Source organism: Gossypium hirsutum, chromosome A08 (genome assembly GCF_007990345.1).
Source record: "Gossypium hirsutum isolate 1008001.06 chromosome A08, Gossypium_hirsutum_v2.1, whole genome shotgun sequence".
NCBI lineage: Eukaryota > Viridiplantae > Streptophyta > Magnoliopsida > Malvales > Malvaceae > Gossypium > Gossypium hirsutum.
The window spans coordinates 119,138,231-119,282,409 of record NC_053431.1 but is presented as its reverse complement, the minus strand read 5'-3'; the positions used below and the strand labels follow the sequence as shown (position 1 = coordinate 119,282,409).

The 144,179-nt window shown below is 31.5% G+C and overlaps 11 protein-coding genes and 2 pseudogenes across 16 annotated transcripts; 5 read left to right on the top strand and 8 right to left on the bottom strand.

Moving 5' to 3' along the window:
* The first annotated feature begins 6,105 nt into the window (after positions 1-6,105).
* Positions 6,106-15,338, top strand: LOC121205084 (uncharacterized; annotated as a pseudogene).
* Positions 15,339-18,898: 3,560 nt separating this feature from the next.
* Positions 18,899-21,476, bottom strand: LOC107936494 (probable WRKY transcription factor 21). Its single transcript, XM_016869224.2, has 3 exons — positions 20,223-21,476; positions 20,016-20,141; positions 18,899-19,314 (listed from the first exon to the last, which is right to left on the bottom strand). Exons 1-3 carry the CDS (start codon positions 20,921-20,923, stop codon positions 19,170-19,172), a joined length of 972 nt encoding a protein of 323 aa, XP_016724713.2. The 5' UTR covers positions 20,924-21,476; the 3' UTR covers positions 18,899-19,169.
* A 7,200-nt stretch (positions 21,477-28,676) lies between these two features.
* Positions 28,677-31,215, bottom strand: LOC121204670 (probable WRKY transcription factor 21). Its single transcript, XM_041074959.1, has 3 exons — positions 29,976-31,215; positions 29,771-29,896; positions 28,677-29,093 (listed from the first exon to the last, which is right to left on the bottom strand). The coding sequence occupies exons 1-3, from the start codon at positions 30,668-30,670 to the stop codon at positions 28,949-28,951; spliced, it is 966 nt and encodes a 321-aa protein (XP_040930893.1). The 5' UTR covers positions 30,671-31,215; the 3' UTR covers positions 28,677-28,948.
* Positions 31,216-43,491: 12,276 nt separating this feature from the next.
* LOC107936478 (signal recognition particle 9 kDa protein) lies at positions 43,492-46,500 on the bottom strand. Its single transcript, XM_016869210.2, has 4 exons — positions 46,292-46,500; positions 46,099-46,167; positions 44,030-44,123; positions 43,492-43,762 (listed from the first exon to the last, which is right to left on the bottom strand). The coding sequence occupies exons 1-4, from the start codon at positions 46,361-46,363 to the stop codon at positions 43,686-43,688; spliced, it is 312 nt and encodes a 103-aa protein (XP_016724699.2). The 5' UTR covers positions 46,364-46,500; the 3' UTR covers positions 43,492-43,685.
* A 16,103-nt stretch (positions 46,501-62,603) lies between these two features.
* LOC107936477 (probable galacturonosyltransferase 6) lies at positions 62,604-66,890 on the top strand. Its single transcript, XM_016869208.2, has 9 exons — positions 62,604-63,285; positions 63,592-63,626; positions 63,715-63,756; positions 63,864-63,975; positions 64,074-64,129; positions 64,611-64,840; positions 64,987-65,344; positions 65,643-66,164; positions 66,329-66,890. Exons 1-9 carry the CDS (start codon positions 63,174-63,176, stop codon positions 66,602-66,604), a joined length of 1,743 nt encoding a protein of 580 aa, XP_016724697.2. The 5' UTR covers positions 62,604-63,173; the 3' UTR covers positions 66,605-66,890.
* A 1,552-nt stretch (positions 66,891-68,442) lies between these two features.
* Positions 68,443-69,462, top strand: LOC107936480 (photosystem II reaction center W protein, chloroplastic). Its single transcript, XM_016869211.2, has 2 exons — positions 68,443-68,696; positions 69,062-69,462. Exons 1-2 carry the CDS (start codon positions 68,603-68,605, stop codon positions 69,361-69,363), a joined length of 396 nt encoding a protein of 131 aa, XP_016724700.1. The 5' UTR covers positions 68,443-68,602; the 3' UTR covers positions 69,364-69,462.
* A 901-nt stretch (positions 69,463-70,363) lies between these two features.
* Positions 70,364-74,202, bottom strand: LOC107936506 (transcription factor UNE12). 2 transcript variants are annotated; one of them, XR_001694412.2, is made up of 7 exons: positions 73,527-74,202; positions 72,650-72,769; positions 72,190-72,255; positions 71,791-71,856; positions 71,585-71,662; positions 71,181-71,489; positions 70,364-70,703 (listed from the first exon to the last, which is right to left on the bottom strand). XR_001694412.2 is itself a non-coding variant. In XM_016869247.2 (6 exons), the coding sequence occupies exons 1-6, from the start codon at positions 73,881-73,883 to the stop codon at positions 71,259-71,261; spliced, it is 918 nt and encodes a 305-aa protein (XP_016724736.2). In that variant the 5' UTR covers positions 73,884-74,202; the 3' UTR covers positions 70,364-71,258. The 2 variants fall into 2 exon arrangements, 1 of the variants encoding a protein (XP_016724736.2); XM_016869247.2 differs by having other exon boundaries at positions 70,364-71,489.
* An 8,675-nt stretch (positions 74,203-82,877) lies between these two features.
* On the top strand, positions 82,878-87,459 carry LOC107936474 (tryptophan synthase alpha chain). Of its 2 annotated transcripts, none has more exons than XM_016869204.2 (9): positions 82,878-83,430; positions 84,696-84,842; positions 84,921-84,986; positions 85,119-85,227; positions 86,318-86,394; positions 86,586-86,663; positions 86,741-86,818; positions 87,080-87,139; positions 87,229-87,459. In XM_016869204.2, the coding sequence occupies exons 1-9, from the start codon at positions 83,239-83,241 to the stop codon at positions 87,361-87,363; spliced, it is 942 nt and encodes a 313-aa protein (XP_016724693.1). In that variant the 5' UTR covers positions 82,878-83,238; the 3' UTR covers positions 87,364-87,459. The 2 variants fall into 2 exon arrangements, with proteins under 2 accessions (XP_016724693.1, XP_016724694.1); XM_016869205.2 differs by having other exon boundaries at positions 83,024-83,430; positions 87,219-87,459.
* A 1,080-nt stretch (positions 87,460-88,539) lies between these two features.
* On the bottom strand, positions 88,540-89,895 carry LOC107936496 (splicing factor U2af small subunit B). Its single transcript, XM_016869227.2, has one exon. The coding sequence runs from the start codon at positions 89,667-89,669 to the stop codon at positions 88,824-88,826; it is 846 nt and encodes a 281-aa protein (XP_016724716.1). The 5' UTR covers positions 89,670-89,895; the 3' UTR covers positions 88,540-88,823.
* Positions 89,896-91,377: 1,482 nt separating this feature from the next.
* On the bottom strand, positions 91,378-95,041 carry LOC107936497 (V-type proton ATPase subunit F). 2 transcript variants are annotated; one of them, XM_016869228.2, is made up of 5 exons: positions 94,817-95,041; positions 94,656-94,735; positions 93,539-93,620; positions 92,589-92,671; positions 91,378-91,826 (listed from the first exon to the last, which is right to left on the bottom strand). In XM_016869228.2, exons 2-5 carry the CDS (start codon positions 94,716-94,718, stop codon positions 91,662-91,664), a joined length of 393 nt encoding a protein of 130 aa, XP_016724717.1. In that variant the 5' UTR covers positions 94,719-94,735; positions 94,817-95,041; the 3' UTR covers positions 91,378-91,661. The 2 variants fall into 2 exon arrangements, with proteins under 2 accessions (XP_016724717.1, XP_016724718.1); XM_016869229.2 differs by lacking the exon at positions 94,817-95,041 and adding an exon at positions 94,071-94,202.
* Positions 95,042-113,752: 18,711 nt separating this feature from the next.
* LOC107936505 (light-inducible protein CPRF2) lies at positions 113,753-117,634 on the top strand. 2 transcript variants are annotated; one of them, XM_016869244.2, is made up of 8 exons: positions 113,753-114,287; positions 114,384-114,459; positions 115,636-115,831; positions 116,180-116,255; positions 116,344-116,469; positions 116,612-116,834; positions 116,927-117,036; positions 117,154-117,634. In XM_016869244.2, the coding sequence occupies exons 3-8, from the start codon at positions 115,719-115,721 to the stop codon at positions 117,571-117,573; spliced, it is 1,068 nt and encodes a 355-aa protein (XP_016724733.2). In that variant the 5' UTR covers positions 113,753-114,287; positions 114,384-114,459; positions 115,636-115,718; the 3' UTR covers positions 117,574-117,634. The 2 variants fall into 2 exon arrangements, with proteins under 2 accessions (XP_016724733.2, XP_016724734.2); XM_016869245.2 differs by lacking the exons at positions 116,612-116,834; positions 116,927-117,036.
* An 8,141-nt stretch (positions 117,635-125,775) lies between these two features.
* LOC107936508 (uncharacterized) lies at positions 125,776-127,983 on the bottom strand. 2 transcript variants are annotated; one of them, XM_016869249.2, is made up of 3 exons: positions 126,977-127,983; positions 126,681-126,876; positions 125,776-126,526 (listed from the first exon to the last, which is right to left on the bottom strand). In XM_016869249.2, the coding sequence occupies exons 1-3, from the start codon at positions 127,409-127,411 to the stop codon at positions 125,943-125,945; spliced, it is 1,215 nt and encodes a 404-aa protein (XP_016724738.1). In that variant the 5' UTR covers positions 127,412-127,983; the 3' UTR covers positions 125,776-125,942. The 2 variants fall into 2 exon arrangements, with proteins under 2 accessions (XP_016724738.1, XP_016724740.1); XM_016869251.2 differs by having other exon boundaries at positions 126,681-126,873; positions 126,977-127,982.
* A 14,985-nt stretch (positions 127,984-142,968) lies between these two features.
* Positions 142,969-144,179, bottom strand: part of LOC107936484 (pyruvate kinase isozyme A, chloroplastic-like) — a 3,241-nt pseudogene continuing 2,030 nt past the window's right edge.

Genomic DNA, 144,179 nt, shown 5'->3' with positions numbered 1-144,179 from the left:
GGTAAATCTATTCGCTTTGGCCATTTACGGTTTGGTCATTTTCCCAAAAGTTCTCGGACATCTCGAAGTTGCAGTAGTTGATTTCTTCGAAAGGTTAAAACAAGGAATCAACCCTGTCCCGACCATCCTAGCCGAGACCTTCAGGTCCCTGAGTAGTTGTCGAAGAAAAGGGGAGGGACGATTTATCGGATGCGCGCAGTTGCTCAATGTTTGGATTTTGAGTCACTTCTGGAAGGTAGAGCGCACTCCGTTCCATATGTTTTCTAAAACATTCCCCGCTAGAAGCTTACCTCAATAAAGAATGGCCGAAGGAAGTCACCAAGCAACATTGGGTATCAGTTTTCAGAATCTTCGCGCCGAGAATATAACATGGAGAGCACCTGGATCCGTCCTTCAGTTCTGCTATACAAATGTGGAAGCCAAGATTGGGTACTTTACTCGGGTTATGGGGAGGATTGGATATGCTCCGCTATTAGTCCAAAGGCAATTTTCTTCGCGACAATTTCTCCCCGCAACTGGAGGATTAGCACAGTTCGAGTTCGCTTTCGCGGGTGAAGGATATATGAAGAGAGTCAGACACTGCAAGTATTGGAAGGAAATTCATTTCATGGAATTAGCTTTGTATGTTGATACCCTTACCCAAGATTACGACATATGGAGGAAACAACGGGTAAATAGTCAGCAAATCTCATCAACAAACTACACCATCCAGAATCCTTTCTCGGAGGAAACGCCGTCTGAGCTAGAAATGGCAAGACAAGAATTCGAACGAGAAAAGGCCAAGATGTCTCGGGACCTTAGTGCCCTTCAAGAAGAAAACTATCAACTGAAGATTGAAGTTCAGGTTGAAAGGTCCAGGACTGAAAAAGTACAAAGAGAAGCCGAGATTGTGAGAAACGACTTAAGGGACCTTCATTTGGAAAACAAGAAATTAAGAAACACTATAAAGAATAGCGGGTTGGGCAAGTCGACAGCAGAATGGAAGGAAGAAATTAGCAATATCAAGGGAGGAATGGAGTTTTGGAAGGAAAAGCAAAGAAAGAAGAGGAAAAGGCTGCGCGTGCTGTGATAGAGTTAAGAAGGAAGAACGCCAAGTATGAAATAGTGACTGCAAAATTGGCGAATAGTCAGTCTGAACATCAAGAATTAAAAAGGAAAACACGAGATCTAGAAAATATGCTGCAATCTCGCCAACAACAATTAGATAACCTCTTGAAGGCTCTAGAAGAAAAGAGTGAGCAGTACGATAGGGACATTCACGCGTATGAAGGAACTCTCAAAGAAAAGAAATGCAACTTGACTTCTTGATCAATGAAATTCGTAAGCGGCTATACTAGTTGTTCAATTATCAGATGAAGCCGAAGTTCTCAGTTGCCAATTCCCTCCGAGCCAAAGATCGAGCATATCAGAGTTTTTAGAGCAAGTGAAGAAACAAGGCAATGTGGCTAGGAAATTTGTGTAACTGTTGGAAAAATGAGAACTTTGTGTAATAGACTATGTTGATAAATGAAATGCCTAAATATGGGGCTATCTTGAAATCAACACCAATTTCTTGCATTTCATTCATAACTGACATTCATTTGACATTCATGCATTCATTCATGCATCAATTCATTCATTGCATATCCCATACTCGTTCGCTGAGGTTAAAACATACAATTCGCAGTTGCAAGACTTCAAGACTGGAACCACGTCATCCGTATAAAACGCGCCGACAAGCTAGAGTAATGGAGAATGAATTCAATGAGAGAATTGAAAGGATGGAAAGGGCTCAAAGGAATTACAAGAGCAACTGGCCAAATCGCAACAAGAGACGAGAGACCTAATGGTGAGATCTCGAGAGGAATCGCTCGAGCAAAGAGATCAGATGGCTAAAATGATGGAGATGATGACAACTTTGGTCAAAGGAAAGGGACCCATGCAGAACTCCGATGTTATGGAACCTCGGTCAAGAATTCACCATGATCAGGATCCATTCTATCCCCCGGGATTCACTCCACCGCCCGCATATACAATACAAAGAGGGTATACTCAAGAGGAACCCACTGGCTTGGAACATCGACCTATGCCACCTGCTCCACCCACTAATTTGGGGCAAGGAATGTTAGCATCGAACCCAGGGGCTAATCCTGCTAATCCACTAGTTCCAGATCTGGATGACCCAACAGAGGTAGCCAAGTTGAAATTGGATAACCATGACGCAAAATATAGGAGTCTAGAGGAAAGACTCAAAGCAATAGAAGGCACTGAAGTCTTCTCCGCACTAGGTGCCAAGGAACTCAGTTTGGTACCTGATCTAATTTTACCTCCGAAGTTCAAAGTGCCTGACTTTGAGAAGTATGATGGGACAAGGTGCCCAAAAGCACATCTCATTATGTTCTGTCGAAAGATGACCGGTTATGTGAACGAGGATAAACTACTCATACATTGCTTTCAAGATAGTCTAACAGGGTCAGCTCTTCGGTGGTACAATCAACTCAGTAGAGAAAGATTCGATCTTGGAAGGACTTGGCGTCAGCATTTTGCGAGCAGTACAAGCATGTATCGGATATGGTGCCAGACCGTATGACCTTGCAAATGATGGAGAAAAAGCCATCAGAGACCTTTAGACAGTATGCGCAGAGATGGAGAGACGTCTCAGCTCAAGTGGAACCCCCACTAACAAAAACGGAGATAACTGTTCTCTTTATCAATACTTTAAAGGCACCGTTTTATGACAAATTAGTGGGAAGTGCCACGAAAGATTTCGCGGATATTGTAATATCCGGTGAACTCATAGAGAATGCCATCAAGAGCGGTAGAATGGAAGGATCAGAAGGCTCAAGAAAAGCAGCACCCTTAAGGAAGAAAGAGCCAGAAGCCCTCATGGTGGGAACTGGGAGTCGTTACATTCCCAATTCTATCCTAATCAACCCCGACCTCGAAATTATCCACCCTCGAATTTCCATTATCCCCCTCAAACCCCTTACTACCAAGCACCACATCCGTCCTGCCCCGTATACGCCACGAACAACCAAAGACCCGTCACTACTTTCCCACAAAACACGGTACCCGCCCAAAGCCAACCCAGAAACGAACCAAGACCATCAAGGCATAATCCCGAGATACCGCAATTTACCCCATCCCTGTGTCGTATGGGGAATTGTACCCAAAACTTTTAGAAAAACAGCTAATTTCTCCCCATTACATGGCACCCCTTAAACCTCCATACCCAAAGTGGTATGATCCAAACGCTAGTTGTGCATACCATGCAGGGAACCAAGGGCACTCTACTGAGAACTGTCTCGCTTTCAAAAGGAGAGTTCAAGGACTCATTGACGCGGGTATCCTACGATTCGATAGTGCTAGTAACGCCACGGGGAACCCGTTCCCTAACCATACCGAAGGGAATGTGAGCACAGTGGGGAAAGAGGATGAATGGAAGGTCAGAAGATGTGTGGCAGAAATAAGGACGCCTCTGCAGAAAATCTGGGAGGTATTAGTTAAGAAAGGATTGCTCTGTCACTCTGATAGAGTTTTTGGAGAAGAAGGTCAAAGTTTTTGCAATTTTCATGGGATTGTTGGGCACGACATTCAGTCGTGCGAGGACTTTAAAAGGTTACTTCAAGACCGGATGAATAATAAGGAGATCAAGGTCCTTAACAAGAGTGAAGATGCCAATGAAAGAGAAGTATGCGTCTCTGATAGCCAATCATCAGGGCCCCCTTATAGTGCTGATCGACCGTTGGTAATTTATTACGACGCGATGAGAGAGCCATTGAAACCACAGATGGTAATTGAAGTACCATCTCCTTTCCCGTATAAGGACAACAAAACAGTACCGTGGAGATATGATGTTAATATCGTTACACCGGAAGTTGAAAAGTCCAAAGCCATAATTGAAGATGTTGGGGAGGTAGGTCATTTTACTCGAAGTGGACGATGCTATTCTAAAGAAGTTGAACCGGTAAAGAAAAGTAGTGACTCGAAGCAAAAAGGGAAAGCAGTGATGCACGAGGTCGAAGTCGAGCAAGAAATTCCACCCGTGCAAGAAACTAAAAAGCCTGTGAATGAGGAAGAAGCTCAAGAATTCTTGAAATTTATTAAGCACAGCGAATATAGTGTGGTGGAACAACTGAGCAAGCAGCCAGCACGAATCTCAGTTCTATCTCTACTGTTAAATTCAGAGCCACACCGGAACGCTTTATTGAAGGTGTTAAATCAAGCTTACGTGGCCAACAACATATCTGTCGAAAAGCTTGATAGGTGGGTAAACAATCTGAATGCGGACAACTTCATCTCTTTTAGTGATGATGAGATACCGCTAAATGGTAGAGGTTCGGTGAAAGCGCTGCATATCACGACCCGCTGCAAGGGCTACATAATACCGAACGTACTCATCGATAATGGGTCAGCATTAAATGTTATGCCATTGGCTACACTTTCCAGAATACCGATAGATTTGTCCTACTTAAAGCCCTGTCATTCCACGGTAAGGGCCTTCGACGGGACGAGGCGTGAAGTCATGGGAAAGATCGAAATCCCTTTGGAAGTGGGCCCCTACATATATGAGGTCGAATTCCAAGTCATGGACATTACACCCTCTTATAACTGCCTTTTGGGAAGACCTTGGATTCATTCTGCTGGAGCAGTCCCGTCATCCCTCCATCAAAAAGTGAAATTCATCATGGATGGTTGTTTGGTCACAGTCGAGGGCGAAGAAGACATCATCGCATCTATCTCTGCTGATGCGCCATATCTGGAAGTAAGCAAGGATGCAGTGGAATGTTCCTTTCGATCCCTTGAATTCATCAATGCCACTTTCGTCGCTGAGGGAAATAGAATTCCAATGCCAAAACTGTCGAGAAATACCAGAATGGGTGTCAAGTTGACCGTAGGAAGGGGAGCTCGTGCGAAAGAGGTTTAGGGAGATATATGCAAGGAATAGTGAGGGCTTTAAAGCCAGTGCACCACAAGGCCCGATACGGTTTGGGGTTCCAGCCTGACATGCGCCAAAGAAGAAGACAGTGGAAGAAGGATCAAGAAAGAAGAATTGCAAGAACTTTGGGCCGAGAACCAGAATGGGAACCAATAGAGTACCCTCCTTTGTCAAAACATTTACATCTGCGGGAATGATGTACCCTGGACAAGAGGATCCACGAAACATGTTGGGATTAATTGAAAAGGATTTTCAGAATGTTAGTATAAATGTCATTGACAAAGAAGCTGGTGCAAGTAAAGATGTCTCGAGGATACGCCCTTGCCCTCCTGGTTTCATGTTGAACAATTGGATTGCTGAGGAGCTTCTTGTAGTTTATAAGCCTTCAGAGTAATGCTAAACATCAACCTTCTATTGTGTCCTTAGATATAATAGATTTCTTTTGTAAGAGTTTGCATTCGCTCTTTATCATTTAAATGAATATCAATGAAGATGCATTTTGTCACGATTTTTCGCATTATCACTAATTTCATAATCATTTTCTCATTTCATAGCCTATCCTTACATTTGCCTCATTGCCATGACATAACATTTTGTTTGTTGTTTCCAATACTTGGATGTCCCCCGATAGCTTCTTTTCCATTCAACTTTCAGGTGCTCAGATATTGACGACATGAATAAGCCCGTTACGAATCTTGAAATTGATTTTGAGAAGGCTGTTTGCTTAGGAGAATTTGAAGCCGAAGAAAATGCTGAAGATTATGTCTCGTCTCCTGAATTGTTAAGAATGGTGGAACAAGAGGATAAACAGGTTCTGCCTCATGAAGAATCTGTAGAAACAATAAATTTGGCACTGAAGAGAGGAAACAGGAAGTGAAGATTGGGACTTCTATTTCAGAAAGTACCAGGCGTAGTTTGATCACTTTACTCCGCGAATACAAAGATGTTTTCGCGTGGTCATACCAGGACATGCCAGGGCTAGATGAAGATTTAGTGGTCCATAAGCTCCCATTAAAGCCAGAATCAAGCCCATCCAGCAAAAATTAAGACGGATGAGGCCCGAAATGCTGTTGAAAATAAAAGAGGAAGTCAAGAAGCAATTTGACGCTGGCTTCCTACAAGCCTCCAAATATCCAGAATGGGTGGCTAACATAGTCCCGGTACCAAAGAAAGATGGAAAAGTACGAATGTGCGTGGATTACCGTGACCTAAATCGAGCAAGCCCAAAAGATAATTTTCCCTTGCCACATATTGACACGTTGGTGGACAACACAGCAAAACATTCATTGTTTTCTTTCATGGATGGATTCTCGGGGTATAATCAGATCAAGATGGCTTCTGAGGATATGGAGAAAACTACCTTCATAACAATGTGGGGAACGTTCTGCTACAAGGTGATGCCATTCGGGTTAAAGAATGCTGGGGCAACATATCAGAGGGCTATGGTGACGTTATTCCATGACATGATGCATAAAGAAATAGAGGTCTACGTCGACGATATGATTGCTAAATCTCGAGGAGAAGAAGAGCATGTAATGAACCTCAAGAAGTTGTTCGAAAGGCTGAGAAAGTTTCAGCTAAAGCTTAATCCAGCCAAATGTACATTCGGGGCTACCTCGGGAAAGTTGCTAGGCTTCATTGTCAGTGAAAGAGGTATCGAAGTTGATCCAGATAAAATAAAAGCCATCCAAGAATTACCACCTCCGCGCACGCAAAAGGAAGTTAGAGGATTTTTAGGGAGATTAAATTACATCGCCCGATTTATCGCTCAACTTACCAACCAATGCGACCCAATCTTTCGGCTTCTTCGAAAACATAACCCGGGAGAATGGAACGAGGAATGCCAAGTGACCTTTGATAAGATAAAACAATATTTGTCCAGTCCTCCAGTGCTAGTACCGCCAACTCCGGGAAGACCATTAATTTTGTATCTGACAGTGTTCGAAAGTTCAATGGGTTGCGTACTGGGACAACATGACGAGTCAGGAAAGAAAGAAAAGGCGATCTACTACCTCAGCAAAAAGTTCACTGAATATGAGGCAAAATATTCGTCCGTTGAGAAATATTGTTGCGCTCTGGTTTGGGTAGCTCGGAGACTCAGACAATATATGTTGTATCACACGACATGGCTAATTTCAAAGCTGGACCCAATAAAATACATGATGGAATCGTCGGCACTATCAGGAAGAATGGCACGATGGCAGCTCCTCCTTTCGGAATATGACATTGCCTATGTAAGTCAGAAGTCAATAAAAGGGAGCGCAATAGCTGACTTCTTAGCAACTCGAACGAAAGAGGAATATGAGCCTTTAAGATTCGATTTCCCAGACGAAGACTTAATGTGCATCACAGAAATAGAATCTGAGTCATCAAAAGAGAAGTCATGGAAGATGTGCTTTGATGGTGCGTCAAATGCTTTAGGGCATGGAATTGGAGCAATCCTGGTATCACCAGACGGGAATCATTATCCGTTCACTGCAAGACTGAACTTCTTCTGTACCAATAATATCGCAGAATATGAGGCCTGTATCATGGGGCTTCATGCAGCTATCGAACGAAACATCGAGATCTTGGAGGTGTACGGGGACTCAGCCCTAGTGATTTACCAAATCCGTGGAGAATGGGAAGTGAGGGACTCAAAATTGATTAAGTACAGTGATTTAGTGGCTGGATTGACCAAGGAATTCAAAGAAATAACTTTTCATTACTTCCCACGAGAAGAGAACCAACTGGCTGATGCCCTAGCCACTTTGGCTTCAATGTTCAAAGCAAGTAGAGAAGCAGAAATAATGCCCCTCAAATGAGCATATACGAGGTCCCTGCACACTGTTGTAGCATTGAGAAAGAAGTAGACGGACGGCCTTGGTTCCATGATATCTTAGAATATATCAAGAATCAAAGGTATCCCGAACAAGCGAATGAGAACGATAAAAGAACAATTAGAAGAATGGCAGCGGGATTTGTTCTTGATGGGGATATCCTGTATAAAAGAGGAAAGGATCAGATGCTTTTGAGATGTGTGGACGATGTTGAAACCAGAAAAATACTTGAAGAGGTCCATGAGGGAATTTGCGAAACGCATGCCAATGGTTTCAATATGGCCAGAAAGATCATGAGACTCGGTTATTATTGGCTGACAATGGAAAGTGACTGCATCAATGTTGCCAGAAAATGCCACAAATGTCAAATCTACGGCGATAAAATTCATGTAGCCCCTTCACCCCTTCATGTCATGACTTCTCCGTGGCCTTTTTCTATGTGGGGCATGGATGTCATAGGGCCAATTTCTCCAAAAGCTTCAAATGGACATCGATTCATTTTTGTGGTTATCGATTACTTCACAAAATGGATTGAAGCCGCTTCGTTTGCCAATGTGACGAAGACTGCAGTGTGCAAGTTTTTGAAAAAGGAAATCATTTGCCGTTATGGTTTGCCTGAAAGAATCATCTCAGATAATGCCACGAATCTGAACAATAAGATGATGAAAGAAGTGTGCGAGCAGTTCCAAATAAAGCATCATAATTCCTCGCCCTATCGCCCAAAGATGAACGGGGCTGTTGAAGCAGCTAACAAGAACATTAAGAGGATCATTGGGAAAATGACTGAGACATATAAAGATTGGCACGAGAAACTTCCATTTGCTTTGTTTGCATATCGCACATCTGTGCGAACATCTACGGGAGCAACTCCTTTCTCTCTAGTCTATGGAATGGAAGCTGTGCTACCTATCGAGGTTGAGATCCCCTCTCTGCGAGTATTGATGGAATCAAAGTTAGAAGAAGCAGAATGGGTTCGAGCTCGATATGATCAGTTGAACCTCATTGAAGAAAAACGTCTAAGGGCAATTTGTCATGGGCAAATGTACCAAAAGAGAATAATCGCAGCCCATGACAAGAAGGTACGACCAAGAGAGTTCCATAAGGAGAACTCGTTCTAAGAAAGATTCTCCCAATACAAAAAGACCTACGAGGAAAATGGGCACCAAATTGGGAAGGACCATACGTTGTAAAAAAGGCATTCTCAGGAGGAGCTTTAATCCTTACCGAGATGGATGGGAAGGAGTTACCGAATCCGGTGAATTCAGATGTGGTGAAGAAATATTATGCTTAAGATGAAAACCCGAAAAGGGCATCTTAAAAAAAAAAAAAGGGATCAGGGCGAAAACCCGAAAAGGGCGTCTTGATTAATACAAAAAGATTAGGATGAAAACCCGAGAGGGCGTCCTAATGAAACAAACCTGGCGGTCGAACGGTAGGTCAAGTAGTGAGACTACAGTATTTGAAGCACTTCTGAAAGCTCAAAATTTTCTACGCAAGAAGCCATGCTCGAAAAGATTATTGATTGAGGAACGTGGAAGAGTTCATGTGTTGAATATCTAGAGCATTTGTATCCGTTGTATACGACCTTTTCTTTCTTTTTGACATTTTTACTCTCATTGGTTAACTTTCTTTGTTTGCCACATTTGAAATCAAGGAATATGAGATATCCTTTTTGTCCCTACCTGACCATTCTCATGTATCTCATTATGTGTTTATTTAATGATAAATAGTGAAATGACATGCTCTAAACAAAAGAAATGTCAAGCATTACCCGGATAAGAATTTGATAAGTGCAAGATCTTCAAAGCAAGAACAAAGTTTAACCAAGGGCAAAAGGGTGATATCTGAGAAACGTCGATTACTCGTAAAGCTCGAAGACAGGTATGAGGCCTGAAGAGAAGGTCGAGAATCAAAGCAATGAACGCAGATCCTCAACAATCGTGGCTAAATGGACATACGACAAACATGCTTAAGGAGCACCGCATAATCATGTAGGCATAAAAGCATTTAAGACAAACATGTGCATATAATGATACATGGCATATACAGGTACTCCAACAGAGCAAGAAATCTTGAATGAGAGTCGCACTGAATCAAAGGAAAAGATACCTGAGTTCTACCAAAAGACTGGTTTTGGGTATTTTAATGTTTAATGTTCATGCTTTCCAAAGAAAATCAACTCATATCACGAGAGGTGAGTTGAGCCTTTTAATTTCTGTTTTTCAAAAATCAACTCATATTGCGAGAAGTGAGTTGAGCCTAGGGGCACGCCAAGGTATTTTTAGTTTATGTTTTAAATTGACTCATATTGCGAGAGGTGAGTTAAGCCTTTTAATTTATGTTTTTCAAAATCAATTCATATTGCTAGAGGTGAGTTGAGCCTCAGGACACGCTGAGGTAATTTTAATTTCTGTTGTTAAAAAAATCAACTCATATTGCGAGAAATGAGTTGAGCCTCAGGACACGCTGAGGTAATTTCAATTTCTGTTTTCAAAATTCAACTTATATTGCGAGAAATGAGTTGAGCCTCAGGACACGCTGAGGTATTTTCAATTTCTGCTTTTCAAAATTCAACTCATATTGCGAGAAATGAGTTGAGCCTCAAGACACGTTGAGGTAATTTCAATTTCTGTTTTCAAAATTCAACTCATATTGCGAGAAATGAGTTGAGCCTCAAGACACGTTGAGGTAATTTCAATTTCTGTTTTCAAAATTCAACTCATATTGCGAGAAATGAGTTGAGCCTCAAGACACGTTGAGGTATTTTCAATTTCTGCTTCTCAAAATTCAACTCATATTGCGAGAAATGAGTTGAGCCTCAAGACACGTTGAGGTAATTTCAATTTCTGTTTTCAAAATTCAACTCATATTGCGAGAAATGAGTTGAGCCTCAAGACACGTTGAGGTAATTTCAATTTCTGTTTTCAAAATTCAACTCATATTGCGAGAAATGAGTTGAGCCTCAAGACACGTTGAGGTATTTTCAATTTCTGCTTCTCAAAATTCAACTCATATTGCAGAAATGAGTTGAGCCTCAAGACACGTTGAGGTAATTTCAATTTCTGTTTTCAAAATTCAACTCATATTGCGAGAAATGAGTTGAGCCTCAAGACACGTTGAGGTATTTTCAATTTCTGCTTCTCAAAATTCAACTCATATTGCGAGAAATGAGTTGAGCCTCAGGACACGCTGAGGTATTTTCAATTTCTGCTTTTCAAAATTCAACTCATATTGCGAGAAATGAGTTGAGCCTCAAGACACGTTGAGGTAATTTCAATTTCTGTTTTCAAAATTCAACTCATATTGCGAGAAATGAGTTGAGCCTCAAGACACGTTGAGGTAATTTCAATTTCTGTTTTCAAAATTCAACTCATATTGCGAGAAATGAGTTGAGCCTCAAGACACGTTGAGGTATTTTCAATTTCTGCTTCTCAAAATTCAACTCATATTGCGAGAAATGAGTTGAGCCTCAAGACACGTTGAGGTAATTTCAATTTCTGTTTTCAAAATTCAACTCATATTGCGAGAAATGAGTTGAGCCTCAAGACACGTTGAGGTAATTTCAATTTCTGTTTTCAAAATTCAACTCATATTGCGAGAAATGAGTTGAGCCTCAAGACACGTTGAGGTATTTTCAATTTCTGCTTCTCAAAATTCAACTCATATTGCGAGAAATGAGTTGAGCCTCAAGACACGTTGAGGTAATTTCAATTTCTGTTTTCAAATTCAACTCATATTGCGAGAAATGAGTTGAGCCTCAAGACACGTTGAGGTATTTTCAATTTCTGCTTCTCAAAATTCAACTCATATTGCGAGAAATGAGTTGAGCCTCAAGACACGTTGAGGTAATTTCAATTTCTGTTTTCAAAATTCAACTCATATTGCGAGAAATGAGTTGAGCCTCAAGACACATTGAGGTATTTTCAATTTCTGCTTTTCAAAACTTAACTCATATTGCGAGAGATGAGTTGAGCCTCAAGGCACGCTGAGGTATTTTCAATTTCTGCTTTACTAATTCTACTTTTTCAAATCAACTCATATTGCAAGAGGTGAGTTGAGTCTCAGGCCACACGCTGAGGTCTTTTCAAATTCTGTTTTTAATTTCTATTTTTAATTTCTGTGTTTCAAAAAAAAAAATCAACTCATATTGCAAGAGGTGAGTTGAGCCTTTTAATTTCTGTTTTTCAAAAATCAATCATATTGCGAGAGGTGAGTTGAGCCTTTTAATTTCTATTTTTCAAAAACCAACTCATATTGCGAGAGGTGAGTTGAGCCTTTTTCTATTTTTCAAAAATCAACTCATATTGCGAGAGGTGAGTTGAGCCTTTTGCAAATTCTGTTTTCAAAAATCAACTCATATTGCGAGAAGTGAGTTGAGCCTTGGCTCACGTGCTGAGCTATTTTCAATTTCTATTTTTAATGTCTAGTTTTAAATAGTCAATTCATATTGCGAGAAATGAGTTGAGCTCAGGATCACATGCCGAGTAAAGAATAAAGATTGGACAATTGAACAAAATTTAGTGCTTTTAAGTCTTTGCACTATCCTTGTTTCACAATGATAAGCAAAGAGGGGCAGTTGTAAGCACTAAATTTTTGTCCGACTAGAGTTTGTGTTTAATTTTCAAAATTTCAAAAAAAAAAAATTTTAAAAATAAAAATTGCATTTTGACACCTAAACTTTTCCTAAATTTCATTTTGACCCTTAAACTTTCTTTAAATTTCACTTAGACCCCTAAACTTTCATTAAATTTCATTTTAATCCTAAATTTTCTAAAAATTACATTTAGCCCCAGAAGTTTTGCTGCATTTGCGATTTGGTCCTTCAGACAAGTTACATGATTTGGGGCACCCACTTCCAGATTTTCAGGCCATAAACATGGGTGGCTGCTCCTTCCCCACTTGCTACCTGCAAAAAAGAAGCAAAACCAACTATAAAAAGGAGTTTAAACTCCAAAAATGAGGACACCCACGAAAAAAATAAAAAAAAACTTGCAAAAGAGAGATTTTTTCGAAGGAAAAAGAAGAAAAGAGAAGAAAAGAGAAAGAGGAGAAGAAAAGAAAGAGTACCGGCGTCGGAGGAGGTAGCGGCGGCGCAAGCGGTGGTGGAGGCTAGACTTTGAAGAAGAAGAAGGAAGAAGAAGGAAGAAGAAAAGAGGAAGAAGAAAGAAAGAAAAAAAAGAAATAATAAAAAATATTATAACAGTCGGGTCAACCCGACCCGACCCACCTACGACCCGATCCGACCCAGCAGCCCAAGAAAAAACAAAAAAAAAGAAACAAGCCCAAAAAAAAATCAAAGCAAAAAAAAAGCAAAAAAAAGAAGGGAAAGAAGCAGCACAAAAAAAAAAGGCAGGCCAACAATAGGCCCAATTCCAGCAGCCCAACAAGCAGCCAACAGGCCACCAGCCAGCAGGCCCGCGCAGGCCAGCCCAACAAGGCAGCCCAGCAAAAAAAAAAGGAAGAAAAAGAAGAAAAAAGAAAAAAGAAAAAGGAAAAAGAAAAAAGAAAAAAGAAGAAAAGGGGGTTCAATTTTAGCAACCCGTTCGGCGAAGCTCGTGTTTTAGATTTTTCGGTAATTTTATTTATTTCTCTTTTAATTTAATGCTCGTATTTTTATGTTATTTCATTTTAATATTATTAGCATTTTATGCATTTTATATATTTTTATATTTTTGTATTTATATTTACAATTTAATTAAATTTTAATTTTACTTTATTTTAAATAATTTTAATAAATAAGGCAACGAATCGGTTTAGCATCGAGTCACCGAATTCATCGCTATGTTGGGTGAATATCGATGGCTTATGTTAAATTCGGGACCCGTTTTAAAAATAAAAAATGTTCAAAAATCCTCGTGTTTCAAAAAAATTTTCTCGTGTTTTAATACAACCCGATTAAATATTAAATTGAATTGGTTTGACACTAATTCGTCGATTTCATTGCCATGTTGGGGTGAATATCATCGATTCGTGTTAAATATGGTACGTTTTTCTAAAAAAAAAATTCTTGTTTCAAATTTTCGAATCTTTAAAAATTACTCGTATTTTAGAAATTTTCGAATTTTCGCGTTTTCAAAAGTTTTCGTGTTTGAAAAAAATTTTCGCGTTTAAAAAATTTCTCGTATTTCAAAAATTGTCGTTTTTTATAAATCTTCGTGCTTTCAATAATCCTCGTGCTTTTAAAAATTCTCATGTTTCAAAAATCTTCGTGTTTTCAAAATTCTAGTGTTTCAAAAATTTTCTTGTTTTCAAAAAAAAAAATTCGTGTTTTAAAAAAAATATTTCCGTGTTTTAAAAATTTTCGTGTTTTAAAAATTCTCGTATTTAAAATTTTTTTTTAAGAAAAAATTTTGTTTCAAAAAAATGTCTTGTTTTAAAAATTCCCGTGTTTCAAAAAAAAATGTCGTGTTTTAAGAAAATTTCGTTTTTTTCCAAAAATTTTCGTGTTTCTAAAATATTCGTGTTTACAAATTCTCGTGTTTTCAAAAATTCTCGTATTTTAAAAAAAAAAACTTTCGTTTTAAAAAAGAAATACTGCGCTTCAAAATTCTCGTGTTTTTTTTAAAAAAAAGGGGTTCTCGTATTTCAATCGGATCACGACTAAATATTAAATGGAACTCGTATTTTTGAAAATTAAGACAACATGCGTTTAACGAGATACCAATTTTGGGCGTCGCGAGGGTGCTAATACCTTCCTCGCGCGTAACCGACTCCCGGACCCTAATTTTCTCTGGATTTTGACGTGGATCTAAAATTGTCTCTCTTTTTTTAGAAAAGTTTAAAAAAATTCTTCTAAAAAAGGATTTTATTTGGTGTCCGATCACACCTAAAAAAGATCGGTGGCGACTCCTCTTTTGTAAATAAAATTTGAAACTTTAATTTTTCAATAATCATTTCAAATAGCGCCTATTGCCAAATTTTTAGGTCGCTACAAATATGTTGTCCTTACTCATCCTGGTATAACATACGCTGTGAACAGGATCTGTCAATTTATGCACAGCCCTACTAGTCTGCACATAACTGCTTTGAAACGAATTTTACGGTATCTATGCGGTACTATTGATTTTGGAATCGTCATTCAGCCGACTGATCGTTTATCCCTGACTGCCTATGCGGATGCAAATTAGGGGTTGGACTTCAATGATCGTCGTTCCACTTCAGGATTCTGTGTTTATTTTGGGGCTGCTCCTATGTCTTGAGGATCTAAAAAGCAGCAAGTGGTTTCCCGTTCTACGGCCGAAGCAGAATACAAGAGTCTTGCCACCGCCACTAGTGAAGTTATGTGGTTGCTTTCACTACTTCAGGAACTACATCTCAAGTCCACTGATACTCCTACTATTTGGTGTGACAGTTTAGGTGCTGTTGCTGTTGCGGCCAATCCTGTGCTCCATTCCAAGTTTAAGCATGTTGAGCTTGACTTATTTTTTGTCCGTGAGAAAGTTGCGGATGGGTCCATTTTTGTGAGTGAAGTTCCCGCTTGTGACCAAGCTTCCGATATTTTCACGAAACCGTTATCTGCGACGTTGTTTCCGCGGTTTCGCAAGTTTCTCCGAGTCTTCTCAGTTGGAGAGTTGGATGAATGTAAAGGATCAGTTAGTTAGATTGTTAGTTGTTAGTCTGTTAATTAGCTGTTTAGCTGTTGAATATTGTTAAGCTGTTAAGAGCAATTGAGGAAGTCTATATAAAAGGATTTCAAGTGAGCATGTAATAAAGCAAGTTTCATAAATCAAAGAAGAGCAGTTTCTTTTATTTTTACCTGGTTTCTAATACCAACATAATCATTCTCTTTACTTGTATCATATATATGTATATGTATATTTGATGTGTTGGTTATATATGGGTAGGGTTTAAAGGTGATTGGTTGAGAATGGTGGATAAAACCGAATTGGAGTTTGATACTTAAGTCAATAAAAACTGAAGATAAAATAGGAAGGCAAGTCATTTTGAAGTGGTAAGAATGCAGAGAGTATAGGTAGATGGGAGGAGAGTCATACATACCAAGCACTCAGTTTGCTCAGAAGATTGCCTGATGAATGGTTATTGTCTGCACATATTGGTGTGTTGGCCTACCTATTTACTTAGTGACCGGTTTATAAGCTCTGCAACCATAATTGCTTAAGGTCCATCCTACTAAGATTGTTGGGTTTTGTCAGAAACATTTTATGCCAAATGACTTAGCTCCTTAGCCGATAATTGGATGGTTGCTTAAGATCTCGTCTAACTTAAACTTTTTTTATTGAGTTGGTATCACGAATTAATCATGTATTAATTTAGTTGAAAAAAGACAAAAATATCCTTACTTTTTAAAGTAAAATGTTTATTTGGAGGATGTTTTTGTGATCTTATATCTTTTATATAAAAATATATATACACATAATAAAATTTGAACCCATCCCATTAAACCAAAGTCTTATTTATTATTAATATCAACATTTTACAAATATATTCGTTACGTAATTTTATATATAATATAAACTTTTAGCCTATACATATATATACATTGGTCTAAGACCTTAGAGTTCAATTAACACGTTAGTCTTAACTATATTTAGAGTCAAGTTAGATTGGATTTCTAAATTAGTCTTAACTATATTTGGAGTCAAGTTAGATTGTATTTCTAAATAAGTGGCAAAGGTCTTTGAGTGATGTTTTTTTTATTCAAAAAATTACTTAAGAGATTTCAAATAACACAAAAAAATAATGAATGTTACGGAAGAAAAACATCATTGGATAGGGTAAGAGTAGGTAAAAGATTTTTGTCCTCCAAGTCCCTTTTTGTAGCCTAAACCTCATCCAAATCAGTGAGAATAGTTCTCCTTTTTTACCATTTGAGAAGAATGTACCAGCAACCAAGACAAAACCACAATCATTCCAGTTTTACGACATTTTGGTATATTGAAAGTGTTTTTATTACAAGATTCCAAATTCGCTGCAACATTAATTATTCTTTCATTTTTTTCGACAAAAGTTGTGCTGCCTGCCTGCCTGCATGTGCTTGTTTTTTCCCCTAGCTACCGTCATCAAGGACTTGGGTCTTTTTTTCTCCATTTTAAGAACTGTTAAATTGATGTATAGCGACAGTTGTATGAGCCTAAACTGAACTCCTTCAAATTATCATATCAACCCATTGTTGTTATGATGAATTGATTGTAATCTGATTCAATTAACTAACGATTCGTTTTTACAGATAAAATATTTATATTTGATACACCGAGAATGTTGATAAGCATGATATTGTATAGGCATGGAACTAAAGCTATTAATTTGGAGGATTGCGTTGATTTTAAAGTCTTTTTGGCGGCCTAATTGGCATGGAACAAGAGCTATCAATTACGAACCAAAGGTAGACTTTGTCTAAAGTCCCATAAAGACGAGGCCTGTTTGCTCAGCTGCCCCCTCTTCAAATTATAAGTTAATATAGAGGAAAATTAAGTTTTGACCCTCAAAAAAATGAAAAATATTCAATTTAATCCCCTAAAAATAATAAATTAATAAATTAATACATAATAAAATCTATATTTGACATCGCAAAAGTTTATAATTCAATTTTTTCCCCTGCATATTTAATATTTGTATCCAACACCAACTTAAATATAAATATAAATATCATCTTTAAAATTTTAAACCTAATTATTTATATCCCATATTCAAGAGAGAAGCATGGGTTTTTGGTACTCTTTAAAAATTTTAATATTTTAGCCTCTCAAAAAAACTAATAATTTACTTTAAGGTCTTTATACCTCTTGATTAAATATTTTTTTAATATTTGATCCTTAATGATTTAATTTAAGACATTTTAACCCAAAACAAAAGATTAATGGTAAGTTTTTATGTTTTGTTTATTTTGAGAAGTGAATAAAACTGAAATCAAGTTCCATTCATTATCAATGTATATGTAATGGAGTGAACAAGTTTTGGACATTCCATTTCCAGGTTCTTAGTGGATTAAATCTTAAGGCCCATTACTCAACAAACTGGGCTTGGATTTACCGCCACTTTTAAATATCTATACCTATTTGTCTTCTCTTCTTCTTTTTTTTCTTTTTTTTTTTTGAAATTTTGAAATGATGGTTAACTTTCAATTCTAATCCCTTTTTTTTTTGAGATTGTATAATAATGGTCAAAATTTCAGTTTTAGTCAGTCTACTACACTTAAATAATTTATTCTAATTCAAATGCTTATGTGAATTTTAAGAATTACTAACGCTATTAAAATTCTATGTTAAATTCAAGTCCATTACCAATGAATGCTTGTCATTTTTTATGCGACTCTTAAATGAATTTTTTTTAAAAATTTTCAAAACCTCGTACTAACGAATTTAACAAAAGAATTTTAACGATGTTGATAACCAAACCCGAATTTTTAAATTCGAAAAGTGGAGAAACTAGATTTCTAAAAATAAAAGTATGAGAACTAGGTATCAAACAGACAAAAACTTAATTATATCCTTTAAAATTTTACTCTATAATTTTGGACCTTCCAATCCATTTTTTCTCTATCTATTCTACAACCATATAAAAATAAATAATACTGATTCGGTCCTTAAATTTATTTGTATTTGTGACCCACAAGGAGCCGTATAAGATGAAAATCTCATGTATAGTTTTAAACTAGCAATGGAAACAGTGATGTTATAATGGACTATAATTATCTAACAAGTACAGTTGATATGGTTTTTTCTAATTACAATTTACCAGAAACGAAGGAAGAATTAGTAACAGAGTATCAAACCAAATATTCAGGTAAAATCATACTAGTTAAAAATAAAAACTGAAAACTCACAGATTCTTTTAGGATGTATCTTTTGTTTTTGAGATAAAAGAGAGGGAGGTAGTTGTTCTGGTTGAATCCAAAGATTTGATGTTGTCAAATCTTTGATTCAACATAAATCACATGCATTGTTCCAAACTCACCAGGATGTTGACTTCAATAATTCTTCACGTGAGAGACCAAAAACAGATAACAACATACAATGGATTGTTTCAACAAAAAAATCAGAAACTCAAACCTGTTTTCAACACCATCTGTTCTGTCATGTCATTCCAGAGTTTCCAGCTGTATGTATGTACCAAAATGCAAATCATTTTGAATCATTTCAATAAATAAATAAATAAATAAAAAGCCTACCATGGTCAAAAGTTAAAACTACTAACCAGAACCTTGAACAGCATCGATGGCATTTTCATTCAATTCAAAAAAGTTCTAACCTTTTTGAAGCACTAATTGTAATGGAAGATGAAAATAGTTCTTACAATTTGAACCCCCAATTCTACTATTTTTTTCTTTTTGGTCCTCCTGTACTAAAAAAGAACTGCTCCATAATACCCCATGCTTGAAACCATGCAAAAATATGTACAGGAGCAAATCAAGCCAACCATTGACACTAAGGTAACTGATTGAAGGCTTGATAGTGATCTTAAGCCCGGAGAGACTATGTTGTCGTTGATTGCGATGGTAACCTTGGGTGGTTATGTTCACCTTCATAGGTAACAATAAGCATGGATGGTTCTTCCAAGCACCTCTCTACATGCTTCCTTGCAGGGCAACCTCTCATACTGCTACATTTATAATATCCCCTGCATCGGATAAAAGAAATGCCTCATAAGTTGATAAATGTAGACGAATTTCACTAAACGCAAATTAAATTATAACAAGCTTCCTATAAACACTGTAAGCATGCAACTGGGTCAAGAATTATCGCTAGTCACCAAATCGAACAAAGGAGATATAAATGCATCGCTACTTGGCTATGTGATATGTTGGAAGAAAGGGAAAGGTTTAACTATTCTCGAACCTCCCTGCATCATCTAAGTTTTCTCTTCATCAAGGGACGAAATCCTCCAACACTCAAAAAGTTTCCTTTAAATATCTTTGAGACTAAGGTAACCACTCGATGCAATAAAAGCATAAATCTTGACTAATATTATCTAATGGAAAGTGGCTGAGATTTGGTAGTACAAATAATTTTCAACAAAAGTTAAGCTAAACCAAAAATAATGGATGCTTTTCCTAATATTGAAACATTAGTGACATTGTCACATTCAATCATAAATGCAACGATGAACCCTAAAATGCTCTTCGTCAATCCACTTCGAGTCTATATATAACAATTTCTTCTAATGGAAGTGATAATCATAGAGACACTAAGATCATTTTGTTTCAATACTAGTCTGTTTCAATCTAAAAGTTCCAATGCAAACTTATACTCGTAATGCTACAAGCAAAACCAAAATTCACACAATAATATATCAAACCTCAGTCTGATGATGATCATTACCTAGGGTGAGGAGAACCCTTGATTGGCTTCTGCCCATACTTCCTCCATGAATAATCATCAGGAGGAATATCAGCTAGCTTGTTACTAATTGCAGGCACCTTAATCGATCTCTTTACTCTATGTTTCCTGCCAACAAAGAGTAACCAATTAAGGAAAGCAATTATGAGAACTAATATCAAGAGCATGATCCTATAGAGATAATCTAACCTCTTTTTGGAGCAATGGCATTTACCATTACTTCCACATTTAACACTCCCATCGTCACCCCTACCAGAGCACTTCTTCTTGTGCTGGGAACCCTGATCCGAGGAACGAGACCCTCCATTGAAGTGGAAGGAACCCCCACCATTGGCTATACTACCATCCATGCTCAAAGAAGAAATGAAAGACCTAGTTGATGACATGGTAGGTGTACAGCTAGAGTTATCAAAGTTCAAGCTAATCCCACTATTACTCTTCCTAAACATCATCTCAGCTTGATGTTTCATTTGCTGTTGTTGGAGCTGTAATCTTTGTCTAAGCTGCTGCTGTTGTTGATGTTGTTGGAGGATACGGTAGTGCCCTGATGATGCTGGCTGGGCTGTTTGGTGTTGGTTCCCTAAATAAAGACAATTTTTGGCATGTGAACTCAGTTCTTTAACTGAGCTTTCATGGATAACCTTATGGTGTGGATTATCCATAAGGATGCTTTGAGGAAAAGGGGTATCTAATCTCCTTAGCTTCCTCACTCTTGCATGTCCAAAACCGGTGTTTAAAAGAGAAACTACCCTTTTGAACCTAAAAACAGCCTCCCCAGTTTCAGCCATTAAATTTCTATATTGAATCTGATCTTTAGGCTGAGATAAAATACTCAAAACCCTATGGCAGCTCTCCACTGCTGCCTTGTTAGCTTCCTCAACCTCCTCCATGTATAACCTTAACCCCCCAAATCCAAAACCCCAAACTCAAAATTAACCAAACAAAAACAGCAACGAAGTTTCACTAAAAAACTAGATCTTTAAAGGAAAACAAAAAAAGCCATCACTCAAATTTCAATTTTGAGATCATCCAAAGACCAAACAAGGACCTTTTTCAAACAGAATTCAAACCAAATTTAGCTTTAAGGGACAAATCTTTTTCCCTAGAAGACGAAGAAGAACAGAAACAGGCAAAGGATCAATGAGCAAACAAAAGGGAAAATACCCCCAAAAGAAAAGAAAAAAACAGACCTTGTTAAGACTTGGTGTTGTCAAACCCTAGATTCTGCTTCCCATGTTCTTTTTAGATTGAAACTTGAAAAGTGTGAAAGGGAAGACTTTGTTTTTGGCTTTGGGAGAATTCAAGAACAGCCATAAGAACAAAACAAAGGACCCAACTTTCCTTTCCCTACTAAAACAATATTAAAAAAATGAAATTCTAGATAGAGAAACACCCCAACTAGAGAAATTCAATTGAGAGAAAGAATAATAATAAATAAATAAAGGGGGAGTGTTTGAGACTTTTGAGCAGTATATTAGGAAACTCAGCTGAAGAAACGAAACTCTGCCATCTCTGTCACAGATTTGAAGGTGGGTCCTACACAAAGACTTTGGTTTTATTCTTTTTTTTTCGTCTTCGGCAAATTGCTAGCTTTAATTAGTGCTAATCTTCTTTTTTTTTTCGAATTAAATACTATTCTTTTGTTTATAAAACTACCATTTTCAAGCTCCAGCTTTTAGTACTTCTTCCATAGCCAGATGTGCTTTGATGTTTCCTAGTTAGTGCGAAAATAAAATGGGGGAGGGTTTATTGGGAAACTGATCAACACTTGGTTTTCTAGGTTTAATTAGAAATATCATCTCTTTATTTTATGAAAATAAAATAAAATTTATTTTTTATTTTAATTTACTTTTTATATTAATTTAATTTTTATATTTAATGAAAATTAAAATTATGATCTAATTGTTGGTAAGAGTATACTGAAAACCTTGCATTAGGAGCCCGACTCCATTCTACCTCTCTAAATAAAAATTGACAAAGTAGTTTATGTATGATTTAGTTATTTTAATAAAAATTTCATCTATTTATACTATTATTGTTTGGTTGTTTGAATTAGTCCCTCACATTAAAAATTTCATCTGTCTCTTCTATTAAAAATTTTATCATTTTACTTGAATTAGTCTTTTTATGTCAAAATAGTACACATGGCACGTCAAGTGTCGTTATCTGATTACTCCATCAATCACGTCAACTCTTATCAGTAAAAACTGATAGAATTTTTAACAGAAAGATCAATTTATTTTTTGATTCAACTAGACCTATCCAAAGACAGGGTAGCCCCCCAGTCGGGCCAGGCTTGGACAAGAATTTTCGCATATTGGGTCTACTTGGCTTAGTCCGAATTCAATTTAAATAATAATTAATTAAATTTAATTATAATAGTATATAAAATATCTATTAAAATATATATTTTTTAATATTTTATTATTTTGAATAGTGAATTGGACTTTTTGGGTAAGTCGAGCGAACCATAGCCCAGGCTTAAAAGTTTTTTTAAAATCGAGCATCAATCCAACTCGAACCATAAACAATTTAACATATAATAATTAATTTACTAACTCTTTTAATAAATGATTTACTAAAGCAAGGTTCAAAGTACTTTTATCTCCAATTATCATAAACATGTGAATTTCAAACAATTGATTTTTATTAATTTATTAAATATAAATTATTGATCTGACAAATTTCTAAAATAGTAAAGTGAAAAATTAATATTTTCTTAAACAATAAAATAAATTAATTTCAATTTTGTTTATTACATCAGTTACAAAGTTGAAGGCTTAGTTTCCAATTGACATTTAAAAGTTGTTTTTATTGGATGCCATCAATTTCCTTTTTGAAAGTTTTGTTGCAGTTGACGACCCATACATTTTTTACTTTTTTTTAATTATTTCTCTATTTTACTATTTTTTACTTTCTTATATTCTAAATTAGAATTAAATTTTACTTTTTTATATCTAAATCAAAATGAGTACAAATATAAAGTGAGCCAACTACATTTTTTTATTTTTTAAACAAATTAAATTAGAATGACAAAATCAGAAAATTGAAATAAATAAATAAATTCTAGGTGAATCTAAATTAAAATGAAGGGGGAGTACAAATAGGATTAAAACACTAATAGTCTCCAAGAGCTATTTGGTACTTTGATTTCTAATTATCTTATCTCATTTATGGATGATTATCATTTTCATGGTTAACCCTGTAAACCAATTTTGCAAATTTATTTAAGATAATACCATATTTGAGACGGCAACAAATAATAATTAATAAAAATACTATTTCGCATCATTCTAATTTCCCATTTATTTTTTTATTCTATTCATTATCTTTTTACTTATTTTCATTAAATGATTTTTCTAGCATTAAAGGAATATAGATTAAGATGAAATCACCGACTTGAGTCCTATTAGGGATTCAGGTCTTCAACCCATGATTCAGATAGGTCCCATCAAAAGATTGAGCGCGAAACAAGCCATGAAGAGGACAACAATGCGAGTTCACAAACCTAACTCATAACGCAAGGCCATCATCTCAACTCGCATACACCCAAGGAGCTCGCAAAAAGGATCGCGTGCTTTGCAAGCCACCTAGACACGTATCCAGCGGGTATGGAGCTTGCCCAGAATGTCAGTTCCAGTAGCAGAAAGGACCGCATGCTCCGTAGACACGTTCCCAATAAACCTAGAGTTCGCAGTAAATGTCAATACTAGAGGTAGTGGGATCAAGACAAAATAGTGGAGCCCTATCATGACCTGTAATAGTATCTGTAACATGTATAAATACCTGAATATTCTTATCAATAACATACGAGAAAAATATTACTCAACAAGATGATTTAAGGATTAATGGAGGTGATCGAATGGATAATTATTTATCATATTTTTCGATCCGCATCATATATATTATAAAAAGATGAGATTAAAAATAATTAAATAATCATATTCACATTATAGTTTTTTGAAACATGGTATTATCTATTTGAAACACTTATTTACAATTTAGGTAAATTATTCTTTTACTCTTTTCTTTTATTTTTTAAGGTAAATTACTCCTTTAGTCACTAAACTATGGGTGAGTTTTCGTTTTGGTCACTTCATTTAAAAAAGTTACAATTTGTTCAATGTACTACTTAAGTGACTGAGCTATTAAAATCAATACTATATAGCTTTATCTGTTTACACTATTTGCACTAATCAAAAGCTCTCTTTCCTCTTCTCTTATATAGTTCAGTTTTTTTTTCATGAAATAGTTTTGGACATTATGAATCTATGAACCAAAATCCAAATAACTTTTTTCTTCAATCTTTGACATTGACCATTAAATTGACTTGAATCTAAGGTATATTCTTCTACTTGTCAATGAGTATTGATCTACCTACCAATTATCAAATCATCACTTGGAGCTCGTTGGCAAAACTTCAAAAAAAAAAACTTAACAACCCAATGACTTAAATAAAAACTTTTGGATAGTTCGGTGACTAAAATGATACCTTTCGAATTGTTCATTGACTAAATTGTAACTTTTTTAGTTAAATGATCACAACGAGAACTTATCCATAATTTAGTGACTAATTGTATAGTTTACTCCTTTTTTAAAGTTATTCTATGGCTTTTGTTTAATTTTGTTTTCTTTATAATCCGTGCTTTTAAGTTATTTCATGCTTTTGTTTAAAATAATAAATTAATCTATTTATATTAGATCAAATAGCAAACTAATCCTTCTATTAACCATTTCTACTATTAAAAATTGGTCTCTGCACATCAGAATGAGGTACACATGGCATGTACTTGTTTCGTTATTTGTCATTCATGCAAATTTTTAACAGTAGAAAATGAAAATTTTAACAGAAAATATCAGTTTATTTTTTAATTTAACGTATATAGACTAATTTACTTATTTTTTTAATAAAGAGAATAAAATACAATCTAATTTCGAATATATAAGCTTCCATTATACTTTTACTAAGATATTAACTTTTTTTTTTATTTCCTTCCGAAAATGGCCTTACTCATAACCTTTTTACATTCACGTAGATTTTCATAGCAATTATGCAAAATAAAAAGTTCTTTTTGGGAGGTTTTGCTTTCTAAATATAAACCCAATTTGAATTTTCACCCTTTTTCCAAAAAAAACAAGCCTTCTAAAATTAGGTGAATGAATAAATTAAACAGCCATGTTTGTGGTTTTAAAGTATGCCTGTCAGACACGTTTCTCTCTAAGTTTTGTCTACCCATAGTGGCATGTTTTTCACCGTTTTCTTTTGTTAAGTTTATGTTTTTAGGTTTATTTGTTTCTTGATCAGTTTCTTTATCCATGGAGGATGGGATAGCATAATAGAGTATTAATGTAAGTATTTACCACCCTTAGTTAGGAATACTCTATCAGTTTCCTTTTAATTAAGGATTACCACTTAAGATATCCTTTTGGTCTCACCTAAACATACAGATATCCTCTCAGTCTCACCGTTTGGCACAAGTCTACTCAAGAAGATACCCTTTCGGTCTACTCATCTAAGATATTCTACTAGGGTCATCAATCCTATTATACTAAGTCTCTTGAATAAATACTTAATTTTAGATTATTATTATTTACTTAGTCAAATCACCAGTTTAAAAATTTGACTCATGCGAGATATTTGCAAAGCACCAATTTATTCTAATATTCATACAAACATTCACTTAACTAAGTTAACGAAAGAGATATCAATAAAAGAATAAGAAAAGAGATAGAAAATGCTTATTGACGAATAGCAATTGAAGCGCGTGTCCGGAACATACCCCTCTTGCTATTGTTTCAACTTCAAAATAGAAAGATTTGAACTAAACAAACATAAATAAAAAAAACCCTAATTCATTGAAAAGAACTGAAAATTGTACGAGGAAATCTGTTGAACTCCCCAATAAGGTCCCAAGAGCTTAATATTTATAGTGCTAGGGTTGGATGACCAGATTGGGTCAAGTTACAGGCTATTCAATGTGTTAATTATCATTGTGCAAATGAAAACACCTTTGACTGTAAGTTGGGCCTCGTCGATCCGGTGTTGCAATACCATAGGATTGGTGTCGTGACATCATTGACAAAATACCCCCTTAGCAGGTTCGAAGTTGGATGTCGCGACATGAAAGATTTGTTGTCACGACATCAATGGTAGAATGCTCTTGGCTAGCTTCGAAGTTGGGTGTTGCGACATCCCAGACAGTCCACAGACTCATCGACCTAAAATGATGTCTTGCACATACAATCAACATATTAGTCTTCCCTTAGGCCCATATTAGCCTAATAGGTCATAAAATCACACTAAAAGCTCGTTTTATTCAATTTATACTTAGAACTAAATAATTTTAAAACAAATATAAAAAATGTAAAACTACTTGAATATAAGCTCCTTAAGTCGTGAAAAAAGCTTAATTTGTAACTGTAAATTGTGGCAGATCACTAGTGCACTGGTTTAACAGCCTTCCAATATTTCTCCATTGATGGGCGCATGAAATATAATTGTTTATTAACAGTAAAAGATACATTTGGTCTGATAATGGATAAAAATTGTAATTTACCAATGACCCGATGCTATTGCATAGCATCAACAAGAGGTGAACCATCATTGATACATAATTAATGAGTGGTGCTCATGGATGTCTAGACTCAATTGAAGTCAATCAAGATATCAATAATATGTTTGGTTTGAGATAGCATGAGAACATTAGATGTCTTACGAACATCTATTCCAAGAAAATAGCGAAGATTACCCAAATTAAAAAAAAAAGAAAAAAAAACAACGGGAGGCCAAAGAAGATATAACTTGACAAACAAGAAATCCATGACCGTGTGTTATTAAAATATAATCAATGTAGACGAGGATATACATCGTTGATGCCATGTTATTCAAAATAAACAATGAGCCGTCGAATTCAGATTTAACAAACACCATTTGTTGAAGATGACTTTTAAACCATAAATTGCCTTTTTTATACAATCGACATGAGATGGGTATTTCGGATGAACAAAGCATGGTGGTTGGGGCACAAAATCTTGCTTTTGCAAATTCCCTCGTAGGGATGCATTGTTGACATCAATTTTGATGAATTTTCCATTTTAATTTTTTTATTTTTGGATAGTTATATTGAGCATAATACGTACAATAACCCATTTTATCACTAGACTAAAAGTATGATGAAAATCCAACCCAGATCGTTGCATGAACCCTTATGCAACAGGATAGGCCCTATAACAGTCAATGGAATCTTCAACTTGCCTTCTAATTTTGTAGAGCCATTTGCAATTCACAACATTACTTTTAGAATCATTCGGTACTAATTCCAAGTTTTGTTATTGAGTATTGCTTCCAATTCCAATCTCATAGTTACCCTCCATTTTATGGTTTTATTGGCTTGGTTGAAGGTTGTCGAGGTAAAAACAAGATGAGTGAAAATTAAATATTTATAAAATATTATCACATTAGCATGAGGTATACGTAGCATGTCATGTGTTACTACTTGGTTCTCTTATTACTTAATAATAAATACGAATGAAATTTTTAACAAAATAACCGATTTGCTCTTTAACCTAACGCATAGGACTAATTTACCTACTTTTTTTTTAGTAAGGGAGGGAAAGTGCAATCTGACTCTTATTAAAAGTAGTACAAATAAACAACAATCTTACTTATTCATTTAAGGTGCATTTTGTTTGTAAAATATTAAATTACGTTTCATGATATGATTACGGGAATGTAAGATTACAAGCTTGTTAGGTTCATTTGATTGGAGTGTAAGATTCGGGCATTTGGTTGATGAATGTAAGATTACCTATTAACACATTTTACTCAATTTTGGTTATTATAGAATTTGTTTCTTTAAACAAGTTTAGTTCTTTTAATATTTTTTAGTCTCAATTTCTATAAAATTACGATAAATTATTACAATTCTTACTTTTTTTATACAATTTATATATTAGTAAAAAAATATATAATGTTAAAATAATTTTATAAATCCTAATTATAAATATTTATGAAAAGTGATTGCAACACTATCTATTTATATAATTATAACCATAATTTATAATGTGAGATATCGAAATGTTAACAATTCAAACACTTGAATCTTATTCAAGAATGTAACATTGCAATAATAACCTTTTAATTATATAATATGAAGCTCCTGGGACACAAGGTAACACTTTTTTTGAATTTTTTTTCTTTTAGACATAAATACAGTTATTTTCCCTCATTAAAAAAAAAAACCTTCAAATCCCATACTTCAGATTTCACTTTAATGCTATAAATGGGAAATTCCAGCGTTCCTTGTTTTGGAGCTTAGCACATATGCCATTTGCCATTGCAAATGGTTGTGTAACCATGTTGCTCTTATTCATTAGTCTAAACATAAATCACATGCATTGTTCCAAATACTTACCAAGATTTTGACTTCAATAATTCTTCACGTGAGGCACCCAAAACAGACAAGAACATTCAATGGATTGGTTCAACAAAAATTCAGAATTTCAATCCAATCTTTAAAACTCAAACCAGTTTTAAACACCATCATCTGTTCTGTCATGTCATTCCAGAGTTTCCAGCAGTATGTATGTGCCAAAAGACAAATTTTGAACAATTTTGGTTTGGTTCCAAACATATTTCACGAGTGGATTTAATTGATGGCATGTTTCATTCAATTCAAAAAGTTATAAACCCTTTTTGAAGCATTAATTGCAATGAAAGATGAAAATAGTTCTTACAATTTAACCCCCCAATTCTACAATTGTTTTCTTTTTGGTCCTCTTGCACTTGGTTTTAAAGTTGGTTGCCAAGGAAAAAAAAACTGCTCCAATATACCCCATGCTTAAACCATGTAAAATATGTACTCAAGCTTAACCATTAACACTAGGAAGCGATCTTAGCTAGGTCCCCTGAGAGACTATGTTGTCGTTGTTTGCGATGGTAACCTTGGGTGGTTATGTTCACCTTCATAGGTAACAATAAGCATGGATGGCTCTTCCAAGCACCTCTCCACGTGCTTTCTCGCAGGGCAACCTCTCATACTGCTACATTTATAATATCCCCTGCATCGGATAAAAGAAAGGCCTTGTAAGTCGAAAAATCTAGACGAATTTCACTAAATACAAGTCAAATTATATAACAAGCTTCCTATGAACACTGTAAGCATGCAACTGGCACGAGGACTGTCGCTAGTCACCAACTCAAACATAGAAGATATAAACGCATCGCTACTTGGCTACGTGGTATGTTGGGAGAAAGGGAAAAGTTGGACTCTTCTCGAACCTTCCTGCATCATCTAAGTTATCACTTCATCATGGATTGAAATCCTTCAATGCTCTAAAGTTTCCTTTTAATATCTTCGAGACTAAGGTAAATCCCTCAATGCCATAAAAGCATAAATCTTAACCAATACCATCTAATTCAATGTAGCTGAAACACGATAGTACTAATCAATTTTCGACAGAAGTAACAGCTAAATCAAGAAAAGGATGCATTTCCTAAATATTGAAACATTAGTGACATTGTTTTGCAACGATGAACCTTAAAAGGCACCGTACATCCAACTTCAAGTCTATATAACAATTCCTCCAAATGGAATGGTAATCACAGATAAAACAGACACTAAAAGTTCCAATCCAATATGAACTTAATATTGGTAATGTCACGAGCAAAACCGAACAGAGCAACACGTAAATTCACATAATAATATATCAAACCTCAGTCTGATTATGATCATTACCTAGGGTGAGGAGAACCCTTGATTGGCTTCTGTCCATACTTCCTCCATGAATAATCATCAGGAGGAATATCAGCTAGCTTGTTACTAATTGCAGGCACCTTGATTGATCTCTTCACTCTATGTTTCCTGCCAACAAAGAGTAATCACTTCAGGAAAGCAAGTACAAGAACTAATATCAAGAGCATGATCCTATATTGATTCTCACCTCTTTTTGGAGCAATGGCATTTACCACTACTTCCACATTTGACACTCCCATCTTCACCCCTACCAGAGCACTTCTTCTTGTGTCGGGGACCTTGATCCAAAGAACGAGACCCTCCAGTGAAATGGAAGGAACCCCCACCACCATCTAACTTAGCTACACTACCATCTATGCTCAAGGAAGAAATATAAGACCTAGTTGATGACATGGTAGGTGTGCAGCAAGAGTTATCAAAGTTCAAGCTACTCCCACTGTTACTCTTCCTAAACATCATCTCAGCTTGATGCTTCATTTGCTGTTGTTGGAGCTGTAATCTTTGTCTAAACTGTTGTTGTTGTTGTTGAAGCATATGATGGTGTCCTGATGATGCCGGTTGGGCTGTTTGGTGATTGTTCCCTAAATAAAGAGGACCAAGCTGCAAATTCTTGGATGGATTATCAGTTGTAGCCTTATGGTGTGGATTATCTAAAAGGATGCTTTGAGGAAAAGGGGTCTGTAATTTCCTCATCTTCCTCACTCTTGCATGTCCTAGACCAGTGTTTAAAAGAGAGACTACCCTTTTGAACCTAAAAACAGCCTCCCCAGTTTCAGCCATTAAATTTCTATATTGAATCTGATCTTTAGGCTGAGATAAAATACTCAAAACCCTATGGCAGCTCTCCACTGCTGCCTTGTTAGCTTCTTCAACCTCCTCCATGTCCAAAAACCAATAAACAAACCCCTGATATCCCCCAAATCCAAAATTAACCAAACAAAAACATACCACAGAATCAACAAAGTTTCACTAAAATACTAGATCTTTAAAGGGAAACAAAAAATTAAAAAAGACCCGTCATTCAAATTTCAATTTTGAGATAACCCAAAGACCAAACAAGAACCTTTTTCAACAAAATTTAAACCAAATTTTCCTCTTTTTTTCCCAAAACATAGAAGACCAAGAAGAGAAGGAACAAGGAGAAAATACCAACAAAAAAAAAAACAGACCTTGTCAAACCCTAGATTCTGCTTCCCATGTTCTTTTTTTTTTTAATTTCTTTTTAGATTGAAACTTGAAAAGTGTGAGAGGGAAGACTTTGTTTTTGGCTTTGGAGAATTCATAAAACGGCCGTAAGAACAAAACAAAAGCCCTCAACCTCCTTTTTTCTCCTTCTACTACATACTAATAATACTTTAAAAAACAATAAAAAAAAGATTAAAAAAATTCTAGATAGAGAAAACCCCCAAAAAAAGAAATTCAACAGAGAGAGAAAATCATAATGATAATTAATTAAATAATTAAATAGGAAACTTAGCTGAAGAAAATGAAAACTCTGCCATCTCTGTCACATATTTGAAGGTGGGTCCCACCCAAAGACTTTGGTTTTATTCTTTTTCTTCTGCCATTGCTAGCTTTAATTAGTGCTTTCTCTTTTTTCTTTTTTTTGGAATTAAATGTCATGTTTTTTCATTCATAAAACTACCATTTTCAAGCTTCAGTTTTTACTTCTTCATAACCAGATGTGTTTCTCTGTTTCCCAGTTAATGCTTTCTTATTTCAACTTGAAATTTTAATTTTTTAAGTTGTTATAATTTGATTTTTTTATTTTATGAAAATTAAAAATTTAATTATCAATTAAAAATCTTATCACAGTATACGTGTGAAAGTCACCGATTTAAAATATAAATATATATTTAAAAATACCATATAACATACAAGGGACGAAGTAGAAAAATTTTTACTGGGAGACCGAATGAAATTTTAATTTTTAATAGTCTATATTTTTATAATTTTTAAAAAATTAAATCAAATTTTTATAATTTTAAGAGACAAAAGTATAATTCTATCTTTATTAATTTAAAATTTTAAAAAACTTAAATAGCAAATTTTTATTTTAGGGGGTCAAGCTCGTGCCAGCCCCCTAGATTCGCCTCTGATAATATATATAAAATATGTATGTTATTACATGAAAAACTTAAACTAAATTATTTATCATGATATTGTCATTAATCTTAAGTTATTGTCAAGTTAACTTATAACCCAAAATTAATCAAATGCATTATTAATTACTTATTTTAATTACAAAAATGTATTCTCGTAATTTTCTAACCGAGTTGACAACTCACTTGAGAGTAAAAAAATTAGATACACTATGAGTGAAATTTTTAAACTCCAAAAATAAAATTAGGAATTGTCAAGTGTCTTATTGGGGCATAATAAAATATTTTAAAAAAATATTTTTTTAAAAATACTTATAAAATAAAAAAATTTTACACTATCAATATCAAATATTCATCCAAAAATTTATTCATATATAACCCTATAATTTTTATTTTTAAATTTATGATTTAACTACAAAATTTAACTTTGTTAACTGTTAGAATTAATTTCTAAATTTTCATAAGTTAAAAATCTTAAATTTAAATTATATTAATACTATATAGTTTTATATTTATAAATAATTATTAAAATTTGAACTAAATATTAACATAAGTTTGAAATATATAATTAATACTCCTTGGGATTGGATATTTTGACCAAAAGAAATTGTTAATCTCAATTATCAAAAACTTAATCTCTATTTTAATTTATATAAATAATGTTGCTAATTTTTCAAAATTTATCAACCTCATATTCACATTCTATACTTCTATTAAAAAAGTAAATATTAACCACAAATTTTAAAATTACTCTATATTCAATACGAAAATTAAACTTTTAACTATTAATTAAAGTAAAAATGACCATTACTCCCATTATTATTAAAGTGGCCCTTATTCATAACCTTTTTGGATTCTAGTCGATTTTCCATAGCTTAATTATTACATATAGAATCCAATAAAAAAGTACTTCTCATACTACTCATTACATGCACCGAAGAAATGCATATAATTATGATTTTTGCTGTCTAACTATAAACCCAGTTTGAATTTCCATCATTTTCAATAAAATAAGCCTTCTTCAAATTTAGGTCAATGAGTTGTTGAATATTTAGAAATATATGTAAATAATTAATTCAAATTTAGGTTCAATACATTTCTTAATCTGTTGTTGAATATTATACTGAATTTATTAAAATTTTGGATTTTTTATCTAATATATTTTTACGTTAAATATAAAAATAAAAAGTGTTATGAAAATTATAAATTAAGAGTTAGATTGTATTTATTTTATTTATTTAAAAAATAAATAATTTGGTCCCTATATGTTAGACTCAAAAATAAATTGATCATTTACACTAAAAATTAATGTTAAAAGCTAACGTAACTGATGAAATAATTAAACAGTATATATCGTAATCTCATACTGATATATAAAGACCAAATTTTTAAAATAAAAAATAAAAGTTCCAATTTATTTATCAAATTAATTTATTCAAATGAAAATGTAATTTTCAAATCATAACTAAAGTCCAAATCATAATGTCTACATCAATAGTGCGGCCCAGCTTATGTATTGGAAAGAAGAATCCAATATAGCCGTTGTTGGAGTCACCCAATAAAGTGGTTCCACGTGTTTCAGCTGTCACCATGAAATCTGACACGTACCCCAAGGGTATTGGTGTCTTTGACCGCTAACTTGCACCGGGTGGTCACCGTGAAGGTCGGTGACTGACAGGTACGTGGGACCAATGTGGGTCCCACCGCCGTTGACTTAATTGTCTCTTCCGTGTCTCTCCAGTGGACTTCTTTTATTACGCGGAAATAATTCCTCACATGATTTTTTTGTATTTTTCAAGCCACTTTTATAATTTACTTTAATAAATTTAGTATATTCAGGTGAATTTGATAGATAATTGCATATTAAATTAATTGTATTTATAAATCCAGGCCCGATGCTCAAGTTATTTACTATTTTAAGTGTGATCTAAACTCAACTCGTTTTAGTTGTGTTAGTGTTAAAATTTTACTCTTATTTTATAATTTATTAAAAAAATTTATATTCGTATATCAAAATATGTTTTAGGTCAATCAGATATAGATTTGATGGTAAGTTTATTTGAATTTTATTATGAATAAACTACGTTTTTAATTATCTCTGAATTTTATTTTAATTTAAATTCACATCTTTTCTTAATTTATTTTATATTTTAATTAATATGAAATTCAACTATAAAATGATAAATTTTATAAATGGTCACTTAATTATGTTCATATTTTTATTTTGGTCACTCAACTTTAAAAATTTCAAATTTAAACATTAATATTCAGATTTGTTCTTATTTTCGCCATCCGTCATTAAATTGATAAAGAAAATTATTTTTCTAATTAGTATAACAATACATTTAGTCCTCAATACTTTCATATTCTGTCAATTTGATCCTGCTGCTAAATAATTTATTAAATTTAACCCTTCGCATTTACAAATCATATCAACTTAATCCTCAAACTTATTAGCTAAAGCTTTCAACTTTTAAAACAGAGGCATTCGGAGAAAAAACTTCTCTCAACTAACAAGTCGTTTTTTGAGCCAATTCCTAATACCAATGAGTTTATCTTGAAACTTTATTTCCTTTTTTTTTTCATTATTTTACTTCTTAATATAATGTTTATAACTCTTTGATTGGTAAAACTTTGGCTAAAGAAAATGGAAAAACCTTATACAAAACACTTTAAATTTACTTTTGTTGTTAACTCTATGATATTTCCTTTGAAGTACATAAAAATAGTCATTGAAATTGGAAATTAAACCCGGAGTTAAAAAATACGGATTTGAAAAATCATATTATTCAATCAATACTTATACAATAAAAAATTTATGAATATTTTCTTTTTTGAAAGAAAAAAATGGGAAAGAATTAATTGAATTTCTTTTTTTTACATTGAAAATATATTTTTTTTAATTTTATAGACCGATTAGGAGATTATTATGTGTTCTATTTATTTTTAATTTTTAAATCCACAATAAGCAATATGTACCACTAATAATCTGATTTAGTGTCAAATAATTTACCAAATTAATTAAAAATTAAAATTATGCTAGTTAGAGTGAAAATTTATATTTTACAGATATTAAATTATTTATATAATTTTATTATATATCATATTTTAAATTTTGTATTTTCTATTATTTCTAACATTAGCTTCTAAAAAATATAAACAAAACGGGTTATGTATCGATTTGGATAATTTCAACCATAGATAAAATAATAAATAGATGTGAAATGTCACTATTTTAAAAGTTGAAAGTTTTGGTTATGAAGTATAAGGATCAATTTAATAGAATTTATAAATGTGAAGGGTTAAATTTATTAAATTATTTAGAATTAGGACCAAATTGATAAAATATATAAGTATCGATGATTAAAGGAGTTATTATACCAGTTGGAAAAAGACTTTCCATTGTCAATTTAATGACATGTGGTCAGAACAAAAATTAATTCAAACGTTAATGCCTAAATTAAAAAATTTGAAAGTTGGATGATAATTTGTATAATTTACCGTTAATTTGAGTCCATCATTTGTAGATCTTTTCTTAATTTATTTTGATATAAATGCACATATATTTCAAATATAATTTTAATTAATACGGATTTAAATTATAAAAAAATTGTAAATTCATATAATTAATAAATTGAGAAAAAATTGTATGAAATTATAATTCTACGTTATCTTGTTAAATAAGTTGTACTCAATACAAGTAAAATTTTTATAATTATGTGTTGATTTTTATAATTTGTATATTATTTTCTATAATTTTTACAATATTTATAAATTTATTTTTTTAAATATTTTTAATAATTTCTAATGACTTTAAATAATTTTCTATAGTTTTTATGATATTTTTTATAACTATTAAATATCCGTATATTTAAGTTTATTACAGACTTACATTTTCAAAATTTTTACAGTTTTTTATTTTTAAATACTTACAGACATGGTAAAATTACACGTCAACGTTAGCTATACGTGACATACTATATGTCATTATCTCATCATATTTTTGTCACATCAACAAAATGTAATGGACTATATAATCAACCTTAAAAACTTAACGACTTACAGAGTAGTTTAATTGATTTTTTTATCATAAAAATTTAATTAAATGAAATTTTCGATAAAAAATTAATTGATTTAAAAAAAAAGTTGAAGACTTTTTCCATCCATGACCTCCTAATACTTTATCTGGCTATGAAAAAAAAAGAAAAAAAAAGCATGCAAATAACTACAAAAAGCAATGGAAATTGTGTTCATGAACCAAATCTTGACCAAAAATCTACAACGAACATAAGAAATTGTCCATTATCCAATCTACTCGACAAATTGAATTGTCAATATAATGAGCCAAATTATATATATATACACATACATACACATATAACTGCCATTTGTTGGTCTTTAAGTGGAAAAAACATAGAACAAAAAGAGCATAATAAAGGGAAAATATATACTATAAATTTATATACAACAACTATAGTCCAATTGATAAAGATGGGCCAATGTGTTTGTGGAATTTTTCTATTTAAAGACTAGCTCACCAATTCTTCCATCACATTTGTAGTGCTATTGTTGGCTACTTTAGTTTATGCTTGAAAAAGATATGTACAATCTTTTTTTTTTAACATTATTGTTGGGGTTTTAAATTTTAATTTTTTAACTTAAATAATGCATGTGAACAATATGTTAAAAAAATAATAAAGGATAACTAGAATGTTAAATTTTTCTTAAAATGATAAGTGACATCCATGAAATAATTGGCTGAATTTGATTTATTGTTGTCACACATGTACCATTTGATTCTGTTAGAGAGATTTATTTGTCACACACTGTCAAGAAGATCACCTCGTTAGGGAAGTTATTTTACCCTGAAAAGTTGAACATCGACAATGATGATATTGAACAATCAAAAAGCAAAAAAAAAAAGAAAAAATAAGAATACACAGATTTTATGTGGAAACCCTTTCAGGAAAAAATTACGGGCAGAGGAGAATAAAATTCACTAATGTTGAATTCGAATGATACAAGAATAATTTAGACTACGTCTATTTATAGGTTGAAAGTAGAAGCAATGTTGTAAGGTCGAAATACCTTATTCTAATCAATATCAAATAGAAAATGTATACTTCTATATGGGTCACACAACTCTAACACATCCAATACACACTTTTTTTTTAAGTTCTAGGCAACATTATTTGACCTCTTCAATAAGACTACTAATCATTTATCATTAGGTGATGTAATTGATCTAACAAGGGATTCGCTGAATGATAAACTCACCAATCAAATGTAGACACGTGGCTCATGAATATTAGTTTTATCTATCTCTTTAGACTCTCTAGCCTCTTCATATCGACCTACTCCTTCATCTTTGTTACTCTCTTATTGTTCTTCTATCTTAATCTTCTTCACCCATAACTCTTCACCCATCCAATAAATCGTTAAAACAACTTCTATCCACAATTACCCCTCGAGAAAACATATTAGTGTTGATACATATATAGAAATGTTGTCTTCATACACAAAAGATATGTTTTTTCTTTTCTTTTCAAGGACAAAAGCATTGATTTGAAATCATAATTTCCAAACCATAGAAAAGGGAAAGGGGAAAGAGAACAGCAGAAAGGGAGGGGGAAAAAGATGGTAAAAGCATTAAAGCCAAGGGTATTTCACATACACCTCGTTTACATCAAAGAATTAATGCAAATCCCAAATTCTACTTTTATTACAAACAGTCTTCCTAATTAATTTATCCATAAATAAATCAATAGAAATGGTGAATATAATCGGGATATCCTTGTATTATAAGAATATGATTAAATTAGTTTATCTATTATTAAACGGATCAATTTAATATATATATTATTAAAAAAATTAGTAAGGTCAAATTGAAATAAGATTAACATTTATTACTTATAATATATTATTTATTGTTTAATTGAGTTAATATTTTTAAAATTTTTATCGTTATGAATCTTTTGTGTGGAATTAAATTGTAATTGAAAAAATAAATTTCAAAATAATTCTTATACAATAAATGTTAAGTATGTTATAATTTAGACTTATTTGATTCTTTTTAATAATATAAGGACTAAATTGATTCATTTAACAATAGATAAATTAATTTGTTCCAGCCTTTATAATACACAAACCTCCCAAATACTTTAACCAGATAAAAATCATAGTTATGAAAGTAGATAAACTAGATTGTAAAAAAAAAACAACTAAACTCGATTTTGCTATTAAATAATGCTTTAAATGTATTTTAAAATTACTATATGTACAGTTGTTTATGTGTTTTGATCCCGTCAAAATGCTTGGTTAGGTAGAACTGTGGCAAACTAAAGGGATTGTGTATGCTTAGAATTGATCTTATGAGGTATGGCATGTAAGTTATTTATGATAAAGAATGCTACCATTTAAGTTAACCTAGACAACAATAAGATTTAAAAAATGTTAGAATTATTAATTTAAAATAAAAAAATTATTTGGTTCCCTGTCAGTAGAGTTAAAAAACTCTACAAGCAGAGGTGAAATGTCACCATGTGTCTTAAGAGAATACTAAAAAAATAAAAATAAATTAAAATAGTACGTGTCATGTACTAAACTCTATTGTGGAGTTAAGAAAACTCCACTTGCAGTGAAAAAAATACCAACCCTTAAAATAATACATTAACTAATGGGTTAGTATTTAGTATACTGTTAGAATAGTTCTTTTGTTCACATGCAACCTTAAAAAATTGTCACATGTTTTTTTTTAAATACTTATCTTTTTAAAATATTTTACTATACTCTTTTAGAATATTTGTTAACCACTAATCTTACTTGTGAAGTCTAAAAATATCACCATGAATGTACCAAATATATTTCCAGACTAATAAACAAAAAATAAAATAAAAATTAATTTAGAAGGACAACCCACTAGAATTCACAACTAATATATGATTAACTAAAAATAGCTCAATATAAAATAAAGATAATTATTTTATATACTGTAAGTGGACTTTTTATATTAATAATACGAAAAAAATTAATTACAAAAATAAGGTGAAAAACAAATGATTCACGAGAATAGTTCATTTTTAATAATAAAAGACAGTGTCACCAATATATTTGGTAGCATAACATATAAAAAATAATATTCTAATAAAAATAAAGAATAATATTTGAATTTAAAAGGGGTATGGTCCCTACCTTTTACTTTTCTTTATACATTTTAAAAAAATAAATTTTATATTTTATTAGTTTTAATTTATATTTTATAGTTTTTATAATTTTACTTTATTTAATAAAAAAATGGTTAAGGTTTTTTAATCTCATAATTTTTATAATTTTTAATATTTTATAATTATAATTTTTTGAATATTTAAAATAAAGACTAAGTAGATAATGTGTAAATTTTGAGGACGAAATGTATTGAATTTTTTAGAATTACAATCAACTTAATAGAATGTGTAAAATATTAGGGGCTAAATTTATTATTATATCAATCAAAGAAAGCCATATCGACATTCTATTTGGTAACCAAATACATTTTAATGGTGGAGTGACTAGGATTGAAAATTCACCTAATGTGAATGGTTACGATTATTTTATTTATTTTTATTAAAACCTTATATTTATAAGTGGTGTCGCCTGACACATTGACGACACCATATTTTACTGTTCAAAACAGTCTATTCTTGTAAATAATCTGCTTTCCATCCAATTTTTGTAATTATTTTTTCATATTATTAATGTAAAAAAAAATCCACTACCTGTGGAATTTTTTAGACTCTAGAAACGGATCAAGAGTTTCACAAGTGTATTATAAGGTGTAATAAAAAATAAAATATAAATAAATGTGACACTTGTTACACTTTTAACCTCTTGTGAAGATTAAAAAACTCCATTGACCATATATCAAATAATTATTTACAAAATAAAATAAATTAAAAATCGAAATATATTTCATCTACTCAATAAAACTTAAACTAATAATAATAATAATAATAATAATAATAATAATAATAGAAGTAAAATTAGAGAATTTTCTTTAGAGGAAATTTCACTTATTTTTTTAAGAAAAGTATCTTCGATGGCATTCTTCTTAAATTAATTAAAAAGCCTGTTTATTGTACAGCTAATCAAATCTTCAATCAAATCCTCTTTATTATTTTGTATTAAGGGACGAAAAGATCATTTTAGTATAACATTGGTTGATATATATATACCAAGAACAAAACCACTTAAAAACTTTATGTTATTTAAATTTTAAAATTAAAATAAAAATATATCTCAATTTTAAAACATATTTGAGAGATTAAACCCATTTTCATTATATTTATTAAAATCGGTTTAACCCCTCAAATATGCAGCAAGAAAAAGGAGAAACATATATACCTAATTTACTCAAATTCTAGCACAATTTATTTGATATAAAATAAATGATAAATTCTCCCTCACCTTCACAACGAAATAATGCATTTTTTTTTTGTCTCAGCTTATAATATAGTAAAAAATAAACCCACCAAAAACACATAGTTATCATTTATTAAGAATATTTTGTCCCTCCAACTTTCAATTTTTTTTAGAATTTTTCCTAATATTATAAATAGGTATAGTGGTGGTGGGAGTAAAAAGCTTAGTTTTGGGGATTTCAGAAGCTTTTTATTTCAATGGCACATGGATTAAAATCACCTTTATCTTTTTAGTATTGTGTGTTTTTTTTGGTTATATATATTTAAAGCAAATGAAAGTAAAAAGGAGTAGCAGACAAAAGAAATGCATTGGGATCTGAGGTTTCTTTAAGGTACAGAGAATAATTAGAGTTTTGCCAAATGATTTTTCTTTACCTTGCTTTGGATTTAGTTTTGAGCTGTTTGTATTCAACAGTTTGCTAATTGAATTCTGATAAAGTAGTTAGTTATTTATACAGTATTTATTACTCGAAGATTTTTGTACATCATAAATTTGCAAATTAAGGTTTAAATAATATTATTTTTATTTTTAATATTAATTGTTAAATCTAATTACTTGTTAATAGATATTAATCATCTTATTAATTATTAAATTATTACTTAAAATTTATTAGTTAAATTTTAAAAAGTAAAAAAGAGTCTTATCAATTTAGTAAACTTTTAAATAATTTAAATTTTATTTTATACCTTTTTAAAATAAAATGAGTAAATTTATTAATAATTTAGTATTTTAGAGATAAATTTACCCATGAAAGAAAGGGCTGTCTTTGACTGTGCGTCTCCCACAAATAATTGTTATAAGATTTTGATGGGACATTGAAATATTTTATTTAAGTCTTAATTTCAACCAAACGCTAGGGACTGAGACTATCTCATTATTTCAGTCAATCATATATCCTCCAGTTCCACCCATTTGGTTTTAATTTGTTTTTTTCTCACTTGATGGGTCCACTTTGGAAAATTATTCTTCAACCCCTGAAAGTATTATTTCTTTTCTTTCACACCAGTATCGCATATAATTTCATTATCTCTATTGTTTAATCCTATAATAACTAATTCAACTATTCATAAGCTAATATACTTGTTAATGGCTGTTAAATAATCTCTATTTTAACTGATTGAGTATTGATTCAATTAATAAGGATATTGTTGTTAATGTAAGAAGATATAATTTAAATTCGTTGAAGTATATTATTTTTCTATTTACGAATTAGAAAGGAATTATAAATAATTTTAAGTATTATGTAAAAAAAAAGATAAATTATTCAAAAAAATTATTTTAAACATATGCCTCGAAAATATCATGCAGAGGCAGAATCCATTATTGGACCCCGTTCATCTTGCCATATTAGTTTTACTGGTACCATATACAAAAAATTTGACCAATTCATACTTCTTTTACGGTTTCGTACAGATAAAAGTATTCAACAGTTAGAACAAACTCCTTTATTTTAGATCAAGTTATGCTTATTAGGATCTGTATTTTATATAAATTATAAATTTAATATTTATATTTTAATGTAATTAATTTTAATTTTTGTACTTTTTTATTTTGAAATTTTAATCCTGAATTAGTGGTAATAGTTAAATATATTTAGTTAAATCATGTTATTATTCTTATATTATGTGTAAAGTTATAGATTTAGTCCATATTTACTAATTGGAAAATTCTAAACAGCTATATCTTTTGAATTTCAAAATTTTAGCTTTAATGCAAACAATAGTCGTTAAATCTATTAACTATTTTTTTTGCGAGTAATATGTAAAAATAACAAACAAACCATTACACATGTGATAATATGTTTAACACATTAAATCTTAAAAATAATAAAACTTAATAAATTTAATTGTTATCATTTAGTTAGGACTAAAACTTTCAAATTCCAAAAATATTAAAACTAAAAATAATTAAATTAAACTACAGACTAAATTAACAAAAATAGTGTCTAACAATAGAATTTGCAGAATTTGCAGATGAACTTATTTGATATTAATTTAAAACATGATATGACATATCCAATGGAACCATTTTAGCTTAACTCCATATTGCATTTAATCCCACTTGATTTTATACTTTATTTAGCACGAAAGTTCAAGTTAAACTACAATGATCTAATTGAATATACTACCTCACTTCAAAATATCACATAATATTTTAAACTAATATTTCCATTTAATAAAATTAGGGTAAACTAACTAACAATTATCAATCTTATTTTTTATCATCCAATTATGAAAATTTTTAAAATAATCACCCAACTAAAAAAATATAATTTTATTAAAATCAAAACTAAATTACAATAATTTAAAAAAAACGAGGACTAATTTCTTTATAACATGACCAAATTAAAAAAAAATATGCAATCATTAAAAGTTAAATAAGTTACTATACCATTTTAAAACTATTGCTAGTTAAGTACCTACCAATGTAATTTACACGTTTCTTTTATTAGTTGGAAAAATTACCAGTTTATTTCATTTTTCTAACCTAAAAAAGAAAAAGCGCTCCACGTGGACATGTACTACATACTTTAGGGAATTAATATGTTGTGTAACTTTTTAAGTCACCGGAATTGTCATTAAAAAGGTTAATTAAAAATACTACTTTCTTATTTAATTTCTGTGTCAATTATCTTTTTTAGTATTTAAAAGAAAAACATTCCTCGATGTAGAAACCAAACTAGTGTTTTCACAGTTAAAAACCAACTACAAACCTCACGAGTTTAGTGGAGGCTGTCACACTTGTGCCTCGATCTCTACACCATCAATCAACCAAAAGAGAGTATAATTATTAAGACATGACGTTTTAAAATAGTTTTTTTCTTTTATCAGCCTAAACTCAAGAGTTTGGCTGAGGAATAAAAAACCCCAAAGCTGCCAACAAATTGACTACACATTCACACTCGAGTACACTCAAATACAGTTATTGGCCCAAATACTGAAAAGAGAAACAGATTTTACCTCTTTTGCAGATTTATTGGGTGAAGAGGGTTGAACTTGGTTGCATTGCATGATATCAAAAGATTCAGGTGAGAATCCTGTAAAAATTTAAATAATCATGGCGATTTCAGCATCCTGGAGAAGTAAAAAAACAGATGGTCCACAACCCTTTTAAAATATTTTTTTTTCTTTGGTTAGTGGTGAGTTTAGAGCTTTAATATCCCCCCAAAAGGGAGAGAGAATGGTAAATTTGACAATCCAGAAAACATGATCAATTTTCCAGGAAAATTTTGACAATCTCAGCATTTTCAATTCATAAAAAGTCACGATTTCTCTCTAAAATTCATAGGGTCCTATATTATTTGTTAAAGAACCCCATGTGTTAAGCAGAAAATCCAGCTACTGTTTTCTTCCTCTTCCCTTCTTTGCTGGTTGGGCTTCGATCTGTTCTTTCCCTGTAATTTCTGACATGTCCACTGCATCACAAGGAAAAATGATAACTAGTTAGAAATTCCACATACGAAACCAAACATAAATAAACGAAAATGTTGGAAAATATTGTTCATAAATGAACTCCATTGGACCACGGACAAGCTTTGGAATCTTTTCCAATTAAGTTCTTGAAGGTCTTTCGTTCTATGTCAACAAAGTAACATGTATTTAGTTGCTTTTTTTTTTCTTTTTTTTTTTTGCCTACAAATTCGAGAAAGATCAGTCATTTTTGAAGTAATGAAGAACAATACCATCAGGTCCCCGAGCCATCAAGGTAAAGAATATATTGTTCAGTTTCTCCATCTTCTTGGCCTCCTGTGCTTGATCTGTCTTGAACTTAAGGCACTAATAGCAAATAAAATAGTTTATAATGAGAAACCCCATAGCATATACCATGAAAAAAGTAGGGTAACATCAAATCCAGAAGTCATAAATCCAATACGTTACAATTGATCAAGCTCTTTCCCTCAAACAAACAATAAAAATTACTAAAACTGAATGCCAAAAACACAATGGAATGTGAAATAATGAAAAACCACAAAAAAAGTACATGTACACTAGGAACAAGTCTCATATTTTCACAACAAAACAGATTATACTGATTTTTAGAAGAGATCCCTCAACTGCTTTGGTCATTCGTCCAATACAGATGCTATTATAGGTCTATAACTTATAGATTCAAACTTGAAATATTCAAGCAACATGGAAGATTAAGTTTGTAAGTTAAAGAAATCAACATAGAAGTTGCCAATTGCCAGACTTAGCTAACAGTTGAGCAACACAGAAAGCAAGCATAACCATTAGGGATTTTGAAGATCTCAAAACAAGGCCAGAGTCACAAAGGAAAATTTTGTCCATACAGAATATTTTCTCTAAACTTAGATGCCAATCATCACCTTTCAATTCACTATTTCAGTCAGGGATTATACAGTTTGTGAGTTGAAGGAATCAGTTTAATACTTGAAATGAACTTGCCTAAATTGTAATGGGCGTGCCGAATTGCAAGTTATAGGGCTTGAATCCCGCGTAGGAAAGTATGGGATTTCCTAGTGAGGCTTATATGGACCTAGACTCTCCAATATCAATAGCTAGCTTTTGGAGTTTAGTTCTCCAAAGTTTCATATCAATTGGTATCAGAGTCCATCATCACATCTCTCAGTTGCAATTGTGTAGTGCAGGTGGTGATGTCGGTATTGCAATGTTCTTCTGGGGCTAAATTAAGCTAGTGCAAAGCCAGCCCGCATGGGCATCAAGACTGCAAAGCGTGGTGAATTGTTATGTGCCCAATTGCATGAGACTTAGATCCCATGTAGGAAACTATGGGATTTCCTTGTGGGGTTCATATGGACCTAGGCTCTCCAACCTCAATAGCTAGCTTTTGGGATGTGATTTTCCAAAAATTCACATCATAAACACAACTGAGCAACTCAGTTAAGATGGAAAGCAAGCATAACCCTTAGGGATTTTGAAGATCCAAAACAAGGCAAGAGTTACGAGGAACATTTTGTCCATATAAATAAAAAATTTCTCAAAACATCAAATTGTATCACTTCCCTCCTTAATGAAAACTCATTGGAAGGGCTTCCTTGATGTTCTTTTAATGCAATTTTCCTTGCCTTTCTTCCCCTTCTACAATTCTCGCAAAAAATGACTAATGTAGCATTAAGTCATTACAAGATTCACTCCTGGTTTTTTACCACTAGCGAAATAGTCAAATGTATTAGCATATTCTCTAATTTGGAGCCGGCAATGAAAAAGGAACCGAGCTTATTTTCTATTTCTTCCGCATAGTCTATATAAACATGGCCACAAAAAAAGATAGCAAACTAACAAGACAACATGTTTGTGCCAACTTTACCAAATAGTTACGGAGATCTGGTTCATAAGGCTACTTGAAGAAACCTAGGTCTTCTGCTATCTATGATAAGAGTTTTGCAATTTTAATTTCCCTCAACTAAAAGCTATCAAATTCTTCAGTCTCTGATTGAAAGGCAAAATGCAAACTGTTAAAAGAAAAAGAATATTCACTTGACAACTCTGGAAACTAAGAAGCAACAAAACAAGTGAAGAATAGAAAAAGAAGGAAATCACTGCTGCCACTCCGTCAAGAGAGCTACAAATAGACATAATCTCAAGCACGTTGTCCAGTCCATACAACGCATATCTGCAAATCCATGCTCAAATTCTCATAAATTTTCCTTAATTTATCCAAATCTGCCTAATTCTTCGGCAACTAAACATAAATCAACACTAAACCACGAGAATTGAATCAAACAAAGCCAACGACATAAACAATTAGGCAAATTCAATTCATACATACCTCTTTGTTGTCAGTAACCTTCAAGACCAATTTTCCATCGCAATGCCGGTACTTCATGCAATACCGCGTCTAGCTCACGCCCAATCCAAATCCAGAAAAACAGATCGGGCAAAATCACCATTTATTCCGTGACAACGACAACAATATTAATAATAGAGAAAAAAAGAAAAGAGGAAGCGTAAAGTTAACATACAGATTCAGGACTGGCACGGAACAACTGCACGGTTCGCTCGACGAATTCGTCCCACGATGTTACGTAAACCATTGCACCGTCAATCGAAGAAGAATCAAAATACGGGATGAGAGAATCTGCAAAACGGAGCGTCCTCGTCCTCGTCCTCGTCGTCACTCACACTCAACGCGATACAGAGAGAATTTTATCGATTCTTTAGGATGGTGGCCGATATAATAAGTATTGCGGTCAAGTGTCATTAAAAGCCAATAGAAACTCGCCACGTCAGCAAAAAGAAAAGCAATTTGTGGAACCGATTGTAATTTAATTTTGCCGCCCTAAATGGAGAAAATTCAGCAAAACGCTGCGTTTTACACCAACACATCGGATGCACTGAACTGAATGGCAAATGAAACATGGGGCACAGTTAGCAAAAGCTGAAGCCTCTGACCTTAGCACAATGTAATTGTATAAATCTTAAATTGGAAAATTAAAATAAGGGTCTAATCATAGGGTTAGTCCTTTGCTAAAATTTAATGTTTACTCTCTATTTTAATTTTGTTATATCCTACTTGATAACCTTTTATCTTATTTCATTTGAAAGATTATTCAAAAACCAACCACCCGTATGTTTCATATTACCCGAAAAAAAGTATCCATTTTTAGGATACCAACTATTTATGAGTGTACCCTCCTCAAAAGAAACCATCTAGTAACCACTCAAAGTCATACATGACAAACTAGTGTATCATGACTTTGCCACCTTCTCGACCACATGTTCAATCGTATACTAAAATTGTCAGTGATGTGAGGTAACTAGATAAGAAACCCTCTTGCCTACAAATGCTCCAATGTGTGATAAATAAAGGATTTTCTCTCTTTTTGAGCAACCCTAATAGCACAAATAATGTTCAGTTTCTTCTCTGTCTCCCTTCACCTCTATACTCTAGTTTTCTACCTATCATAAGCGAATCAACTTTCTTATCATCATCACACTCTCTGCCTCAGATTAACAAGTTTGATATAATATGATGTTTCACTTTTATAATATTATCAATTAGTTCAATTTAACAACATTGTTGGTATCTACTCTTGTAACAATAAAATAAATTTTTTTATTGATAACTCTCTTACAATAAAAAATAGATGACACCACATTAAGATAATTATCCCTGTATTTAATGCAAGTCTAACATTCTCGCAGATTCAGCATTTGAGCTTTTCTTATTTTTGTTTTATTTTGCTTCAGAAGTCCCAAAGACCAATTATACCCGGTTTTGGGGTTGTTCATTGACCCGTTTGTCTAGCAATGTTGGTGAATTAATTTGCTTGGCAATCAGTTCGATGTTCTTGTAACTTTGGTTCAATTATATCCGGTTTTGGGGTTGCTTCAGGGTTGTTCATTGACCCGTTTGTCTAGCAATGTTGGTGAATTAATTTGCTTGGCAATCAGTTCGATGGCAATCAGTTCGATGTTCTTGTAACTTTGGTTCAATTATATCCGGTTTTGGGGTTGCTTCAGGGTTGTTCATTGACCCGTTTGTCTAGCAATGTTGGTGAATTAATTTGCTTGGCAATCAGTTCGATGTTCTTGTAACTTTGGTTACTCAAAGGTCTTTTTAAACAAGGTTGCTATTCTTAGGCAACTACTCAGTTATTTTATTGATTAATTTAATTTCTATATTATTAAAAAAATTAAATAAAAAAATTCAACCAAGTTAATAATTACCATTTAAAAATTTATAAGAATTCTTCTCTATACATTTTAGATTAAATTTGAATTCTAAAATTATTATTATTGCGAAAGCTTTATCAAAAATACCAAAGTTACACTCAAATTATAAAAAAATACATAATTTTTTTTTATTTGCATTTCAACTCTACTAATAAGAGTTTTGACATGTACAAAAATAACTCTACTCATAAAAGTTTTGACCTATAAGTCACAAGCTTCACTAAAGAAAACTTAGGAAAAGCTTTTCCTCAAATATTTAACGATTTATCAATATTACCCTATTAGAAATATTGATAAGTGATTAGATATTTTGATAAAAATGTTTGTTTTAGTGAAGCTCATGATAGAAGTGCTGATTTTCTTCTCTAATTTCCGTACATCTCGCATCCTCCCGAGGCAATTGAAAATATATATTATGTATGAGAAATCCAAAATTATAAATTGTAAGAATTTAAACAATTGTTTAAAAACATAAAATATTAATGAAAAACAAGTAACGCACATAGTTGAAAACATTTTAGTTCGGATTTTGATATTAATTTGATTGTATTTTATAATGTTTCATTTTGATTATCCTCAAAATTAAATATATAAACTTAAATAAAGTTATCCGTACCATACTAAATTTGGATTAATATATTCGTGTTACTATATAAATATTGTAACGGGTTAATTTTATCTGACTCAAACAAATAAAACAAAATCCAAAATAAAAATAAATAAAAAGTATGTTAATAGTCCAAATTACAAGCCCAATAGTCAAGTCCATTTACAAAACTCTAAATACTCAATACACTTAAGCCCAAGTCCACAGCCTAAAAATTTTTAGAAAACCCTAAATCCTAAATCCCCTCTCGCATTGCACCTCACCACGTCAGCATGCTCACTGCCCGATGCTTGACGCATCCTCTGCCATCATTGCACCAAAATGGCAAGGCACAGCTCCCTAGCGCTATTGACCTTGCCACAAACACATGCAAAGAAATAAGAAACGAGACAGATGACAGAAATAGCAGAAACAATGAAAAAGAAAAGAAAAGAAAATATAAGTAATCGGCTATAAAAGCAATAACATTTAGATGTATTCTTTTTACGAGATTTTGAAATAACAAGAACAAATAAAACAAAACGGTAGTTTATTTTTCTTATTTTTTAAACAAATAAAAAAATATAATACCCTTTTTACCTGTCATTTCGCCTTTTGCTGCCGTTGGTGACCATCTTCGGTCACTGAATACCTCAGAGCCCACTAGGGTTTTGCTGACGGTTCGATGAGTACGCAAGCTGAAAGTTTTTTTTCCCTTTTTTCTGATTTTAGAAGGCATTAGCCTTCAGATCTAGCTCTTAGGCGTTAAAAATGGCTAAAAAATGATTTTTTTTAAAACTTTGGCCACCAGAGTAGACGGTCGCTGTTGCCGATGACCAGTGGCCACGGCGGGGCGACAATGGCCCTATGGCCGAACTCAAAGATGCCTTTAAAGAAAAAAAAGAAAAAATAGAAATTTATTTTTAAATGCAGGAGAAAAGTGAAAATTTTCAAAAAATTTTTACTTATATAGGGCCTCAGTGCAACGTCGTTTTAGCCTGACTTTAGAAGACCCAAAACAGCGTTGTTTTAAAGTACGACCGGAATCGCCCCTAGGATCCACGTGTTTTCGCATGGAAGAGTAATTTTCATTTTGGTCCTTCTACTTTTTTGTTTCTTTTTTATTTATTTTATTTTTATCTTTTTTTTTTATTTTATTATTGTGCAATTTAGTCCCCTGACTCACTGTTGACCCTTTGAGGGAATGACACATGTAAATAGGATTGGGATAACTGCCCTCTAAGTCCCTAAACTTTTATATTCTATTTTAATTTAATCCTTTATATTATGTTTCCTTGTAATCTAGGCGCTAAATTTTGTTATATTTTCAATTTAGTCCTTTACTTCCCTTTTCCTTATTTACTTCGCAATTTGTGCTTTAAGTTCTATTTAAATTTCAATTTAATCTCTCATTTATTTAATTATGCATTTTATTTACTGCTTTTATTATTTTATTGCTTAAAATTTTATTATGGTTTCGATTTAATCTTTTTATTTGATCTTGCCCTTTTTCTATTTATTTATTTTTTAGTATTTTATCCTTTAATTTACATAACTTGCATTTTTTTCTTAATCATCTCATTTTATTTCATTTTTGTTTTTATTTTTTATTTGATGTTATTGTTAAATGGTTATTTTAGCTAATTAATATTTTATTTTATCATTACTAATAATCATAGCATTATCATACTTTTTTATTATTTTTACCATTTTTTGTCATTACTAATGTTCCACTTATTATTTTACTATTATTTCCATTATTAATTAGTATTATTAATCGGCTTAAATTTATTCCAACTACCACTTGCTATTATTTTGTTATCATCTTTTTTTATCATGTAAGTTATTCTATACTATTTCTGTCATTTCCATATTATGCAACATGTTTAAATATTCGTTTATTTTTGTGCCAACACTTGAATAAATTAATCGCATTTTGCATTAAACGTTATATTCATTTTTACCCGATGCTTAAAAAATGAATTTTTTAAAATCGAGGCAATGTTCTTTGTTTAGGGATTCAATAAATAGTGCACTAACTTATGGGGTATGACTTTCTCTTTGAACCAAGATAAACGAGCATCATTTTAAAATTCAAAATATATAAGACTTAGGTAATAATCAAATAACGAGAGTCCTTATTTTCGAGGATTCAAGATATCGTGCCCTAACTTACGGGACACGATCATTTTCTCGATTGACTAGAAATAAAAAAGGCTATTTCCATAAAATTCAATTTAGTTTGCAATCATGCAAGAAGGGGTTGTATCTTAAATTTTTTTTGAATTTTCAATTCTCGACTCTAAGACATCAAGTGATCAATTAGGTACCGATTTTGGGCGTTATGAGGGTGCTAATCATTCCTCATACGTATCTGACACCCAAACCCATTTCCTAGATTTTGTAGACCAAAAATAATTTTAATAAATCTAACATTTTATTAAAATGTCAAAGTCTTGAGGTGATTCGATCACATCTAATTAAAAAAAATTGGTGGCGACTCCCATTTTTGTTTTAAAATAAAATTCGATTTCAAAAAAGGTTTCAACAAATATCACAATAGTTGATAATGTATTATCATTTCAATATTAAATCGATATCAAATCATTTAAGATTCATTTTGGTCAAATTTTCTATGCATTTCAATTGCTTCGATATGTTACAATTAGTTTTGACTTTTGCTACTCGCATCGGTTGATTGGGGTGTTCAAATGGTTAAACGATCGATTAACCAAACTGAACTAGTATTAACCAATTTAATCGAACTTTTTAATCATTTAATCATTAACCGAACTGAATTTTGTCAAAAGAATTAATCGAACCGAAATATTTCAGTTAATTCGGTTGGTTAATTGAATTAACTAAACTTTATATATATTGTTAAAACAAGTATAAAACATATCAAAAATAAATAAATTTATAATGTTCATTTGACCGGATTAACCGAATTAATTGAACTAGTAATAGCCTAATGCATATAATATATAATATTATTTATTAAGTTTGGTTAATTAACCGATTTTGAACCGAATTAACGTTAAACAAAATTTTAAAAAACTTTTAATTGACCGATTAACCAAACTAGGTCTATTCGGGTGATTAATTCAGTTTTAACCGAAGTTTGAACACCCCTATCGGTTGATATGAGTTTGATATTTCAAAATTCAAAACAATATTTATTATATTTTTGTATTAATCGTTTTCATCATTATATAATCAAATTAAAAATATATTATAATAATTAAATTAATTTATTTGACCTAGTTAATAAATTTACAATTTATTATATTAATATATAAAGATATATATATTCTCTAAGTATAAAATTGCAGTTTATTTGCACATGTATTAATATATTTAATTAAGAAAATGAAAAATTAAACTATAAATATATATGTGAAAATATATTTAAAAATAATAATATAACTAAAGTAGTATTTTGAAATGCACTTAATTTGGTATGCATCAACACAAAAGAAAAATAGTACTACAAATTATGGGTGTACAAATTTCGGGTAAATCTGATTTAACCCATCAAACCGAGTTAATGCAGTTAATCAGTTGATTAATAGAATTAATTCAATTGGGAGTCAGTTAATAATTTTTTAGAAGTTTAGTTAACGGTTAATTCGGTTCAAAATCGGTTAATTAACTGAATTAACCGAAAATGTATATTTTTTATATACATTTTACATATATTAAATTCAGTTAATTTATTTAAATTTTTATATGTTTTATAATTATTTTAACAAAAAAATATAAATTTGGTTTAATTTGGTTAGCTGACCGAATTAACCGAAAAATTTGGTTCGGTTAATTTTTTTGAAAAAATTCCGGTTTGATTAACGGTTAAAGGTTTAAAAAGTTCAATTAATTTAATTAATGCTAGTTCGGGTCGGTTAACCAATTGAACACCTCATATAGCAAATTCTATCATATCGGATGTAGCGACGTAAAAATTTTGCTTGGCCGCTAATTGAGGCGATTTATTGAAATTTGAAAACCGACTTTCGATTTTATTAAAAAAGGGAGTCGCCACCGATCCTTTTTCCTAGGTGTGATCGGATACCTAATAAATCCTCTTTTTTAAAAGAAAATTTATTTTTTAAACAAAAAGAAGGCTGAGTTTAGGTCTACGTCAAAAGCCAGAGAAAAATAGGGTTCGGGAGTCGGTTACGCACGAGGAAGGTATTAGCACCCTCGCGACGCCCAAAATTGGTATCTCATTAAACATGTGTTGTCTTAATTTTCAAAAATACGAGTTCAATTTAATATTTAATCGTGATCCGATTGAAAAAATGAGAATTTTTAGTTTTCGGTTTTTTTAGGAGGGCGTTCCGTTTTTAACACCAGCCGACGAATTTCATCCAACATAGCGATGAAATCGATGACTTAATGTTAAATCGGTACATTACTTTATTTATTGAAATTAATAAAAAACATGAATAAAAATATTTCATAAATAAATAAACGGTGCAAACAATGATATAATGAATGAAAAATAGGATAAAAATAAAAACAATATTTACAATAAAAAAAATAATAATAAAAATAATGATATGCTGATAATATAATAAGAAAAGCAAACTGATACAGAATGGGTAAGAAATAAAAAATAAAATAGTTAGAAATACATCGAAACAAATAATAAATATGACAATAATATTAAAAACAATAACAATGCATGCGATATTAAACGTAATAATAGTATTAAACACGAAATAAAAACAATGAATATATATAATATAATAATAGTTAGTAAAGTGACAGAAACATGATATTAAAAACACTAATAATGTTACCTATATACATACGTATATATATTAAAATATAAACATAATAATAATATTAAAAAGTATATACATAGTATTAAAAATATATACATATTATAATAAAATATATGAATAATATGATATTAAAAATATATACATAATATATAAAAAAATATAATATTTTAAAAAATAATATACATAATATAATATTAATATATATGTGTGTAATATGGAGTATAATATATATATTAAAAGAATATATATATGACATACGAATATATTAACAAAAACAATAATATTAAAAACTATTAATAATACTATAATATATATATAAGTATTAAGTAAAAATAACAACAATGAAATGCTAATAAATAACAAATATAATAATAATAACAGTAATAAAATATAATAGTATAAATAATATTAAAATTAAAATAAAATAATGAGAAAAAGTGAAAAAAGGACGAAATTGAATTAAATACGAAAATATTAACAAAAACAATAATATTAAAAACAATTAATAATACTATATAATATATATAAGTATTAAGTAAAAATAACAATAATGAAATGCTAATAAATAACAAATATAATAATAATAACAGTAATAAAATATAATAGTATAAATAATATTAACATTAAAATAAAATAATGAGGAAAAGTGAAAAAAAGGACGAAATTGAATTAAAAATGAAATTTTTGAGGCGAATTCGAAATAAAAATAAAAAGAAAGGGCTTATTTGAACGCGCGTGAAACATAGGGGGACCAAACGAGAAATTTTCCCATGCCTTTAAAACGCTGCGCAGCATAGAGGACTTAGTTGAAAAGCGCGAAGAATTAGGGGCCCAATTGAAAATAAATTGAAACTTAATTGCAAAATTAGAAAAAAGAGGAAGGGCCAGTATAGCAATTAGACCATCGAACAAAAACATGCGGATCCTCTGGAGCGGGTCTGGTTCGTGTGCGGGTCGGCTCAAAATGACGTCGTTTTAGGTGTTGATGGCCAACCCCAAAACGACGTTGTTTTAGGGGGCTATAAAAGGCCAAAATTTTTCAAAAAAAAATCATTTTCAACATTTGAAAGGAAAAAAAAAGGGAGAGGGAGGGAGAGAATTCTCTGGACGAGTCCAGAATCTGGCCATGGGGCCATCGTGCGCCGCCGCGAGCCGCCGTTGGTCTGCTGTAGCCAACCATCGTGGATTTTCGAAAAAGATAAAAAAAATTTAGTTTTTTTTCTTTTTAATAATATATATATTTATGTAATAGATTCGAAAGAAAAGAAAAAAAAAGAAGAAAAGGGAAGAAAAGAACATAATCGGAAATAGGAAAAAAATAAAAATAAAACCACCTCTTTTAATACTCCGATTTGATCCTTTTGTATGGAATCTCTATGTTTTTTATGTTTGAATCTCTATTTTGAATATTTCGTGTTTGTATTTATCAAAAAATTGCTCCTCTCTTTTACACTGATTTTCGATTTGGTTTTTATAGCCATGTACATGGGTTTTTTTTATATTAATTTCTATCCTTTTCGTTTGAATTTTTGCAGGTGCAACTTGCTGGAGTTCGGTGGCTGACATGGGCGGTGCTGAGGTGACCTTGGCGGTGGAGCAGGTGTCTGAAACCCTAGTTTGACTTAATGGGCAATTGGGTTTTTTATTTAGGTTGGGTTTTAGTTTAGGGGGTAATTGGGCTAATGATTTGGGCTGAGTCTGTTTGGGTTTTAGTTGAGTTTTAAGATTTGGTTGCTGTAAATGGGTTTTGGTTGGTAAAATGTATGGGTTTAAATATAAACAGGCCAAAATTGGCCTACAACATCGAATAAATAGTTCAATCCTTGAACATATCCAAGAACTGTGTAACAGCTTAATTTTCAGTGGTGTCGGAACAGTGATTCGAGATCACTAAATCCGACAAATGAGTAGAAAATATTATTAATTTAGTGAGTATAAATTAAATGTGAAGTTAGGAAAAAAAATTTGAAAATAGTGAATAGTGTACTAAAAATAAATATTAAAATAATTAGAATCAAAAACGAGGTATCGAGACCTCGATAATTTTAAATCGAGCCATAAATATTTTTATAAATATTTATGGAGTGTTAATATGTTAGTATTAAAGTTTCGTCAAGAAATTTTAAAGTTCTGATAGTTAATTGAAAAAAAAACGACTAAATTGTATCAAATGCAAAATTGTGGGAAATGACTAAATAGCTTAATTGATAAAAGAAAGAGGGTTTAAAAGGAAAATAGACCCAATGTCTATTTGGGCTGGATGCCAAGGGCATGAAATCAGCAAGAAAATAAGGAGAATTAAGGGTAAAACTGGAAAATTGCAAAATTTACTTAATAAAGCTAGGACTAAAGTGAAATTATCTAGATTTCTCTTTATTTTTCTGCATTCTCATCAGAAAAATGCCATGGAGGAGTTCTATTAAGCTGGTTTTTCATATTTTTACTCCAAGTAAGTTCAATTCTTGATTATTCAATTCTTGATTATTTCTTGAAATTTTTGTGTTTTTGTGACTTTTACAACTAGGTCCACTTTTTGAATTCATTAGTTTTTGATTCTATGAAAGAAATTGAAAGTTTATATACATATGTACTGGAAGTATATGATGATTTGGCATGGAATTAGAGTTTTAAATTGTTTATATGTTAATTTTATTGTAAGAATTGAATAGAAAGTGAATGTTTGGGACCTAATTGTAAAAGAGTTTGAAGTTAGAGTTTTATGTGGAAATTATGAATTTAAATAGTTATGAAATAACTTATAATGTTTAAGAAAAGTATTAATTGAGAAAATTATCTTAATTGAGGGGTTAATTGAGCAAGGACTGAATTGTATGAATTGTGAAATTTGGGGCAAAATGGAAATCAACATTTTGCACTAAAACTGTTTTGGACAGCAGCAGTAGTCTAACTTTGAAAAATCACCAAAAATTGTAGAAATGGAATTAGAGGATGAATAAAATATGAAATTAAAGCTTATTGAGTCTAGTTTCTTATAAAAGAAATTTTGTAAGCAATAGAATTTTAAATCATGAGATACAAAAACTTTTGTGAGACAAGATCAGAATGATTTCGGATTCCCCTGTTTTGAATTTGAAAAATCATAAAAAATTGGATAAAAATAATTAGAGGCTTAAATTTATATTTTTAGAATTCTGAATGAGTCTAGTTTCAAGAGAAATAAACGAGGACATCATTCGAATATTTTACGAGAAGATAATTAATTTTTAGTGAAGAAGGGTCAGAACTATCAGACAGCAGAACAGGGGAGACTTCAATGAATAAACTGTATTAATTGGCCCAACCAAAAATTATGAAAATTTTATGGTAAGAAGATATGTGAATCTAGTTTCTGGGAAAATTCATGGATCTTAATTTGGAGTTCTGTAGCTCAAGATAAAAATAATTTAGTGACTATGACACAGATGGACAGCTTGAATATTCACATAAATAGATAGTGAAAATTATAGATAATGTTACCTACAAATGTGTTGTTTATACTAAGGATGTGGATGGAGAGGAGGAGGAGGAAAATATACAAAAATATATGAATGAATCGTGTATAAACTGATTACATGCCCGATTATAATCGATAAGTGTTGAATTAGAAACGATATAATGTTTTATTTGGAATATTTATTATGAAATTATGATTATCGCTATAATACAAAAATCGAACTTGTGAGTTTATATAACTAAATTTAGTGACCATTTGTTAATATTATTAAATTTCAATATTATTTTATGAATGGTGATTAATATTTATGTATGTTAATTGTTGAAAATAAGTAAATTATGTACAAAAGTTATGAAATTAAACTGAGAATTTCGGAGGAACGGAACGCAGGAAATGAGTACAATCTTTCAGTGAAAAAGATGAATTGAAGGTAAATTACCCAAGTAAACCGAGATTCAGCATTTGTTGCGAATTCTCGTGTTTGCTTTCCGTTTAACTCTTACGAGCTTCCGTTAACTCATATGAGCTTCAGTTAACCCTTTTGGGGTTTCAGTTCAGCTCTGATGAGCTTCAGTTAGCCTCCGGGCTTCCGTTTAGCACTTATGTGCTTCAGTTAGCCTTCGGGCTGCCGTTTAGCACTTATGTGCTTCAGCTAGATTTCGGGCTTCAGATCACGATGTACTTAAATCTATAAGCTGTTCCTTGGATGGACAAGTTGGTAAGTCGTAAATGTAACATGTGGAAAAAGAAATGTAAGTAATGTTATCAATATTATTATTGAGCTTAATTATGTGATTTTATCATTCAGAGATTGTGTTTAACAAGATATATTAGTAAATTATGAGTATGTGAATCAAAGTGACAGAATTTAAACACCTAATGAGGTTGACCTGATTCACACGAATTTGTCATTTGAAATTGTGATTGACAGGAAGAAACAGTGAATTACATGCTTATCAATGGTTACACATAATTATCTGAAAAACAAGAAAAATGACGGTTATTGATATATGGAAATGTAAGACATTGATATATGAATGTGGAATATGTTTGATAAATGTGTTCATTCTTAACTATGGAATTATGTACCTCATGTGTGCTATTTGCATAAAGATGATATTTCAAATACTTTGGTGAGTAAAGTTTAAATATGAAATAGTATGAAATCGAGACAAGTTGTTATGAAAATATATTTAAATTATCTGTAAGTGTTTTTGTACTCCTCGGTAATGCCTCGTACTCTATTCCGGCGACGGGTACGGGTAGGGGGTGTTACAAACTGAGAAACATTACAGCATTGGTTGGCATAAGCATTAAACAATGGGGGTTTTTCCTTAGAAATTTCCCAAGATTCATGTGCGGTGTGCCGCTATAGTGCATGTTGCCAATTACCATGAATCACCAACTGCTTTATTCTATATATATTTCTATGAGTTAATTTAAAGAAAAAAACAAATAGAATTTATTTTCCTAAAAAGAAAATAATAGTTTATTTCACGTGAAATAGGTGTCCAACTATACTCATAGGCGGTTACAACTAGAAGTCACCGTTTATAATTTCATTGGTTTCCTTCCAACTATCAAATATATATATATAAATTTTAATTTAATATATAAATTTTGACTTTGTATAATTGTATACATGAAACTTAAAATGTAGATATACATTTAAATAAATAAATATATAAATTTATTTTTTATATAATGTTAGTAATTTGTGAAATATGAATCAAACAAAAAAATTGTATATAAAATTGTACAAAATTAAAATTGACGAACACCATTGCACGTTGAATTAAAGATCATGTATAGTTTTGATATTTGTTCCTTATATTTATTAATTATTTATAAATATATTAAAAATATGTCAAATTCCACTACTAGTCCTTGTATTATGCTTAAGTTGTGAATTTGGTCCATATACTCTAATTTGATCGATTTTAGTCTTTGAACTTTTTAAATTTTGAAATTTCAATGCAAACTTAAATAGTATCAGTTAAATTTATTAGGTTAAATTCTACTATTAGTCTCGTACTATACATAAGTTGTGAATTTAGTTCATCTTCTCAAATTTGATCATTTTTAGTCCCTATATATATGTTTTTGTGAATCTTAAAACTATAGCCATTAAATCTAATAACTAAAATAAGATAATTTTTTTTGTGTGAATATTATATGAAAATAGTAACTTAAAATGACCACACGCGTGAAAATATATATATTGCATAGGATTTTGAAAATACCATAATCTAACTTAAAGAATTTAACAATTACTATTTTTACCGTGATTAAAATTTCAAATTTTTTTAAAAATATAATAATTAAAAATAACTAATTTAAAATATACAGATTAAATTTGTAACTTATGCGTAATACAAGGGCTAATAATACAATTTTACTCATAAAATAATAAGTCATATCGTTAAACTAAACAGCTCAACAAATATTTCAATATTGGACAAAGTTTAACAACCCGTATATAAAAGTAACAAACATGGGTACTGTAGCAAACCACCGGAGATGTGCTTAGCTCCGCCACCAACACCTGTCTTTGTGTGTGTGTGTGTGTGTGTGTGTGTGTGTATGGGAGGGTTTGCTGGATGGCCGGGAAGGAGAGAAAGTAAACGAGAAGGGAAAAAAAAGGAGAAAACAATAAAACAAAAAATTTTGTGTGTGTGTGTGTTTTTATCTTGATTTAAAAAAAATAAATTATAGAAAACATTTAAATGAATTTTCTACAAAATCTATATTAGAAAAAAATTAATTAATTATTTTATTTTTAAATAATATATTTAATTTGATTGTTGTAAATGTTGATTCACAAATTAATTTAAAATTTTCTTTCGGGGTCGACCCAATTATTAAAAAGTATAAATAATTAATTTTAATTCATTTTAAGATTACATATTTAGAAGGTTTAGAGGTGATCATAGATTGGGTCGGATTTGGTTGGGCATAACAAAATTTTAATTTTGGCCCGAAAAAAGGGTCTAAAAATTTACTCAAGCTCGACCTGGATAAAAAAAAGTTAAAACTCAAGCCTGACTCAACTTGCTCGTATTAAAATTTTTTATATACATATAAATTTAAAAAATATAATACATTAAATACACTAAAAATATTAAAATAAATATTTTCCAACAAATTGAAAATAAATTTTAAAAAGTCTAGTTATTCAATATCCAAACAATAACAATATAATAATACAATAACAATAAAACAGTGGAAAACATTTTTTTTTTGCAAAGTTTGAATTTAGCTTAAGCCAAAAAAACTTATCCGAGTTCTAATTTGATTTTTAAACAAGTCTTATTTTCATGCCAAAACCTTTTTTTCAAACCTATATATTTATCTAAACTTTTTTATTTTTCAGATGAATCTTAGCCCGGCCATGATGAAGTTTAAGAAGGTCGAATTTTATTTTGGATTTATAAATTATAACGATTTACTAGCCATTTTTTGCTTATTATATAATGTATTTAAATAGTTAATTTTAGGTTAATTGTAGGTACCACTAAGAATAATGAGCATTCAAATCCTGTTAAAATATAAATTTATTTGTTTTTAAATGTATTTAAAATTTTATCCAACCTTAAATAATTTAATACATTTTAATTTTTCATAATAAATAAAATCTAAAATAATAATTTATTAAAATTCATTTTAAAAAGTTTTTAGTACTAAATAATTAAAAAATTTAAAATTCCCCGGGCGTAGCGGGGGACATAATATAATACTAGTATAAAGTATAAACGTCGAAGACATGGAAGCACTGTAGATACGGTGGCTTGAGAAAACGACACCTGTGTATTTCTCTTTTACCTGTGAGTTACAAGGAGAAAGAAAATTACAAAGGAGATAAAAAAGAAAAAGGCTTATTTATGACATGCCCCTAAACTATCTATTAAATTTTAAATTGGTCTTTAAGCTTATGATTTATTTTAGTTTTCTACTGACTTATTTAGATGAGTTGATTGCATGTTAACACACGTGTTGATATAGAAAGTAAAAGACATAAAAATACTTTACATGTTTGTACTTTTTTTTCTTTCACTGTAGGTTATGGGAGAAGGGAAAAATAAAAATGAGATAAAAAAGAAAAGAGTTTATTTCATTAGAATTAAAATTTAAAATTATTTTTTATAGAATTAATATATTTTTCAAATCTATTTTAAGGTCCATAGATATTAATCCTAGTGGTTATCTCTTTTAATAATGTCGTATCTAAATTTTTTTAATTTATTTAAAGTGATTGTTTTATGATAACACATATTAATTTATTATTTGTATATGATTCTAAATAGTTATCATAAATTTAACTTTTTGTAATTAGTATAAAATAAAATATATTAATATTAATACAATTTAAAAATAAATTTTTAAATAATTAATTATTACCAAATAAAATTTAATTTAAAATTAAGTTATATCAATGAATAAAAAATCTATTAAAAATAATTTAAAAATCCCGGCATAGCGGGACTTAAAAATCCTATTTCAAATATTAAATTAAAAACCTATGCTTTTACAATATAATCTATTAATTAATAATAATAAGTATTATTTTTGACAACCAAAATAATGAGTTAGTACACATATATAATCTTTATGACTGCTCGTTAATTGGCAATTGTAGTTGGCATGAGCCTTGGGGAGTTAGGACACACATTTCATGTGCAAGTGACACTTATTAAAAAAGTTGAATATATATATTTAATTGAGTTAATATTAAAAAAATACAATCGACTATAATTTATTTATTTTTACACATATAATACAACGAAGATGAAAATTTTTACACATATAATATCCCTAGTAAAATACTTCTTAGTTTGTTAAGCAAATTATATTTAATTTCAAAAGTTACAAAATAGTCATTAAATTATTAAAATATTTTTATTTTAGTCACTGAATTTTTAGGTTTTTTTTTTTAAAGTTTGGCTAGCGAGCTTTGAACAATGATTTAACAATTGATGCAGCGGAACAATACTCATTGACTAGTAAAATAACATATCTTAGAACCAAGTTGATATAATAATCGTTGTCAGATATCGAAAAAGAAAGTTGTTCCGAAATTAGTTCACAGATTCATGATATTCAAAGTTGTTTCATGAAGAAAACTAAATTGTAGAAGAGGAAGAGAGATTTACCCTTTTGATTGGTGCTAGAGGCGAGAATGGAGAATATCATACAATGACGATTTTAACATCCCAATGACTTAATATGAATTTTTTTTAATAATTTAGTGACCATTTAGTGACTTTTTGAAATTGAATAATCAAAATATAAATTTACTAATTGTTTAATGATTTTGAATTTAGTTTACCCTAAATTTACGAAGTATAACCATTATTAGAAGTTGAGTGACAAAATTACAAAAATTTCACTTTTAGTAACCAAAATAAAAATACCTTAAAAAGTCAGAGTGATTAACTAGGGAGTTTACCCTAAAAGTTGGCGTGTACCGTTATTCATTTTTCCTTTCTTTTTTTGTCAACAGATACAGTTTTCTTAGTTAACAACCGATACAATTTATATATATATTTTAAAAATGTAACAATCTTCTTATAATTATTTGATGTACAGCTATTGAAAATTAAATTTTATAATAGTTCAAAAATAATTTCCCAAATTAATTTGGACAGCTAAGCTACAATTAATTTTCTAAAAGAATTTCAATCTCGTCATAGTGATGGCTAAAATCAACGGCCAATATTAATCATCCACATCATTAACCAGTGAGTAAGCCACCACCATGTCCATCTCTCTCCCTCGTCTTTCTCGCGATTCAAATCTCCTTTGTTATAATATGAAATCCGCGAAGTCAAAGCTGTGAGAGTTCAAAACACCTTGCCCCCAGGTCATGCCAGAATATATGTATATATATGTTAATTTGTTAATTAATAATTAGTATGATTCCAGAATTCCAGATCAGAAAAACAATTTGATTCTCTAAATCATAAAATGGAAAAAAATAATTAAAAAGTTGAAAAAAACCAAGAAAATCGGAAAAAAGCAAAGATTAAAAACGATGAGGAAAAGTCTCCTTCCTCATGTTGTTGAACCGTAAACCGAAAACGTGAACGAAGTTCCAAAGGTACGGTTTTCCCCTCTGGAAAAAGCGCCAAAAGCAAAAAATGAAGCCCTGATTTTTTTATTTAAATTTTTTGAACTTCGGTTCCTTGTAACTTAAGCATCGAATCGTTGCCGATTTGAATTTGTGAAATGTGCTCCTTGGAGAACGATTAAGAGAAGGAAAGAGGAAACTCACCAGGCGAAGTGTGTGTGTGTATGTTTTTATAAATTTGCCAATTTTTTTTTTTTGTAAATTTTATCGATTGATGAAGAAGTATCGCCGATGGCTGAGGATTGTGATCCTCTCTTTGCTTTCTTTATCTGTACTGGCTCCAATCGTGGTGGTTTCTTTCAGACTCAAAACCCTCACTTCCATCGGTAATCATCTTTGAATCTTTTTTTTTTTCATGAAAATTCGAATGCATTTTTATCGTTAAAGAAGTAGTTGATCAAACAAGAAAGCCAAAGAGGATTACTTAGTAGTAATTTTTGTGTCTTAGCTTACAGAAAAATATATGTATAACTTTAAGCTAACATCCATTGTCTAATCGAATCTGCTTTCATTTATAATATAATATTTTTGGCCTTTCATTTATTTGATTTCCTTTTTAATTTAATATAATTTAACTTTTGAGATGTTGACTGATCATGTTTTCTTCACATTTTTTTTTTCTGTGACGACAGGCAAGAAGGATTTCATTGAGGATTTGGCTAGTATTGTATGGATCTCTCTTACTTGAATCTGTTCTATTTTTTCTTTTAACTTTTTGGTAGATTTGTAATTTTTTTTTTTTTGGTTTGATACAGAAGCATAGGGCAGATAATTTTAGATTCAATGCAATTGAACAGGTAGCTTTAAGATTTATGGCTTTAGCTCACATATTTGGTATGGGCATTTTATCTTGAAATGATTTTAACAGTTTATGCTTATCAATCTTTGTCGCTTTCTTATTTAGGAAGGTGCTGAAGAATTAAAAGGTCCAGAACTTATTGTTTTCAAAGCGAAGAATTTTAGTTCAGTAGTTAGTCACATTTCTGATAAGAATCATGATCTGTTAGAAACAAATGGTGAGTATTACTTGGATTGCATGTACTGTTCTTGAATCTTTTAAAACAAATGTGATTCTGAGTTGCTCCATTTCTAAATTCTGAAACTACTCATGAAGGAAAAGAGAAGCATCAAATTCAACAGAGTACGGAAGGGGTGAACTCCACGGAAAAGGTGTGTTTATGTATCTTAAGTATTACAAGCTGCTATTCATTTGAATGTAAGTTTTTAGAGTACGTTGCAGTAACATATAGTTTTAGTCTTGTGAGGGATAGCAGATGATGGTATTGTTGCTAATTATTATTGTGAATCTATATGATAAAGACAGGTTCTGTTTTTCTGGCACCAAATAGTTTTGGTAAAATTATCAGCCTTCAAAATTGCACCAGACCTCCTCCTTGTATCATTTTGTGTCACAAATTCAGTTTGTGCCTTTGCTTGTAATGTAAAAATCATTAAAGCACTCATCTTTAAATCCGAGCAATACCAGAACAAATTCCATTTGTCATTCTTGTGACCAAAAATTTCTTCTGTAATCTTGCCATTAGAACCTGAAGCTTACAAACAGGGCTTTTTTCCCCTGTTGGGGTGGGGTTAACATATAGTTATTGAATTCATCTATAACATATAGTTATCACTTATTTATTGGATGTAGGAGCAACCTAATCAAGACACAGGCGGATCTGATCAGCATTTGCCGTCTCCACCTCGCGGGGCGGATGAGAAGGTAAGGAAGATGAGAGATCAGCTCGTTAGAGCAAAAGCATATTTAAGTTTTCACCCACCAAATACCAACTCTCACTTGATGAAAGAGTTGAGAAATCGAATCAAAGAGATCGAACAAGTAATTGGTGAAGCCAGCAAGGATTCTGAATTACCACGGAGGTAAAAAAAAAAGTAGATAAAACTTACCAATGCATTATATTCAATAATAAACTTGAATTCTTGATTACCATTCACTAACTAAGCTTAGATTTAGGCTTAAATTGCTTCCACAAAATTTTATATCTGAAGAACAGTTGATTTTTCAGTGCTAATCAGAAAATGAGATTAATGGAGTCTGCATTGGGCAAAGCGAATCGTGCATACCCTAGCTGCTCTCAGATGGCTAACAAACTTCGTGCCATGGCTAATAATGCGCAACAACAGATTCGGTCACAGAGAAATCAAGAGTCATATCTTGTTCAACTTGCTGGAAGGACTACCCCTAAAGGCCTTCACTGCCTCTCCATGCAGCTGACGGCTGAATATTTTTTCCTTCAACCAGAGGACAGGCAGTTTCCTAACCAAGAAAAGTTGATTGATCCAGACCTTTATCACTATTCAGTATTCTCTGACAATATTCTGGCTTGTGCTGTTGTTGTTAACTCCACAATTTCCTCTGCAAAGGTAAAACTGTCTTCGCCATTTCCGCCTGTTTTTTTTCCCCTTTCTTTTTGGTTTCATCAGTTTTCATCAAGTTTTGATGTCACCTTTGTGTTAGATCATGCAAGAAGGCTTTGGTGTTTTACACTACTAGTAAATGATTTATTTATTATTTGTAATGGATTATAATGATTTGAGTTTCGGTGGCATAAGCTTTCCAAAGTTGCTATGGAGTTCTTTCACCTTTGCCTCACTAAAATAAGCCTATGGTTTACATATTGGTCGTTGTAATATACCCTGATGATCAATATTGGCTATGCAGGAACCAGAGAAAATTGTTTTTCATGTGGTGACTGATTTTCTCAACCTCCCTTCAATTTCAATGTGGTTTTTATTAAACCCTCCAGGCAAAGCTACGATCCATGTTCAGTGCATAGACGATTTTGATTGGTTATCTACCAAGTACATTTCAACATTGGCAGAACAGAAGTCCAGTGTTCCTAGATATACTTCCGTCCTCAACCAGCTTCGGTTTTATCTGCCAGACATCTTTCCAGCACTGAATAAGATCGTGCACCTTGATCATGATATCATAGTGAAAAAAGATTTAACTGAAATTTGGAGTGTTGACATGAAGGGAAAAGTAAATGCAGCAGTGGAGACTTGTACAGAAAGCGAACCTTCTTATCGTGCGATGCATATGTTTGTGAACTTTTCAGACCCGTTTTTGGAACAGAGGTTTAATGCCAGTGTTTGCACATGGGCATTCGGCATGAATTTGTTTGATCTCCAAGAATGGAGAAGAAGAAATTTAACCGGGTTATACCGTGATTACTTGCAACTGGTATGAGCTTAATCTTTGATTCTACTGTTGGTTAACAATCATTTTAGTGCCGTGTTTTTCTATTCCGATGAATCTATAAGAATGTTAATTTGAAGCTTTTTGTCAAGATTTATCGCATCCCATATCTTTATCATATGCTTGTTTGCCTCGTCGTTGTGTTACAGGGACTTGAAAGGCCATTATGGAAGGCAGGAAGTTTGCCCATAGGTTGGATTACCTTCTACAACCAGACTGTACCTTTAGAAAAGAGATGGCACATGCTCGGTCTAGGTTCCAACACTGATCTCAGTTCAGATGATATTGAGAACGCCACAGTCTTACACTACGATGGGGTCATGAAACCCTGGTTGGAAATCGGAATCACTAAATACAAAGGCTATTGGACCCAACATTTGCAGTACGACAATCCTTACTTTCAACAGTGCAATATCAATAACTAAATTTGACGATCACAACATACAAAGTGAAGATTTCTTTGATTCATACCACATTGCTAGTTGCATCTCAATTGATCTGATTCTTTAACCATCATTTCATGTAAATGTAAACTTTTTTTTTCTCCCATCTTTATTACGGCTGTAATCTTTTAGGGGTTGAGTCAAATTTTATGGTCATAAATTTCATAGAGGGATTGCTGTATTGGAGGTATATACATTTTGTACATAATTCATATCATCACAATAATTCCACTATTTTTTTTTGAAAATGATAATTCCACTGAATTTAAACCTAGACGTTCTTGATATGAGTGGGGAAACATATATATGATAGTTTATTTGTGAGATTTATTCTTTTTAAATTGTTTTTGTGAATCATATCAATAAATTAATGGTTAAAATATGTTATAAATTAAGTATTTTTCATAAATTTAGAATTTAATTGTATTTCTATTTTCCGGAATTTAGTCTTTCTATTTTTTAGATTTTAAAATTTAGGCTCAATTGTTAAAACTATAATTTTTTTTGTTAAACCAGTTGGCGTGACATTTTGAAAAAAAAAGCCTCATTTAGTAGCCATGTAATTAAAAATTAACGATGTATTGAATTCGAATTTAATAAAATATTTTTAATACTATTAATGGTTGAACCTAAATTTTAAAATCTAAAAAGTACAGAGATTAAATTGTTAGAAATAAAAGTGAAAGGACTAAGTTTCAATTTTACGAAGAGTACAAGGATTTATGGTATATATTAACCTAAATTAATATGTTTAAGTAGTGGTTTGTTATCAGCCCACACAAATAGGCTGAGGGCCCAAGAACTAGTCTAGTGGCCCAAATAAGGGATAATTAGCAATAAGGCGGCCCAAGGTATATTGCTTTTAGCCATTACTAATTTTTGAAATTAATTATTATATCTTCGTTTTTATTAAATAGTGAATGACATGTATGTTATTATTAATTTTTAAAATTAATTATTATATTTTTATTAATAGAAAATTTAATTATTTCTTTTATTTTTAACAGGTTAATATCGAACTCTTAAAAGTAAAATTTTACAGATGGCAAAAAAAAGAGTAAGGTTTTATTAAAATTTGGCTTAATGATGAATTTGGCCACTAACTTGGATATGTTTTGTTAAAATGATTCTAATTATAATTTTTAGTCTTTTTTGACCATCAACTTTTGATTTTTTTTAAACTGCATTTTCTAATAGATTTAATGAAAAAATTCAAGGTTTCAATCTTTCATACGTTTGTTTACTGAGAAGTTTTTTTACTGAGTTAATTTTTTTTAGATAATTATGTCTATTTTCTTTAAATTAAGAATTATTTTTTTAATTTAATGTATTATTTATTTTATTATTTTCACATGTAATTATCTCATTAGGTTATCTAAGTAATAAATTACATCTCATTAAAAATATTTCACATATGAAATTTCACATCATGCCCGTTAACTTTTTTAAAGGTACTTTCATTAAATCTATTAAAAAAATTTAATGATAAAAAGAATTCAAAAATATAATTCGTACTATTTTGACAAAACATACAAACGTTAAATTTATTATTAAGTCTTAAAATTTTGGGTGCCAGCCAACACCATGTTCCTCCTCTCTCCCCAAACTCTAAAACTGAATGACAGATATGTCCTTACTAATTTTTAAGTTTAATTATTATTATTATTATTATTATTATTATTTCTTTGTTAAATAAAATTTAATTATTATTTTATTTTGGGGTCCGAGGCCAACATTATGTTTACCCTTTACTGTGTTTGTGGTGATGGGGCCCCACTCCTTGATCAGTATCTATTTTATAGGTGGATGTTGTGCCACGTGGATGAAACTTATTGGGTATATATCGATAAGAGATATCATCAAAATCTAATGGCAACCTTATCATTGTTGATACACACATTCGCCATTGCAGCCAAAATCAGCAACCTCAAGCTTTAGCAGTTGGTTTCTCTTTCTCCTCAATTCAAGAACTAATAAAGTATGGCAACCATTTCAGCTACCTCATCAATCACCATTGCAGCTTCTCTTTCATACAAGCCATCATCACTCAAGCTCACCACCCCAATTGCCATTGGTAAGTTTTTTGGGATTTCGTTTTTGAGTTAAATTCTGCTATTAAACTCGGGTACTTTACGAAAATTGTCATTGTTATTTTCATATATTATTTAATAAAAAAATTATTAATAGATTGTTATTTGTATCAAGAATTCAAAATTCGAAAAATATAAAAATTTATCGAAGGATCCAATTGGAGAATATTAAGTAAATATATAATTGTATGTATAGTACATGACTAGTAATTAAATTTAACTACTAGTGCTTGGGTTAAGTCTGCAAAATTGATCAAATTAGAGTATAATGATTAAATCCATAACTTTCTATAAAGTACAATGACTAATAACATAATTATTAATAATCGTTTTTCTGTTCTTCTTTCAGGGTTGCCAACAATGGCGAAGAAAGTGAAAGTGATGTGTTCTATGAAGGAGGAGGAGGAAAAGAATAGCTCTAGCGTTGGCATGAGTGCTGCATCGCTGTTAGCTGCAGCAGTCATGTCAAGCTCACCGGCTATGGCTCTGGTGGATGAGAGAATGTCCACCGAAGGAACTGGACTTCCCTTTGGGTTGAGCAACAACCTTCTTGGGTGGATCTTGTTTGGTTTATTCGGCGTGATATGGGCTCTTTACTTTGTTTACACTTCATCCCTCGAAGAAGATGAGGAGTCTGGATTGTCCCTCTAAACCCATAAAAGTGTAACTTCAAATTTTTTTTTTTGGTGTTTTTTCATTGTAATAAAAACTACTGCATGTCCAATGTGTGTATAATTGGTTATTGATGTACGTATCTAATTGTTTCTTCATTTGGGATGGGAAGGGATAATAGGATTTCAACCAATCAGTGTTCCATAAGAATTTTAACTATTAATCCAAGTAAAATCTAATCCTTATTGTTTGATTTGAATTTGATTGATATCAAAAAATTAAACTTATCAATTCAAGTACTATAGTTTTTGGGATAAGATATCATTGATCTAGGATTAGATTTAGCTCTGGTTGTTTAAATCGAACCAGTCAATCGGATTAGTTAAAGTAGAAATCAATTAAGATATCAATTCGAGAAGATGTATCAAATTGATTAATTTGCGAATTAACACATAGTGGTTGAACCAAACTAAAAAATTGATAGAATCAATATTTTTATTTTTATTTAAATTTTTAATGATTTATTTAATTGAACATGTCGAACCGACCATCGATTCTATTCTGAAAAACTTAATTTATTTTATTACCTCGGCCAAAGGTCACTAAACTATTAAATTCATATTTTGATTGCTCAACTTTAAAAAATTACAAACGGATCATTAAACTATTTAAAAGTTTTTTCTTTTTAAAATCTAACTAGCAAGCTTCAAGTGACGATTCAATAATCAATGTAGTTGATCATTACTCATCTACAAGTAAAAAAATATACTTTAAATCTAAGTTAATTTGATAATCAATGTTGAAGGACAAAATTCATAACATTCATAACTGTTTTCTTTTTTGAGAAAAAATTAAATTGTAAAATTAAAAGGGAAAAATAATTTTTGATTAATATAAACAGCAAAAATAGAAAAAGCTAAAATAACAATAAAATACAAAATTACCAACTCAACCGACCACTGTATGTCTCTACCCCACTGAGTGGCTCAGACCAATGATTGAACATCCATTATACTAACAATCAATTAACAAGTTGAAAGAAGAAAAAAAGGTTTAGTCAAATTACTTTATAGGAACAAAGTTACAAAGTCCATTATCACGAAGTATCAGTTGGACTTCAAAGCAACAACCATTTTTTTAATGGGCAGACATCACCCTCATTCTTCTACCTTTTACTGCAATTCCTCTTCCAAAATACCTTCTTACAATATTATTACACACACATATATATATATTTGCAGGTCTAACAATCCCACTAACAAAAAAATTTAAAGTCCCCACTATGAGAGTGCCCTCTTCTTCCATCATTATCCACTACCCCCACCATTGAATACAAAAGAGATCACCATTGACAAATCCGGACATGAAGGCCCCCCTTCCTGTATTTTTTTTTAGGCAGACATTAAACTATGTTTGAAAATTTTAAAAAGCAAGTGCCATGGCATCTGGGGACTTTTTTTTTCTTTAAATAATAATTCATTAATTCTTTTTAATTTAGTCAATTTTAAAAATGATACTAAATCAATTAATTACCGCATTAATATTTTTCAATCTGTTTTACATAAATTTAATGGGTATATAACAACTCTAGCACTCATAATTCATATAATTTATTAATTTGATCTTAATTTAATAAATTTAACCTATAATATTTATGTATGTGAATATTAAATTAACAAAATATATAAACATCAAGAACTAAATATGTTATTATACCAATTAAAATTATGTACTGTAATTAATCATCCTTGATTGCTCATTTTCAAAATTGATGGGAATTAAATTGTTTCAAATTTTTTTAGAGGGATTAATTTACCCAAATTCGAAACTAAGAGGAACTAAAGAGATATTTTTACCTTTTTTTTTTCCTCATAGTGTAGGACATATAGGATGGACTGTGTGGGATGCATACCCTTATTTTTTGTTTGTTAGGGTTATGGAGGGGGATCTGTTTCGGGCTTGATGATAGAAGAGGTATCCGGTGGTTGCGAGTGGTAGATGGCAGTGGCTAGTGAGATTGGCATAATGCAAAGAGCTTTTGATTGAAGGAATTGCATGGCAGCTCCTACGTTTTCTTCCATGAGCTTGGCTACTTGTCGCTCGGTGCCGTCGTTTGACCATTTCTCCCATGCCGGTTGGTTCCTTCCACTGTCACCGCTTTCGTCCTGGTGTGTGTATGTAATAGAGGAAGCTCGATAAAAATATGTTGTGAAAGGAAATGAGGGATATGCATATATATGAATGGCTGCATGGTTATTACCTCAACTGATGATAGTGGGATGTCTGTAACGAGCGGTGCCACTGCCCCCGCCCCGCCTAACCTACTCATACTCAAAACCTGTTAAATAATCAACCAACAAATCACCACCGAGTGTATTGACAGAGGAAAACTTCTAAAACGACAAGACACGTTCATATGACATCATAAATAAATCCCAAAGGGAAAAAAACCCAAGCTAACGATACCTTAACTTGGAGCCTCAGGAACTTGACATAATCTACAATTTCATCGAGCATGACCGCTCTATCAGTCTGCATAAAGAAACATGTCACGAAGATATTATACATTAAACTTTCTCAATTGTTTAACACCCCAGACGCACAAATCGATCGTAGTCACCCATGTCTCAAAGGGATCCCTATAGGCTATAGAATAATTTGACTAACAAACAATAAAGTTAGCTCGGAAATGAGCCCAAGGAAGCGGAGAAACCCTCTATCGACAATAAAGTTATGACAGTTTTAAAGCTTCCACATCACAAGGTTGGTCATAAAGCCATATTGCAAGGTTATACAAAACTCACACAATCACTTCATAAGTACATTTTTGGAATGATTACAAAAAGAAAAAAGAGAAGAACTGACCTTGTTAACACTAGGAACAAGTTCCTGTAATGCTCGGATTCTTTCAGCAATTCTTTCCCTCCGCAACTGTACCAAGCGAGAAAATAGAAAAGGTTCAGCTACAATTAGTGAAACTGCAACCACATGTCGAGCAGGTTGGCTTTGCAATTCCACAACGTGAAGCGGCAATCTATATTTCTATATGTCCAAGCTACGTCTTATGATTAATCAGTTTCTTGGTGAAGCGAACTTTCTCAGTGCACATTAACTGATTAACAAAATTATCGATATAAAAAACACCTTATATCATCGAATTTAACACTACTTAAAAGAAAAAGCACCAACTCAACCTATCCGGTTTCTAGCTTGCTAAAAATTTTCCAGCTATGAAACTAATTTAACCATGCCTTTCCCTTTGATATGTTTTATCAGTCTCGTGTTTGCTGTGATCGTTTTATTAATAATAAATTAAGCTTTTTACCCGTTCAGCAATGCTATGCGGATCCGTGGCCTGTCCTCGTCTAGCCCGCACCCTTGGACGCATTGTTGGTGGATGCGGTGATGGAGCAACGGTAGCCGGCATTGGTGAACCATGGAAAACCTGAAAGTTATGTATAAGTCTAGATAGAGTTCACATTACAAGTAACCAAATTACAAAAACGAATAAACTCTATATGATAGCAAAAAATCAGTAGAAGTACTATGGAGACCTTGTACTAAGAGTCAAATTACATTTTACACCTTCTACTAAAAAATAACAAATTAGTACATGTATTTTAGATCAAAGAGCAGACCGGTCCTTCTATTAAAACTTTCATCCATTTCTACTATCAAAAACTGATTCGTGTACATTGTCATGAGACACACTTGACACGCCATATATAACTATTTGGTTATTTCGTCAACCACAGAAATGGATAAAAAATGTAATTGAAAGGACTATTTAGTATTTGATTTATCGTACATGGACTAATTTGCTTATTTTTTTAAGTAAAAGGGTAAAATACAATCTAACGAGTTAGATTCAGGGCCTCCATGTTACTTCAAACATAATGAGACACTGTTGTGAATTTTGACAGCTTCAACAAATAAGTGAACCCTCTTGTATGATGTTAATGAAAACCTATTAAAAACCAGTTTCTTTAGGAAAACGAACCGTTAACAAAAGACCCAACTGCTACACTCAAATGAGAAAAAGCATAAGTTTAGTACAATTATAAACAAAAAGAATCAAACTGTCAGTAATTTTAATGGCCCTTAAAAGTGAAATAAACAAAAAAAAAATTTACCCTTTTTATGGAATCAAAGAAACACAAAAGCAAAAATGTTGACAAATTACTGGGTTTTTTTTTTCTTACGTTTTTAACTGAGGAAGCCCTGCCATCAACGACTTCATCGCGAAACCGCCTGCTGCTACCACCAGAACCTTCCTCCGGCTTCAAGAACCCGCCGCTTTTCCCTTGGTCTAAGCTCAACCCCAACGGAAAAACCTGACCGGGAAACGCGCCGCCTCCACCGCCGCCGATTCCGCCGAGATGACTGGCTCGATCGCCAGAGCTGAGTTGTAGAAACATTGGCGTTCCGGCACCAGCAGTTGTTCCTGCCAGTCCACCGTCGGGTCCCGCCAATCCCGTCTCAGAAGGCGCGAAGTTAGGGAATCCGAGGATTTGCTCGAGGAAATCATCAGCGGAAGCCTCGTTGGGGTTACTAGCCATGTGAAACCCGAAGAAGTATTAGCGGAAGTGAGTTTGAAGTGAGTCCAAGTACCGAGTTAAAGCCACCAAAGATCATCAACATGCAAAAGAAATGGCGAAAAAAGAATTGAAAACCCAACAAAATATTTATAAACAAAAAACACGAAATTATTTCATATCTTTGCCTTTCTAGCTTAAATCCTTCTATCAACGTGAGAAAGAGAAAATTTTGAGGTTTGGGGTTTCTTTTCTGTTCTTTACTTTCAGCTCTGTGAAAGTAACAGAAAGGAAAAGAGGGACTTTTTTTTTCAAAGGGATTTTTTTGTTATCCTTGTAAAAAAATGTAGCCTTTTATGTAATAAAAAGGGGATGGAGCTCGATCAAAATTGTGTGGAAAACCTTTTCGGTCTAATTATGGTTTTAGTCCTTTTTCTATGTTGAAATTAAGGTTTAATTTTTTGCTATACTCTATACAGCTATGTATAAAAGGAAGGCGTAAGGCCTTCCACAATGGACACCTGTCCATTTTTTTTCCTTTCTTTTTTTTAACAAAGAATATTATGTGTAAATTTTAATTTTAATTTTAATTTTTCTATTTTTTCTAATTATAAAAATATTCTCTTCAAATTTGAGATTTAATATATACTTTAATTTTGACATAATTTAATATATCAACTTTTATAATGTCATTAATTAGTCTGAATATTCTATTCTAAATAAAGTGATTATATAAATTTTTAAAAATTATTAACACTGTTAAATTTTTTTATTAGATTTATATTTGTTATAAATGTTGTTTTTTTTGTTATGAGGATATCAAGTTTATTTTATTTTTTAAAATGACACATAAACATAAAAAATTTTTAACTGTGTTATCAAAGGGGTCTAAATTTTTAAATGCGAAAAATAGAGAGACTAAATTATTGAAAATTAAAGTATGGAAATTAAATTCTAAATATACTAATAGTACCAAAACTTTGAGCAATTTGTAACCTTAAATTTTTATACTATAATTTAGTCAAAAAATAAATAATTAACTCAATACGAAACATGAGTGGAAACTATATTAATTTGAGATTATTCGTGTTTTTAACTTTTATAATAGGCCTAAATTGGTTTTATTGTTGTTAAACTGGTGGTGTATGTACCTTTTTTTTATGATTATTCAATCACGCGTTTAGGGTTACGTAGAATTTAGTCAATCGTATTCGATTACTAATATTAGATCTAATCTCGTTAATATTTTTACCTCCCAAGTTAAGAATCTTGAAAAATACTCACATCACGATACATTGAAGTCATATCTTAACTTGGCTATAACTTACATTCTATTAATGAGGCAATCATTTATTAAGGAATCCGCTCTGGCTTATTTCCAATGGCAGCATCAAGGGGGCTAGTAGAGGCCTTTGCCCCTACCGGTTTGGTATATTTTGTCTCTATAGGCCTTTTAAATTTGGTAAATCTTAGTTAATAAATAGTAATTTTTTTTATTTTGGTCCCTGAACTTTTTCAATCAAATTTTGGTCTCTCCACTATAAATTTTTTTGCTTGGCCTCTACTTCTTTCTCTTATAAAAATCATCTCTTGCTCTCAAATCTAGATTTTATTTTAGAAGGGATTGAAATTAAATAATAAATTATTGACATGTCAAAATATAATTTTACTATGTATTAGTTTATGATTTCCTCGTATTTGAAATGGCTGAATATATATATTTATTACTTTTTTAGAAGTTAAAGTATAATTTTGCAATATAAGTCTATAATTTGACGATTTATAAAAGGATGAATTGTAATTTTCTATTTTGGGAGACAATGCCACTACTTACCCATTGTATTCGCCCCTCCTCAACTCCAATACCATATTCAAAACTCTAAAACCACCATCCTCAACGACTCTTTGAACCACTTACAATATGAATCGTTACCATTTTTATCAATACTAATATTCAGTATAACTTATTCGTTATAATAAATAAAATTGTATTATAAAATTGGATATAGTAATAATATTATAAAAACAGAACATTAAATTATTTTAAATTTTGATTAGATTAGTAAATCTACAAAATTCAGGGATTAAAAACAAATTTAGACTATTTTTGTTTGTTTGTTTGTTTTGTTTATGTGATTTGGTAGTTGGTGATATCAAAACGACGACAATTTTATTTATGATTAGCGCGTTTTAGCTTGGAAGAGTGTGAAGTGTGAACAGTGAATTTCAGGCTCCCATATTTTTCCTTTGGTTAAAATACATCATAGGTCCATGTACTCTTTATAAATTAAAATTTTAATCTCTATATTTTATTTTTAGAAATTTAGCCTTTCGACTTTTCAAATTTTTACATAAAATTTTAATTTACCTCAATTCTCATAAACTATTAACACAATTATTGATATATTGATTTTTTTTATTTAAATGTATATAATTCAATCAAAAATAAATTTTCATATAAGCTTCATGTGTATAATTACACTGAATCAAAATTCATATATCAATTTGCACATGAAATCAAAGTTGATGTATAATTTTGAAATTTATCTATTTACTACTAATGATTAGATTTTCTTAAAATTGTATTTAATAGAAATGATAAATATAAAATTTAAGTTAGACCTGTTTGATTAGCAAAAAATTTCAACTAGATGAAAATTATTTTATATTTTTAATAATTTTTAGATAAAAATTTAATTAAAAAAGTGTTGAAATTTTATCCTTCAAATATTTTACTACTCTTCATTTTATTGTAAATTAGGTTTTTTGTTTGAATTTTGTTTTCTTACTTTTTTTTTCTTTCTCAACATCAGCATTCAAATTAAAAGTTAAATATCAATTATTAAAATGTTTCATATTTAAATTTAAATTTATTTAAAATTAGGGATGAACAAAATCCTATTTTATTCAAAAAAATTGATAACAAATTTAAATTTTGAATTAAATAGTTCAAGTTATTGGAGTTAATCGAGTTATTCGGACCAACTCGAATAAAAAAATAAAATTTTCAGTTTAACTCAAATAGAAATTACACAATTCGAGTTATCCGAATAAGAAAAAGCAAAACTACATCGTTTTAATAAATGTTTACTTTTTCTAAAGTTAAAAAGTAAAAACTATTAAGTTAAAAGGTAAAACTACACCGTTTTAATAAATATTTACCCATTAAGTTAAAAACAAAATCATTGTATTGTTTATGTAGTTAAATAACCAATTCATGTAAACACAATATTAACTATAAATAATAGGATTCGTTAATGACTTGACTCAAAATTTTTTGACCGATTTGACTCGGCTGGATTGAATGCCCACCCCTATTTAAAATAGACCTGATTATGGGTGCCTGGCCAGAAGGCCCACTCGAAATTTGGGAGGGTTTGAGCAAAAATATAAGCCCGAAAAATTAGCTTGGGCAAAAAAATAAGGCCCGTTTAAAAAATAGGTCGGGCCTCGGGTAAGGCATTTTTTGCCCGAGCCAGGCCTGGCCCGGCCCGACCCGAATACACTAAAAGGAAAAAAAATCTACTTTTTTAATATTATTTTCTTGTTGTTTTCTCCTTATTTTGTCACCATTTTACTATTATATTGCTACTATTTTGTTGTTATTGTTTGAATATTGTATAAAATTTATTTTATTGTTAATTTTGTTATTGTTTTAGAGACATTTGATTGTTAAATTCCATCTATCTTAGTGTTATTTAAGTATATATATATTTTTAAAATTTATTTTCAATTTGTTGAAAAATATTTATTTTGATATTTTTAGTACTTTTGATGCATTATATATTTTTTAAATTATATAAAAATTAATATGAGTGGGCCGGGATTTTAGTATATTTATCCGAGTTGGGCTTGGGCAAAATTTTAGGCCCATTTTTCGAGTCGGGCCTGGCCCAGACCTAATAAACGGGCCTAAAATTTTAGTTGAGCCCGGCCCGGCTTGGCCCATGCTCACCTCTAATTTAAAATAACATAAAATATTTAAAAATAAATGTAAAAATATGATTTGTTAAGTTTTAAATTTAAGATTTATTCAATATTATAATTATATTCCATACATAATTTTAAATAATAATATATCAACTAAATTTTATAAATTAAATTTAGTTAGTGAAAAAATCTCATAATTTTAATATTTTTTTTATATAATTTAAAACTACTTATGATTCTTCTTCAACCCTTAAATAAAAAGATAATGCGCTTTAACGCACTCGAACCCACATATTTTTACATTGACAACAATGACCTCAATCTACATAATTTTAAGAAATCTTAAATTAAATGTTATTATCATATCACTTGCGTAAAAATCACGTCTAATTACAAACAATAAATTAGTTATAATATGAAAATGATTGATGAATAAATTTATTAAACTTCCTTATTACCATGCTCAAATCGGGCTACTTGCACCCTCTTTTGTAATTTCCGAACAAAAAATAAGAACTATATTCATAAAATAATATATATCTCTTTGTCAAATGTGGTAAATAAATTATCGTTTTTTTTTCTTAAATTAGTTTGAAAAATAAGACTAACCTATAGAAACATGAAACATGAGAAGTTTTTGTTGCACGCGATTTTAGAAATAAAATTTTTTAACTTTAAGGACTAATTTGAGAATTAGATTATATTTTAGGGACCAGTTTTCGAATAAAGGCAACAAAAAACTATGAGTGATAGATGAATAAATAATTGGGGTAAATCTCAAAACTACTCATAAATTTTAATTTAATATGTAATTTGATACATGAACTCTGATTTGATATATTTACATAAATTAAAATTTGATTGTGATTCAAGTATGCACGTGAAATTTTTTTTCTTTTCATTTGTGTATATTTAAAGAAATAAATATATTGATTTATTAGCATAATGACATTTTTTGTTCTCTAACGTTATAAAAAAAGTTATTTTAGAATTTTATTTAATTTTTCGCTTTTTTAAGCCATTGAATTTACATTTTTTGTCAAATCACCTTAAAATTGATGAAAAAAAAGTTAACGTTTGTTAACTTTGTTGACGTGACATACACGAGGATGGTATGCCAATATTTAATTAATTTTTTAAAAATTGTACTTTTTAATGATTTTTAAAAAATATTTTTTTGTATTTTTATTTTTTAAAATTAATTAAATGCTTAGTCATCTATGTGGTAATCCACATGTATGCCATATCAACAAAATTAAAAAATATTATTTTTTCATCTATTTTGAGGTGATTTGACAATAAGTAAATAAATTTAAGGGCTAAAAATGTGAAAAATCAAATAGAGGGCTAAAATGAATTTTTCTATAAAGTTGGAGTGTCAAATAAATCATTATGCTAAATTTCTTTTACATTTAATAAATATAATTATTTGTGTATACAACATGTAAACTCTAAATAATGTTATATAGAAAATTGTATTAATAGTTTATAAAAAATTGAATATTTTTTATATAAAATTATATAAAACCAATATCCATATATAACATTATGTATTGTACCAAAATTAACGTTGCAATTTGCCTGTCACATCATGTATTTTTTTTTTTTGTTTACCAAATAAACAAGTAAGCCAATGCATTAAAAGCAGCCAATGCATTAAAAGCGTGTAAAATGTGTTTGGGCTAAAAGGTGTAATCAGGCCATCTAGAATATTCTTAAGCTTGAATTCAACTCAAAAATTGGAGTTTAAGTTCAAGCTTGAATAAGCTTATTTACTAATTTTTGTATTTAAATGTAGTCTAATAATTAAATTTAAAGTTAATAATATATATTAAGGTAACAATGTAATTTAATAATATAAAAAATATAAAAAATTTGATAAGATTCGCAAGTTATCTGAGTCAAGTATTATTAAGCTCGTGTATTTTTTAAAATCAATGATAATATAAGATAAAAACTTTCATAGTTTAAAATTTATATTTATCAATCAGACTAATTATATAGTTATTTTAAGTAGTATATCTAACATATTTTATAATTTAAATTTGATAATTTTTTTGGTATTTTTTAACATTTAATTTTTTAATTTATCAAACGAGAAATTAATACAGTTAAATAACATTGTTAAAATTTTCTAATAAAATTGTTAACTTGAAAATAGATAATTAAACAATTTATATTAAAAAAGATTAGTTTGAATAATTTATAGGCAATAAATTAGTAAAAAGTAATCCATTAATAAAAATAAAATGAATTGAAATAATGGAATTACATTAGAATCATTATTAAAAGTTTTCTCTTTCTTTTTACAATAACATTAAAAAAAAATCACTTGAGTATTTGATATAATAACAATATATTTTCGAGTTCAAGAAAGTTTTTAATCAATTTTATAAAATGAATGAATGAAATACTGAATTTTTACTAATAAATTTGTATTAGAAAAGTCGTAATTATATTTTTTTAAAAGTTAAACTATGCTTTAGGTTTATGTATTTTTGTACATTTAAAATTCAATCTTTTGTTGTTCTTTCAAGAAATTTAATTTTCAATGTTGAGACTAGACCTATGTTGAAAGGGTTATGTGTAGTATGGAGAAAAGGCTTTCGACAAATGGAACTAGAATGTGATAACACACTTCTGTTTGAGTCCTTGTTGGTTGGTGATGCAGCTAACAGCAAGTTGGCGGAGTTACGATTAATACATCAATGGTTAGGGCTTAGTTGGAAAGTATGAGTTTGTCTTGTTTCGAGAATCCAAAATGTTGCAGTCGGCTGCATAGCTAAACATGCGAACACGGGACCTGCAAATTTACAATTGTTTGATGCACCTCCGGACTTTGTACAAGGGGTGTTATTAGATAATAGTATTAAGTTTGCATTGATGTAATGTTTTGAATAATAATGTCATAGCTTAAGAGCCGTCAATTTCTACTGAATTTTTTTCAATATGTTGCACTAACAAATTCAATAAATTTATTTTAATGGGGTTAATAATTGGATCGAGAATTTTAAATTTAAAAATCGATGGACTAAATTATTGAAAATAAAAGTAAAAAAAATTAAATTCCAATATACACAAAGTATAATGAATTCATGTGTGGGTTTTAGTATGAGTTAGTCAGCTTTGTTTGGAATTTTCCAATTCTTAATTTATTTGTGATGTAATAATTTGATTCTACTTGTTCGAACATCTTTATACCTAGTTGTGCTATAATAGTTCAATTCTACTAGTTCGAGATTTATATTTGTATTTTGATTTTATCATTAATGTAAACTTAAAAAAAAATTAAAAATTCATAACTTTTCTTTCATCATGAGTAGGTTTGTCTAGATTTATTTTAAGGGAAAGTATTTCGATTTTTGCTATTGATGTTTTTAGATTTCACAGGGTTAGCGAATGATAAGTATTCAATAGGTATATTAAAAATATTATATATACATATAAGGAAAAAGATATGTGACAAATTTTTAACTCAACTTGTAAAGTTTATACTTCAAATGTACAAAATACTAACCCTTACTTTAATGTGTAAATATTTTATACAGGTCACTGAATTTTTTTAAAATGCTACAAGCTGATTGAAAGTGCGACAAGTGTCACATTTATTTATATAATTAAATTTTTAATTATTTTACTCCAATTTATAATGCATTTATCAAACTCTAAACCAATTTGTGAAATCATTCTAGACACACATTCTGAATTTTTCAGTACCATACTTGAAAATTTGGCTTTTTTACTAAAATAAATTAAAAAAAAGAATTATTTATCAAAATAGGTTGTCAGCCCAATTATATACGAAAATGAGGTGTTTTGTTCATTCGCGCCTATCTGACAGGCGCAAATGATTATTTTATATTATTATTTTTAAATAAAATATTATTTTTTTATTTTTATTAAAAATATTTAAATATATATACAGGTAAAAATACGGTTTAACGGGTCAAAATACGAGTAAAAAAGAATCGAGCCTATCGGATAGGCACGATTAATCACGCCTGGTAGATAGGCGCAAATGGGCAGCCCGAACAGTGCACCTCCAGCTGCTGCATGCTGCCCACGGCACTGGCCCTGCTGCCCGAACAGTCCCTCCTTGCAGCCTCTGTAATTTATAAATTTATTCTCAAATTTTTACTTTATGGGAATCGAACCAACTCATTCAAATTCAATAAAAATAATAATTATGTTCAAAAATTCTTATTTCATATTTTTCCGCGTTCAATTTACAAAGTCTACCACCATGTAATTATAGTCAGCAATATTTCTAATATTTTTATTTTTTTTCTAGATAAGGGCACATCTTTATTACATCAAAAAGTAGATAAATAAACCATCAAAATTAAGTCTGATTATTGAAGAAGCATAATATCGACTCACATATTTAAACAAATATCGAGCCCGTAAAGAATGATTATTATTTTTATTTATTTGAAAATCAAGTTAAAATTTATACAAACCTATTTTTTTAAACTTTAGCATATACATAGAATATGATTGGGATCATAAAAGAAACAATACGATTGGTAACTTTCACCTGCTACAAAATTTAGAATATTGATATTGTATTCACCAATTATAGGAGCATAACAAATACTTCATTTATATGCCGTCTAATTAAAAACCTCTAAATTTATTTTAGTAAAAAAACCAGTATCCACCAAATCATTTGATGTGTTCATTTGATAATCAGGGTATATATAGGGGAAAATGTAAGCTCGTGTGGGCCCCTTCACAACCATTTGCGCCTCTGAGGTAGGCACAATCATTTGTGCCTCAGAGAAAGGCTCGATTAGTCGCGCCTCTCAAGTAGGCGCAACTTGTATTCGTATTTATACGCGGGTCATACTGACCCGAAAATATTTTTTTAATATAAAAAATAAAAAAAATATTTTTTTAATATAAAATAATCATTCGCGCCTGTCAGATAGACGCGAATGAAAAAACACCCCATTTTGATAAATAATCTGGCTCACAACCTATTTTGGTAAATAATTTTCTTTTAATTTATTTTAGTAAAAAATCCTGAAAATTTGACAAAAATGTCCTATTTATTTATATACTATTTAAAATTTTTTATTATATTTTATAGGAGACATGTTACCCTCTCAACAAAAAGTTCATAAACAATTTTCTCTGTAAAATTTTGGAAAAGAAAAACATTTACCTAGTTATACAAATTGTAATTTTTTTCTAATAAATCTTTTTAAATTGCACCAACCCAAATTCATAATTAGGCAACTATAGATTTTCCTTTATTTGGTTGGAGAAAATTTTTTATTCCATTAACGGTAAAAAGAAAACTAGAAAATTTTTTATTATAATGGGACAAATACAATGATCTAAATCTGAATAAAATTTTTCATAAAAATTAGAGCCTATTTTTAATACAGAGAGCAAAAGGAAAGAAAGAAACCCTTCTAATCTCTTATCAAAAAAGAACACAGTAATGGCTATTTCTTTGAAATCTACAGCAGCGGGATTGTTCCAGTTAAAGAACCACAATACCCATTCTCCGTCTCGCTTTCCTTCATTCAAACCCTTAGTTTCAACTAAGAGATTCACTCCAATGGCTGCTCTTGCTACTTCTCAAACTCTTGGCATTTCTGAAACCTTCTCTAAATTGAAAAATCAAGGCAAAGTAAGCATTTTTCCCTTTTTTATTTTATGGGTATCTATTTCTCTCTCTCTCTCTCTCTTTTTTTTTTGCTGTTAAAATTGATCTATAGTCTTATTATGATATAAATATTATTTTATGTTCTATTGGTTTGTTTTTGTTTGTGATATTTCTGGGTTTTGAGTTTAATTTGAGTTGCAACAAGTCAAAGTAAGCATTTCTTTGGTCCTATAAATTGAGTAGCAGAAATTGATTTATGGTCTTATTATGATATATATTTATATATTCAAACTTCATGTTCTGTTGGTCTGTTTTTGTTTGGGATTTTCTGTGTTTTGAGTTTAATTTAAGCTGCATTAGAGGAATCTTTTGTCCTGTTAAGATCATAGGCATTGTTGAATCGATTCTTTTCATGGGTTTTATCAATATGGTAGCCAGAGTTTAGTTGGCTTTCATTGCCTTATTAGATAGTGTTGATGCAAGGAGAAGGTTGTGGTGGTTTGTGAGGGTTCTTTCGGTGAGTGGAGAGCCGTAAGAAGGTTGAGATGATCGGAATGTGGATGTCAGGAAAGGATTGGAGAGGAGAGAGTTGAGAGTGCTAGAAGAAAGAATGTCTTGGCCCTTTTTCCTGGTGCCAACAAGCCTTTAAGGGGTTGTTTTTGATAGTTTTCAAGGTGCCATGTGTCGTCCATTTATTGGTGCCAATAAGCCTACTGATGCTTTGCCGTTGGCATGGGCTGTCATGTCCAGGGAATGGATATTTGTAATGTGTGAATGGCAAATATCCTATCCATGTCTGGCATATAGTCTCATCGGATTGTGCTCGCTGGCATCCTAGCTCGCAAGGTGTCCTTAGTCAAAGGTATTGACTTACGGGGTCATAGGCTTGCAAGTTGTAGGTATAACAGATAGGTTTTTGAAATTCTAGATAGAAGATGTGACTGTTTGATGAATATAAATTTTGTGCTTAATGAAAGAAAATCTTAGTTATTTTGAATATTCTAGAAAAAGGAAACCTATCAAGAGAGGATGAAAGTTTTTAAAGTTGAACCAAATTACTACGCATTGTTTTGTTTCTATAAGTTTGAATAATAATGTCTATGTTTGATGACATGAATTCTATACTTGTAACTTGGAAGTATAAAATGCCTTAGCTATTGATTGCCGGTTTATAAACTACTGGAGAAAGGATGGAACTTGTTGAAGAAAATTCTTAATAATATTTGATGGTTTGTTATAGAACTTTCTAAAAACATAAAATGTGACTTATAAGCATTCTATGTCCGAAGGTTGCATTCATCCCCTACATCACAGCTGGTGATCCCGACCTTTCAACAACAGCAGAGGCTCTTAAGGTGCTTGATTCATGTGGCTCGGACATAATTGAACTAGGTGTACCATATTCTGATCCTCTGGCTGACGGTCCTGTGATCCAGGTTTGTTAACCGTCTAGTTGTTTGTCTATGTGTTTTATTTAAATTTTCAAATCTCTTAGTCATGTTTCTTCTGTTTAGGCTGCGGCTACGCGTTCTTTGGCAAGAGGAACCAACTTGAATGCAATTCTTTCGATGTTGAAGGAGGTATGAATAGTACTCAGTGCCGTCGTATCAACAAATGGAAAAAATGGAAGCGGATAGAAATATTGTTATATATATGTATATATAATTTAAGTTGTGGGTTATATTCTAATTATTTATTTTTAAGTTGTGCAGGTGGCTCCACAGTTATCTTGCCCGATTGCTTTATTTGCATATTACAACCCAATTCTAAAGCGTGGGGTTGAGAAATTTATGTCCACTGTAAGGGACGTAGGCATACAAGGTAATCAACACATTATGTTTTTCTTAAATTTTTTTGGTTAAATTCTGCTATTAGTCCCTGTACTTTGTGAAAGCTCTGGATTTAGTCATTGTACTTTAATTTGATCAATTTTAGTCTTTTTACTTTTTGGATCGGTCAATTTTAATCACTGTAATTTTCGAATTTTAAAATTTTAGTCCTGACCCAAATAGTAGCATTTAAATCCATTTGGTTAAATTCAATTACTAGTCCTACACTATTCGTACAGTTGCAGATTTTGTCCATATTTTCCAATTGGATCATTCTAAGTCCTTATACTTTTCAAATATTGAAATTTCAGTCTTGACATAAATGACTGTCGTTAATCCATTAGCTAGATTTTTATTGAGCAATATGTAGAAATAACAAGCTAACATAGTATTTCACATTTGATAATATGTTTGTCGCATTAGATTTTGGAAATAGCAGAACCTAACTGAATGATTTAGTAGTTATTGTTTGGTGAAGACTGAAATTATAAAATTTGAAAAGTACAAAGATTAAAAATGATCAAATTAGAGTAGGGTTAAGATCCACTCATTACTTTTTCATCCATTAATATCCAATGCAATGATCATCACCATTCGAATGTGTAGGACCCATCTATTAAATGTGAAAATAAACTTGTGAATATTGATTAAACATGCATTGGATATTAATGGATGAAAAAGCAATAGAGTGGAGCCAAACCCTGTAGAATCCATCTGTTAAATTTGAAAATGAACATGTTAAAAGTATGGGGACTAATAGCAGCATTTAACCTACTTTTTTAAAGAAGTTCTTAACTGTTCAACTATTCTTGGTTTCCACGTCGTTTTCTTTGTAGATAGCATCCTATAGAGGTAGTTGATTATGTTTTTCGTTTTAAATTTTTAGGCTTTTATTAAGAAAACCCGGAATTTTGAATATGTTGTTGCTCATGCTGGCTTTGTAACTATCTATCGATTCGTTTATATAATCCGAAACATAGGCCTAATACGATTTTTCGTTGCGGAGATTTGGTTGTTTTTTATTCTTGTTCCCTTCAAGAATCCCAACGTGCTTACCTTGATAATTCCGTAAATATTTGCAGGACTGGTGGTTCCAGATGTCCCTCTAGAAGAGACCGAACTTTTGAGTAGAGAAGCTCTCAAAAATAAGATCGAACTGGTATGTTCCGCTATAAGAATATCATATCTACCTTTATTACTACTAATAAATGCCCGCTCGTAATATTTGAAGGCAGCATTACGACCCAATTAGCTATAGTCTAAATCATAGCAATGCTTTTTCCCCTTTTTCGTTTCTGCAATAAATGCTTATAGTCAATCTAGTACGACTAATCTGCTTGTGTGGTTAAGGTAATGCTTACAACACCAACTACACCGACAGACCGAATGAAAGCTATTGTTGAAGCAGCGGAAGGATTTGTGTATCTCGTAAGATCCTCTTCCAAAGTTGACCACTGTTTTTTTTCCCGTATTGTTTTCCTTGATTACTTTTGTCTTTAATGCAGGTGAGCTCAGTTGGAGTTACTGGTGCTCGTGCATCTGTTAGCGATCGGGTTCAGACTCTTTTAGCCGAAATTAAAGAGGTTTGTATCGACAAATAAGAATCACTATTATCATTAGTTAGCATTATATGTTTTAAACGTTCTTGAATAGTCCTTGATTGGTAACTAAGTCGAGCTTGTGCTCGGTGCATTTATCAAAGTCATTACAAAAATCTTGTTTAGGTGACAAATCAACAAACCTTTAATAGATTCTATTTCTTTCCTTATTTTACAATTATAGATTTTGATAATTCAAGTACCCTTTTTACTTGCATTTTGACGGTTTTAACTTCGGTACGGCAGGTAACAACCAAGCCTGTTGCTGTTGGCTTTGGCATATCGAAACCCGAGCATGTGAAGCAGGTCTGTCTTCCTTTGTATTTACCAATTTTTGTTTTTGGGTTCAATGTAGTTTGCTCGTTGAATGAATGAGAATATATAGTGACGAACAGGTTGCTGGATGGGGAGCCGACGGTGTGATCGTCGGGAGTGCGATGGTGAAGGTGCTGGGTGAAGCTAAGTCTCCTGATGAAGGATTGAAGGCATTAGAAACTTTTACCAAATCCTTGAAATCTGTACTTCCTTGAAAGTTTTAATGGGAACTAAATCAGACTGGATACTTTTTTCCTTGCAAATTGGAATTTCTTTGAAATAATGTGAAAATCTTGGGTTTGAAAGTACAATTTTGAGATCGAATTTTATTTTTAATTAGTTTTTAAAGTTAAATTCATTGGGTGCTCTGTCTTATGGGGGATACAATAAATTTCTGAATTATTTTCTCTCGTTTGAACTCGAAAAATGATCTTTAATGTCGTCAAAAACTTATTCAACCAAACTTCTAAACTCGAGATGTGAATTGTGCACATAATTTTTCTACTTTCTTTGAAATTTAAAGTTTTAATCATTACTAAATAACATACATTAAATGCATTTTTATTATTTTTAAAATTTTATACAATAAATACATTATTTCATATCAACTAATTTTTCTCTCAAAAAAATAGTTATTTTCATTTAATTCTATAAATATATTATCTCATATGTACTAACATATCAACTAATTATTTTCTCTAAAATTAACAGTTATTTTCATTTACTTCTAAAAAAGTTAGATTATTTTAGTTGAGGAATGTAATAATGATTTTTGAATCAAAACTAAATTCTTAAAATTCGAAAAAAATATAATACTCAAATTAGAGAAAAAATTTAAATCCAATTTACATATAAAATATGATAAAATTTCAAAATTTAAAATTAATAAAAATAAAAATTAATAAAATTCTGCATAGTAGGTTTCAAAAATGAGCTAAATCCTAATATTTATAATCCCTATACTTTTTGAATTTTAAAATTTTAAAATTTTAGTCTCACCAAACAATTAACTTTTAAATTTATTAAGTTATACTATTTTTAAAATATGATGTGATAATATTATTATCACATCTACTCCCTAAAAATTCAATTAATGAATTAATGACTATCGTTTGCTTTTAGAAGGATCAAATTGGAAAATATGGACTAAGATAACTATAGGCATAATATAGACCTAATAATTGGACTTAACTTCACATACTTAACTGCTACTATCTGGATCAAGACTAATTTTTTTTTTAAAATTTAAAAAATATAGGGACTAAAATAGATCAAATAATAGAGACTAAATCTATAACATTTACAAAGTACCAAGGATTAATAGTAGCATTTAACCTGAGAGAAGAACTTTAAGAAGAGCATAAGAATCTGACTAAAACAGAGTACTTGAGTAAGCAAATTAAAGCAAGAACTGATATTAAAGTAGCTTGAATCTCTTTAACAATGGACAAAAATAAAAGGAAACTATTCAACAGAGATACAGATACTCCCTTTAAAAAGACATTGTAACAGCTAAAATGGTGTCACGCATAGCTCGAAATGAATATTTAAGTTTTACCCAAAGTTGCAGAAACATAACAAAAACATTTCTGAAATTAGAAAAATAAATAATTATAACCAAAAAGGGAAGAGAAATGAAAATTATAGATCAAACCGTGGTCTAAAGAGCTTGCTCTTATGGCTTCTCTTCCCTTTCTCGATTCCATTGTTCAATCCTGGCTCTACGTTCTTCACTCCCTTCCCTAGCAGGTGGAGGGCTTCGGCTTCGGCTTCGACTATGGCTTCGTTTAGGACTTCCATTTTTTCTCCGACCACCGGCGTCACGGTCAGTCCTATCAGGTCTTCGACCATTCCTATCGCGATTATCATCACGGTCACGGTGACGGTCGCGATCCCTATCACGGCGGGGGCGAGGACTTCCGCTTCTGCTCCTACTCCGATGTCCTCTGTATTTCCGGTAACTTCCGAACAGTTTCCTTCTAAGGTCTCTCCCAATTACTTTGACGTGCATGAAATTGCAATAACCACCACGGTTACAGTTATTCTCCTCGTATTGCCGACACGTGGCTTCACGGAAATCGGTAACCGGGGAAAAATCGGCAATGATGGGTCGACCGGAGTAAAACCTTCCTTGAAGTGCCTGGAGAGCGGCTGCCGCTTGATCTTCCTCCCTGAACTGAGCATATACGTTTCCAATCATGTGATCGGCGAGGTTATCACAAACGTTAAGACTCTCGATCTCACCGAACTTGCTTAGTTCCTCGTAGATATCCTCGTAGAAATCCTCGAAATGTTCCTGGATCTTGCGAGGATCTATGGGTTGTCCTTGGGGATCTACTCCGGGAGTGATCATATCTGGCCGCTGATACATGTTGGAAAGAAGGATGGTTGGGGAGATCGTCGGCCGGTTATGGAGACGTGAGCACCGGTCACCGTGCCGGCAAGCTCCAATCTTGAAATAAAAGGGACAATTAACACGGTCCTTCTCGGTACCGAAGATAGAGGCTAAGTGTTCCGCCATTGTTGAAGGAAATCAAACACAATAACGAGATTATTAAATTTAATTTCTATTAAAAACAAAAGGGATGAAGAAGAAATAGAATTGGGAAGCTATGGTAAAGTTAGGGTTTTCGAAACCCTAATTTTTGGAGTTCTTTTGGAAAAGAAAGGGAAAGAGAGAGATGGAGCATACGCCGGGGAAAGCCTTCGTAAACAAAAATCAAAGACCGGTTGTTTGGTAAATGATGGGCTTAATGATCCCTTAAACAAAATGGGTCTATGATGGGCTTTGAAGAGAAAAAGGGTGAACTACACCAAAGGTCATAAATTATTAGTATGTTTACATTTTAGCCACTCAACTTTAGAAAGTTACAAAATAGTCACTATACTATTCAAATGTTTTCATTTAAGTTACTAGACTGTTAAGATTTTTTTAAAAGTCTAAATGGTGACCTTCGAGCGACAATATAATGATCGGTACAATGGAACAATACCTATTAACAAGTAGAACATATGTCAGATCTAAGACGATCTGATGGTCAGTGTCAAAGAAGAAAACAATTTAAATTTTGTTTTGCAAATTCGTGATGTTCAAAGTTGTTTCATGAACTGTAAAAGAGAAGGGGAAGTTTACCCTTTCGATTGGTGTCGAAGGTGAGAACAGAGAAGACCATAAAACTACGATTTAAATAGCTTGATGACTTAAATAAAAAATTGCAAATAATTTAATGATCATTTTGTAAGTTTTTAAAATTGAATGAGTAAAACATAAACTATCAATAATTCAATGATTTTGGATGTAGTATACCCAAAGAAAAAATGTGAAAGTATTTAGTAAATTGCTCTATTATAAGGACAAGAATAAATTAACCCTTCTATTATGAAATGAATCAAAGATTAAATTTGAACAAGATTTAATATTTAAACTGCAAATGAAAAAAGTTATGGCATTTTTTAAATAATGATTATTAACTTTGTCATAATTTGATTTAACACTAACTTTTTCTTTTGTTGATACCTAAGACTATCCATAATTATTCTCCAATTACATTTCAACACACTCGAACCCTTAAACGAGCTAAAACTCAATCAACATGAAGCAACTAATGTGAACTAATGTTAATCGGTCACAAATTGACTTAGCAGATAGTTTCACCAAAGAAAAAATTGTTAGAATATAAATTAATGAAAAATCAACCAGGAATCTTAATTGCATCCCGTTGGAGAACTTTAGCATTTTATAAATTTGTGCAAACCAAAATTTTTCAGCCAGACTTGTTGATCCTAAATCCATAATCCAACATAATCCAAACTCAAAATTCTGAATTGGATTGAATTCATTTGGACTCGATAACCTTAAAATAATTCGATCTTGAAATGATTCAAAGTTAAAATGACTTGAAAAACTCTGCATAACAAATTCGAAATTTCCATAGCAACGTAGAATGACACGAACTGAAGTCTAAACCCAAAACTGACTCTCAACCAAAATGACTCCAAACCCAAAAATTTTATCTTATAAATTACCCGGACTCAAATTGATATGATCTAAAACCAACCTAGCCTCGCCAATTAATAGTTCCAGCTACAAGCTTACAAGGCCATATAACACTAGTGGAACTTATTTTTCAAGTACCTTAAAACGAGCTACAACAATTTAATAGGCTCCCTACACCATAGATTCCAGCTTATCTTTCTCTAATCAACAAGATTTCAAGCAAACCCGGCCAGAAAAAAGAGTGCCATTCAATAGAACCATCGTTACCTTAATGTTAACAAGGAGGCATCCGTTGGATGATGACTGATGAATCCTCCGAACTCTAGTCAAACATCTTATTCAATTAAAAAAAAAAAGCCACTAAAGCATATCTCCAACTAAAAGTTGCATACTGTAGTTCATGGAATTTGAGACGAGAACCACTACCAATTGTCTGGAAAGAATAATTTTAGTCACCCATAATAAACGAATCATTAAGGAAATAGAAACACAATGAGACTAAGTGTCTATTGGCATTTAACGCCTCCCAGATGCCACTGATTCTGCAGAAAAGAGGTATTTAACCCGTGAAAGAACTGAATCATGTGCCGGATCATATGGATGATCCTTAGATGGAATCTCCAAGATCGCTGGAACAGGCTTGTTGTAGCTATCCACCAGAAACCTTATCATATTTGCAACCTGCGATTAAAAAGGTAGAGGGCCACAGCTTAATTTAGCAAATACGAACTTGGTTTCCAATGAAATTCAAATAGAAATTCTGTACTTGTGTCTGGACCGGTTATCATTATAGATCAAACTATGAATGTAAAAGATTCAAAAGGCAGTGTCATTTGGTTAATCTAACTAGGTAGTAGGCTAGGATAGCCAATATCAGAATAAGATGAAATTATCAATAAGACAGTACGAGCAAGCAAGACAAGAAGTAGAACACTAGCTGGTCATGAAGAAGTTTAGGTACTAACCATATTTTACAGAGGCATTTTATCAAATGGCATATCTTTTATTTGATCAGATCTCATCATCGGTATTACTAATGTAGCAGTCCCTATTATTGTTATTGATAACATGATTCATGTAACAAGTTAGAGAGTCACTTAAACACTGCACTTCATTACTGAATCCAGTATATGTGTTTCTGAGCTTTAAGGCAATATAGGTTAACATGTCACAGATAATTGACCAACAGTCAATTCTATGGAGCAGTGTAAGTGTGACTTAATAATGCGATGGAAGCAAGAGAATTTACATGATCTGTGCGACTTAATAATGAGATGGAAGCAAGAGAATTTACATGATCTGTGTTTGTTAGCATTTCATAGATCTCCAGCTACACATTACAACTTCTGTGCACGATACAGCTTAACAAACATATAGATATTCGCATAAAAACTGCAGAATAGAATTGATAATTTATGGCAATATCTGCTGGAAAAAACTTACATATTGGCTAATCAGAACGACAGCAATATCCTCCCGTGTAGTGAACTCCTTAAACGTATCTTCAATTTGTTTAACAGTGGTTTCTAACAGGCAGAAACAAAAGCATTGAGTGAGTAAATGATAAAAAATCTGGAAATATTTAATTTGAATATGAAAATAACCATCCGCGATGATTTGTTTATAGAAAAACCTAAAAAAGAAAAAGCTAAAAGATGTAGAAATCTGATATTTATTCTGATCCCAACAAGTCAGACAACTATGCATTGTCCTTCCTTTTCTATTTCCCTCCCCTCTATTGCTACCAAATGAAAGGACATTTCCTAATAAATGGGTTAATTACTTAATTTTCCTAGTCAACACACATACAATGCAAATGATGTCATATTTAAAACTTGAAAGACATATTCGTACTTCTCTATGAATTGTTTATTTTTACTAGTCTTATTAATACTTGTTTCAACACAAAAAGGCACAAACACGTGGTTCCCACCCAAATAAAAATTTAATAACCAAGGAACCTAAAAGTCCAAAAGAAAAAATGACTTGAAATCATAGGTTCTGAGAATATAATTCAACTACGGTTGCATGTGTTAACAAATATGAAACAAACCATGTAGTTACTTTGATTTGAAAAAGAAAACTGTATCAACGGCATACATTTAGTTTAAAAATCCTAAACAGCATGTTCCCTTATTCAATATCTAGATTGTGATATTCCACTCTTTATCTAGACAGCAGATAAACCACGGTCAAGCTGAACATAATTTGGCCAATTCATTTACCCTAAGGTGATTAAGAGAAAGTAAATAACTGCTCAACCTTTGAATCCAATGAGCGAATAAACTATCAATGGCAAGTATGCAACTATAAAATGTTGACAAGAGTTTGATGAAGACCATACTTAAAATTTCAATTAATAGTAATAAAACATAGAAAGTTAAAGAGCTTACTTGAATCTACAATAAGATAATTTGTCTTCCTTCGCAAGTCAACATTACCCACACCAGCCATTAGAAAACCAACCACCGTGTCCTAGCCCAACAAATTATAAGTCAGACAGGTCAAGTCAATTTGTGAATTACATATAATGACATTTATCATTATGTTAACAACATTAGTAGAACATATATTCATCAAACCATACCATACACATACTCTTATTCTTACTACGTTGAGGAAACATGGAAAATGACTGGATATAGATGTTTTGGGGGAATTCTTAAAACAGTATGGCAATGAGTGATCTTTTCTATAACATATTAGAATCATTCAGAAAATGAAAAACTCGCCAATAAATTTATGATGTAATGAACTTATGATAATTTTTCATAGAGCTAAATCTGAATGATATTTACTTTCACTGGCACCCGAAACAAGCAGATTAAACTGAGATTAAGGATCAGCTAGCACAGTTAAATCTGTATGGCAATGAGTGAACTTTTCAATAACATACCAGAATCATTCAGAAAATGCAAAGCTCACCATGAAGTTTATGCTGTCATGAACTAATGGTAACTCATCATTGAGCTAAATCTGAATGTATCTACTTTTCACCCTCATCAAAAACGACAAGCAGACAAAGCTGAGTTTAAGGATCAGCAAGTGAAGCTAAATCTGTATAGCAATTAGTGAACTTTATAACATAGCAGAATCATTCAGAAAATACAAAGCTCACCACTAACTGTATAGTGTTATGAACATATGATAAATTCATCATAGAGATAAATCTGAACAGTGTTTACTTTTCACCCTCGTCGAAAACAACAAACAGACTAAGCTGAGTTTACAGATCGGCTATCACGTCACTACTAAGTCCAAGCAACACGCGTCAAACTTAATAAAGTATTTTGTACCAAATCACACGATAGCTGCTACAGTTGATTAACTTACTCTTTCTTTGAAAAAAAAAAACAATAAATCTCTTGACATAAAAATTCAGGCAGTACAGAATTAATCCAGAAGAATTACCGGCAAATTTATAGGAGAAAATGCAATGAACTACATAAAAAACTGCAAAAAGAGCGAGATCTGTGCACTGATTTAAGCAGCTTCAAAAGTAATACTCACCTCGTCGGCAATCATTGCAATAAGAGCTGAGTTGCTAGTGGGGGTTTGAACTCTGTTCGCCATTAATTAAGTTTTTTGAACTACAAAATCAAAAGGTCACTTAAAAGCTACGCAATTGACTTGGATTTTAGACCGAATTTGACGAGAAAAAAGAAATTTACCTTCCTCTAATGGATCGCCTGCTCTTACTTGCGACGTTCGATTTGAAGGATCTACACAAATTCACAGAGGCTGATTGTATTACTGGTGGAAAATTTTCAGATAATACTGGGCCAGTGAAATCGGAATATAAACGCTCTGATTTTGAGTAGAAAAACAATACCAATAACACGACAACGTTTTTTCCTCTACTCGAGATTCTTCTTTTCTTTAAATAAATCTTTGCGTGGCTAAAATGTATTCCCCCTTTACAAAGGTAAAAATATTATGAAGCTCCTTGTAGTAGCAATTTTATTGCATTTTACTCTTTTTACTAAAAATAAATAAATTAATCTTTGTAAGTTAAATTAAAAAGTAAATTAATTTTTTCTGTTAAAAAAATTATTCAAACTATTAAAAACTAGCGTAACTGATGGAATATTCATAAATAATATGTGACATGTCATGTGTATCTCATATTGACATATAAGAATCAACTTTTAACAGTAAAAATAGATAAAATTAAAAAATATATATATCAACCCTATTTTTTAAAATAAAAAAAACCAACATTATTTTACAATTAATTTATTTGTTATTCTTAAATGGTATGATAATTAAATTATTCAATTTAATTAACAGTGCAATTGAATTGTTAAATAGTATACTTACCTTTATGACATTTTTATTTTTCTACAATCATTAATTTTCATATCATGCCTAAATTATTCATAATTCCCTCATTTATCAATTTATTTATACTTATTTATAAATAAGAATATATAATAAAACATATTACACGTTAAAAAAAGAAAAAAGTAGTTGTAAATATAAATATAAAATAAACATAAAGAATTAAAAAAAAAAGATCCTCACCCATAAACTAAATGTTTCCACTTCACCCTCGCAAGCTTATTGCAACTAGAAGTCAAGTCTTGTACATTCTGGACCAAAGATAAGTTGATCAATAGGATCCTTGAAGTAAAGTAAACATACATTATGTTGTGAATGGGCCACAAAGCACCACCGTCAACATACAAGAGAATTAGGTAAATGGTTCAATAGCAAACACGAGACCCAACTGCAACCGCAAGACACCTCAAAGATTCAATGATTTTGTTATAGGAGCCTTGTCAGTAGAGGAGTAAAAGCCTTAGAGTACAAAAGGACAAATGAATGATGAAAGATGCATGCAATTCTATTGTAAACACTGAAAATTCTATTTTCTCTCATCATCTTCTTCTTGGATATTGGTTATTTTATGTTTAACCTTAGCAACAATCGGCTGCAAATGAAATGAACCATTCTCTTTAGCTTGTTTATTCTTTCTAGTATTATATTACTTATGGTTGCAAGAAATCAGTCCACACCATTTGGTGCTTTCATTTGGATGGGAGTAGCATACATAATTTCGTCCAAACTCGATTGGCAATCTTCTTGCACTTACCCATTGAACCCACTCCTCAATTTTATGTACTCGTCGGAAATGGTGACAGATTACAATATACGGGTATTTACCGCTAGATTCCACTCGTGATCCAATGGCAAGAAATTCACACCGATTTTTATGTTCTACCCCTCAAAAGTTGGGATATGGTTCTTAGCATTGAATGGCTGGCAACCCTTGGTCCAGTTATCACAAACTATGCCACTGCTAAATTTCAGTTCACACACAACAACAAAACGATTTATTGGCAAGGTGACAAGCCTTCCACTGTTCAGTCAGTTCAATACAACTGCCTTCAACGCATGATCTAAACACAAGCCATTGTTGAGTACTTTTGACTGGAACTGCTTTCCCCGACTACCGTTTCCCCCTCTCCATACCCGAATGACCTTGAGACCCTCTTAGCAACTTTCTCCGATGTCTTCACAAAACCTATGGGTCTTCCTCCTGCCCGTCCTCATGATCATGCCATCAATCTCATTTCACACACAGGTCCAATACAAGTCCGGCCATACAAATATCCTCATTTTCAGAAGAGAGAAATGGAAAAATTAGTACAAAAGATGTTACAGGATGGTATCATTCGACCCAGTATAAATCTATTTTCTTCCCCCATCTTATTGGTGAGCAAAAAGGACGGTACCTGGCATTTTTGTGTTGACTATCGAGCACTAAATATTGTTACTGTTAAAGATCGATTCCTTATTCCATCAATAGATGAACTATTTGATGAACTCCATGGGGCTCAATATTTCTCTAAGTTAGATTTATTAGTAGGCTATCATCAGATACGAGTCAAATCCGGTAATGAATACAAAATAACATTTCGTACTCATGATGGCCATTGCGAATTTCTCGTCATGCCATTTGGCATCACCAACGCCCTATCCACATTTCAAGGATTAATGAATGATGTTTTTCAACCCTTTCTTCGTGTGTTTGTGTTGGTTTTCTTCGACGACATATTAGTATACAGTTCCACTTGGACTTCTCATCTACACCATCTTGAACAGGTCCTTCAATACCTTCAGAACTATCACCTAGTGGCCAAGAAATCCAAGTGTTTATTTAGGCAACAATCTCTCGGGTATTAAGGCCACCTCATCTCTGTATAAGGAGTTGCTGTCGATCATGATAAAATTCAGGTCATCTCCAAGTGGCCTCAACCAACAACCATTAAGGAAGTCTGTAGTTTCTTGGGTCTCGCCGGATACTACCGTCGTTTCATTCGCCATTACGCTACCATTGCTAGTCCTCTCTCCGACTTACTTAAGAAAGATAATTTTCATTAGAATGATCAAGCAGCGAATGCCTTCTAGTAATTACAGAAACTGCTTGCATCTACACCAGTGCTACAGTTGCTAGACTTCACTAAGCCATTTGTTTTGGAGACTGATGCATTCGGCGTGGGTATCGGTGCCGTCTTATATCAAGGCCATCACCCAGTCGCTTACTTTAGTCAGAAGCTCAATTCTCGAATGCAAGCGGCTTCTACTTTTCAGCGAAAGATGTTTGCGATAACACAGGCCGTCGCAAAATGGCGTCAGTATTTATTGGGACGTCGTTTCTCCATCATCACCGACCAACAGTCCTTAAAACGTCTCACAAATTAGGTTATTCAGACACCAGAGCAACATAGGTGGCTCGGTAAACTTCCGGGATATGATTTTGACATTCAATATTGCTCCGGCAAAACCAACTTAGCTGCTGATGCCCTATCGCGAATTTCATCTGCTGCACTTTTCGCGATCTCTCGTCCTAATTTTTCAATCGTGGAAAACATTCGACTAACCACTACATCTCACTCTGAACTGTAGGAATTTTGTCACCGCATCCAAACTGACCCCCTATCGGTCGCTGGCTATGAGTACAAAGATAATCTCCTACTCTACAGTAGTCATTTGGTCATTCCATCCAACTCACCACTACGACACCAATTATTACTGGAATTTCATTCATCCTCAATCGGTGGCTATGCCGGTGTTACAAGGATATTCTATCGATTGTCCTCTAACTTTTATTGGCACGGTATGCTTAAAGATGTTCATCGCTTTGTTTCTGAGTGTCAGATATGCCAACAAATGAAGGATTATTTTCTCCGCCCAGCTAGATTATTACAGCCATTGCCAATTCCCAACTTGATATTTGAAGGTATTTCCATGGATTTCATCACTGGCCTACCTCCATCAAAAGGCAAATCCGTCATCATGGTTGTTGTTGACCGTCTCTCCTAGTACGACCATTTCACCGCTCTTCCTAGCAATTTCACTAGTGAATCTGTTGCTGTAACGTTTGTCTCAAATATCATTCGTCTTCATGGTGTACCTACAACTATTGTCATGGACAAAGATCTCCGTTTTATACACACTTTTTGGCAGGAACTCCATCAACTGCAGGGAACTGAACTCGCGATTAGCACCCCTTACTATCCCCAAACTGATGGTCAAATAGAGGCCCCTAACAAATGCTTGGAAATGTACGTCCGATGTTTTACAGTTGATGCTCCTCACACCAGGGTCACTATGTTACCTTGGGCAGAATATTGGTATGTGATATCCCGAATTAGGGCCTAAACGGAATATTGGTTTCGAAACCATAATTCTGAAGTAGAAAAATTTATTCTGATTAATTTTTATAATTTATTGAGTGATTAGATGCATGCGTTAGAATATCGATAGAAAATTTCATGAATTGCATGTCTAATTTGCCTATTAGGACTTAATTGCAAAAGTTGATAAATATGAGTTTTATATCTTAAAGGATTTAATTGAAGAGCATAATTGAAGTAGAGGTCCTTAAATGGAATTATACCATTAGGTTTTCATGGACAAAAGTAAACATACATAGGTAGAAATAACCAAAGTTTTTAATGAAGGGTATTTTAGTCATTTGGTAATTAAAAAATTAAAAAAGGAAAAAGATGGAAAAATATGTCCATCTTCTTCATTAGGACGAAATTTCAAGGGTTCTCCATAGCTAGGGTTTGTTTCAAGCTTCCAAGCTCCATAGTAAGTGATTCCAAGCCCCGTTTTTAATGTTCTTTACGTTTTTAGAGTCCCGGTAACTTGATTTAGCTTATTCTAGCAATAATTTAACCTAGGGTTTATATTTGGAAAAATACCCATAGGTGAAATGTGTTTATTTTGAGGTTTTATGGTAGAATATGAAGCTTTAAATTGTGTTAAACAACTTTTGCTAAACGATTTTACGTGAAAACGAGTAAAATGACATAATCGGTAAAAATACCTAATGTTTATAACTACATGTTAAAGTGAGAATTTGTTGTTTCCATAGAAGGGAAAAATGATCAGCATGTCATAAAACATAATAATTTTTGAAAAAAAAATTAATTTTTGAGCTTTGGGGCAAAAGTGTAAATATGCAAAATTTAGGGGCAAATTCGTAATTTTGCCAAAGGTAGAGTTAAGGACTATTTTGATAAATGTGAGTATTAGATCAGCTAAATGTGTTATTTTAGACCAAGAAAGATGTGGAATCGACCTTGATCGGGGAAAGAAAAGATTGTGGACTAAATTGCAAAATTTCTTTATTTTGTACTGAGGTTAGTTCAGGTGTAAATGTAGTAACATAATTGTCATTTTAAGTAATTTAATGTTATTTATATGATATGATGATTAATATCATGAAATATTATGCTCTGTGGTTATTATTGAGTAATATGCAAATTATGTGTGCTACTTGTTAAATATAAATTGCTACCGAGTATCGGTTTTGATATTCCGTGGAAGACGGCAAAGATGTGTGATCGAGTTTGAACCTTAGGAATAGATTACAATACAAGTGACATGTCACTAAGATATTTAAGTTTCGAGCTCGTTGAGTTGAGTCCGAGTTCGTGAGATGTAACTAGGCATCCGAACTCGTTGAGTTGAATCCGAGTTCACTTATGGATGCGAACGTCCGAGCTCGTTGAGTTGAGTCCGAGTTCACTTATGGGCGGGTTACATGATAGCTTGGCTACATAATTTCCGCAGGCTATTGAGTTTGTCTAGCTGCGGGTATGGCACTTATGTGCATGAAATCTATGTATTCGAATCATATTCTGATGTGTTAAACGAGTAAATCTTAAGTGGATAAGGTGAGTACCTAAAACGAAGGTGACATGTTGGTAAGTGTGGTGAATTAGAAAATTTGTATAGGTATGCACTTAACCCTCAGGTTGAGACTTCAATATAACAATAATATGGTAGGATCATGAATGAGAAATATGATATGAATGCTTTGGTGATATTACGCAAATGTGGATTTCGTATTATTGCATGGTTATGTTACTTGCTATTTACATGTGAACTTACTAAGCAATTATGCTTACTCCCTCCTCTCTATTCTTTGTAGTTTTGTCAAGCCGGCTAGGAGATCGGGAACGGTCGGAAGCGCGCTCACACTATCAACAAACTATTTCAGTATAATGACTTGTATATTTGGGGAATATGCCATATATAGCATTATAATCATTTTGTGTATATAATCTTATGATATGGCTCATGGATGGCATGGAAATGTTTGAGAATGATTAGCTATTGGAGTGGCTAATCAAGATTATATTTGATAACACGTATGCTTTACGTGCTAACTAATCTATGGAAATCCATAAAATGGTGAAATTAGCTATAAAACAAAATCACACAGCAGTAGTGACGTGAGTTTGAAAAATCACTAAAAATAGTAGATATAGAATTAGATGATGAATAAAATATGGAATTGAAACTTAATGAACCTATTTTCATGTGGAAGAAACAAAATAGGTAAAAGAGTTGTATTTTACGTTTTAGTGAAATAGGGTCAGAGCAATTTCTGGATTCCCTGTTCTGACTTTATAAATTCATCATAAATTGTGTAAAAATAATTAGGACTCACACTTTATATGTATGGATTCCTTATTGAGTATATTTTTAATATAAATAAACGACATGGTCATTGGATCTCTGTACAGGAAGAAATTTGATTCGTAGTACACAGGGGTCAGAGTAGCCGAACCCTGAAACAGGGGAGACTTTAACTAATAAACTGTACTAATTGGCCGTACCAAAAATTATAGAAAAAAATTAGTAAGTAGATATATGAGTCTAGTTTTAGGAAAAATTTATAGAATTTAATTTTGAGTTTCTTAACTCGAGATATGATTTTTTTAGCAACTGTGATTCACTTAAGATTTACTCGTTTTGTTACAGAATTTACAAAATCATTGAATCTCCTATAACAAATTTACAGAATTTAATTTTGAGTTTCTTTACAAAATCATATTCGAATCATGCTCGACTCCGGCGACGGTCTCGGGTAAAGGGGCGTTACATGGTATAACAAAGCCTACCAAACCACTGCGCAGATGACACACTTTGAGGCCCTTTATGGACGACCACCACCTACCATTACCCGCTATATTTAAGGTACTGCAGGTTCCCCTTTAGTTGATGAGTATATGCGAGATCAAGATACCACACTCAATCTGCTCAAGTATAATTTGCAGCGTGCTCAAGCTAAGATGAAGGCTTATGCTGATAAACATCACCGAGATATTGTATTTGCAGAAGGCGACTGGGTCTACATCTGCCTTCAGCCATTCAGGCAAAATTCAGTTTGATTACAACGACACCATAAATTGGGTCGATGTTTTTTTAGTCCATTTCAAGTTCTCCAACGAATCGGCATGGTGGCTTACAAATTGGACCTACCAGCAACGGCAAAAATCCATCCGGTGTTCCATGTCTCCCTTCTCTGTAAATGCATTGGCACTCCTGAACAGCAAGTTACTCCACTCCATCTTGTAGATTCCACAGCTACTTTGATTCTCCAACCAGTAGCCACCCTTGCTACACGAACGGTCAATGGCTCCGGACACTCTATAGTCCAATATCTGATACAATGGGATGGATTTCCTCAGGACACAACTACTTGGGAAGACAAAGATCACATGCTTCGCAATTTTCCCAACTGAAACCTTCAGGACAAGGTTCTTTCTAAACCAGGGGGTACTATTGTGAATGGGCCACAAAGCACCACCGTCAACATACAAGAGAATCGCGTAAATGGGCCAACAGCAAACACGAGACCCAACCACAACCGCAACACACCTCAGAGATTCAATGATTTTGTTATAGGAGCCTTTTCAGCAGAGGAGTAACGGCCTTAGAGTACAAAAGGACAAAGGAATGATGAAAGATGCATGCAATTCTATTGTAAACACTGAAAATTCTGTTTTCTCTGATCTCATTCTTCTTGGATATTGGTTATTTTATGTTTAACCTTAGCAACAATCGGCTGCAAATGAAATGAACCATTCTCTTTAGCTTTGTTTCTTCTTTCTAGTATTATATTACTTGTAGTTGCAGAAAATCAGTCCACACCACATTATCTTTGCAGGTGCACGGAGAACCATGAAATATGGAAGTGGACATAAATGGAAGCATCAAAGATTTTTACTAGAACAATGATCCTAACTATAGTTAATATATTTAGCTAGTTTGTTGTTCTTAGCCCTTTTTTTAACCAGCATCTAAGGGTTAACGTAGATTTTTTTGGAATGAGATTAAATATATATTTTTTCATGATAGTTAAAACATAATTTTATCATTATATTAATTTATATCTTTATAATTTTTAGAATAAATAAATTGAAATTTAGCTTTTTGGGGAAAATTATAATACTATATATTAACTTAATATTTTATGAATTTCAAGGATCTAAAACAACAATATTTCATTTTAATTGAAAAATACTTAAATTATTGATTTTGTTGTTAGATTTTTTTTTCTTCTATTTAATTTTTTTCTAATAATTTATAATGTTTTATTTATAATTTGTATATGTGTCATATCTATGTATTTATTATGGTTCTTATTAGTGTAGTATTTTTATTAAAAAAATATAAATATTATATTATTCGATCTATTCTAGGAGACAATGTAGCCAAATTTACTCCTTTAATTTTATCGTTGTCCTATATTTGTAAAAGAGTCGAATATTCTTTGTTTTCTTTTGAATTACTTAATTTTTATTCACTTAATTTAAATAAAAACTAGAAATAAAAAGTAATATTTCTTTTTAGATACAAAATACTATTTTTTTTCTTATTAGTATTTTAATTAAATTATTTTTTAAAATAATATAATAGAAGAAAAATCATTATCATAAATCATCTCCTTTACTTATACAAGGTTACAAAAATTTTATTTTATTTTATTAATTTTAACTATTTAAACAAAATAACAAATATATCATTTTTTCATTAATATTCCATTCATCTCTCTCGTTTTCTTTTCTTTTAAGAATAATATAATTTTTAGTCCTTAAACTTAACAATAAGTTCACTTTGGTATTTCTGTCAAAAAAAAAAGTTCACTTTGGTATTTATATTTTTTTGTCCATTTCCACCCTTGAACTTGACAATTAGGTTCATTTTGATCCTAATTTTGAAAAATATAAAAGTTTAATAATGTGGCACTCTGAAATTGTGTCATATTATCACTTGATTTTTTTTTTATAACTGTTCGTTCAGATTTAATGATGGGCTTGGGAATCAGACAAGTCCAGAATAATCACAACCCAAAAAGCAAGAAAACAACAAACAAATAAAGTCTCAACAAAAATAAAATAAAGCAAAACAAGAAGTCCTACTCTAGAATCTTCTTTTAGACCCTTCAGCTACCAGAGAAACCTAAAACGGCCAAAGTTCACCCCCCATTTGATGATCAGAGCAACCAAACATTGGGGTGGGGGTTAAGATTTGCTTTTAAAATCAAAGTATCTTCAACCCAGAGACAAAAATGCAAAGGAGAGTAACTATGGTGGTTGATGGAAACAACAATCTGAACTCGCTATCTCCATAGCTTTTGGCGGTGCGTCTTCAACCCAGAAATAGTCTTCTAACCTTCTCATCCCTTCTATTGCCATTGCATGTGCAATTGAGTTACCTTCTTTGGCAACAAATTCGAAATGACATGTTGAAAAATTCCTTGCTAGGGCCCTTGCATTAAAGATGATCATGGGCCAAGTTGAGTTCAGGCCAAAGCAAAAAAAATATGCCCAGGCTCTGCTCAACTCGAAAAGTGGGCCTAAAAATTTACCTAAGCCCGACCCAGCCCGCCCTAATTTTTTATATTATATTATTTTTTACATAATTTTTAAATATATATAATACATAAAAAATACTAAAAACATTAAAATAAATATTTCCGAACAAAGTGAAAATAAATTTTAAAAAAATATGTATACTTAAACAATACTATGATAGATGCAACTTAACAAGAAAATGTCTCTAAAATAATAACAAAATTAACAATAAGATAAGTGTTATACAATATCCAAACAATAACAACAAAATAGTAGCAACATAATAGTGAAATGGTAGCAAAATAGGGAGAAAACAATAAGAAAATATCATTAAAATAATAAAAAATAGCAGAATTTTTTTTGCATTTAGTTAATTCGGGTCGGGCTAGGATCAGGCAAAAAATGTCTTACCCGAGGCCCGACCTATTTTTAAAATGGGCCTTATTTTTTTGTCCAAGCCCATTTTTTGGGCCTATATTTTTGCCTAAATCCTCCCACTTTTCAAGCAGGCCTTTAGGTCGGGCCGAGTGGCCCAGCCCATGAGGAGGTCTACCTCACATCCCAGGCAGTCGATCTAATCTCCAAGTAGTATTCCTCTATCGATTGGAGATATTCTATAAAAGTCTTAAAGTCACTTTCTTGGACAATTTGCATGAAGCCTATCTCTAAAGCGAACTGGATTTCGTGAATAATTTCAATCGCTTCAGCCAATACAATTGATTTTACCAAGTGACCTTCATCATTTCTAATAATGAACCTTGATACTGCTTTCTATTTTGTTGCAGAGAACCCTGCATCTACATTAACCTTTACCCAATTCGGAGGTAGGGGATACCAATTTATCATTGCTCTAGACTTGGGATGCTTTAACATTGATGACAGCTCCCGATACTCCCTTCTATAACCCTTGACGAAGATAACCACTTCTTCTATACTTAACACTTTTCTTTCATGTAAAAATTTGTTGCGAGAAAACTAGATTTCCCATATTGTAATGGTGATTTCTTCTTTTCTGTTACCATTCGTTAAAACTTGCATCTGTAACTAGACTTGGTCACTGGAAATTTAATTTTGACCAAACTTGCTTAGTAAAGTGCAATCTTAGAAGACATGAGCATTTGATTCACTATAATCTCAATAGCTCGGACATATATTATCTGTCATAGTTCTTTTAAAATGCAAATTCTGGAATGTAGGAATAAAGTTTCAAGCAAATTTCCAAACCAATATATAGATTTTTTATGACACTTTACTGAATTTGCTTATAATTATACTGATTTATTGCATCTACATTAAATGGCTCAATAAGGGCTTTATAACCACTCTTTACTGAATAAATGCTAGAGTTTTAACTAAACTAGACTAACATATCAGATTGGTTAGTTAGAGGTATAGGAATACTCACAATTGAATTTGCCTCGTCCTCCAAAAAAGTTTAGAAGATTAAGTTGTTGTTCTAACTGTTAGAATCTAGTAGAATAAGGCCACTAACTCGTTTCAAATTTGCTGCCCTGTTTGTAGAAATTTTTGCTTTAATTTTACCTGGTAGCCAATAGTCCTACCAAATCGAGACTAAGTGCCCTGAACCAATCATCCACCGAAGTCCCGAGTTTAACGAAGCTTTGGAATACTATATACTTCTCCAAATCAGTGATGGGTTTGATCCCAATGGTGCCTCCAAAAAATTTGAACCATGATAGTATTTAGCACGGATCAATCTTGCTGTTAGCGAACCAAGATTCTCCATCAATCTCCATTCTTGTTTTGCTAGCGAAGCAATATTAAATTTTGATAAATCATGAAACCCCATGCCACCATCCTCTTTTAGAATACACAAAGATATCCAAGAACACCAATGTAAACCATTCCTTCTAGCTTTTTTCTACCACCAAAATTGAGCGATAACAACTTCAAGTTCCTTACAAAAGGAGCTGGACAAAAGGAAACAAGACCTAACATACATAGGGATTGCCTGTAATATTGCTTTAATAAATACTTCTCTACCCCTAAAAGACAACATTTTCGACTCCAGCTAGACACTCTTTTGACCAAATTTTCTTTTATTTCTTTAAAAGCCTTTTTTTTTATTTTGCCCTATAATTGAAGGGAGTCCAAGGTACCTTTCTGGATTAATGCTTGAATTTACCCCCAAATTTGGCAAGCCTTCTCTCTATTTTCCTCAATGACATTTGAACTGAAGAACGTATCTGATTTATACAAATTTATTAATTGCCCCTAACTATGAGCATAAATCTCCAATCTGTCATTAAGAGTTCTGACCCATTTTATCGCGACATCTCCAAAGATTAAGCTATCACTCGCAAAAATCAAGTGGGTGATAAGTGGGGCATGTCTATTAATGTGGACACCCTTAAGATCCCCGCTTGTAGAAGCCGTTCTTAGGAGGGCTGAGAAACCCTCACTATATATGAAGAATAAATAAAGGTTGAGTGGATCCCCCAACCTAAGACTGCGAGAAGGAAAGAACATTTCACCAATCTCCCAATTCATGACCATAGAATAAGAAATAGTTTCAACACTCCTCATAATTTTCTGAACCCATATGTTTGAAAACCTCATCCTTTTGAGCTTGATTTTGATAAAAGGCCATTCTACCCTTGTAACACCCCAAACCCGACCTAGACGTTATGGCCAAATCTGACGTGCCACATTGAAATAAGAATCCATGTTTCATTTTAGTGTTTTAAAAAATGACTTTGGTTGGAAGCTGGGCACCAGGTAGGAATCCATAACAAAGGAGGTGAGCCATGAAGGCTACTTAAGTACCAAGCTCTTCGAATGGATCTAATCTTAGACATGCCCACAACTATTGCCACACTTGGTTAAATCGAGTTGTAATTTATTTAAGTTGAAATCTTTGATAAATCAGATAATCGTGGCGTGGTGTTATTTTGAAAACAATTATCATTTTGAGAACACGTCCTAAGTCTGGCCCATTTATTATCAAACAGATTAAAGTTATTAAAAATAAAATAATCCCAGAAAAGAAAGAAAATCAAGTCAAAATGCCCTTATTACAACAACCCAAAAATAAATAATAAATAAAGCAAACTTTATGAAAACCAAACACTTATTCAGAAGCCCAAAGGCGATCACTGTGGCCACTCTGAATCCCTCCGGCTCTAAATCCCCAAATCAAGGCTCACCTGCAAGGTTAAGGAAAGGGGGTGAGTTTGGAAACTCAATGTGTAACAAGCCCCTTTCAGAGCCCAAAGCAATATCAGCCTGCTGGGCCTAAGCCCAAATCCAATCTCAACATATACTGGGCCGAAGCCTTTTCATATTCCATATTTCATAACACTGGGCCGAAGCCTTTACTGTAAACGGTATGGCCCAAAGGCCCATTTCATTATCACGAGCAATGTCAATGAAAGAATGAATGCAAGCCCAATTGGGGAGACTACTCGACCCACCATCTATTACTCTCCACCCGTACCAACCAACACACCATGTGGGGAAATGATTCAACCCACCCAACCAACACACCGCTGGCAGCATAGCTGCTTTATCATATATCTGGAGGCCTAGCCTCTTTTAATAACTGGGGCAAAGCCCTTTTCGGTAAACTGGGGCAAAGCCCTTTTCAATAAACTGGGGGATAAGCCCTTTTCGGTAAACTGGGGCATAAGCCCTTTTCAATAAACTGGGGCATAAGCCCTTTTGCACTTCCTCCATCCATATAAAAACCCAACCCAATGCATTTATGAATTCATCATGTGCATTTTATACATATCATGTGTATATCATACATATCATGTGCATATCATATCAATCATGTATATCATATCCCACGTATCAAATTTATAATTAAACCCTAGGGGTATAATGGTCATTTTTACCTAGGGGCAAAACAGTCATTTCCGTATTATAAAGGTAATTTCATAATTTTACCAAATATTAGGGTTTTTCATGTTCATTATTAGTTACTAACAATTCATATGTTTTAAACAGCGATTTTGGCCCATTTTTAGCGAAACCGAGTTATTGGCCAAAAAACCCCTAATGGGCCCTACTTAGCCGATTTTGTTATTTAGGCCCATTTAGCCTATATTCCATAATGTTGTTACCAGTCTTAATGCGTAAGTTAACAAGTTTTCATTTTCTACCAATTTTACCCAAATGGGCCTAAAAGCCCACTGGGCCCAACTTCCGCCCCTCGAGGCCCAACTTACCGTCATGCCAAAAAATCATGCTCTTACCTATTCCAACGATCCCGATCATCAACTTAGCGAATCTAACTAATCAATGAGCGTTCGCTTGCTCACAAGTCCTCGAAATGCCAGAATTTTGGCATTTCGGCTTTTCAGTATTTATCGTTTTAAGCTATGAAAAAGGGTTCGTTACACACCTATTTTGCGATATTCCTCGACGAGATCTCCTACACAATTTCTCCTATAATCAACCGTTAATAGATCAGCTTATAATAATTGAACCAAATCGAGAACCATCTAATTTCAACACTTACACATTCGGCCACCCTCCATAATGGCCTTAAGAACCTTACCTTTGCTGAAATTGATGACTAGCTCTAGCCACTCCGATTATCCAAACTAATCCAAGTCGACCGTATGCCTTGCTGCTCCTCCACTAAACAAACCATAAAAAATTAAAAGAAAAACTCAATAGAGCCTATACCCACATTCGGCCATCTCCTAAACTATAGGGGTTTCGGCTTTTGTCAACAGTTACTATAGGAATCGTTTAGAGTTCGAGCACTTACCACAGTCTCTTTTCTTGAATCCATTTATACCTAGAAGATAAGGGAATTGGCCACTAAAAAGTGAAAAGAAAAGGTTTGCTGATCAACAAAGAATTAGCACCACCTAGTCTCCACGGATTTCGGCTTTTGCGGTATTTCGGCAGTAGTGGTGGTAAGAAAAACAATAGGTGAACGAAATGGAGTAGTGGGCTAGTTTTGGAAAAAAAAAAGAAGAAAAGATGAATGGGAGGAAGGTAGATTCGGCTGGAAAAGAAAAGAGAGAAAAAGACTACACCAAAAAGAGAAAACGGCACATTCTAATTCCTATTGCCGAAAATCCCTAACTAAAACCCCTCTGCTGAAATCCTCTCTCTAATCCCCTCAATTCGGCTAAGCTCTATCCTCCTCTCAAATCCCTAAAATCTCTCCCCTTATCCCTCATTAATTCATGCATTTGACTGTTTCAAACTCTCTCCCACAGAGTTCCATCCAACTTTAAACTCTAGCATGCACAAGCATAAAAATAACATTACTTTTGCCATCACAGGGAATCGAACCCAGGTCTTCCCCCCAACACTTACACGCCACCTTTATAGCTCCCTAGTGGCGTCACTAAGCCACTTTACTAGAGGATCTTTTGTGTTACATTTTACCCACAAATTTTAATAAGACCACCTATCCAAGGCCCCTAACTTCTTAAGTCCAAAATTCAAAAATTCCACCGGGTTTTGGCTAGCACATGGGCCTTCCATAAGCCCATTTACCTACTCAAATTATGAATTCCACAACCAAATACCAAATTTTAAAAAACTTTACCAAAATATCGAGAACTGCGAAAAAACCCGAAAATCAGGATGTTACAACCCTGTTATACATTTTACTCATGTCAAGTTTCAAAGTGAATGACCCATTTTTCCCCGACATTTTCTTTTTTATAGAATGCAGAACTTCATAAGTAACTAGAATATTATCTGAGATGAGCCTTCCTTAAATAAATGCACTTTGTGCCCCATCGATGCAATAGTGAAGAACTTTTTAAAATTTGTTCACAAGCATTTTGGCAATGATTTTGTACAGTATATTACAAAGACTAATTAGAATGAATTAAGCCATAAGTCAAGGGTTACTAACCTTTGGGATCAGGACAATACGTGTCTGATTGAACTCTGAGATATCATGAAACCCGTTTAGATTCTCAATACAATAATTTGTTATCTCCTTACCCACAATATGCCAAAACCTTTGGTAAAAACCTCTCAAACCATCATTACCAAAAGCTTTTAATGGACTTGTGGATTTTAGAGCCAGACAAACCTCCTCATAGGAAAATTCCCACTCAAGATCTTTATTTATCGATTGAGTAATATACGAAAAAACCCCTCTAAAATGATATTGGCATTATCAATTCCATTTGATGAGAAAAGAGAATCAAAGTAATTGGTGGCAAGCGACAACAACTCCCTATTACTTTCATAACTGTTCCCATTAGAACCCGACAATTTTTCCTCCATATTTCTTTTTATTCTTTCCGTTGCAACTTTATAGAAAAAATTCATGTTACGATCATCATTCTTCATCTAATTAGCTCTAGCTCTTTCTTTGTTCCCAATAAAGCTCCTCCTTGTCATCCTCCATATTTAGGGCTAATTTAGTCACAACAATATCTCTCAGTACCTCATCAGTAAGGTACGCGTCATTCAATTTACTGAGTTGTTTGTCGAGTTCTTTTTTTGTCAATGATATTCCTTTTTGTATCTTTTTGAACCAAACATCTAAACCCATTGAATCTTTTTTAACCAATCATCTAAACCCACTCCAACAGCCTTTAATTTATTTGGAACATTTCCTGAACTAGTAGCCCATAACTTTACAACCTCAGATTTGCAAGTTTCTTCCAAAACCCAAGCAATCTTGAATATGAAATGCCACATTTGAGCATGATTCTTGTCCATGTTTGAATTAAGCAAAAGGGGACAATGATATGAGAAAGAATGCGTCAAGTGATACATTCTATAATTTTGAAATAGATACCACCAATTAGTATTTGCAATACCACGATCTAAACGTTCCCGGATGTTGTTTGTCTGGGTTCGACCATTCTTCCAAGTGAACCATTGCCCACAATAGCCCAAATCAATAAGTGAACAATCAGACAAAACATTTCAAAACGTGCTCATTTGACTCTCACGTCGAGCTAACCCTCTTTTCTTTTTTGATTAATATGCGATCTCATTGAAGTCCCTTACGACTAGCTAGGGGATTTGTGGACTATCATCTAAATAACGTAGCAAATTCCATGATGCCTCCCTTAAATTTTCCTCGGGTGCTCCATAAAACCTCGTACACCTCCACGTTTAACCATCCAAATCCTCATCGATCATGATATCAATATGCCTTCTCGAAAATGACTTGAGAGACACTTTACAATCACTATTCTAACCCATTGATAAACCTCCACTTCTACCATCAGAATCAACTCTAAAATCCAAACTTACTTATTATTTCTTCCATATGAGAACCCTGCAGTTTTGCCTCAATAAAGAAAACCACAGAGGGATTTATATCTTTCAGCATATGTCGAAGACAATAAACTGTTTGAAGCCTCTCGAAACCCCGAACATTCCAGCTTAAGAGTTCTATTGCGTCCAACTGACCTATTTGGCAAGGCTTGCCAATCTACTTGAATTTGGTATCTGCATCAAAGTACCTGAAGCTTAATTCGAATCATCATTAGAAGAAACTCCTAAAGCATTTGACTGAAAACGGGGTCATTTTAGCCCATAACTTTGTTTTATTGGGCTATTTTCATTGTAAAAAACTATCATTTCCTCATCAAAATTATTCCCCCAGTTATTATTGATTTGGCCCAATTCACCCACCTTTATTAGGCCAGGAGTTGACGTTACATTAGACTTTCTTTTTGTTGAACGATAAATGTTGGAGAGTAATCCCAAATTTGCCCATTGATCAACGAGAAAAGATTATGACACCTCAATATTACTTTGTTCCGATTTATTTGTGGAGTTTCCATAATTTGGAATTCCACTACCACCGTTCTCTACTAGCCACCTACTCTTCCATGTCACATTTCTTCTTAACTGTGCCCGTAAAGAAATATCCCATCGAAACTCATAATATTGTCTCGGATAAAAGCTCTAATCGGGCAAAACTTTCACCATGACCTAATTTGCCGCATAGAAAGCAAAATATAGTGAGTTTTTCATATTCAAAACGGACATAAACAGGTGGTCCATTCAGGAAAACAAGCTTCTTTTTCCTTTTCAGTGGTTTCCTAACATCGATTTGCACCCTTATTCCCATTATTCTTTTGTATCTTAGTTCAATATCTGATGCATCATATTCCAAGAAAATCCCAATAAAACTACCTAATTGCTTTGCAACAACCTCAAACATAAAACCATGGGGAAGATCATATATAAGCATCCAGAAATCAACCTAGTTTAGTTGGACAGCCAAAGGATCTTCCCTTTCCTTTAATCGATGCAATTCCATAGACCATTTTTTCTATTCGGTCAACATCAACTTCAAAATAAAAACGAAATAAGAATATTCCATTTTCCAGATCTAAGATTGAGACTCCCTAATTGGATGCCAAACATTTGCCAACGTCAATCTCATGCTTGAAAGTTGACTACGCTTGAGGTAAGAAACATTCCCACAAAAAAATTAGCATACGAATTTCACGATTAGATGATTCTACCCCAAATTGGATGGTTTCTTCCTCCTCCTCGTCAATTGATAAACCTGCTATAAACTCATTCATGTTCTAATCACCGAGAGATAGACAAAAAAATTTGTTCAAACAAATCGGAAAAAGAAAAGAAACGTGCTATAACAAGAGCAGAAAAACGTGTCAAAAGGCAAAGAGAAAAGCATGTCAAAAGACAGAAAAAATTTAGTTACAATAAGAATTTAAATTCATAATGAAAATTAAATAAATTATATAAACTTTATATAGTTTTTCAGATAACGATATGGTGCAATCTTAGAGTGTTATATTCAGTATTTTAATAATTGGACCGATGATTGAACACATCAGATCATCGGTTCCTGATTCAATCAATTTGATTGATTCGACTCTCAAACCAATAATAAATAAACAATTAAACTTTATAAAAATCTAAAAAAAACTATTAAACCAATCCAACAATCGATTTTTGTTTCAATTTTTTTTACCAATTTTAAGAAAATTTTAATTTAATAAATTCAAATCCTTTATTCGACTGTTATATAAATCAATTCTTGGATCTTAAATACGATTCGTTCTAATAGCATTAATTATATCATAACATCTTGGCAAAATATAAATTTAAGAATCAAAATAAATCTAATTCTTAAGTTTAAAAACTAAAACGAAAAGAAAAGTACAAATATAAAACTAAATCTAGTTACGAGCCAAAAATTATATTATCTATTTTTTTTTTACAATTATTTACCCACTCCAGCATAAAATGTAAAGTAAACAATGTCACATTTTGGTCCAAACAAATTTGCCGACTATGGACTCCACATTCAATATTGTATCTAATAAGTACAATTTTCATGGGCTCCTCTCCTCTTTCTCCTTTACTTTCTTTCGGTCTTAGCCCACAGATTGGGCCACATTAAACTTGACAAAATCAAGTGTTCCAGATTCCAGACATAGCCATCCTCATCACTCACTAATAAACTAACACGTTTACGAAAGGCCAAGTTGTTATCCATTTTTGGTACTATTATTGGATATATATTTGTAGACAAAAAAGCAGTGGATATTTGCCGTTTGTTCCCGCATAAATAGTCGAACGAGAAGAAAAACAAGGACGAAACGCAAATTGCAAATCGCCGAGGAAAGAGGATTTCACTGAAAACGATGAATAGCGTGTTCTCCGTTGACGATTTCTCCGACCCTTTTTGGGCGGCTTCTGCTACAGGCGCTGCTGCGGGGATGAGCCGGAGCCAATCGGAGTGGGCGTTAGAGAAGTTTCTAGAAGAATTTTCTGGTGCTGGTGCGGCGATCCAGGGGTCACGTGCGGGTGAGAATGTGATTGGTACGTCTTTGGCGGTACCTCAAGCGCCGGTTTCGAAATCTGAAAATGGCGACGGGGATGGTGGCGCGGTGGAGGTAAAAAGCCTAATAATCTTAATCGTCCGCCGTCCGATTCGACACCGACGGTACCGATTGACGCGGATGAGTACCGCGCGATCCTTAAGAACAAGCTCCATCAAGCCTGCGCTGCTGTTGCTCTCTCTCGTGTATTATTTTATCTCTAATCTTAATTTTCCAATTGGATTTTCTTTCTCCAAAAAATAAAAATTGAAATCTAATATTGCAACAAAAAAATTATCCAGGCGTCGGTTGTGAAGGCAGAAGGTTCGTCTGCGCAAGCTGAAAATCAAGCGCTTCAGTCGGGATCCGATGTTCGAGGTAACCTTTTACTATAAAATGTCCCTGTTTTGGCATCTCTTTTAAATGAATCCGACTCATTAGATTGTTTTTTTTTACCATCCAATGCAATAGATGGAATTTTTTTAGACTGAGGAGGAAAGGAACGCTTACGGTTGTTTTATTCTTATTTGTTGACATCTTTTTTACCGCATTTGATTGCAATTCCTTAGAGAATTTTTTTTTCTTTATAAAGAAAAACCAGCATACGATTTCTGCTATTAGATTCATATATTTTTCATCTGTTTTTTATTTTCATTTGTTCAACTAGGAAAATTTTATTCATGCTAATTCGACTCACTTCAGAGGTGCTTTTTTTAATCCTTAGCAATAGTTAGATTGAGTTTTAGTCAGTGTAGAACATTTTTTTCTTACTGATACTTGTATTTTGAGAGTTAACGAAGGTGTCTCACTTTCTGAAATTAAATATTAGAGTTCTGGTGGCAAGCCACTAATAGTCAAATATCAGATGATTAACAGCGTCTTGTTTATAAGCTTGTGTTGTTGCAATATTAGGTTGCAACCTTTAAACTATGACTTTAGATAGAAAGAACTTTGAATATAGCAGTCAACTCCTTGATGTACTAGAACAAGTCTATGTGGGATTGAGTTGAATGTATTTCATCTAATCTGATTTGTTGGGGAAGGCTAGTGGCAGAATGCATGACGTGAATGTTTATGTAGTTTGCTTCCTTCTAAGTTAACTCCAGCAATGTTTGTTTTGCTCTTTGTTGTTGCAGGAGCTGTCTTGCATGTATCATGCATGATTATACTTAAGAATAGTAGTAGTCGATGTTTTCATTAAGTATAATGCAATGCATTCTCCAATTTATGTTTTGCGGAAGAGTGAAAGGAAAATGAGAAATTGATCTAGGGATATATAAAATGGAATTAACTTGGTTTACCATATTTTCATAAATTTTATTAGTTTCCACTAAACTTTATGTAGGCATTCAAACAAGGCAAGCAACATTCCCTGTTTATATTTCATTTTTCTTCACTTCATTTAACTTCCTATTTTTTCTTCACATTTTCTGAGATCTGAACAGTAAACGATATACTAAAGAAGCTTATAGCTCTTTGTTTAATATCTCCTCTTCCTGTAACTACTTACCATTAAATCTTGCTGATCTTTTAATACAAATTCTGTCATTGTAGGTTCCTCAAAGACACAGGAACAGGGTGAACCTGATGCTGGTATTTCGGCTGTTTCAACTACACAAAAAAAACCAGGGACACAGATGAGGCAAGCCACAAGTGGGTCATCAAGAGAAGATTCAGATGATGGTGAACTTGAAGGAGATACTGAAACCACTGAAAACATGGATCCAGCTGATGCAAAGCGTGCTAGGAGGTACTCATGTTTTGTATTGTTTTGTTGTATTGGTGATTGGTTTGAGGTGTTTGAAATGCTATCTGTTCTGTTTATTATTCTCTTTTGCTTACTGTGTTTGCTTTCCTTTTCTTTATCTCTTTTCCTCAGTCTTAATCTTGGTGATGTATTTTCTTTACTAGTTTTTAAGTAATAGCTATAAGAACCAATTAGTTATCTTGGACAGGATCAAATATTCATTTAGCAAATAGAACGTGTGCTTGTCACTTCCTAACTACCGGATGCATGAATGAATTAATTCTTAGTAAACTCAAATTTTATGCAATCACAATGTTGCCTTTAACTAATTGTATTTTGGTGATGCCCCAGAATGCGGTCAAATCGAGAATCAGCCAGACGCTCTAGAAGAAGAAAGCAAGCACAAATGAATGAACTTGAAACACAGGTTTTGCCACATCATTCCCCGTTTCTCCTATGTTCTCATGCACTCTGTTTTGCCGTCTTGTTTTATACTGCAAGTGTTTTTTTCCTAGGTTGGTCAATTAAGAGCTGAGCATTCCTCATTACTTGAGCGTCTAACTGACATGAATCACAAGTATGATGAAGCTGCCGTTGACAATAGAATTCTGAAGGCTGATATTGAGACATTAAGAGCAAAGGTAAGCAAGCCATCATCCTTGTCCAAGTTGCATTTTCTTATCCTGGTAGAGTTCCTCTGCAGTTAGTTAATATATGGTCCTCCTGAAAGTTGAAAACTTACTTCCAAATAAATGACAGGAGATTATTTTATTGTGACACCAGAAGTTTGTGAAGATTAGTCTGTGGCAAATTTTGAAAAGCCATGGGCAATTCAAAATCCTTCATCATCTAAAATTGAAGGATTTAGCTGTAAATGTGCTTGCAGAATATATTAGCAGCAAATCTCTCGGCGAAGAGGGATTAATTTGGTTATTGGCGATTTATATGTGCTTCATTTCAGGAATCTGCTGGACATGTCCAGTACTGACACACTGTTACTTCTATGGTGTGTTCAACTGTCCTTATACTTAAATTGTTCATGATTTGTATGTCTATCTAAATTTATACAATAAATACTGACATGGTCTCGTGTGTTAGTTAATGCACCGAAGTTACCATCTTGGACATCAGATGCTAATGTCAGTGTTTGGACTGTTGCCAACTGTGAAACACAATCATGCATCTTTATGCCTGCAACTGCTGCAAGAGTATTATAGTTCTTTTTAACTATTTTACTTCTTGCTAAAAGTCACTATTGTTTATGATCCGTGTAAACCTTATTTCCGGGTTGTCAGGTTTTGATTGTTGTATTCTGAAATGTTCAGGTCAAAATGGCTGAAGAAACATTTAAGCGGGTGACTGGCATTAACCCCGTTCTTCTATCTAGGCCCAGTGTACCTAGTGTAACCGTGCCTTTTGTTAGCAGCCCATTGGAATCATCCACAGGTTCCTTGCCATTGCCGCCGGACACTAATAAGTTATTTCACCAACCAGTTCCTAACATTGCTGCTCCCATCCATCACCCGAGACTAGACAACAGTTTCACAGGCAACAACCTGGTTACTCCTATCGTGAATCCACAAACCGAAATAGGAGTGGAAAATGTTAACGAAACATCTGCATTGCAGCATACGCCGAGAGGCGTGCAAAAGCAGATTGGCCCTGGTGTGAGTCCATGCGTACCCATGCCTGGTTGGGAACCTGGACTACCCCATGGGGCTGCCACGAACAACAAGCAAAGCTAAATATTAGCTTTAGCTGTTTGGTACGAACTATTGGTTGAAATCTATTCATGGGCATTGATCATTCTCACGTGCATTTTTGTATTTAAGATCTTCATTCAGCGTTGACCATCATTATCTGTCATCATATAGCATTGACTGCATATCTGGTTCATTTAGTAAAAAAAAAAAACTTAGAAACGGTAAATAATTCTGCATGAAATTCGTATGAACTTCACATGTGGTGCTCAAGGAGCCAAATCTGGCTGTTAAAAAGGTCTACCATTGAGAATGGCTGCTCGATTTTTGACAGCAATTGTCCATGCTTAGAAACACCCATGGGTACGTGAAATCATGCAGTTAAATGTTCATCAACAATAAACTTTGATTACGGGCATAATTAAGCCAAGCCAATTCGGAATATTGTCGAGCTTGAGCTTGACTTGAAATTCGGAGCTCAAATGTGATTTGATTTTGGTTGAGTATCAATTTTTAAGTTTGAGCTTGCTTGAGATATAATTAAGCTATTTAAGATTAAGCTTGTTTATCAATTTTTATACTCGAGCTTGTGTTTGGTTAGATAATTAAGCTTGAAGTTAATAATATATATTAAGAGTAATAATGTAATTTAGTAATATAAAAAATACTAAAAGTTCAATAAAACTTGCAAGCTGATAGAATAAAATATTAATAAGTCTGAGCTGAAATTTGGCTTGCGAATTATCAAATTAAATTAATTTTAATTCAATAGGTTATGTGCATTTGTATCTCATTTATACCCTAACTTTAAATTTACAATTTAGCTCAAATAGGGTTAATTGAAGAGATGAGGTCTATCTAAATGTCATATGGATTAAGCAGGTCAGTTGTATTTAGAGGGATAATGAACATGGTAAATAGATGTTTATACGTTTTGCCTTTAAATACAGACATAATAAAAAATTTATTCTTTAATGTCCATTTGATTTTTATTTTTAAAAAAAATTTAAATTTAGTGTTCAACTTTATGAAAATTTGAATTTAACCATTAATTTTTTTAAATTGAAATATTTTTTAGTGAAAATATTAATTAAAATAGTAAACTTTTAAACATAACAGTTAATGTGACTATGGTTTTTTTTTTTTAAATTTTATAAGCTTTTTATATGTTTTTAAATTTTTACTTTTTTTAATATTTTTATGATTTTTAAATTATTTGTTGACATGTCATATGAAATAAATAATTTTATGTCAATATAAAGTATACATGGATTGTTATATCGATTATCACACTAATATTATTTTGAAAAAATAATATTTTAATACACTTTCCTTAAAAAACCGATTTAACTTTTTTTGAAAGAAATAATAATTAATTTTAATTAAAAATCAAATTGATAAAAAAAACCGAGTCATTATTATTATTACTTTTTGGTGAAAAACCGAGTCATTATTTTAATTTGGTTGTTGAGTTTATGTAGTTCAAACGCCGAATAATATTAACATGTGATGAATAAGATAAGTAGTAACTTTTTTCTTTTTCTTGAAAATAAGAGATACGTGGTAACTTTGTTATGAATCACATGTAAAGAAATGTTTGGAAAACGTAGTGACGTAACTGAAAAGTCTAATTGCTGGCTGCTTTCTAATCACTCAATTTTATACAAATATAAAATAAATAAATTAATAAAATCTGGTCCTAACAATCGAAACTCAAAAAAAAAAAAATATCACACATGATAAAAACATGAATATATATATGTTTAAAATTAAAGTAGTTTTTACATCTTTTCGTATTTTTCTTATATGATTAATATTTTAATAATTTAATCGTTAAATTTATTAATATAATTATATTTATTTTTATATAAAATTTTGAATCGATTTGATATCTCTATTATATTAATCTAAAATATTAAATTAATAATATTTATTGAACAGTTAAATTTTTTTACATAAAATAAAGAATTTGAAAATTTTTAATTTACGTCAAATTTAACATGCATTATCTATATGAAAGAAATATAAAATGTAACGGTTAAATTGTTAAAATATTAATCATACAAAAAAATATAAAAAGATGTAAAACTAAATTATTTTTACATATGTATAAATAAATCTCTCTCCTGTATATTAAATTATAAATTATTTATTTTTCATCGGGTTAAAAAATTCACTTTGGTGCATATAAATTTAATGCTTTTAAATGAAAATATAGTTTTTTTTTTGGTTAAACATTTATATGGTAACACACTATTTAATTAATTTTAAGTTTAATTATGGCCTCAAACCATATATTCTTTGGAATTTATTATTTGCTTTATTTCCACAGAAATTTAGTTTATCTATTTATATTAATAACATTGTTAATGAATTTATGATAAAGTTGAATTTCTGACATTTTTAAATTAGATTTAAAATTTTAAATCATATTTATAAATCATATTTAAATTTAATAAAAATCAATTAAATGTGTTACTAATTAAATATTGTTTCTTAAATCAAATAAATAGATAAACTAAAATTTTGAAATTAAAAATAAAAAGCCTAATATTAAAGTCCCCAAAATTGCAATAACTAGAAAATAATTAGACCTTAATTTTAAGTTATTTTGTAATTAATTCTACATAGAGGGAAGAATTTTAGGGAGTAATTTTCAATTTTTTATATAAAGTAAATTTCAAAACTTTACCAAAGTAAAAGAAAAATGTTATGTTGTGAAGGGAATCAAAGAGGGACAAAATTATTGACTTTTTCTGTAAAAAAAGGCCAACACTGACTTTTACTCTTGATTATATAAAAGAATAGCCTAAAGTGGCAACACACTAACTAAGAGTGAGTTTGGATGGGCGGTGCGTTTACCTATTGTTAGTATAAAAACAGCAGTGGCGGTGAGATTAGATACTGTAGCGATACTGTAGCGTGAGATAAAAAATAAGCTAAACGCACCGCACCGCATCCAATCGCCCATCCAAACCCACCCTAAGAAAGCTAACTACTTTTAGAAAACGTTTAATATTCTACTCACATCATAATTAAATTTGTTAATATAATTTTATTTTGAAGGCACATAAAAGTTCGGGTTTTTTTTCTTTTTCAAAATCAAGTATCTATTAACACGACCATTAAATTTATTAAAATAATTTTACCTCAGCTTGCACATAAATTTCAAAAAAAGTTGAAATCATAAAATATGCTTCACTTTCATGGTGGGGATGATTAAAGGATGAAGTGAGAAACTACCATATCACATCTCGTGATTAAATTTCGAATTAATTTTATAACTATTAAACCAATAAAAACACAAATTATATTAATAATTATTCAATGATTGAAAGTATTTTATATAAATAATTAATTAGAAATTTTCAGTTTATTTTAAAATTAACAAACCCAATCTATATGAGTAGAATATGAAGTATAATAGTTAATTTATTAAAATATTAACCTCACAAAAAATTATTAAAATTTATACAAATTAATTGAGTTTTATACAAATGAGAATGGATCGATCAAGGACAAAGACAAAGAGAACAAGAAGTGGCATTGGCTCCAAAAAAAAATGATAGATTTATCATTTAACTCCTTAATTTTTTATAAAATTATATATCAATATAATAGTATAATTACATTTTGATCCTTCCATTCTAAAATAATTTTTTGACTTCAACCCTGAGACTTGTCTTTTATCTTGTAGTAATATTGTGCTTTTGAATTTAGTCAATCCTTAAATAAGGAACAAATTTATTTCAATATTATTATTTTTTTATTCACAAAACTTCAACTCAAAACATTACTTAAAAAGGTATCAAATTTATTAAAGCGTCCTATTTATCATGATTGTCTCTATTAAAATAAAATTTTAGAAAGGTCATTAAAAATAAATAATTTTTAATTAACAATGAATTAAAAAATTATATAAAAAAACCTACTTTGTTCACAAAATCTATAAATTCAAGATGAATAACATTTTATTACTAGAAAAGTTCTCTGGTGACTAAACTAAATTTACTAATAATTTAATAATTTAAAATGTAATTTATTAATTTTTAAAAAAATAAAGTTATTATTGAATCGAATTAAATTAAAATTAATAATCTAACTAATTAAACCGATTTTTTGCAAACATTATTTTTTAGCGCACTACCAAACCGGTGGCTTTTTATAAGCTTCGCAAAGGATAAACACGTGCCGGCTGACGGTGTGAATTTGAGGATAAGTCAAAAAGATTGATAAATTCTATAAAGTGGTGGAATATTTCATTTTTTATTTCCTCTTTTCGGTTCATATTTATATTTGTAAATTTTTAAGTGCATGCTTCATTATATAAAATTATTTATCTGTAATTGATTCAAATAATCAGAAATTAGATATAATTTATAAATAGAAATTCAAATTTTATAAATAAAAATAGCAGATTTAAAAGAATTTACCTTTATTTAATAGTTTGATCTGACTCGATTATAAATTTAGTTGTGAATATGACTATTTAATATTGAAAATTTTCGAATCACACGAAAAAAAGTGATACTTAAAGGAAAACTTTCACCTTGTTTTAAATTAATTTTTTAATTTCAAAATATTTTAATTACATTTTAAATTATTGAAATTATATCAATTAAACTTTTATATTACTAAACTTGTTAAATGAAACCTCAAACTTCATATAACATAATTTAAAAAGGAATTAAAGAGAAATAATAGGTTAAAAATGTATATCCATAATTTAAGAAAACAAATTTTACTCAATTAAATTTTTTAAAATAAAAAAAAATAAAAATTTAATATAAAACTCAAGGAATTTATTAAGTTGGAGGTTTTCAAAATTGGATTGATGATCAAATTCGTTTACCAATTTAATCAGTTTGTTCAGTTCGATTAAATAAATTATTAAAAATTAAAAAAAGATGTTTCTGTTAAATTGCCCAATTCAACCAATTTTTTACTTGGTAAAATTAGTCCATACTAATTTATGGATCAACCTATTCAATAACTTTCAATAAATCGATATCTGATCTTATTCTCGATTTAAATAGGATTAGAAAATTAAATTAAATTAAAAATTTGAGGATTATGAGTATAGTGAAGTGGATGAGACAGTGAGACCCCACCAAATTTTGAAGAAATTAAAATATGGTATTAAAATTTCACAAAAGCAATCATGTGGTTGGAGCTTTAAAATACAAATATAAAAAGATAATCAAACGGCTTTTGATGAATAATTATTAAAAACAGGTCCCTTTAAATTTTATCTAATCCAATTTCCAATAATACAATGTGGACCCTCTTTTACGTCAGTACGAGGCACAGAAACGACAAGCTTCGGTGCTTGTTGTTACTTTATAATTCTATTTTTATTTTAAAAAATCAATCTTAGTCATCGCTTAATTGAGTTAATTTTTAAAGTAAATTGCATCAATGTTCATTCAACTATTAAAAATTTTTATTAAATCACTTAATTTTAAAAGGTTATAAAATAATCACCTGACTTATCTTTTTATTTTTTTATAAATTTAAAATCGTTAAATACTTAACAGTTGATGTGGCTGCTAAATTAATAACTTGTTTTTTTAACATTTATTTTTAATACATATTATTTTCATGTCATATAATAATTAAAAAATTATAGGATAAATTTCAAAACTATTCATGAATTATGGTTTAATGTACAATTATATACATGAATTTTGGTTTTATGAAATTTTATACAAGGAATTTGATTTGAATAATTAATGCAATTATTGATATAACATCAATTTATACTTATATATTGTATAAATAAATAATTATATTTATCTAACATAAAAATAAAATAATGTATTTATTTCTTTAAATGTGCATGATTAAATCAAAATTAAAATTTCAAGTATACATTTGAAGCACAAATAGAGTTTTATGTGTATAATTGCACAAAATTAAAATTTATGTATACAATTATATATTAAATCAGAGTTCATATAAATTTAAGATTTATCCCATCTCCCTCTCCCCTTTTCATATAATAATTAAATTCTTAATAACTTGAATAATTAATGTTATTTTAATTTTTAATCGATTAATTAGATAATATTTATTTTTAATTTTATTTTTATTTTAACCTTATCGTGAATTTGAATTTTACGGTGATGAAAGTGCAGGAAGGAAGGTTGAGCAATTCGCTGACATTCCCCAACCGACAGTTTGTTTATAATTTTGATTGTATTGCAAGTAAAAGACATTTTCCTAACAACAACAGAACAACTCCCTCTTTCCTTTTTTATGTTCCAGAATTATCCCAAGCTTCAACTATTCTAAATGTTCCACAACTGCCAACCTTGTGTAGTTCCTTAGATTCTTCTGTTTTTTTATCCTTTCCCTTCACGCTGGACCATTCTGAATAAATGGGGTTCAGTACTGAAAAACCATAAACCCACGTCTCAAACTCTTAAAAGAAACATTAACATATTATTATATTCGTTTTGAAATATTATTCTCCAATTTCTAATTAAATTAATTTCATACCAATCTGATTATTTTGTCAGCATATTTAAATAATAGGCTTTTTTTATACCTATTTTTACCTTCACTTTTGATTCTTTTACTATTTTTCATTCACTTCACCCATCGTTTTGCTTTCATCCCGTTAAAAAGAAAACCCACATGTTCATGTGTTTGCACTTTTGGTCCCTATATTATAATGCAAGTCTCACTTTAACCTTTTTTACTATTATCTAGCTTACACAACCATGTAAAAAATATAAAGAAATGTTTAGACAATGAATCATTCTTTAATGTTGAAAGGATTATGTTTAGCTTAGGATAAAAGGTTTAGAAATGTTGAAATTGAATGTGATAATGCATTATTGATTAAATTACTTTTATCGTAGATGAGCTAGTAGTAATTTAGTAGAGTTACAACTACTACGTCAATTGTCAGGTATTGTGTCGGAAATAAGAGGTTCATATCTGACGTATCCCAAGAAATCTTAATAGTGTTGTGAATCACATGACTAAATATGCCGATTCAGTAAGTTCTTTGATACATTGATTTAGAACACCACCAGCATTAGTTATAAGCTTGTTGAAAAGAGATTGTTACAGGTCTAATTCCTCTTAATTGTGGTTTATCTATTATAATCGTTTAATGATGTCTTTTTCTAAATAAAAAATTAAGCCTAAGCCTAAAATATATGAATCAAATTGTAATCTAACATGAACTTATAATTTGATCAATGGAAATACGCTCAGCAGGATAGCATTTAACGTTGGTATCAATTTTTCACACGGTATTTATTTTGAAAAAATCAATTAAAATGTTTCAAAGTTAAAAATTTGAGTCATAATTTAGTACTTTTGTGAAATTATTATATTATACCTTTTTTCAAAAAAAAAATTCAAGAGAAGATTATTTTGTTATTTTACATTTTCCTTATTTTGGGCGACAGGTAAAAAAGAAAAAGGAAAACACTACCACTGACCATATGTACATATCAGAATCAAAATATATATAAATATGCCAACTACTAGATGGACAAAAACGTCATTCACAAGGAAATTTAAATTTACCTACAAATAACATAATATTAGGGGTGAGATAAATTAGGCTAAAATTGCAATTAGAATATCTTTTTTTGTTTATGCTTACTTATCAAAATACTAAAGAACTGACATCTGGTGGTCCATCTCAATAACTAAACAAAAACATATTAAGGAAAATTGGGATTTTTTTTTAAGTCCATCAATCAAAACCAAAACTATGGGTAACAAACAGAGCTTAAAGTAGTAAAAAATAAAATAAAACAGAGGTTTTCAGGCCACACACTGAACCCGGAGAACAATTCAATCCAAAAACAAAATAGATTCTTTAATGACATTAATAAAATATGCATTATGAAGAAGACATAGCAGAGCATCAGGTGAAAGTCTTTCAAGTAAAAAAATTAAAAAATTATTAAGTTTTAGACCTAACCTCACTGTGCTCGAGACTGCACGAGCCTGTTTCCATCAGCATAAAATTCAGTTCCATTCCTTTTAAGAAGAACATTAACAAAGATTAAAGCTGACAATACTTGAGGAATTTTTTTAAGAAAAATGAAAGAAAGATAATGGGGAGTTTACCATTTTCCTCTTCTATGCTATGCTTTGAATTGATTCCACAAGGTCACTGCAAAAATCAAATTAAAAAAAAAAAGAAAAGAACCCCAAGAAGAATATATGAATTTCCAATGCTTCCTCGAAGATTTTACAGAATATTTTTTAACTCTAATGTTTAAACTTCTAACTACTGTTTTTATAAAAATTTTATTTCATATTATCAGATCAACCCTTACATAAAAAAAACAGAAGGGGATTCAAACAGGTAAGTCATGTACCATAGTATTTGATTCTCTAATAACCCAAAAGGGTGCAAAAAAAGAAGGGAAAATTAAAAAAAGTCAAAATTTTATTGGTTCATCTTCTATTACTGAAGCCAAACCAGTCACGAGCTTAACCCCAATTAGTGAATTCTTGGGTTTTATCTCAGGTAGCTTCCATGCTTCTTTCTCCTCTTCCTTCCCTTCTTCAGAGCTATCAGAGAAAGCAAATATGGATTCCCCCAACTCAGAATCTTCAACTGAGTTTTTCATTTCGGGGTTCAATTCAGGTTGGGTTTTCTCTTTAGCTTTGGTTTCTAATTCAACTTCTTTGGGTGTTTCAATTGTGGATGTGGATGTAACAGTGGGCGAAGGAGAAGGCGTGGTTCGGTTATGAGGAGAGAGCCATTTGGACTTGACATACTCAGCTTTTCGCCATGGAGGAACGTGCATTCCCTTCTTCTTTAGGCTTTGCTTTACAGCATCGGAAACAATAGCAATTATCTTCTGAAGACGATCGGTTTTGCCTACAAAGATGAAGGGAAGCATTTGGAGGATTGATTTGTAAGTTTTTGTTGATCGGGCGATTTCGAATTCTGATCTGAAATCAATGTCGATCAGCAATCGTTCCCCTTCAATTATCACATCTATATATTCATATTCCCCTGTTCGTTAAAAATAAAACTATAATTATACCCCTAATTATTAAAATTCAATTCATAAATCATAACAGAGGAATAGAAACAAATTTTCCTTTCTTCAAGCAAAACAGAGCTATAAGAGATATATTTTTAGTAAAAATGGGAGAGAGAAAATCACCAGCGGGATAAGAGGGGGATTTTTCCCAATGAGATTTGCAGATAGAAGCATCATATCCAAGGGCTAATAATCCATCAGTAACAATTTTCCTGCAAAAATCATCTTTGCGTTTACAGATCTTGTTATTCTCCACAATCTTTGCTGTATCCGCCAACAAATTCCTTTCATTCACACTAGCACAAGAAACCAAACTCTGCTTCATAAAAGAAAAAGGAAAAAATCAATTAAAAAAAGCCTAAAATCGTGGAACAAAATGCAATTTGAAGAGAACTTAAGGAAAGTAAATTTTGTTGTACCTTTAGAATTTCATGTGATTCCCCAGAAGAAGTGAGATTGGAGTCACCGAAGCTGAAACCATCCATTTCGTCTTCCGAGACTTCGTTGCAGTTACGATTGAAGCAGTTGCAGCGGTTACGGCTACACCTGACCGCACCGGATTGTTGCTTCTCGTTGTTCTCTTCGATGAAATTCTGGACCATCTTCGCCAAGCAAACGGAGCTCGGTTCGAACTCCCCGGTGCATTCCTTGTTAAAAGGCAGCTCATCGGCGGCGGCCACGGCAGCAGGAGCAGCGACCTTATCCGCCGCGGAATTCCTCAAAACGCTAGGGAACTGCCGCTCAAACAGCCGCTTGAACCGCGATTTCATCACAGGCTTCACTGTTTCCAACCGCGGAGGCGCCACCTCCTCCGTGTTGAAATCGATCGGTTGGATCTTCATTGGGAAAGGCATATTTCTCAGCTTTTCCAAAATAAAAAGCCAAAAAAAAAATCGCTTCCACCCTTAACCACGGTAGCTTCTTTTCAAACTAACGCTGATTCTTCGCTTTGATAACTGGAAAACATATCGCTTCGTAATGAGATCAGCAAACGCAATCGACACAGAAATTCACAATAATATATAATTTTTCTTTTGGAAGGGCCAAAAATCAATGCGGTTTACCAAGACTCGAGACTCTTAAGCTTGATTATTATATACTATTAATTTGCCAGACAAAAGTATGGAATAACTTCAAAACTCTGCTAAGTAAAGTCCCTTTTGCTTAAGGGTTTTTCCTTTTATCAGATACGGTTAAAGTTCCCGAAATACGCGACGGGACGAGGACGTAAAGTTATTGCCTTTGAAATTCACGCGAACATCATCACTGGTCACTAACTCCATCATTCCCTCCGGTAAACCGCTTCGCTTCTCCGGCGAAAAACCGCCGGCGACGATAACAAGAAAAAGATAACCGAGAGAAAAGAAAACGAAGAGTGTTCTTTTGCTTTTTTGGGGGGGTGAATTCGAAGGATGATGAGCAGGGAGAAGTGGTCCGGGCATTATTAAAGAGGTGATAGAGGATTGCTGACGTGGACCTAATTGGCACGCCGGAATCCGACGTGGATGAAAAATGTAATCGGTTGAGTTGAGGGGGGATTACACGATGCCACGTAAAGGAGCGTGACCGTATCTCGTTTTTACCCCTTTCTTTATTACCCCTATCGTCATGCGGAGGTTACTGAAACGGCTTCATGATCGTCGCGTGGGCAGGTTCGGTAAAACAATCATTTCCTAAGTAAATGACGAAAATACGCCTTTTCTACAAACGAAACTGACTACACGACAAAATGGTTATTTAGCCTTTTCACCCACCTTGAAACCCCCAAAGATCAGATGCTCTTTTACTGACTTGGGAAGTAAAAAAATTGACAGGTTACAATAATCAATACTGTAGTTAGCTCTTTGACTACAATACCCCTATGTGGACCCCACTGACTGTCATAACTAGAAAAAAGTGATGGGGGATATGGGTAGGTTAATCATTTCAGTAGAAGTATGGTAAAATTATTGAAAAAGGTCAATGGTAAGAGAGGATAAATATGTCATTTTAATCCTTATCGATGGCTACATTTTTTTTTAAGCCAAGAATACGAAAAATGAAAATAAATATAAATTTAATATACATAAACGATAGGGGACGGGACTGATGGTATAATCCGACATATACTCGAAATTATTCAATTAATACACATACCTTATAAATGTAAGGGTTAATTATTCGGACATCCCTTTCAAAAAGAACGTGGCATAATAAAAAATTAGTCCTTAAATTTTATATTTTTTTTCAATTTGATTTTTTTCTTATTTTGAGTTAAATTTGACCTTTAACTTTTTAAAAAGAGTTGAATTTAATTATCAAATTTTCAAAAAAAGTTGAATTTTTATTTTTAATGAAAATATTGACTAAAATATTAAAATTTTAAATATCGCATCCCACAATTGCATTTTAAAATTTTATAAAGTTATATGTTTTTTGATTTTTTTTATTTTTTATAATTTTAAAATTATTTGTTGATGTATATAAAACAAATAGTGTCATGTCAGTATCAAATACAGGTAGACTATCACGGCGGCTATCACACCAAAATCGTTAAAACATTAATGTTTAATCAACATTTTTGTTTAAAAAAATAATTTGACTCTTTTTAAAAGATTAGTAATCAAATTTAGTTAGAAATAATATTAAAAGCCAATTTGATAAAAATATATAAATATTGAAGATTAAATTTATCAGTATGCCAATAAATTATTGTGGTTGTCTTCAATTTATTATTTGAATGTTAAATTAGTCTTTTTTATTTTTAAATTATTTTAATTGAATTTTTAAATCATCAATATACAAAAAATACCTTTTTGTCAGTGTTGTAGACGTTAAATGTCAATAAAATCTAACCAGCAACGATAAGATGTGAGATTAAATTTGAGAATTGATTAATTTTTTTTTTAAAGTTTAATTGAAATATTAAAAAAACAAAACAAAACAATAAGTCTAAATTAGAATTTTTAAAAATTTTAAAGAGCTTAGTAATATTTTTTTTAATTTTAAGGCAAAATCATATTGTTTACAACAAGTGTATGCCTAATACGTGTACAACATGAATCTAATATGAAAAATAATATGTTAGAGATTGTATGACCCGAATCTCGTCATTTGTTAAAGAAATAAATACAATGAAAAAATAAGATGATATGTGGGAGTGAAAGTTCGAGGGCCGTACAACTAGACTAGGGTTACGATCGTGCAATACAAACCATGCATCATATGTTGAATCCGTATAGAACTATCATTCTTCTATCTCTCTTTGATTAGAACAGGGTTTTTTCAACCCTTAAATAGATATAGTCGAAACTACTATTGTATAATTCATTTTATAACATTAGTAAATTTCTCATTCTATGCTTGTGATTTTTCTCCGAAAAGATTTTTACATAAAATGTGTGTGTTTTTATATTTTCATTTTCTTATTGTTTTGCGACCGTTCTACCACTATTATCGACGTTTATTATAACATAATAATAGTTCTAAAATTTAATTATAATATTTGTTAGCACGATTGAAAAACTGTTGGTACACGTGTGTGTAATTTGATTTGTGCTGTAAATACACTTCATGTTATATTTAAAGTTAAAATTTTTGTATGTTTTGAAATTTTGGAATTTAATCTTTATATTTTTATTTTTAGTAATTTAATTCAATCTAGTATGAGTTTTGATGAATTAATAAAAAAATATATAAAATATGTTGTTTTGTGTGTTAGGTTATGACCTTTTCTTTTTCTTTCGTTTTAGTCCTCTATATTTTTCTCAGCTCTATGGTCCCTGTCTCTGCGCGTTGTTTGCTTTTATCTCTTTCCCCCCTGTTCTGGATCTCTCTGCCATTTAAAACGTAAGAAGAAAGGGAGGCAAAGTAGATGCAGATTTCAGCGAGAGAGCTTTTGAATTTGAGATTTCATTTGCTTTTAATTCTTTGACAATTGCAGTCTTTCAGGCCCTGCAACATCTGGTCCCATTTGCGAAATTTAAAGTCTCTCGTAATTTCTTTTAATAATTGATTATTACGTTCAAGAGTAACTTTGCAGGATATTTGATTTTTTTTTTATTTTGTTAAAAGAGCATTAACCAGAGGGGTTAATGATGGAACTAAAGCTTAAAATACCTCATTTATTGCTTTCACTTCAAAATTATCTTTTTTCTGTATCGTTGTTTATGAACAAGAATATATTCGAAATTAATGTCCTGTTATTGCAATTAAATGACTTTTGGAGGATGGGGATTTTTTAGTGGACGGTGGTGAAGTGTAAAACGGGGAAGGGAGAGTCTATGGGAAGCTAAATAGGGAAAGCAGTGGAATTTAATTTTCTTCTTCTTTTTCCCTTTTTTTTTTTACATTCAAAACCACAAAAGCGGATGTCCTTTCGTAAGGCACGCGGCGCTATTCCGACAAGGACGTTATTATGTCTTATCGGGCGTGATGTGATCTAGAGTGCACACGTTTCGGATCACTTGATGCTTCGTAACCGTTGGATTAATTCATCAGTACCTAAAAGGCCCCACTAAGGCTAAAGGCCCTTTCTTCAAGCTTCTACCCAGGTTTTCAAAATCTGATCCTTGCACCAACGATCAAGTCACCTGTTTTTTAATTTAATTTGTTTGATTAAGTAAATCATAAAAAAATCATAAATATAAAAAATCGAATTCGATTGGATTATTTTTTTTCAATTCTATTGGCCCATATCAACTTTCAAGTCAACGAGTACCTCAATTGGTTTCTAATTTTAATCAATATTATTTGAACCAAATTGAATCAACTAGGTAGAGTAGTTAAACTCTGTATCGATTTATTAAATCGATCTTTAAATGAATCAGGACAAAATATCAAAAATCGAATCTATTGAACTGATTTTATAGTTTTTTTAATAATTTTATTAATTTTTAATTATTCTAGTAACGAAATCAAATATTATTTAAAACGTGGGCTTCTAACCTTGTTATTGAGCCAAGACTTTATCAAAACTTTCTATTGTAATTTTATTTTCACGAAATAATTGTTTTTTTTAAGAGGTTATAGATATAGTAGGGATGAATCTCAAATTTGCAAATAAATTTTAATAAATATAAAATATGATACATGAACTTTGGTTTGATGTAACTATACATGTAAAATTTTTATTTTCATTAGATAAGTATAATAGTTCATGCATATAATGTGTAAATATAAAATTTCACTATATTAATAACGATGTTAGTGATTCGAGAAAATTGAAAAAATTCATTTATCATATTTTACATTAAATCAACGTTCATATATGATTTTAAGATATATCTCTTATTAGAATTGAGATGATTATAATAACAATTAACATTATAACATATAATTGGATCGCTGAACATATCAGGTTTCTATCATAGTCAATCTGAATAGCACAGTCATAATAGATATAGAGAAAATTTACATACGGTGATACTTGAATCCAAAATTTCAATAATCTTAGAATTTTATCATTAAGCCAAGGCCTCATTGTCATTGTTTGTAGATTCAAGAGAAAAAGAGAGAGAGAAAGAGGGGGGTCTAATTATGAATTTAGCTATTCTACTATGTTGAATTTTACAATTTAATCATTTTACTTTAATTTGACATAATTTGATCATTCTATTTTTTACAATGTTATTAGTATGTCCAAATTGATAACATTGTTCGTTACCATTGTTAAACTGATATATGAAATCTTTTTAACAGTTACTCGTTTATACAATTAAAAACATAAAAAATTCATCAATAATATTGAGCCTATAATAAATTTACAAATTGGATGTTCAAGATTAATTAAAAAAAAACTATCATTTTAATAATAATAACTAATGTACTATAGATCTACTAATAATCTTATAAAAACAAAGGAATGAAGTTAATGTAAAATGATTAAATTTCAACCTAGTATAATGATTAAAACCATAATTAGATAATAAAAAACCCTATTATTTAATTACGTGTTTTGTTTACCAATTGAAAATCATAACAATATTTGTTATAAATGGTGTTGTTATTAACTTATAATTGATAATTGGTGTTCATAAATTGTATCAATTCCACTAAAGTCTATAGATGTTTAGTTTGCTTTTTTTTTTTCAGTAAATTTAATTTTTTATCATTAATATTAAGATGCTATTTGTAAAAACAGAATGACGATAATGGTAAAAAAAAAGAGAAAAAGAACACACAGATTTTATATAGAAACCATTTCAGAAAAAAAATCATGGGTAGAGGAGAAAAAATTCACTATGTTGAACTGACTTTATTTATAGGTTTAGAAAACCTTATTCTAATGAACATCTAATGGAAGTAATCAATAATATTGAAACACCTTATTCAAATCAATATCAAACAGATGAAGTAGACTTCTATACGAATTCTTCTTGTGCAGCCTGTCTTGCCACTTATATTTTATTTCAATAAAAAATTGAGTCACAACTCTATTACTATTAAATTAAACTTTAAATAATATATTTTAAGTATAAAATCTATAAAATTCAATAATTAGGCATTTTCAATGCTCAAAATTATCCTTGAACTATGTTTTTTTTTTTAAATCTACGTAATTTATCAATTTCATTTAATTTTACTCCAAAACACAATGCCAACAAAAGAAAATGATATGTAGCTTATTCTTATTGGAAGTCCTATATTTTTTCAGATAAAAGGGGTAGGCCTCCCTGAAATGGGAAAATTTCAGTTCTTATCCTTTAAAATGTAAATAAAAAAAAAACTTGACTTTGCCCTCCAAAATTATAAAATTTTGATTTAGTCCTTTCAAAACATTATAATTAATTACAATAATAAAATTGCATTTTAAATCTTATAAAAACATATAATTTAATATTGATCCTTCCAGAAAAAGCTTTTCTAGCCTCTCTTTTGGGGAACGGATAGTTTAGATATCAATTTAAAAAAAAAAATTATGTACTTAAATGAAAAAACCAATATAATTCATGAACCAATTTGATAATTAAAACGAAAATCGATAATAAAGTTTGTCAGTCATTTTGGTGGACACCATTCAAAAAGTAAAAAGATTAGGGCATAGAATCAACATGATTCACACGATTCAGATGAGCATCATCTTCATAATGAAAAATAATGATAAAAGAAATCAGCTACAATACACTAAAAAAGGACCCTTTTTTACTATAATATTTTATGTGTGGGTTGCATGCTGTTATGAATGGAATTGTGATGAACTCATTTTGACCAAATCCAAATTAAATATAATATACTTCCAACAAAATATTAAATATAATATTTATTAAAATAAAGTTGTTTTTAACTCCTGTGAACTGTGATTCGATTTTAAAGCGCATTCATTAGATTTCAAAGTGAAATTAAGATAAATAAATAAATATATATTTAAATGAATATGATAATATATTAAATATGTCGATTGAGTCTTAGCTTGATTAGTATTGGCGTTATTGTCAGTATAGGAGGATGTGGGTTTGAGTACGCTGAAGCGCATTATCCTCCTATTTAAGGGTTGGGAAAGGGCTATGAGTAATTTTAGGCATTGACATATTATACTATTTGTTAAAAATAACAAATAATTTTTTAAATTTTTTAATGCTTCTTGCTAAAATAAAGTTCAATAAGGCATCGGAGTTGTTGATTAATGCTTCTTGTTATATGCAATTACAATATGTTGGTTTTCAGTCCTAACATGTGCCTTTGTCATATATGGGTTTTGTCCAATTTTCTTAGGCATGGATTAGTCTTGTCAACTTAAGTTGGAATGATTTCTTTTCCAAAATGTAATTTGTCACCTTTTAAAGCTTTTTGAACTAAAAAATTTAATTTGATTAATTCAAGTTCACATTTGATCCAATCTGATTTGATCATAAAAAAATAACAATCTTAATCCAAATGTCATAGAATAAAAAATAATCTGAACTCAAGATGACCTAAATGTGAAATAGCTCAAACTTGAAATGCCATGACTCTGTCTTCATACCTCGCCAACATCACCTTGTCGATCACAACATTGTCTATAGATGACACCTCACCAATTTAACCTTGCTAGCACATGCATACTTGACAGGTAGAACGTCTCCAACCTACCTTGCCAAAGACATGTGTTGAGCCTCCTCTTCACATTAAGAACACAGAGAGCTCACGTAAAAATTCGTTAAGTCAACATCAATTTAATCGCAACCAGGTAATCAAATTCATCAATACCATCGTCGTTTAGCTAGGAAGGCTATCATGTCCCTTAAAGGGCCTATCATGACAAGACCAACAAGGACACATATGGCCTAAGGGAAATGGGCCTCGCTTGTAACTATAAGTACCCTTCCATATCATTAAAAAGGTTATTCTTCTTCAACATTTTTTTTTGCACTCTTATTTTATCCAATCACCATCCTAGCGACTCTCAATACATCACTATCATGTAAACCGCCATCTTTCTCCTCCTTGCTCTTTTTACCTTTAACAAACTCAAAACAAGAAAAATTTGAAATAATTCAAACTCAAAATGAACATAAAATATTAAAATCAGATCGACCTAACCCAATCATGTCTTCACTTTCACTTCTTATTTCCTTTAGATTTTTTTTTCTCTCATTCCATCTACCTTTACTTTGACAATGTTCTTTTGCCTGAGCATTCTCAAAAGAATCCCTTCTCGTCTTTCTTGCCACAAGGTCCTCTTGTTATAATTGACTATTTTCCTCACAAGCGCTCCTACTAAGAGTGACAATGAGGGAAAATTAGGTACACGAACTTGCCGATTGTTGATGGGTTCATTTCTTAACTGGATGTCATTGTTTCATAGAACTAGGCAACAATTTAAAAATCGAGCTTGAGCCACCTCTATCAACACCGATGTTATTAAGTCACATTCCCTTCCCTCCTGTTGCCTCTTTCTTGTTTTCATAGTTTTGATCAGACATGACGCGTGTGAATGTTCCATCGCTTTGGACTCCGGTTATAAAGGTTGTTGAGCTCAACAGAAGTGTGGCTCTCTCCCTCCTCCATGTCCATACTCGAATAACTCTTCTTTTGGCACAGAGAAGATTACAATCGGTCCTTTGGCCTAATGATTTATTTACCATATTTGATATTTTGTTGCCTTGTAACTTGTTTGAATGATTCTAATGTTTAAAAAAACAAAAAATCTACCATGTGGCAAAGATTTTCATGTCTTGAATTTAGGGCACGGGTCCTACTACAATGATTAGAGATGAAATTGATTTTTTTTTCATAAGAATTCCCAAAGTTTTCCCTTTTTAAAAAGAAAAAAAACTCTTTCCAACTTGTCACTGTATTTTTTATATCATGTGGAGGAGGCTCCTTGGGGTCTCAAGCTCTTTGTTTAGTCAGTTCATGTTTGTTACTTATTGGATCAATTTTGATTGAATTTTAAAGGCTACTTTTGAATTTTGATCTGAAATCTGATATGATATCTCACTGTAATTGGATTCTCTGCTGGGCCTTTTCCTTTCTTTTTTTTTTCTTTTTTTTTTTCTGGTGTGTGTAGGCTCCATGGAGAGAAAGGACAACCATGTTTCTAGATTAATTTAAATAATCAATTTTTTAGATAAAAATATTAATTTTTATTTAATAAAAATATTAATTTCGAAATACTAAATTTTTTAAAAATTAATTTCGTTAATAATTAAAACGACAATACAATAACAAACAGAAAAAGACAGAAAACAAAATTTGATATGATACAAATAAAAGAATACAGATATTAAATTTCATAAAAATAAATTGTGAATGTGTAAAAATAAATGCTCTAATTAGAGCATAGGGCCTCATGTGGGTCTTACTAAGAAAATGCTGTCTCCCCAATATATGGGCTTCTTTTTCTTGAAAACCATATTCCCCAACACACTGTTCTTTTCTTCTCATTATCTTCCCTACATTAAAATATTTAGGGAATCTTAGATACAAAATTATGACACTATATTTTGGTTTTTTTTGAATTTCACAAGCGGATTAAGAGTATGATTTGTATTTTATAAAATATAGTAAAATAAAATATTTTTAATATGTAAATAAATAGGACACTTGTCATGTTTTCAATAACATTTGTGGAGTTTAACGCTTTACAAGTTGCAAATCATATAATTATATAGATAAATTTTAAATTTATTATGAAATTTGAATTTGTACAATTTTAAACATGAAATTTTGATTTGATCTAATTCTCAAAAATTATTAAAACAATTAATGATGATGCGTATGATTGAATCAAATTAAAGTTTCATGTTTACATTTGAACCACAATTAAAATTTCATATGTATAATTACACCAAATCAAAGTTCATGTATTGTAGGGTGGACCTTCGAAATATATGTCAAATCTCACTCCAAGCTATACATATGATTTTCATCGAATACGGTTTTTCACATAATTCTATATGTATCTATGAGATCGAGTATGAATTCTGTTTACTTACTTTAAATTAAGTATCCGTTTCCATCCCTTTCCTATTAGGATTGAAAATATTTATTTTACATATTCATATGATTAAATCAATGAATTTTTGAAATAGTGTAAAAATATCTATCTTAGATGATAATTTTGAGGATATTTAATTGTCCAAGACAATGGGATATTGTTTATTTTGAAAAAGTAAAAAATGTTCTCTTGAAAAAGAAATTGCTTAAAAAAAAGATAACACTTATTATTTATAATTACAATCTAATCCTTAGCTAGTGGATTAAGAATTTATATTTTTTGTCTCAACAAGTTTCTACATCCTCATTGTAGCTTAAAAACAGATAAAATCACACTATAGTTCGCTTTGCTCTTAATTTTTAAGAGATTTCGTTAAGGAATATTTACAAGCACCAATTAAAACTTATAATCTATATCTTTTTATGTGTTATACATTATATATATATATCATTAAAAAGAACATTAAAGACCGTAATGAAGATAAGGTGTGAAAATTTAAGCATTTTGAGGACCCCATTGAAAGAGTAAATTGCATTTTTTGTGTGCCCATGACTGTAATGCCTTCCACAAGCTTTGGGTTGCTAGTACTATGATTTAAAAAAATAGTCACAAATCAAATCAACCTTACGTTTGCCTACCAAGTGAATGACAAAAAAAAAAGGGTAATTATACACCAAAGTCTAAAGCTAAAGGCTAAAGTGGAGCAAAATTATCTCAACTTTGGAAACTGGCCAGACTTTTTATTTCAATAAAATAGACTATGCCAACCATGTTATTAGTTTTAGCGCCTGCATCCTTGTTGGGAATTTTCTTTATAAAGGGAAAAAAAATGGCATCCAAGATGTACCTATTAAAGAGAAGCAATGATGTTAAAAGTTTGGTATTTGAGGAGGTGACGGGTCCAATAGAGTGGTAGTATCTAGTATTTTAGTTAGGTGCTGAAAATAGGTCATATAGATACACAATGTTACCTATAAAGAAAATCTCAACAGTTGCACTTGATAATGTTTGGATCCATGTTGTATAAGGCATTGTTGGGTAAGTGCGCTACTTGTTGAGGCATTTGTGATTCTTGATGAACAAAATTTCACATACTTCTTTTGAAAGAGTCGACCTCCTTTCAAGCTTTCATGCTTGAGAGTTAGTAGACCCTTCGATGAGTTGGGTTTGTGGAGCTTGAGTGTTTGGAGTGACAACGAGTTCAAAAGAGTGATAGAGTCACATTAGATGCCTATAAAATTGAATCATATAGATGTATTGGTCACCTACTAAGGAAGTCTCAACATTTGCACTTAATAATGTTGGAATCCATGTCCTATATCATAAATGTTATTGTTGGATAAGTATGCTATCGGTTGAGTTGTTTGTCAATTATTGACAAAAAAAAAAGAAAGAAAAATCACATACTTCGTTTGAACTTTCTTTCAACAGCTTTTATGCTTGAGAAAGCTATCTTCTCTTTTAGTGTCTTTGGGTCGATTTTGTAAATGATAGAACATAAATTCCACCATTTACTATATGTTATTTGAAAGCCTTTGACGCTAATACTGTAAAATACCTATTGTTGGCTACATTGATTTGTATTTTAGAGAAATGAAGTTTGGTGTGTGTGTCTCTCTATGTGTATATATAGTAATTGGTGGGTGATTTTGTGAGAAAATTAAAGGTTCCAATGGCTGATTTTCTCACAAATAAACAAGTTTTGCTTAGGTAAAAGTTCATTCTTTCTCTTTTTTTTCTTTGAGACTTTTTCATTAGCCTTGTATGTTATTTATTTATGGTTTAATTATTCTTTTATCTTTTTACTTTCGAAATTTTAAAATTTAATCTCTTTATGGATTTAGTAATCTTTACTTGTTTGATTTAAAAATTAAAATCCACTTAGAGACATTGTTATTGGAGCTTCTTAAATTTGAATATGTGTCATTTTAATATTCAAAAGTATAATTTAAAAATTAATGTTTAATTGATAATATATATTTAAATTTAATAAAAATCAATTTATTAGGTTAACAATTGAATTTTAATTTTCAAATTAGACAAGTAAAAATTACAAAATTTATGGAATTGAAAGTGGAGAAATTAAATTTTAAAAAAGTTTAAAGAGTATTGTTGAAAAAAATTCAATTTGAAAACAATTTTTTTGCTCAACGAAAAATTAAAAATTTAAAATTTGAGTCGGTTTGTAATATTTATAGCAATAAACCCTTCACCAAAATCGCACATGTGTTTTCGACTAGGCAGATCTTTTTCGTTCATGGCTTTCAACCGAATGGCCTTTTTCGCTATTATCGTATCACGAACTGTTTCGAGTGTGGACTCGAACGAATTTGAATCAAACACAAAACTGAAAATTGTTTACTTTACTTTCAGTTGAAAAACAAATCTCTCTTTAATAGAAACCGGTATAATTGTTATTCAGGAAAATAGAATTTATACTTAAAAATTAAATTATCACTATTTTCAGACAAAATAATAATATTTTCGGGTAGAAGTTTATTTCAATAGAAAAACTAATTCCTATTCTAACTAGGATTAAGAGGAAAACAACCCTAGTTAATTATACTAGGGTTTGTTGTCCCTAATATTAACATGAGGGGCTTTTGAGTCTCTTCTGTATCGGGTCTAATTATAAGTACTTCTTGAACTTACCCAGTACTTTATAATTCAATCCAACCCAATACATGTTTTTCTATTTGTTAAAATAAACATCATAAATTAATTTAAATAAATAAATATCTCAACTTGATTCTAATTCCATTAAAATGATAACGACTTTAACTTAAAAGAATTTATGAGAAAATATATTTAATATTTCTACATTCAACGGATTCACAATGACTAATTAATTTAATTCCATTTTTAAACTTCAATTATTTAATTAATCAATTAAATAATAATTCCAAGAACTATAAATTAACTTCAAGGTCATTTTCATTTAGAGAAAATCACATTTATTTTCAAATGTTTTTCATTTCACTAACTTTACCATTTTTATTAATTTGATTCAACATGCAATTTATTTCTTATTACAACGAGTTAGTAGAGAAACGAATTGGACATATGCAATTAGGCCTCAAATGAGTTATAATTAAGTTTCAACTTTTCATCTATTAATTATAAACCCATTTAGTCACAAAGTCATTCCACTATAGTTTCGTGACTGAGCTTTCTCTAATGACATATCATTACAAAAATAACTCGATCGGTGCTCGTCCAATGATCTTATCATAAGTGTGTTACCCTCATAGGATATTCTTAATCTCTTTGGTATAAATATTCTCTCTCAGTATGATTCTATTTTATCTCATAATAACCTTTACATCTTCCTTCATGAAAAGTTGTTTTTATAAAATAGTAATCAAGTTGTTCAACATAAGGACAAATGATCCATGACCTTGTTTACTTTTCATCTACCATGTAATGTTAATAACAGGATATCATTTACCCATATCTCAGGCTATAAATTCCACTGTTGTGAATGATGCTACATACTACAGAAGTCATATACCCAACGCACCAAGTTTAGATTCATTATCTATTTGAATTCAAACTTTTACTTACATCAAAGTATACGAGTCATGCATACATAGCTTATCGTCCATTTAGGATTAACGTGTGTTACACTTTAAACGTTACAAGTGAACAAATCCATAAACAGATTCAATATCTATTCTTCTTGGGTTCAGTTCGATGTACTGTCAGTCTATTCAGTCACATCAATGCCACTATTTTCTGGGAGTCATTTGCTCCGATGCCCAAGACAAAACATCTCTCTAATTGCACTTGATAGATGAGATATTAGTCATTCAATCGGTTTACTTATTTTCGATTAGTCTAAGGACATGTTTAGGTTTGTCTACTAATATAAGTTGTCTTTCTGTATTACAATCCGACCACGTAATACCATTTAGTATTAGTTTAAACATTAGACAACCAGTGAGCCAATATTTGCTTCTATTTTACTTTGTATGCAAAAACTACATGAGGACGTCGTAACTCATGAATTATTTTATTAACCAATTTATTCGAAAAAAATACAAGTTTACATAAACAAAAATACTATACTTAGGGCACCAGATTCAACATATATAAATTGAAATTTGAATTAAACATTTCTTTATTTATTTTTTCCATCTCACACATATTTCCATTTTCCTGCTTTAAAATGCAAGTGATCCATATCTGCTCACACTTTTTTTTAGTAATATATATCTAAAGTCACTAAACTGTTAGTAAATTTACGTTTTAGTTATTTAACTTCAATATGTTACAAAATGATCACTAAACTATTTCGAAGGTTTTCATTTATGTTATTGAACTATTTGAAAGTTTTTATTTAAAGCGCAGGATCGTTAATTTTTTTTAAAAAAATCTAGTTAGCGACCTCCAAGTGACGATTCAATAATCGATATGGCGGATTAGTATCCATCGACGAGTAGAATAATATAACTTAGATCCAAGTCGATCTGGCAATTAGTGTTAAAGATCAGAGAAGAAAGTTATTTGGATTTAGTTCATAGATTCGTGACGTTCAAAGTTGTTTCATAAAAAAAAGTTGAATTGTAGAAAATAAGGGGAAAGAGAGCTTTAAATCGATGTAGGTGCTGCAAATAGATAAGGCCATACAAAAACAGTTTTAACAACTCAGTGACTTAAATGAAATCTTTCAAATAGTTCACTGACCATTTTGTAACTTTTTAAAGTTAAGTGACCAAAATATAAATCTACTAATAATTTAATGACCTTAGGTGTAATTTACTCTTTTTTATTTTTGATATCACAATCAGATTCTATAATTAAAGTCTTTAGCTGTCTTTAGCTTTTCTTTTTATCCCTTTATTTGTTTATTTATCTATTATCGAAGTTAATTCCTTTGATTTCATGAGTGCCAAAAGGGAAAAGAAAAAAGGAGCTAATGAAAGATGTCGCTCTCTTTGGTTCCCTTTTAGGCTTTTTTGCCCTTTGGTGATCGATTCGTTGCTAATGGGTTATGTTTCAGTTTGAGTGAGACTGAAGCAAGTGCAATTTCGCCCATGGCTTTTAACCTATTCAATTCTTTAGGGACCATATTTTAAGCTGAAATAATGTAAAGCATGTCGGTCGATGTCACTATTTGTTTCCGAATTTGGGTTCAACGCTTCAATTGGGCGGCGGAGGGTGGTGGGGCCGGCGGTGGCTTGATTTCGACTTTGGACATTAGCAATAAGATATATATACACATACATAGTCTCTCTAAATGCTGTTTTTAATTTCTATTTACTACACTACACTACACTACAACTTCTAATTACTTTAGGTTTAGGTAACTGCAAGTTCTCTATTCGAGTTGGATTTTAAGTTGTTTTAAATTCGGGACTGTTTTGAATTTAAATTAGTTTTATGTAAATATTAAGACTTAATTTAGTGATTTTTTTAAAATTAAGACTAAATTGATATAATGTATAAATATTGAAGGGTAAAATTTGTTATTAGGTATCAAACTTTAGATATCAACTTAACAACATAGTGACTAAAAAAATCTAATTTCGATAACCTTATTAACTAAATTGAAAAAAAATTATAATTGGATGATCAAAACAAAAACACTTTCATGATTGAGTGACCATTCATATAGTTAATCTGAGAAATAAATGACAACGACATCCAGTCCTTTCAAACTTAACAACATAGGGACTAAAAAAACAATTCAGATAGTTTAGTGATTAAATTGAAAATTTTCATAATCTAATGATCAAATTAAAAACACGATAATAATTTAGTGGTTAATTAGATTATTTACCTTTTAAAATATATAGATTTAATAGATATTTTCAAAATTAATTAATTCGACTAATTCAATTTTAGATTTCGAAACTAAATGTTTTAATTGATTTTCCATATCTACTAAAAGTTAAAATTCGTTAAATTATTTCTTTTCTATCGATTTAATCTATTTGAACCCATTTTTTCGCCAATGGATTCCCTAGACATTGCAATTAAGGGTTGTGGAAAAAAAATAAGAATAGTCAATATAAAAATACACTCAAATGTTGTCTTTGCTATTTTTCCCTCATACAACCATAATAAAGCTAAATCAACCAAATTCAATAGCACCAATAAAATTGTGTTCTGCAAAAAGAACGAGCATTTGGGGTACTTCCATCTTACAGGGTGAGACTGATTTTTCACTATATTGAATAGGGCAGTTCAAAGTAACTAAGGCATCTCAATAAATTCCTAATCAATAATGAATTTATACTATATATTGTCTATAATATAATATAAAATTAAGAAAATTGCATAAAACCAATCAAAACTAAAAGCATAATTTGCACTCTAGGGAACCTTGATTGCTTGAATGGATTGCATAACATCGGAGACAGCAATGATAAGGTCACCGGACTTGATCATCGCTCTTGCTTTAAGCAAGGAGAATGTTCGGTTTAGATTACTCTCCATGTCGTCCCAGAAATCGAGACGGAAAGGTATCAATCCCCATTGCAGGTTCAGACACCTTTGAATAGACGTCGAGGGTGTGAATGCAAAGATTGGACAGTCGGGTCGGTTTCGGGAAAGAAGTGATGCTGTCTGTCCGGTTTTTGTATAAACAAGTATGGCATCCGCTTTGAGTTTGTTGGCTGAAAGTTAAAAACAAGTTAGAAAGTTTATCGAGTATTAGCTCAGTTGGTACTGTTAAGACAACTCACCCATTCTTGAAGTTGTATTACATATTTCCTTGGAAATCTCATCGAGTTTGGACAATGAAACGATGTGAAGGTCAGTTACATCCCAGTTTTTTTCCTCCCTTCGGCACTTTTCGATTCTCAAACTAACACTTCTTAGTACAGCTAATGCTTTCTCAGGGTATTGTCCCATAGCTGGTTCACTAGAAAGCATTAAAGCATCTGCTTGTTGCCCTACTGCTTCGGAAACGTCGGTAACTTCAGCTCTTGTTGGTATAGGATATTCGATCATCGATTCGAGCAGCTGGGAAGCAACAATGACAGGCTTATTGAGTTGCCTGCATAGCTGAATCACCTCATGTTGAACCAACGGGACCTGTTCCAACGGTATTTGTGCACCTAGATCTCCTCTAGCTACCATAGTTCCGTCCGATACCCGAATTATCTCTTCCAAAATTTTCAGATAATCGATACTCTCTATCTTGGAAATGATACCGATTTGGCTGGCAAAACCAAACCATTAGTACGCATTACAGCTACATGAAGGTACATTGAAAG

Coding starts and splice junctions, on each gene's coding strand:
- LOC107936494 (XM_016869224.2), bottom strand. CDS start 20,923: ATGGAGGAGGTTGAGGAAGCTAACAAGGCAGCAGTGGAGAGCTGCCAT. Junction 20,142..20,222: donor TGCCATTGCTCCAAAAAGAG/GTTAGATTATCT, acceptor CTTTGTTGGCAG/GAAACATAGAGTAAAGAGAT. Junction 19,315..20,015: donor AAGGGTTCTCCTCACCCTAG/GTAATGATCATC, acceptor TATCCGATGCAG/GGGATATTATAAATGTAGCA.
- LOC121204670 (XM_041074959.1), bottom strand. CDS start 30,670: ATGGAGGAGGTTGAAGAAGCTAACAAGGCAGCAGTGGAGAGCTGCCAT. Junction 29,897..29,975: donor TGCCATTGCTCCAAAAAGAG/GTGAGAATCAAT, acceptor CTTTGTTGGCAG/GAAACATAGAGTGAAGAGAT. Junction 29,094..29,770: donor AAGGGTTCTCCTCACCCTAG/GTAATGATCATA, acceptor TATCCGATGCAG/GGGATATTATAAATGTAGCA.
- LOC107936478 (XM_016869210.2), bottom strand. CDS start 46,363: ATGGTTTACGTAACATCGTGGGACGAATTCGTCGAGCGAACCGTGCAG. Junction 46,168..46,291: donor TCCGTGCCAGTCCTGAATCT/GTATGTTAACTT, acceptor GGCGTGAGCTAG/ACGCGGTATTGCATGAAGTA. Junction 44,124..46,098: donor AGGTTACTGACAACAAAGAG/GTATGTATGAAT, acceptor ATTTGCTATTAG/TGCCTTAAGTTCAAGACAGA.
- LOC107936477 (XM_016869208.2), top strand. CDS start 63,174: ATGAAGAAGTATCGCCGATGGCTGAGGATTGTGATCCTCTCTTTGCTT. Junction 63,757..63,863: donor GATTCAATGCAATTGAACAG/GTAGCTTTAAGA, acceptor TTTCTTATTTAG/GAAGGTGCTGAAGAATTAAA. Junction 63,976..64,073: donor TGATCTGTTAGAAACAAATG/GTGAGTATTACT, acceptor CTACTCATGAAG/GAAAAGAGAAGCATCAAATT.
- LOC107936480 (XM_016869211.2), top strand. CDS start 68,603: ATGGCAACCATTTCAGCTACCTCATCAATCACCATTGCAGCTTCTCTT. Junction 68,697..69,061: donor CACCACCCCAATTGCCATTG/GTAAGTTTTTTG, acceptor TTCTTCTTTCAG/GGTTGCCAACAATGGCGAAG.
- LOC107936506 (XM_016869247.2), bottom strand. CDS start 73,883: ATGGCTAGTAACCCCAACGAGGCTTCCGCTGATGATTTCCTCGAGCAA. Junction 72,256..72,649: donor CGCATAGCATTGCTGAACGG/GTAAAAAGCTTA, acceptor CGCTTGGTACAG/TTGCGGAGGGAAAGAATTGC. Junction 71,857..72,189: donor TTGTTCCTAGTGTTAACAAG/GTCAGTTCTTCT, acceptor TTCTTTATGCAG/ACTGATAGAGCGGTCATGCT.
- LOC107936474 (XM_016869204.2), top strand. CDS start 83,239: ATGGCTATTTCTTTGAAATCTACAGCAGCGGGATTGTTCCAGTTAAAG. Junction 83,431..84,695: donor AATTGAAAAATCAAGGCAAA/GTAAGCATTTTT, acceptor CTATGTCCGAAG/GTTGCATTCATCCCCTACAT. Junction 84,843..84,920: donor CTGACGGTCCTGTGATCCAG/GTTTGTTAACCG, acceptor TCTTCTGTTTAG/GCTGCGGCTACGCGTTCTTT.
- LOC107936496 (XM_016869227.2), bottom strand. CDS start 89,669: ATGGCGGAACACTTAGCCTCTATCTTCGGTACCGAGAAGGACCGTGTT.
- LOC107936497 (XM_016869228.2), bottom strand. CDS start 94,718: ATGGCGAACAGAGTTCAAACCCCCACTAGCAACTCAGCTCTTATTGCA. Junction 93,621..94,655: donor TTGCAATGATTGCCGACGAG/GTGAGTATTACT, acceptor TTGTTGGGCTAG/GACACGGTGGTTGGTTTTCT. Junction 92,672..93,538: donor TTATCTTATTGTAGATTCAA/GTAAGCTCTTTA, acceptor TCTGCCTGTTAG/AAACCACTGTTAAACAAATT.
- LOC107936505 (XM_016869244.2), top strand. CDS start 115,719: ATGAGGCAAGCCACAAGTGGGTCATCAAGAGAAGATTCAGATGATGGT. Junction 116,256..116,343: donor TGAATGAACTTGAAACACAG/GTTTTGCCACAT, acceptor TTTTTTTCCTAG/GTTGGTCAATTAAGAGCTGA. Junction 116,470..116,611: donor TTGAGACATTAAGAGCAAAG/GTAAGCAAGCCA, acceptor TTGTGACACCAG/AAGTTTGTGAAGATTAGTCT.
- LOC107936508 (XM_016869249.2), bottom strand. CDS start 127,411: ATGCCTTTCCCAATGAAGATCCAACCGATCGATTTCAACACGGAGGAG. Junction 126,877..126,976: donor AATCACATGAAATTCTAAAG/GTACAACAAAAT, acceptor TCTTTTATGAAG/CAGAGTTTGGTTTCTTGTGC. Junction 126,527..126,680: donor ATCCCCCTCTTATCCCGCTG/GTGATTTTCTCT, acceptor TTTAACGAACAG/GGGAATATGAATATATAGAT.